We start from the raw sequence: 144,179 nt of genomic DNA, 5'->3' as shown, positions 1-144,179 counted from the left end.
GTCGGGGGGGGGGGGGGGGGGAAATAACATTTTTATTCTTGTTTTTTCTTTTGTTGAAAGGTTACAACCTCTATTTGAAAAATTACCCCCCACCCCCTCCCGCCAACACACCCCTCCTATTTTCTCTCCAATTCTTTCTTGAAGGCAGTAACGTTTGTGCTGGGGGAATAGGTTTATGGGAGCCAGAATATCAGGTGTCAGTAGTCGTTAAAGAGCTGCTGCGAGGCCTCGCAGCGCTGGCACTTTTTCCTGGGAGAAAGGGAGGGCAAAAGAGGGAAGGGGGGGAGGTAATGGGTAGAGAGCAAAAATTCCTTTCAGTGCCCGTTCCAAAATGGGATCTCCAGTCCCATTGTTTAAAGGGGACGGCGGCGTAGTGGTTATGTTATTGGACTAGTAATCCAGAGGCCTGGATTTATAATCCGGAGAACGTGAGTTCAAATCCACCACCATTGCAGTTTGAGAATTTTAATTCACTTTAAAAATAAATCTGGAAATAAAAAGTTGCTGTCAGTAAAAGTGACCAAGAAGCTGTCAGATTGTCATAAAAACCCAACGGGTTCACTAATATCCTTTAGGGAAGGAAATCTGCCGTCCTTTGTGAAAGGTAGGTCGTGCCTGACAAATCTGATTGAATTTTTTGAAGAGGTGACTAAAGTAGTGAATAGGGGAATGTCAATGGATGTTATTTATATGGATTTCCAGGAGGCATTTGATAAGGTCCCACATAAGAGACTGTTAGCTAAGACAGAAGCCCATGGAATCAAGGGAAAAGTACGGACTTGGTTAGGAAGTTGGCTGAGCGAAAGGCGACAGAGAGTAGGGATAATGGGAAGGTACTCACATTGGCAGGATGTGACTAGTGGAGTCCCGCAGGGATCTGTCTTGGGGCCTCAATTATTCACAATATTTATTAACGGCTTAGATGAAGGCATAGAAAGTCTCATATCTAAGTTTGCCGATGACACAAAGATTGGTGGCATTGTAAGCAGTGGAGATGAAAACATAAAATTACAAAAGGATATTGATAGATTAGGGGAATGGGCAAAACTGTGGCAAATGGAATTCAGTGTAGACAAATGTGAGGTCATCCACTTTGGATCAAAATAGGATAGAACAGGGTACTTTCTAAATGGTAAAAAGTTAAAAACAGTGGATGTTCAAAGGGACATGGGGGTTCAGGTACATAGATCAGTGAAGTGTAACGAACTGGTGCAGAAAATAATCAACAAGGCTAATGGAATGCTGGCCTTTATATCTAGAGGACTAGAGTACAAGGGGGCAGAAGTTATGCTGCAGCTATACAAAACCCTGGTTAGACCACACCTGAAGTACTGTGAGCAGTTCTGGGCACCGCACCTTCGGAAGGACATATTGGCTTTGGAGGAAGTGCAGAATAGGTTTACTAGAATGATACCCAGACTTCAAGGGTTAAGTTACGAGGAGAGATTACACAAATTGGGGTTGTATTCTCTAGAGTTTCGAAGGTTAAGGGGTGATCTGATCGAAGTTTATAAGCTATTAAGGGGAACAGATAGGGTGGATAGAGAGAAACTATTTCCGCTGGTTGGGGATTCTAGGAGTAGGGGGCACAGTCTAAAAATTAGAGCCAGACCTTTCAGGAGTGAGATTAGAAAACATTTCTACACACAAAGGGTGGTAGAAGTTTGGAACTCTCTTCCGCAAACGGCAATTGATACTAGCTCAATTGCTAAATTTAAATCTGAGATAGATAGCTTTTTGGCAACCAAAGGTATTAAGGGATATGGGCCAAAGGCAGGTATATGGAGTTAGATCACAGATCAGCCATGATCTTATCAAATGGCGGAGCGGGCTCGAGGGGCTGAATGGCCTACTCCTGTTCCTATGTTCCTATGGCTTTCTGGCTCAGGGGTGAAAGTGCTACCACTGAGCCACAGATGACACTTCTGTTCTGGAATAGTATTGTAGAATAACAAAACCAGTTTCAAAATGGCAGGGAACGCTTCTGAATGGAAATGACCATTCCAGATAGCAGTAATAATACAGAGTAACACAAACCATTCCAGAACAAGAGGATGTACTGAATGTACTGAAGGTACTTGAAAGGCTAGCTGTACTTAAAGTAGATAAGTCACCCGGTCCAGATGGGATGCATCCTAGGTTGCTAAGGGAAGTAAGGGTGGAAATTGCGGAGGTACTGGCCATAATCTTCCAAACATCTGTAGATACGGGGGTGGTGCCAGAGGACTGGAGAATTGCAAATGTTACACCCTTGTTCAAAAAAGGGTGTAAGGATAAACCCAGCAACTATCGGCCAGTCAGTTTAACCTCGGTGGTGGGGAAACTTTTAGAAACGATAATCTGGGACAGAATTAACAGTCACTTGGACGAGTGTGGATTGATTAGGGAAAGCCAGCACGGATTTGTTAAAGGCAAATCGTGTTTAACTAACCTGGTAGAGTTTTTTGATGAGGTAACAGAGAGGTTCGATGAGGGCAATGCAGTTGATGTGGTGTATATGGACTTTCAAAAGGCGTTTGATAAAGTGCCGCATGGTAGGCTTATCATCAAGATTGCAGCCCATGGAATAAAGGGGCAGTAGCAACATTGATACAGAATTGCCTAAGGGACAGGAAACAGAGAGTAGCGGTGAACGGTTGTTTTTCGGCCTGGAGGGATGTGTACAGTGGTGTTCCCCAGGGATTGGTACCAGGACCACTGCTTTTCTTGATATATATTAATGACTTGGACTTAGGTGTACAGGGCACAATTTCAAAATTTGCAGATGACACAAAACTTGGAAGGGTAGTGAACAGTGAGGAGGATAGTGATAGACTTCAAGAGGATATAGACAGGCTGGTGGCATGGACAGACATGTGGCAGATGAAATTTAACGCAGAAAAATGTGAAGTGATACATTTTGGTAGGAAGAACGAGGAGAGGCAATATAAACTAGAGGGCACAAATCTAAAAGGGGTACAGGAACAGAGAGATCTGGGGGTATATGTGCATAAATCGTTGCAGGTGGACGGGGGTGATGGGTGAATGGGACTTGGTGCAATTTAGGACACAGGCAGCAGAGTTTTGGATGAGCTCAAGTTTACGGAGGATGCAAGGTGGGAGGCCGGCCAGGAGAGCATTGGAATAGTTGAGTCTGGAGGTAACAAAGGCACGGATGAGGGTTTCAGCAACAGATGAGCTGAAGCAGGGGCAGAGACGGACGATGTTCCGGAGTTGAAAGTAGGCGGTCTTGTTGATGGAGAAGATGTGGGGTCGGAAGCTCAGCTCAAGGTCAAATAATACGCCAAGGTTGTGAACGGTCTGGTTCAGCCTCAGACAGTGGCCAGGGAGAGGGATGGAGTCGGTGCCTAGTGAACAGAGTTTGTGGCGGGGACCTAAGACAATGGTTTCAGTCTTCCCAATATTTAATTGGAGGAAATTTCTGCTCATCCAGTACTGGATGTCGGACCAGCAGCATGACAAATCAGAGACAAAGGAGGGGTCTAGAAAGGTAGTGGTGAGGTAGAGCTGGGAGTCGTCAGTGTACATGTGGAACCTGACGTGCTTTCGGATATAGGAGGGGGCCAAGGATAGATTCTTGGGGGACTCCAGAGATAACGTTGCGGGAGTGGGAAGAGATGCCATTGCAGGTGATTCCCTGGCTACGACTGGATAGATAAGAATGGAACCAGGCGAGTGCAGTCCCACCCAGCTGGACAACGGAGGAGAGGCGTTGGAGGAGGATGGTGTGGTCAACAGTGTCAAAGGCTCAGACAGGTGGAGAAGGTGAGGAGGGATAGTTCACCACGGTCACAGTCACATAGGATGTCATTTGTGACTTTGATAAGGGCTGTTTCAGTACTGTGGCAGGGGAGGAAACCTGATTGGAGGGATTCAAACATGGAGTTGTGGGGAAGATGGGCACGGATTTGGGAGGGAACAACATGTTCAAGGACTTTGGAGAGGAAAGGGAGGTTGGAGATGGGGCGGTAGTTTGGAAGGACAGAGGGGTCAAGGGTGGGTTTTTTGAGGAGGTGGGTGATGACGGCAGATTTGAAGGGGAGGGGGACAGTACCTGAGGAGAGGGAACCTTTATCAATATCAGATAAAAATGTTCTATTTATGACTCTGTGGTTCTGTTTACAGCTCTGCTTATGTTGCAAAGGGCGATGTTGGTTGGGTGCAGCCATAACAAAGACGGCCTTTAAAAAGTCGGTAAGTACACACTGAACTGCCTGAAATAGTTGACAGGCTTAATACAGTTTAAGTGGCGCCTTTGTAGTTGACATATGGTGATGGAAAATGGTCAGCGCTATTTGCCCGCTTTAAGAAAGGTGAGAGAGAGAAATCAGGAAATTATAGACCTGTTAGTCTAACATCAGTTGTGGGGAAGTTATTGGAATCTATAAATAGGGACAGAGTGACTGAGCACTTAGAGAAATTTGAGCTGATTAGAGAGAGCAAACATGGATTTGTAAAGGGTAGGTCATGTCTAACGAACCTAATTGAGTTTTTTGAGGAAGTAACTAAAGTAGTGGACAGGGGAATGTCTATGGATGCAGTGTGTATGGACTTCCAGAAGGCATTTGATAAGGTTCCACGTTAGAGACTATTAGCTAATATTAAACCTCATGGAATTGAAGGCAAATTATTGACCTGGTTAGGAGATTGGTTGTGCGGTAGAAGACAGAGAGTAGGGATAGTACGAAATAAAGACAGAAAATGCAGGAAATACTTAGCAAGTCAGGCAGCATCTGAGCAGAAAGAAACAGAATTAACGTTTCAGGTCGATGACCTTTCGTCAGGTCATCTGGTTTTTAGTTCAGATTTCCAGCGTCCGCAGTATTTTGCTTTTGATGTAGGGGTAATGGGTATGTACTCGAATTAGAAGGAAGTGACTAGTGGTGTCTCACAAGGGTCAGTGCTGGGGTCTCAACTATTCACTATATTTATTAATGGCTTAGATAACACAATAGAGAGTCATATATTCAAGTTTGCCGATGACACAAAGATCGGTGGCACAGTAAGTCGTGTAGACGGGAGCGTAAAATTACAAAGAGACATTGATAGATTAAGTGAGTGGGCAAAACTGTGGCAGTTGGATTTCAACGCAGGTAAATGTGAGGTCATCCACTTTGGACCAAAAAAGGATCGATCCGAATATTTTTTAAATGGTGAAAAGCTCGGAACAGTGAGGGTCCAAAGAGATTTAGGGGTCCCTGTACACAGATCACTAAAATGTAGCAGTCAGGTACAAAAAATAATCAAAAAGGTTAATGGAATGTTAACCTTTATAACGAGAGGGCTAGAATATAAAGGGGAGGAAGTTTTGCTACAGCTATACAAATCCCTGATTAGACCATCTCTGGAGCACTGTGTACAGTTCTGGGAACCGCACCTTAGAAAGGCCTTGGAAGGAGCACAGCGTAGATTGACCAGAATGTCACCAGGGCTCCAAGGGTTAGATTATGAGGAGAGATTACATAAACCAGGCTTGTATTCCCCAGAAAATAGAAGGTTAAGGGATGATTTGATTGAGGTGTTTAGGATTTTGAAAGGAATTGATAGGGTAGATGGAGAGAAACTTCTTCCGCTGGTGGGGGAGTCTAGGACAAGGGGACAGAACCTTAAAATCAGAGCCAGGCCATTCAGGAGAGAAGTTAGGAGACACTTCTTCACACAAAGGGTGGTAGGAGTATGGAACTCTCTCCCACAAAAAGCAGTAGATGCTAACTCAATTAATAATTTTAAATCGGAGATCGATAGATCCACGCTGCTACCTCAGCGTATTAAGGGATATGGAGCCAAGGCGGGTGGATGGAGTTAGGATACAGATCAGCCATAATCTCAATGAATGGCAGAACAGGCTTGAGGGGCTGAATGGCCTCTTCCTGTTCCTACGTTCCTGTCCGGGATAAACGAGGACAGTGTAAGTGGTGGGGACTATAACCACTTAGTCCCAATACCCTGATCTACCCCCAGGTCCTTTAAAATTTTTCTTATTCAAAATATTTTTCCACACTTCCCTTTTAAAAGCTATTATGGATTCTGCTTCCCACACTGTTTCTGGTCAGGCATTCCATGTCCTAACAACCCTCCCTGTGTGAAATAAATTCTCTGAACCTCTCCCTTTGTTCTGTTGGTATTTTATCTTAAATTTATACCCTTGAGTTACTGACTTCTGAATCAGTGGAGATAGGTTTTTCTCTCCCCAAATTTACCTTATCAAAACCCCTCACCATTTTGAACACCTCTATCAAGTTCAAGTTCAAGTGAAAAGAGCCCAAGTTCCTCCAGTCTCTGCTTGAAACTTTATTCATTCTTGGGATGTGGGCGTCGCTGGCGAGGCCGGCATTTATTGCCCATCCCTAGTCGCCCCTTGAGAAGGTGGTGGTGAGCCGCCTTCTTGAACCGCTGCAGTCCGTGTGGTGAAGGTTCTCCCACAGTGCTGTTAGGTAGGGAGTTCCAGGATTTTGACCCAGCGACGATGAAGGAACGGCGATATATGTCCAAGTCAGGATGGTGTGCGAGATGGAGGGGAAGCTGGAGGTGATGGTGTTCCCATGTGCCTGCTGGCTTTGCCCTTGTAGGTGGTGGAGAACGCGGGTTTGGAAGGTGTTGTTGAAGTAACTGAACCCTCTCCTCCCTGGTACAAACTTCTTCCGTACCCTTGCCATGGCCTCGACATCCTTCCTAAAATTGGCCACCCAGAACTGGACACAATATTGTCGGCAGGATATTTGACCATGTAAGGCAGCAGAACTGAGCCTGATTCTGTCCTTAACTGACTATGAGGCACACGTGTGCATCTCAGCAGGGGGTCCCTAGTTAACAATCAGGAGAAGGGACCTTGTTTTTTTTTTTCCCCTCTCCTTCCTCACCCAGAATGGCTGAGGTCCAAATGCCTCAACTGCTATCCTGGTTGAGATCAGCTAACTCCGTAGGACCTGGGGGTCAAGCTCGGTAACGCAATAGGTGGACTATCAGAGGTTAAAAAAAACACTTGCTCTTCTTTTGTAGGACAAGTTAAGGAGGCTGTTACTAGAATGGTACCTGGGATGAGGAACTTCAATTGTGTGGAGAGACTGGAGAAACTGGGGTTGTTCTCCTTAGAACAGAGAAAGTTAAAAGGAGATTTGATAGAGGTGTTCAAAATCATGAGGAATTTTGATAGAGTAAATAAGGAGAAACTGTTCCTACTGGCAGGAGTGTCAGTAACCAAAGGACACAGATTTAAGGTAATTGGCCAAAGAACCAGAGGGAAGATGAGAAGGATTTTTTTATGCAGTGAGTTGTAATGATCTGGAATGCACTCCCTGAAAGGGTGGTGGAAGCAGATTCAGTAGTAATTTTCAAAAGGGATAAATACTTGAAAAGGAGAAACTTGAAGGGCTATGGGGAAAGTACAGGGGGACTAATTGGATAGCTCTTTCAAAGAGCCGGCACAGGCACGATGGGCTGAACAGCCTCCGTCTGTGCTGTGAGATTCTATGATCCTATGATTTTGCGCCTTTGAGCCGTTCCATGTAGGAAGTTAGAGATTTAAGAGTAAATTTTGTGAGATGCTGCAGAAAAATTCCTCACTCCCCCCGCCCCACCCACCCAGCCGAGGTGGGCACGCTGCTTGCGACAGAACGGCGCCCACCCGAATTAGCCTGACCCTGGGATTTTGGATGGGGTCAGGGGCAACGGTTAATGGGCGGGTGGAAGTTCTGCTCCACCTCAGATCCATTCCTGTCCCCCCGGCCAAGAACCCCACCACCCCCCCCCCCAGCAGTTTCTAGGCCATTTTATTTAGGACTCGTAGCCAGCAAAGAGTGGAGACTTTCATCCTATTGTCCTGGACTGGATGGGGACCCACATCGCAGATGTACAAGGCTAACGTTCAAGCCCTTTGTGCCTCCAAGTTCTGAGCTGTAACCCTCTGTTATTGCAGAATAACCTTAGAGTGTTAACTTACCAGGGTGTAACTTAAGAGGTACAGCGAGGATCCAATGGACGAGACAATTACTATCCCAATGCCTATCCATAAGTTATCGTTTAAGTACTCGAGCTCATAGACTGGGATCCGCCAGTAACACCAAGGGAAGAATGGAGAAAGAAACATTAGGTCTAGTGTTCATCATATCAACAGGCAACAAGAGACGACAAGGCTGACAAGCTTTAAACCGTAAGGGCTGAGCTCAAGTGAGTTGTACGGGTCGCCAGAGCCCCAGACAGCTGATGACCCCTTTACGTCCATGAAAGCAACGAGTGGAGGAGGTCCCACAGCACGACCCGGTTTGCCTCTGTCCCGTTGACACTGCGGAGACTAGCAGTAAGGCCAGAATGGCCTGACTACGTGTTCCTGCTCTGGAGTCTAAGATCCTGGCCAGAGATTTGTTCCAGTGAGACTTTGAAATCAAATGGTGTCAGGTCCCTCCTGGGCGACGGGAGGTGTTGGCCATAAGTCATTTATCTTCATTGCTGGTGGTGCTTTGCCCCTTAGAGATAAAGGGGGTGGAATTGGTTCTTGCCAGTACTGTGCCGCGAAAACACGGTGAATCAGCAGACGGTTTTTACACCGCGTTCGATTCTCGTGACCAACGGAAAGCGGAATTGGACGGCGTGCGTAACGGCTGCTGATTCGCATCGGCCCATTTCGCGATACAGTACTGGCAGAGACCGATTTCATCCCCCTAAAGAACCGAACCAGATTGCGAGGTGGCATTCCTGCCTCGGGAAACATGTACACTCTCATAAGAACATAAGAAATAGGAGCAGGAGTAGGCTATATGCCCCCTCGTGCCTGCTCCTCCATTCAGTCAGATCATGGCTGATCTTCGACCTCAACTCCACCCGATCCCCATATCCCTTGATTCCCGTACAGTCCAAAAATCTATCGGTCTGAGCCTTGAATATACTCAACAACTCAGCATCCACAGCCCTCTGGGGTAGGGAATTCCAAAGATCCACAACCCTTTGAGTGAAGAAATTCCTTTTCATCTCAGTCTTAAATGGCCGACCCCTTAGCCTGAGACTATGCCCCCTAGTTCTAGACTCTCCAGCCAGGGGAAACAACCTCTCAGCCTCTACCCTGTGAAGCCCCCTCAGAATCTTATATGTTTCAATTAAATCACCTCTCATTCTTCTAAACTCCAGAGAATATAGGCCCATTCTATTCAATCTCTCCTCATAGGACAACCCTCTCATCCCAGGAATCAATCTAGTGAACCTTCGATGCACCGCCTCTAAGGCAAGTATATCCTTCCTTAGATAAAGAGACCAAAACAGTACACAGTACTCCAGGTGAGGTCTCACCAAAGCCCTGTACAATTGTAGTAAGACTTCCTTACTCTTGTACTCCAACCCCCTTGCAATAAAGGCCAACATTCCATTGGCTTTCCTAATTGCCTGCTGTACCTGCACACTAACTTTTTGTGTTTCTTGTACGAGGACACCCAAGTCTCTCTGGACACCAACATTTAATAGTTTCTCACCATTTAAAAAATATTCTGTTTTTCTATTCTTCCTACCAAAGTGAATAACCTCACATTTTCCCACATTATACTCCATCCGCCACCTTCTTGCCCACTCACTTAACCTGTCTATATCCCTTTGCAGACTCTTTGGGCGAGAAATTGGGCCGTGTAGCGCCCGTTGTTCCAGCGCTATGTGGCCTCTCAGAGTGCCAAGATGGCGTTTTGGCTGCACACGCATGTTTCCAGCATGACGTGTGCCGGACGCCATCTTGGTATAGATATCAGCGCAAGCGCAAAATGCGTGCCATCAGTGTGCAACGCTGATTTAAAGTGATAGACACCATTTTGGACCTTAACGCTCCACTCGACGCACGGTCTTAACCTCGCAAACCTGAACATGTCTTTTACGGCCTGGAAGACCACCCCCCACCAGCGCTATTTAAAGGGACCATGCAGGGATTGCAGGTTAGTCGCTGGATTATTGCTTTTGGCTGCTGGTGGAATAGGAAGTGTTTTTTGAAGCTCCCTATACTTACTGAGAGTTGCTAGAGTACATTTGAGAGTGGTTTGGCAGGTACTGCTTTACGGTTCAGAATGTTACAACCACGGTTCAACAACATTCCTGGCAACCATGGTGGTCTGCTAGGGCTCCCACTGGGCATTCAGCATGACTGGGAGCATGCAGAGAGGCCGCGCACAGCAGGTAAAGCTGCGAGGAGAGGGAGGAGGAGGAGGCGCAGGGCACTGAGCAGGAGGTCCTACCAATGAGGGCCTTCCAGGACCAATTCTCATACCTCAACATGAGTGAGTAGCATTGCATCCGACGCCTGAGGTTCACAAGGAGGCCGTGACGGAGATCTGTCAACTGGTGCGGCCACAACCGCAGCCTCAGAGCAGGTCGAGGGCAGCATTGCCTGTGGCTGTGAAGGTCACCGTGGTGCTCAACTTCTGCAGCTCAGGATCAGTTCAGGCCTCTGCTGGCGACATGAGCAACATCTCGCAGTATGCAGTGCACTGCTGCATAAGGGAGGTCACAGACGCACTGTACCAGATGAGGAACAGGTCCATCACCTTCCCTCTTGACAGAGTCAAGCAGAACCAGCGAGCAAAGGGGTTCGCCCGCATTTCTGGCTTCCCCATGGTGCAGAGTGTCATTGACTGCACCCACATTACCCTGCATGCCCCACATACCATCTCGGCCGTCTTCATCAACCGAAAGGGCTTCCACTCCCTGAACGTGCAGCTGGTGTGTGACCACACACATCGAATCATGGAGGTGGATGCCCGCTACCCTGGGAGCAGTCACGGCACCTTCGTTATGCGGCAGTCCAACGTGCCAGCTATCTTTCACGCAGCTCAGCAAGTCAAAGGCTGGCTACTGGGCGACAAGGGCTATCCCGTCACGTGGTGGCTCATGATTCTGGTCAGGAACCCACGCACACGTGCAGACCAGGCCTATAATGAGAGCCATGCTGTCACACGCAACGTCATGGAGCACGCCAGACACCTCCTGAAACGACGCTTCCGCTGCCTGGACCAGTCTGGAGGAGTCCTCCAGTACTCTGCTGAGTGGGTGGGAAGATTCGTGGTGGTTTGCTGCATGTTGCACAACCTCGCCAACATGAGGCACCAGCCCTGGCCATCGATGATCGGAGAAGACCCAGAGCCAGAGGAGGAGGAGGAGGAGGAAGAGGAGGGGGAGGAGCCAGAGGAGGAAGACGCAAGGGTGCAACAGGGAACACATGCCTTATCTGCAAGGGCTCTGCGTGCTCGCCTGATCCGTGCCCGCTATCAATAATGTGAACTACATCCCCCAACTCACCAACAGTCCTACACTCCCCACCTTTCCACTCCCACATGACCATCAAATCACCCTCCATCTGATTACACATTGGTTTCCCCCTCAGCTCATTGCACAAATGAAAACCACCACTGAATGCAAATTCAAAGTCAAATTTATCAGTTAACAAATTAAATTATGGAAACAGAACAGAACAGAACTATTCACCCTTGCTCATTCCCTTACTGCCTATTGTTCTTGTGCCTTTACCTATCCTAGTGCTCCCTCGAGATGCATCCCCAGTGGCTGGAGCATGGGTGGTGGGAGGCTGCTGGCCTTCAATGGAGGAGCGTGCAGATGGCCTTGGAGGACAACCTCGAGCAGCTCTGGGCCGGGAGGGCCCGTCTTCAGACTGCACCATCTCAGCATGGGCTGCAGCAGTCTGGCCTGGCTGGCCGATAGGCAACAACAGGGGCATTGGTGGAGTGGCAGGGGTGGGAGCAGGAATGCTGTCGTCCTGAGAGAGGACAGCAGGTCCGACTGCCATGGCGCCACTGCCACTCTCCCGGGGCAGCGTCTCAGTAATCCTGGTGATCAGCTGGGGAACGGATTGCTGGAGTGATGTGACACCCTGGAAGCCCCGTTCCACAATGGTCCCCAGAGCCACGATAGCAGCAGTCTGAGCTTCCATTGCAGCGCTCTGAGCTTCGATTGCAGCACTCTGAGCTTCCATTGCAGCGCTCGGAGCTTCGATTGCAGCTCTCTGAGCTTCCATTGCAGCACTCTGAGCTTCCATTGCAGCGCTCTGAGCTTCCATTGCAGCACTCTGAGCTTCCATTGCAGCACTCTGAGCTTCCATTGCAGCACTCTGAGCTTCGATTGCAGCGCTCTGAGCTTCCATTGCAGCAGTCTGAGCTTCCATTGCAGCACTCTGAGCTTCCATTGCAGCACTCTGAGCTTCGATTGCAGCTCTCTGAGCTTCCATTGCAGCAGTCTGAGCTTCGATTGCAGCACTCTGAGCTTCCATTGCAGCACTCTGAGCTTCCATTGCAGCACTCTGAGCTTCCATTGCAGCGCTCTGAGCTTCCATTGCAGCACTCTGAGCTTCCATTGCAGCACTCTGAGCTTCCATTGCAGCACTCTGAGCTTCGATTGCAGCGCTCTGAGCTTCCATTGCAGCAGTCTGAGCTTCCATTGCAGCACTCTGAGCTTCGATTGCAGCTCTCTGAGCTTCCATTGCAGCACTCTGAGCTTCGATTGCAGCTCTCTGAGCTTCCATTGCAGCACTCTGAGCTTCGATTGCAGCTCTCTGAGCTTCCATTGCAGCAGTCTGAGCAGCAACCATTGCTTGCAGACCTTTGATGACATCGGTTTGTGCTGCAATGGAAGCCACCACATCGGCCATCAGGCGATGCATCATGGTGGGTTCCACAAGTGTGCTGATGGAGGTGACCACCCATTCCATGTTGGAAAGGATGGGCTCCAAGCTCGGCGCATAGTCCTATGCCAAATTGGAGTTGGACTCCTCCATGCCTCTTTCTCATTGAGCGCAGGTTTTCTGGCAGGTTTTCCAGTGTTCCAAGCATTTGGTGGTGTACGCCCGTCAGCTGTCTTCTGTAGCCTGGCCCATCGAAGTCCTCATCTGAACCCTCTGCAGCAGTGCTAGTGAGCGACCTCGCCCTCTGGCGAGCTGGCACCTGTGGTATCCGTTCTCCCCGCCCCGGCTCCTGCGCACTTGTGCCCGGTGTCTCACCATGTGCCGATCCCTCCTCTAACCTAGCCTCTAAAGGTCTCACAGTGTCAGTCTCTGGTACATGTTGGTCTTTCATTCATCATCCCCCTCCATCAGGGCCTCCAGTGCATCTTCGGAGAAGCGTGGGGCCCTCTCTCGCACCGGTCCTGCTATCCTTCCGGCCATCTTTCCCTCCTCCATGTGCATGAGACAGGATTAATTAATGACCTCATTGTAAAGGAGCCTCTAGGTAGCAGTGATCACAATAGGATTGAATTTCGCATTCAGTTTGAGGGAGAGAAGAGTAAGTCTAAGACTAGTGTTTTAAACTTAAATAAGGGCAATTACGAGGGCATGAAGACAGAGCTGGCTAAAGTGAACTGGGAAATTAGGTTAAGGGATAGGTCAGTGGAAATGCAGTGGCAGACATTTAATGAGATATTTTATAACACTCAGCAAAGATACATTCCAGTGAGAAGGAAAGACTCTAGGGGAAGGACGCACCATCTGTGGCCACCGGACGTACCATCTGTGGCTAACTAAGGAAGTTAAAGATAGTATCAAATTGAAAGAAAAAGCATACAATTCCGCGAAGATTAGTGGCAGGTCTGAAGATTGGACCGAATATAAAAAACAGCAAAGAATGACTAAAAGAATCATAAGGTGGGAGAAATTAGAGCACGAGGGAAAGCCAGCGAGAAATATAAGAACAGATAGTAAGAGTTTCTACAGGTTAAGGATAGCAGGAAGGATAGCAGGACACGGTGCGAGAGCAGGACACGGTGCGAGAGCAGGACACGGTGTGAGAGCAGGACACGGTGCGAGAGCAGGACCCGGTGCGAGAGCAGGACACGGTGCGAGAGCAGGACCGGCGCGAGAGCAGGACACGGTGCGAGAGCAGGACCGGCGCGAGAGCAGGACCGGCGCGAGAGCAGGACACGGTGCGAGAGCAGGACCGGCGCGAGAGCAGGACCGGCGCGAGAGCAGGACCGGCGCGAGAGCAGGACCGGCGCGAGAGCAGGACCGGCGCGAGAGCAGGACCGGCGCGAGAGCAGGACCGGCGCGAGAGCAGGACACGGTACGAGAGCAGGACACGGTGCGAGAGCAGGACCGGTGTGATAGCAGGACACGGTGTGAGAGCAGGACCGGTGTGATAGCAGGACACGGTGTGAGAGCAGGACCGGTGTGATAGCAGGACCGGTGTGATAGCAGGACACGGTGTGAGAGCAGGACCGGTGTGAGAGCAGGACACGGTGTGAGAGCAGGACCGGTGCGAGAGCAGGACACGGTGCGAGAGCAGGACCGGTGCGAGAGCAGGACCGGTGTGAGAGCAGGACACGGTGCGAGAGCAGGACACGGTGTGAGAGCAGGACCGGTGCGAGAGCAGGACCGGTGCGAGAGCAGGACCGGTGCGAGAGCAGGACACGGTGCGAGAGCAGGACACGGTGCGAGAGCAGGACACGGTGCGAGAGCAGGACACGGCGCGAGAGCAGGACCGGTGTGATAGCAGGACCGGTGCGAGAGCAGGACCGGCGCGAGAGCAGGACACGGTGCGAGAGCAGGACACGGCGCGAGAGCAGGACACGGCGCGAGAGCAGGACACGGCGCGAGAGCAGGACCGGTGCGAGAGCAGGACCGGCGCGAGAGCAGGACACGGTGCGAGAGCAGGACCGGCGCGAGAGCAGGACACGGTGCGAGAGCAGGACCGGTGCGAGAGCAGGACCGGCGCGAGAGCAGGACACGGTGCGAGAGCAGGACACGGCACGAGAGCAGGACCCGGCGCGAGAGCAGGACACGGTGCGAGAGCAGGACCGGTGCGAGAGCAGGACACGGTGCGAGAGCAGGACACGGTGCGAGAGCAGGACACGGTGCGAGAGCAGGACCGGTGCGAGAGCAGGACACGGTGTGAGAGCAGGCCCCCGATGATGCACTGGAGGCCCTGGTGGAGGGGGAGGACGAATGGAGTTTCTACAGGTTATTGAAAGAGGATTTGAGTACAGGAGCAGGGATGTCTTACTGCAGTTATACAGGGCCTTGGTGAGGCCACATCTGGAGTACTGTGTGCAGTTTTGGTCTCCTTATCTGAGGAAGGATGTCCTTGCCATGGAGGGAGTGCAATGAAAGTTTACCAGACTGATTCCTGGGATGGCTGGACTGACGTATGAGGAGAGATTGGGTCGACTAGGCCTGTATTCACTAGAATTCAGAAGAATTCGAAACATATAAAATTCTAACAGGACTAGACAGACGAGATGCAGGGAGGATATTCCCGATGGCTGGGGAGTCCAGAACCAGAGGTCACAGTCTCAGGATACGGGGTATGCCATTTAGAACCGAGATGAGGAGAAATTTCTTCACTCAGAGGGTGGTGAAACTGTGGAATTTTCTACCACAGAAGGCAGTGGAGGCCAAGACATTAGATGTATTGAAGAAGGAGATAGATATATTTCTTAATGCTAAGGGGATCAAAGGATATGAGGAAAAAGCGGGAACAGGGTACTGAGTTAGACAATCAGCCATGATCATTTTGAATGGCGGAGCAGGCCCGAAGGGCCGAATGGCCTACTCTTGTTCCTATTTTCTATGTTTCTTTGTATTTAAAAAGGAAAAGAGTAAGTAAAGTGAGTGTTGGTCCTCTAGAGAGTGAGTCTGGGGAATTAGTAATGGAGAATAAGGAAATGGCGGATGAATTGAACAGATATTTTGCTTCCGTCTTCACCGTAGAGGATACAAATAACATGTGGAAATAATTGTAAATCAAGAGGTGAAAGGAGGGAGGATCTTAAAACATTTACAATCACCAGGGAAAGCGTTCTGAAAAAATTATTAGAACTAAAAGCTGCCAAGTCCCCAGGTCCTGACGGACTTCATCCTAGGGTCTTAAAAGAAGTGGCTGCAGAGATAGTAGATGCATTGGTATTAATTTTCCCAAATTCCCTAGATTCTGGAAGGGTCCCATCAGATTGGAAAATAGCGAATGTAACTCCTCTATTCAAGAAAGGAGGGAGACAGAAAGCAGGAAACTACAGGCCAGTTAGCTTAACATCTGTCATTGGGAAAATGCTAGAATCTATTATTAAGGAGGTTATAGCAGGGCACTTAGAAAATCTCAGTGCAATCAGGCAGAGTCAACACGGCTTTGTGAAGGGGAAATCATGTTTGACTGATTTATTCGAGTTCTTTGAGGAAATAACAAGCAACATGGATAAAGGGGATCCTGTGGATGTGGTGTACTTGGATTTCCAGAAGGCTTTTGACAAGGTGCCACATCAAAGGTTACTACACAAAATAAGAGCTCATGGTGTAGGGGGTAACATATCAGCATGGATAAAGGATTGGTTAGCTAACAGGAAACAGAGAGTAGGCATAAATGGGTCATTTTCAGGTTGGCAAGATGTAACGAGTGGAGTGCCACAGGGATCAGTGCTGGGGCCTCAACTATTCACAATCTATATCAATGACTTGGATGAAGGGACCGAATGTATGGTTGTTAAATTTGCCAATGACACAAAGGTAGGTAGGAAAGTAAGTTGTGAAAAGGACATAAGGAGTTTGCAAAGGGATATAGATAGGTTAAGTGAATGGGCAAAAATTTGGCAGATGGAGTATAATGTGGGAAAATGTGAACTTGTCCACTTTGGCAGGAGGAATAGAAAAGCAGTATATTATTTAAATGGAGAGAGATTGCAGAACTCTGAGGTACAGAGGGATCTGGGTGTCCTAGTACATGAATCACAAAAAGTTAGTATGCAGGTACAACAAGTGATTAGGAAGGCAAATGGAATGTTGTCATTTATTGCAAGGGGAATGGAATATAAAAGTAGAGATGTTTTGCTACAGTTGTACAGGACATTGGTGAGACCACATCTAGAATAGTGTGTGCAGTTTTGGTCTCCTTATTTAAGAAAGGACATAATTGCTTTAGAGGCGGTTCAGAGAAAGTTCACTCGACTGATTCCTGGGATGAGGGGGTTATCTTATGAGGAAAGGTTGGACAAGTTGGGCCTGTATACACTGGAGTTTAGAAGAATGAGAGATGACCTTATTGAAACATATAAGATCCTGAGGGGACTAGAAGGGGTAGATGCTGAGAGGGTGTTTCCCCTTGTGGGAGAGACTAGAACTAGGGGCCACAGTTTAAAAATAAGGGGTCTCCCATTTAAGACGGAGATGAGGAGAAATTTTTTCTCTCAGATGGTCGTGAGTCTGTGGAACTCCCTTCCCCAGAGAGCGGTGGAGGCAGGGTCATTGAATAGTTTTAAGGCTGAGTTAGATAGATTCCTGATTAACAAGGGAATCAAAGGTTATAGTAGGTAGACTGGAAAGTAGGGTTGAGGTCACAATCAGATCAGCCATGATCTTATCAAATAGCAGAGCAGACTCGAGGGGCCGAATGGCCTACTCCTGCTCTTAATTCATATGTTCGTATGTTCGTATGTGTCATTTAAAATGTGCGCCTGCACCTTTAAGAGATGCAGGCTGCCGATGACGTGCGTTGAGCATGCCCCATCCCTCATTCTCCGTGCAGCCTCTCAGCGGTGTGGGTAGCACTGGTTGCATGGAGAGCTATCATGGTAAGTAGCAGGCAGTTCAAAATTCACCTGCTGCCTGTGTCGGGGCCATCGGGCGCAGGGTAATAGCGGATCGTGCTACTCACGCCCGATGATAGGCCTTATCTAATTTTTTTCTCCCCATCGTGTCCTCCTCACATCTTATTTTCCCACCCAGCTTTGTATCGTCAGCAAACTTGGACACATTACACTCGGTCCCTTCATCTAAGTCATTAGTGTAGATTGTAAATAGCTGAGGCCCAGGCACCGATTCCTTGTGGTACCCCACTTGTCACAGCCTGCCAACCCGAGAATGACCCGTTTATCCCTACTCTCTGTTTTCTGCCCTTTAACCAATCCTCTATCCATGATAATGTGTCACCCCCAATCCCACGAGCCCTTACCTTGTGTAACAACCTTTTCTGTGGCACCTTATCGAATGCCTTTTGAAAATCCAAATATACGACATCCACTGGTTCCCCTTTATCTACCCTGCTAGTTACATCCTCAAAAAACTCTAATAAATTTGTCAAACACGATTTCCCTTTCATAAAACCACGTTGACTCTGCCTGATCATATTATGATTTTCTAAGTGCCCTGTTACCACTTCCTTAATAATGGATTCCAGCATTTTCCCGAGGACTGATGTCAGGCTAACTGGCCTGTAGTTCCCTGTTTTCTCTCTCCCATTGGTAAAAATGTGGTGACTGCCATATGAGCACCGGCAGTCATTTCTTTTTGTTCCAATACATGTCGGAGATGGGGATGAACGGATAGAGCGGGTAAACGTGATTAGGACTATCTGCTCATGTGGAGGGTAGACACCGCCGCGGACTGGTTGGGAGGAATGGCCTGTTTCCGTGTTGTAACTTCTATCGGTCTATGTCTATCCACTGTAAACCTATTGAGATTTGACAAGTGACTTGATTGATGTTTTTAGGATTAAGGGGTAATTTGGTTAAGTTTTTTTTTCGGATTTTGAAAGGAATTGATAGGGTAGATAGAGAGAAACTTCTTCCGCTGGTGGGGGAGTCTAGGACAAGGGGACATAACATTAAAATCAAAGCCAGGCCAATCAGGAGAGAAGTCAGGAAACACTTCTTCACACAAAGGGTGGTAGACGTGTGGAACTCTCTCCCACAAAAAGTAGCTCAATTAATAATTGTAAATCTGAGGTCGATAGATTTTTGTTAGCCAAGGGCAAGGATATGGAGTCATGGTGGGTAAATGAAGTTAGGATACAGATCAACCATGATCTCATTGAATGGTGGAACAGGCTTGATGGGCTGAATGGCCTAAACCTGTTCCTATGAGATATAAGGACCGATTTTCCAAATACGTGCTCCGGATACAGAGCAGCGCCTGTGTTTATGGGGAAATCATCCAGGACCGAAGATCGTGGGGAAATTACCCGTAATTTCCTAATATGAGTTCAGGGATGGTGGGAGGAGGGTGAGGATCCCTACTTTAAAAAAATCACTCTTAGGATGTGGGCGTCGCTGGCGAGGCTGGCGTTTATTGCCCATCCCTAATTGCCCCTTGAGAAGGTGGTGGTGAGCCGCCTTCTTCTTAAAGCGCTGCAGTCCGTGTGGTGAAGGTTCTCCCACAGTGCTGTTAGGAAGGGAGTTCCAGGATTGTGACCCAGCGACGATGAAGGAGCAGCCGATATATGTCCAAGTCAGGACGATGTGTGTCTTGGAGGGGCTCTTCGAGGCGATGGTGTCCCATGCGCCCTGCTGCCCGTGTCCTTCCAGGTATGTGCATTTGGAAAATTCCGCAGGAATTTCTAGGATCGGGAATCCTTTTTTTCCTCTCTCTGACAATGTTTCTGCGTGCCTCTCCTCTCCTGAAGGCGCTGACCCTCGGAGGGGACCGTTGCTTGCCCAAGTAACCCTTCTTCATGTGTGAGCCGAACACGGTGAATGTCAGCAGGCTGGATAGCACGTTCAGTGAGGTGGTCACACCGCAGGTAAAGATTACACAGGCAGAAAGGAAATGGATGACCGCCAGGCAGAGTAAAAGGACTAGGCAGGTAGAGCAAGAGTCCCCTGGGGCCATCTCCCTCTCAAACAGATATACCGCTTTGGATACTGTTAGGGGGAGATGGCTTATAAGGGGAAAGCAGCAAGAGCCAAGTTTGTGGCACCACGGTGGCCCTGCTGCACAGGACGGGAGGAAGAAGAGTGGTAGGGGTATAGTGATAGGGGATTCAATTGTAAGGGGAACAGATAGGCGTTTCTGCGGTCGCAAACGTGACTCCAGGATGGTATGTTGCCTCCCTGGTTCAAGGGTCAAGGATGTCACGGAGCGGCTGCAGGGCATTCTGGAGGGGGAGGGTGAACAGCCAGAAGTCGTGGTCCATATCGGTACCAACGACATAGGTAAAAAAAAGGGATGAGGTCCTGCAAGGTGAATTGAAGGAGTTAGGAGATAAGTTAAAAAGCAGGACCTCAAAGGTAGTCATCTCAGGATTGCTACCAGTGCCACGTGCTAGTGAGTATGGGAACAGGAGAATAGACAGGATGAATGCGTGGCTGCAGGGATGGTGTAGGAGGGAGGGATTTAGATTCCTGGGACATTGGGACCGGTTCTGGGGAAGGTGGACCTGTACAAGCGGGACGGGTTACACCTGAGCAGGACCGGGACCAATGTCCTCGTGGGGGTGTGTGCTAGTGCGGTTGGGGAAGGTTTAAACTAGAGTGGCAGGGGGATGGGAACCTGAGCGGGGAGTCAGAAGGGAGTAAAGTTGAGAGAAGCAAGAGAGGGGAAGACCCAGGGGAAATTTACAATACAAATAGTACACACAGTTGTTCAAGAACAAGTGAAAGGGAAAAGCGTAGAGCAGCGGAAAGAAAGTGTACTTTAGGCACGACAGATAAAGTGAAAACTAGAAGGCGTAAGGCGATTAACCCAGCATCAAAGCTGAAGGTCAGGCTAGGGTGCATGGCCCAACTAAGAGTTCTATACACAAATGCACAGAGTATAAGGAATAAATTAAATGAACTACAGGTTCAAATTCAAATTGGAGGGTATGACATGATAGCTATCACTGAGACATGGCTGCAGGATGGTCAGGTTGTTTTTGTGACTGGAAGCCTGTGGCCAGTGGGGTACCACAGGGATCTGTGCTGGGGCCCTTGCTGTTTGTGGTCTACATTAACGACTTGGATATGAATGTAAAAGGTATGATCAGTAAGTTCGCTGATGATACAAAAATTGGTAGGGTGGTAAATAGCGAGGAGGATAGCCTCAGTCTGCAGGACGATATAGATGGGTTGGTCAGATGGGCGGAACAGTGGCAAATGGAATTTAACCCGGAAAAGTGCGAGGTGATGCACTTTGGAGGGACTAACAAGGCAAGGGAATATACAATGAATGGGAAGACCCTAGGCAAGACAGAGGGTCAGAGGGATCTTGGTGTGCAAGTTCACAGATCCCTGAAGGCGGCGGAACAGGTAGATAAGGTGGTAAAGAAGGCATATGGGATACTTGCCTTTATTAGCCGAGGCATAGAATATAAGAGCAAGGAGGTTATGATGGAGCTGTATAAAACACTGGTTAGGCCACAGCTGGAGTACTGTGTGCAGTTCTGGTCGCCGCACTACAGGAAGGATGTGATCGCTTTGGAGAGGGTGCAGAGGAGATTCACCAGGATGTTACCAGGGCTGGAGCGCTTCAGCTATGAAGAGAGACTGGGAAGATTGGGTTTGTTTTCCTTGGAGCAGAGGAGGCTGAGGGGGGACATGATTGAGGTGTACAAAATTATGAGGGGCACAGATAGGATGGATACTAAGGAGCTTTTTCCCTTCGTTGAGGGTTCTATAACAAGGGGGCATAGATTCAAGGTAAAAGGCGGGAGGTTTAGAGGGGATTTGAGAAAGAACTTTTTCACCCAGAGGGTGGTTGGAGTCTGGAACTCACTGCCTGAGAGGGTTGTGGAGGCAGGAACCCTCACAACATTCAAGAAGCATTTGGATGAGCACTTGAAATGCCATAGCATACAAGGCTACGGACCAAATGCTGGAATATGGGATTAGATTAGACTGGGCTTGATGGCCGGCGCGGACACGATGGGCCGAAGGGCCTCTATCCGTGCTGTATAACTCTATGACTCTATGACTCTATAAATATACCGGGTTATAAGGTCTACAGGAGAGATAGGGAAAATGGAAGAGGGGGAGGAGTAGCCTTAGTGATTAGAGATGAAATCACTTCAATGATAAAGGAGGATATAACGAGAGGTAAGCAGACAACAGAGACCTTATGGGTTGAATTGAGAAATAGGAAAGTGGGAGTTGTGTATAGGACCCCTGGCAGCAGCTCTGAAGTGCTAGATTGTATAAATGCAGAGATTAGACAAGCGTGTAACAAAGGCATAGTGGTCTTAATGGGGGACTTTAACCTTCACATAGATTGGGAAAAGCAGACCAGCAACTGTCAGAAAGGTAGTGAATTTCTTGAGTGTGTCCGGGATAGTTTTCTACAGCAGTATGTCCTAGAGGCAACAAGGGGGCAAGCCATACTAGATTTAGTAATGAATAATGAACCAGATTTAGTTAACAGCTTAAGTGTGCGTGAACATCTATCCAATAGCGATCATAACATGATCGAGTTCAGTGTAGTGTTTGAAAGGGAAAAAAGTGAATCAGCTGCTAAGATTCTAGACTTGGGTAAGGCCGACTTCAATGGGATGAGACAGAGACTGTCCACAGTAAACTGGGCAAATCTGTTAATGGGTAAAACGACTGATGCTTAGTGGGAAATGTTTAAGGAAACATTTAACGTGATACAGAATCGGTTTATACCCCTGAGGGGCAAGAACTCTACTTGCCAAAAAAAACAGCCATGGACAACTAAAGAGGTAAGGGACAGTATAAGACATAAGGAAAGGGCATACAAAAAGGCAAAAAATAGCACAGATCCTGGTGAATGGGAAAGATACAAAGACCAACAAAGGGTCACAGAACAGATAGTAAGAGCTACAAAAAGAGAGTATGAAAAGAAACTTGCAAGGGATATCAAAACCAATACAAAGAACTTTTATAGTTATATTAGGAAAAAGAGGGTGGTCAGGAGCAGTGTTGGCCCCTTAAAAACTGAAAGTGGGGATATTGTCATTGACAATGGGGAAATGGCTGACATGTTGAATAATTACTTTGCGTCAGTATTTACAGTAGAAAAAGAGGATAGCATGCCGGAAATCCCAAGAAAACTTATATTGAATCGGGGACAGGGACTCAATAAAATTAACGTAAGTAAAGCAACAGTAATGAAGAAAATAATAGCACTAGAGAGTGACAAATCCCCAGGACCAGATGGTTTCCATCCCAGGGTTTTAAAGGAAGTAGGTGAGCACATTGCAGATGCCCTAACTATAATCTTTCAAAGTTCTCTAGATTCAGGAACGGTCCCTCTTGGTTGGAAAATTGCACATGTCACTCTGCTTTTTAAGAAAGGAGAGAGAGGGAAACCAGGGAATTATAGACCAGTCAGCCTAACATCTGTTGTGGGGAAAATGCTGGAGTCTATAATTAAGGATAGGGTGACTGAACACCTCGAGAATGTTCGGTTAATCAGAGAGAGCCAGCATGGATTTGTGAAAGGTAGGTCGTGCCTGACAAATCTGATTGAATTTTTTGAAGAAATGACTAAAGTAGTGGACATGGGAATGTCAATGGATGTTATTTATATGGACTTCCAGAAGGCATTTGATAAAGTCCCACATAAGAGACTGTTAGCTAAGATAGAAGCCCATGGAATCGAGGGAAAAGTACGGACTTGGTTAGGAAGATGGCTGAGCAAAATGCGACAGAGAGTAGGGATAATGGGAAGGTACTCACATTGGCAGGATGTGACTAGTGGAGTCCCGCAGGGATCTGTCTTGGGGCCTCAATTATTCACAATATTTATTAACGACTTAGATGAAGGCATAGAAAGTCTCATATCTAAGTTTGCCGATGACACAAAGATTGGTGGCATTGTAAGCAGTGTAGATGAAAACATGAAATTACAAAGGGATGGTGATAGATTAGGTGAATGGGCAAAACTGTGGCAAATGGAATTCAATGTAGACAAATGTGAGGTCATCCACTTTGGACCAAAAAAGGATAGAACAGGGTACTTTCTAAATGGTAAAAAGTTAAAAACAGTGGATGTCCAAAGGGACTTCGGGGTTCAGGTACATAGATCATTGAAGTGTCATGAACAGGTGAAGAAAATAATCAAGAAGGCTAATGGAATGCTGGCCTTTATATCTAGAGGACTAGAGTACAAGGGGGCAGAAGTTATGCTGCAGCTATACAAAACCCTGGTTAGACCGCACCTGGAGTACTGTGAGCAGTTCTGGGCACCGCACCTTCGGAAGGACATATTGGCCTTGGAGGGAGTGCAGCGTAGATTTATTAGAATGATACCCGGACTTCAAGGGTTAAGTTACGAGGAGGGATTATACAAATTGGGGTTGTATTCTCTAAAGTTTCGAAGGTTAAGGGGTGATCTGATCGAAGTTTATAAGATATTAAGGGGAACAGATAGGGTGGATAGAGAGAATCTATTTCCACTGGTTGGGGATTTTAGGAGTAGGTGGCACAGTCTAAAAATTAGAGCCAGACCTTTCAGGAGTGAGATTAGAAAACATTTCTACACACAAAGGCTGGTAGAAGTTTGGAACTCTCTTCCACAAACGGCAATTGATACTAGCTCAATTGCTAAATTTAAATGTGAGATCGATAGCTTTTTGGCAACCAAAGGTATTAAGGGATATGGGCCAAAGGCAGGTATATGGAGTTAGATCACAGATCAGCCACGATCTTATCAAATGGCAGAGCAGGCACGAGGGGCTGAATGGCCTACTCCTGTTCCTATGATCCGTCACAGTATGCTTCACATCCCAGCTTGTTCCTGTCCCCATCCAACATCAGTTTTTGTGAAAAGCAAATAGTACTTTTCATCCCTTCCTACGTCAAGGTTCTCTTCCCTAAGATCAGAAAACTGGTTATCGTTTAAAAATAAAAGAAGAAGAGATAAAGTGGAGGCTGTGCTGTGAGGAGGCCCTTTGCCTCCTCGCTTTCACGTTCCGGAATATTTTGGCAAATGGAGATGACGTTATGTTCCAAGCCTTCAATTCTTCAGGCCGCACACTACAGGAGAGGTAAGTTTAAAAAACACTAATAGCCTCTTTAATATTTCAGTTTAAAAAAGAGGCACTTAGTCAGCTAAGGCAATTAAAGATTTAATACTATATATTTGTGCAGAATAATAAGTTTTGAGATCTTTTGGAGAATTCTTATTGCTTAACCATTGAGTGGTGCTCAGTCACCAAAAGAGCCGTTGCCGGGACGACAGTGGTGGATGGGATAGGTGTGGAGAATGCGGGCAGTGAGATTGGGGTCATGGAGGTTGTTGGGTTCAGGGGTTGTGAGGCCAGAGGTCATGGGGTTGGAGGTCTCAAGTCAACAACTTGAGACCATCAACCTCATGCATTTATATCGTGCCTTTAACATAGTAAAACATCCCAAGGTGCTTCAGAGCAGCATAATCAGACAAAAATTGACACTGAGGAGATATTAGGACAGGTGACCAAACGCTTGGTTTTAAAGGAGCATCTTAAAGAAAGAGAGAGAGAAGTGGAGAGGTTTAGGGAGGGAATTCCAGAGCTTAGGGCCTAGGCAGCTGAAGACACGGCCGTCAATGATGCAGCGATGAAAATTGGGGATGCGCAAGAGGCCAGAATTGGAGGAGCGCAGAGATCTTGGAGGGTTGTAGAGCTGGAGGAGGTTAGGGAGATAGGGAGGGGCGAGGCCGTGGAGGGATTTGAAAACAAGGTTGAGAATTTTAAAATCGAGACGTTGCCGGACCAGGAGCCGATGTAGTTTAGCGGGCATAGGGGTGATGGGAGAAAGGGACATGGTGCGAGTTAGTCACTATCTAAGGATGTGTGAGGTCCAAGACATCCTGGTATGTCCTGTCCACAAAAAGCAGGACAAATCCAATCCGGCCAATTACCGCCCCATCAGTCTACTCTCAACCATCAGCAAAGTGATGGAAGGTGTCGTCGACAGTGCTATCAAGCGGCACTTACTCACCAATAACCTGCTCACCGATGCTCAGTTTGGGTTCCACCAGGACCACTCGGCTCCAGACCTCATTACAGCCTTGGTCCAAACATGGACAAAAGAGCTGAATTCCAGAGGTGAGGTGAGAGTGACTGCCCTTGACATCAAGGCAGCATTTGACCGAGTGTGGCACCAAGGAGCCCTAGTAAAACTGAAATCAATGGGAATCAGGGGGAAAACTCTCCAGTGGCTGGAGTCATACCTAGCACAAAGGAAGATGGTAGTGGTTGTTGGAGGCCTATCATCTCAGATCCAGGACATTGTTGCAGGAGTTCCTCAGGGCCGTGTCCTAGGCCCAACCATCTTCAGCTGCTTCATCAATGACCTTCCCTCCATCATAAGGTCAGAAATGGGGATGTTCGTTGATGATTGCACAGTGTTCAGTTCCATTTGCAACCCCTCAGATAATGAAGCTGTCCGAGCCCGCATGCAGCAAGACCTGGACAACATCCAGGCTTGGGCTGATAAGTGGCAAATAACATTCACACCAGACAAGTGCCAGGCAATGACCATCTCCAACAAGAGAGTGTCTAACCACCTCCCCTTGACATTCAACGGCATTACCATCGCTGAATCCCCCACCAGCAACATGCTGGGGGTCACCATTGACCAGAAACTTAACTGGACCAGCCATATAAATACTGTGGCTACAAGAGCAGGTCAGAGGCTGGGTATTCTGCGGCGACTGACTCACCTCCTGACTCCCCAAAGCCTTTCCACCATATACAAGGCACAAGTCAGGAGTGTGATGGAATACTCTCCACTTGCTTGGATGAGTGCAGCTCCAATAACACTCAAGAAGCTCGACACCATCCAGGACAAAGCAGCCCGCTTGATTGGCACCCCATCCACCACCCTAAACATTCACTCCCTTCACCACCGGCGCACTGTGGCTGCAGTGTGTACCATCCACAAGATGCACTGCAGCAACTCGCCAAGGCTTCTTCGACAGCACCTCCCAAACCCGCGACCTCTACCACCTAGAAGGACAAGAGCAGCAGGCACATGGGAACAACACCACCTGCACGTTCCCCTCCAAGTCACACACCATCCCGACTTGGAAATATATCGCCGTTCCTTCATCGTCGCTGGTTCAAAATCCTGGAACTCCCTTCCTAACAGCACTGTGGGAGAACCTTCACCACGCATGTTGTACGTTGGAGAATATGGTTCCTCTTACTTGTTTTGCTGTCTCTATGTTGCTATTTCTCTCTCCCTGTCACCCCTCTTCTACTTCGGTCTCTTATTCTCTTCTCTTCTGCTTCTCCTTCATTAATTCTCCTTTTTGCTTCTCCCTCTGCCTTTTTCTTTTCTTATTTCCTATCAGGTGGCAGGGGAAGGTGTCACCGATGGTTGTGGGCCAGTTTCGAGGTGGGGGTTGTGGAAAAATGTGGCCCTCAACCACTCATGGCCCGCCACCCCTTCGCTCCCATCATGGCCACTACCCATTCACGTCCCCATTACCCTTTCATTCTCCCACCAATCCCTCACTCCATCACCATCCCTACCTCTTCCCCATTGAACTACCCACTGAACCCCTGTATCCTCAACCTCCCCCTTGATCCGCTGTCACTTACCTCACCCGTAACCCACCAATCACTGCCCCCACTCCCACTCGTTCCTCCTAAGCGGTGATGGTCAGAGGCCCCCTCAGCTTGAACCTGTTCCCTCCTACCCATCTCCTTCCTGCCCTCCCTTCCTATTTGCGCCTGCAAAGAAGCTTTACTTGCTTTCAAAATTGAACTTAATAGTTTTGTAGTGAGAAATCTCATTAGACACTGTGGGCGCTAAATTGGGCCCGGTAGCGCCCGTTGTTTCAGCGCTACACGGCCTCTCCGACATCCAAGATGGCGTCTTGGATGCGCACGCACGTTTCCAGTGTGATGTGCGCCAGACGCCATCTTGGTATAGGAGTTAGCGCAGGCGCAGATAACGAACGCTGGAATCATGTAAAGTAGGGAGAAAATGGCTTCAATCAGTGTGCAACGCTGATTTAAAGTGATAGACGCGGGGACATAGCCTAACATTTAGAGCCAGGACGTGCAGGGGTGAAGTTAGGAAATGCTTCTACATGCAAAGGGTGGGAGAAGTTTGGAATGCTCTTCTGCAGACGGCAGCTGATGCCAGCTCATTTGTGGATGTTAAATCTGAGATTGATAGATTCCTGTGAACCAAGGGTATTAAGGGATATGGAGCTAAGGCGGGTATATGGAGTTAGGTCACAGGTCCACCATAATCTCATTGAATTGCGGAACAGGATCGACGGGCTAAATGCCACGGCCACTTGCTGTCTCTTGATATGCGCCACCTTCTCTTGCAAGAAAGCGGGATGTGTGTCTGGGTGATGTGCCTGTCATGGTTGAATAGCTGCCAGTGTGTGTGGCCTGTGAGTTGTGGGTGGGCGGCTTGAAACAGTGATAATGTGTAAGGGTAAGAGGAAGCATCAGGTTGGAAGAGTTGAGTACTGATAGAAAGAGTTTATTGGTATGTGGGGGATGGGGGTGTAGTGCGTGGTGCAGTTGGTGGGAGACGCCACTTGACAGTTGACCTCACTCACCTTGACCACTCATGTCAAAGCATTGAACTTCTTCCTGCACTGCATCCATGTTCATGATACTGTGCGCCCGGCATTGACTTCGTCCCCCGCTGCCTCCCACTGCCTTTTGGTTATATGTCTGGAGGGCTTCTTGCCCCCATACCCCACCCCCTTCCCACTGCGGATATAGGATGTCCCTCCTTCTGTCCACCTCTTGCACCAAGGCCTCTAGTGCATCAGCAGAGAACTTTAGTGCACGCACTCTCCCAGGCCTGGTACCAACTCAGATCAGCAGATTGGTGTGCAGATTGGAGGATGTGGGATTTAGTAGTGCGCGACCTTTATTCAATGTTTTAACAAAACATTTACCTGAGGAAGGAGGAAGCCTCCGAAAGCTTGTAGATTTCAAATAAAAATTGTTGGACTATAACTTGGTGTTGTAAAATTGTTTACAATTAACAAAACTCATCAGCGTGTAAAGATAGGGATGGGACCTGCATCTGTGTTTTACCTATGCGATGTCTGATCTCCGTTCAGACTCCGCGTATACAATAGACTGTTATTTTCAACAAATAACAGGTACCAGCTACCTTTAAGAGATTGCTAAGAAACATCCTCCCTTTAAGAGATTTACCTCCCTCTGGTGGTGGAAAGTGCAAATTGCATTGATTCTACGTCCAAGGCCTGGAAAGGGACGTTGATTGTCGGTAAGTCCTCGGGCCGGCCGAAACTTGGGTCCTTCCTGCGCAGGGTGATTGGGCGCGGGGTAATAGCACATCACCCTACCTACGCCCTTATTTGCTGAAAATAACAGTCTAATGTCTGCATGGAGTCTGAACAGAGATAAGACATCGCACACGTAAAACACAGATGCAGATCCTATCTTTACATGCTGATGAGTTTTGTTGAAACACTGAATAAAGGTTGCGCACTATTAAATCCCACATCCTCCAATCTGCACACCAGATCTCACCAATCTGCCGATCTGAGTTGGTACCAGGCCTGGGAGAGTGCGTGCACCAAGGTTCTCTGCTGATGCACTAGAGGCCTTGGTGCAAGAGGTGGACAGAAGGAGGGACATCCTATATCTGTGGGGGGAGGGAGGGGGGCAAGAAGCGGGGGATCCTGCAGTGGGAGACGAAGTCAATGCCAGGCGCACAGTATCATGAACATGGATGCAGTGCAGGAAGAAGTTCAATGCTTTGACATGAGTGGTCAAGGTGAGTGAGGTCAACTGTCAAGTGGCGTCTCCGACCAACTGCACCACACACTACACCCCCATCCCCCACATACCAACAAACTCCTTCCATCAGTACTCAACTCTTCCAACCAGATGCTTCCTCTCACCCTTACACATTACCACTGTTGCAAGCCACGCACAGGCCACACACACTGGCAGCTCTTCAACCATGACAGGCACATCACCCAGACACACGTCCCACTTTCTTGCAGGAGAAGGTGGCGCATATCAGGAGGCAGCAAGTGGCAGTGCCATTTAGCCCATCGATCCTGTTCCACCATTCAATGAGATTATGGTGGACCTGTGACCTAACTCCATATACCCGTCTTAGCCCCATATCCCTTAATACCCTTGGTTCACAGAAATCTATCAATCACAGATTTAACTTTCACAAGTGAGCTAGCATCAACTGCCATCTGCAGAAGAGTATTCCAAACGTCTCCCACCCTTTGCGTGTAGAAGCATTTCCTAACTTCACTCCTGCACATTCTGGCTCTAAATGTTAGGCTATGTCCCCGCGTCCTAGTATTGAAGTCTAGGAGAGCTCCAAAAACAGTTACAAATATCTCGGCAGCCAGAAACAATAATCCAGCCACTAACCTGTAAGTCCTGCATGGCCCCTTTAAATAGCGCTGGTGGGTGGTCCTCCAGGCACTCTAAGACACATTCAGATAGTTGGGGTTAAGACTGTGCGTTGAGTTGAGCATTAAGTCCCAAAATGGTATCTATCACTTTAAATCAGCGTTGTACACTGATTGAAGCCATTTTCTCCCTACTTTACATGATTGCAGCGTTCGTTATCTGCGCCTGCGCAAACTCCTATACCAAGATGGCGTCTGGTGCGCGTCACGCTGGAAACATGCGTGCGCGTCCAAGGTGTCATCTTGGATATCGGAGAGGCCGTGTAGCGCCGAAAGAACGGGTGCTACACGGCCCAATTTAGCGCCCACTTCCTCTCTACTTTAAAAAAGACTCAATACATTTTATCGGAATAAAAATTTGAATTTTTCCTCTAGCTTCTCTTCAAGTAATTTTGAAAAACAAAGGAGCAGAAATTGCTAGGAGCGAAAGAAAAATGCTATCAGTACAGCTGATTGAATAGGTAGACGACACATGTTCAGACAGCTACCACAGTGTTACAGCTCGGGGAAAATAATGTCACGTCCAAGTCCAAGCTTATGAGAGAGGCCAAAGACTTGAAGTAAAAACATTAATAAAAGATATATAGAGGATAATTCTATGGATCGATTTAAACATGATATCGTGAAATGTGTATTTATTTTCAAATTTTCATTTTGTTTAAACCTTTCTTTGGGACACAGAAATTTCAGTTACTCAGAAAAAAAATGGTGGATCAAAAAATTTCAGATGCAAAGTTTTCATAGTGATTTATAAGGGAGATCACTCAATGGCTAAATTGTGCAATTACAGGTTACTGGGCTAGAAATTGGGCCATCTAGCGCCCGTTGTTTCAGCGCTACGTGGCCTCCCGAAATGTTTAAGATGGCGTCTTGGCTGCGCACGCATGATTCTAGTGTGATGTGCGCCAGACGCCATCTTGGTAAAGGTAGCAGCGCATGCGCAAATGACGAACGCCGGCAGCATGTAAAGCAAGGAGAAAATGCATACAATGAGTGTGCAACGCTGATTGAAAGTGATGGACACCATTTTGGGACTTAATGCTCCACTCAATGCACAGTCTTAACCGTAACTATCTGAACATGTCTTCGAGTGCCTGGAGGACCCCCCCCACTAGTGCTATTTCAAGGGACCATGCAGGATTTACAGGTTAGTGGCTGGATTATTGCTTCTGGCCTCTGATGCATTTGTAACTGAGTTTTGGAGGTCTCCTATACTTGAATACTAGGACGCGGGGACATAGCCTAATCTTTAGAGCCAGGACGTGCAGGAGTGAAGTTAGGAAATGCTTCTACACGCAAAGGGTGGGAGAAGTTTGGAACGCTCTTCTGCAGACGGCAGTTGATGCTAGCTCACTTGTGAATTTTAAATCTGAGATTGATAGATTTCTGTGAACCAAGGGTATTAAGGGATATGGGGCTAAGACGGGTATATGGAGTTAGGTCACAGATCAGCCATGATCTCATTGAATGGCGGAACAGGTTCGAGGGGCTAAATGCCACTGCCACTCGCTGCCTCCTGTTATGCGCCACTTTCTCCTGCAAGAAAGTGGGACGTGTGTCTGAGTGATATGCCTGTCATGGTTGAATAGCTGCCAGTGTGCATGGCCTGTGAGTTGTGGGTGGACGGCTCCACCTGTCCACTTCTTGCACCAAGGCCTATAGTGCCTCAGCAGAGAACCTTGGTGCACGCTCTCCCTCAGGCCTGGTACAAACTCAAATTGGAAGATTGGCGAAGTGTGGCATGCAGATTTTAGGATGCGGGATTTAGTGGTGCACAACCTTTATTCAATGTTTTCAAATAACTCAACAGTTTGTAAACATAGGGATGGGACCTGCATCTGTGTTGTACGTGTGCAATGTCTGATCTCCGTTCAGACTCCGTGCAGACAGCAGACTGTGGTTTTTCGCAAATACCTATAAGAGATTTTAAGAGGCAGCCTGCCTTTAAGAGATTCGGGCTCCCCCTGCTGGTGGAAAGTGCAAATGTCATTGAATCGTCATGTCCACGCAGGATTTCAATGCTTGGCTGAGGCTGGACTAATATCTCGTCCTGCCTGCGCAGGAAGCACCGGGCACGGGTTAGTCGCGGATCGCGGTACTCGCGCCCATAATGTCGCCTTATCCAATTTAACCCCCACTGAGTTTACAAAGACAAACCCCATTATAAATTGGACTGAGTAATTTGTAATGGTAAGAAGTTGACACACGGAAGTAAGGTTTTGTAGAAAGGTTTTGCGCACAGATTTAAAATTTTTAATACACTATAAATAGCACTTGATCAGCTCCCCTAATAGCTCAGTTGGTAAGATCACTCCCCCGATGGCTCAGTGAGTTTATCTAGTGATTAACTGAACCATACAGATTTAGAAGGTCCAAGATTCAAACCCAGTCTGCACTGAGTTAGCTCATCTCATGCCAGATTGGCAACAGGAATGGGACCACCAGTCTTACTGACCTTGTGTAAGGGAGGGAAAATTAGCCAAGAATCCTTCCTACAGTCAAGCTACAATGATTGCAGTAGACCTTTTCCCTCTCCTGAGGACCCCGACTTATTATGAGCTATTGTTCAACAGCTGCCAGTTATCCTTCAGCACCTCACCCAATTGATTGTTCATCATGTTTGAGCCCAGTCGCTAAGTGTTGGCCGTATATCTGACAAGGTGATGCCTTCCTTGACTGTAGGAATCGTACATGCGTACAATTAATAAAACTCCTCTGAGATTGCATCACAGTCACCTTTAACAAATTCCAGTCAATGGATGTACAACCTTAAGATGGACTTTTCTCTTATGAAACTTGAGCTCATCCAAAACTCTGCTGCCCGTATCCTAACTCGCACCGAGTCCCGTTCACCCATTACCCCTGTGCTCGTTGACTTACATTGGCTCCCGGTCCGAAAACGGCTTGATTTTCTGGTCATGAATATCATGTATGGAGGAGAATGGAGGTTGTATCTTGGTCTACAGTCAAACATACAAAGTTGATGAGCAGGAAAAGACCGGCTGGTCCATCAAGCCTGCCCCACAACACGATGGTCAGAGAGTCATGAGGGGACTCGATAGGGTAGATGCTGAGAAGATGTTACCCCTCATGGGGGAATCTAAAACTAGGGGGCATAGTCTCAGAATAAGGGGTCGCCCATTTAAGACGGAAATGAGGAGGAATTTCTTCTCCCAGAGGGTCGTGAATCTTTGGAATTCTTTACCCTAAAAAGCTGTGGAGGCTGAGTCATTGAATACATTCAAGGCTGAGTTAGAAAAACTTTTGATCCGCAAGGGAGTCAAAGGATATGGGGAAAAGGCGGGAAAGTGGAGTTGAGGTAAAAATCAGATCAGCCATGGTCTCATTGAATGGAGGAGCAGGTTCGAGGGGCCGAATGGCCTACTCCTGCTCCTATCTCTTATGGTCTTACTAAACACTCCCTCCCTCCCTCCTTCCTTCCCTCTCCCGCCCCCTGTAGCCATGTAATCTCCCGGGAGAGGCAAAAAAAAAGAGAAAAAAAACCCTGAGCCAATAAGGGAAAAAAATGCTCTGGAAAATTCCTGTCTGAGCTGGAGACGAGGTGCTCCCTCAGTACTACACTGGGAGTATTAGCATAGATTTTTGTGCTCAAGTTTCTGGAGTGGGACTTGAACCTACAACCTTCTAACTCCAAGGCGATAGTGTTACCCACTGAGACGCAGCTGAGTATCTTATTCTCTACGGATCCTGTGGCACATCTCCTTACCATTGGGTTGTCGAATTGTGAATGGGTAGAATGGGTTGTGCTTCATCCTTCTGAGCAGGATATCATCTGCTGAAGTGAAGACATTTTCCCATATGTTACTCAATCCCTGCGGGAACATCAGAGAGCAGCGCAGTACGAGAATAAACTCAAGTTACACTCCAAGTTCACTCTGAGGGGCTCCAGCATTTCGAGTGAGTCCCAGCCCCTTTAGAAATCAGCTGGCTTCAAGCAAAAGCACATTACATTTACTCCTATCACTGTCCTCACTTCTACTCATTCCTAGTCATCCTTGATGTGAAATTAGGATTCCTTCTTCAGGCCACATTGCTTCAGCGTACCTTAAAACGCAATGATTGCCCTCTCCTTAAGTCTGCATTAAAGTAAATCCGTAACAGTCTTGATTAAAAAAATTAATAAAGAAAATATGTAAATGCAACTTGGCCACTCTGTATTACTCAGGGTAGCGCGCAGCGACGGTTGCCATGGAGATGCCACTCATGATCTCATTGCAGGGAGCCTCTGATGGCCCGACCTGAAAAGTGTCATAAACAGGCGTTCCACACGACTCACAACACCCTGAACATTCCTTCCCCTCTGACCCTGGGAGGCCATTCCAACTTCCTGCGCAGCCTAGGCAACTCGCAAATGTTGAACAAACCAGGCTCAGAAAGAGCAGGCGCAGAGCTGAGAATGCATTTCAAGAACCAACCTCCGATATAAGTCTCTAGAGTATTGTGCCCAATTCTGGGCGCCACACAGATTTAAAATAATTGGCAAAAAGGACCAGAGGGGGAGAGGAGGAGAAATTTTTTTACGCAGCGAGTTGTAATGATCTGGAATGCACTGCCTGAAAGGGCGGTGGAAGCAGATTCAATAGTGACTTTCAAAAGGGAATTGGATAAACACTTGAAGGGAAACAATTTGCAAGGGCTATGAGGAAAGGCAGGGGAATTGGGACTAATTGGACAGCTCTTTCAAAGAGCCGGCACAGGCACGATGGGCTGAATGGCCTCCTCCTATGCTGCAAGATTCTATGATTTCTGTGATTTCTAAGAGAAGCTTAGGACAGGTGAAAACAATTCACAAGTGACTGTTGGTCTTTGTACCAAATATCAGAAGGTAGCACATATTTGAACATAAACAGTCGGCTTACGCAGATATACATGGTGCGAACACATGAAAAAGAAGGGAGAAACCAGCTGGGCCGACGAGGCCGTCCCATCGTGGCATGGTGTAGCTTTTCCATACCAGGACCTCCCCCTGCCCACCCGCCCTTTCCCCCTGCCCATCTGCCCCCTCCCCCTGCCAACCTGCCCCCCCTCCCACCCCCCCTGCCACCTCACTTGCAATTTCCTTGGAGAAGCAAAAAAAAAATGAAAAAAACTTTGGGCCAATTTAGGAAGAAACTAGGGAATTCCTCTCCAGTCCCAAAGCCCAGCAAGCAACAGGAGACCACACTGACCGACTGACATAACTCCCGATAACCCACCTAACTTATCATAGTATCATATTATGGTCCAGCAGGAAGAGGCCATTCGGCCCAACGTGCCTGTGCAGCTCTGTGAAAGAGCTCACCAATTAGTCCCACTCCCCTGCTCTTTTCCAATATTCCTGTAAATTTTTTCCCTTCAAGTATTTATCCAATTCCCTTTTGAAAGTTCTGATGTGGAGATGCCGGTGATGGACTGGGGTTGACAATTGTAAACAATTGTGTTGTAAAATTGTTTACTTTTGAAAGTTATTATTGAATCTGCTTCCACCACCCTTTCAGGCAGTGCATTCCTGAACATTGCAACCTGTTGCGTAAAAAACGTTTCCTCATGTTGCCTTTGGTTCTTTTGCCAATCAATCTGTGTCCTCTGGTTACCGACCCTTCTGCCACTGGAAACAGTTTCTCCTTATTTACTCTGTCAAAACTGTTCATGATTTTGAACACCTCTACCAAATCTACCCTTAACCTTCTCTGTTCTAAGGAGAACAACCCCAGCTTCTCCAGTCTATCCACATAACTGAAATCCCTCATCCCTGGCACCATTCTAGTAAATCTCCTCTGCACCCTCTCCAAGGCCTTGACATCCTTCCTAAAGGGTTGAGCCCAGAATTGAACACAATACTCCAGCTGCGGCCTAACCAGTGTTTTATAAAAGTGTTTTAGCATAATTTCCTTGCTTTTGTACTCTATGCCTCTATTAATAAAGCCCAGGATCTCGTATGCTTTTTAACAGCCTTCTCAACTTCAAAGATTTGTGTACACACACCTCCAGGTCTCTCTGTTCCTGCTCTCCCTTTAAAATTATTTAGTTTATATTGCCTCTCCTCATTCTTCCTACCAAAATGTATCACTTCACACTTCTCTGCATTAAATTTTATCTGCCATGTGTCTGTCCATTTCACCAGTCTGTCTATGTCCCCCTGAAGTCTGTTACTATCCTGCACATTTCTGAGTTTCGTGTCATCTGCAAATTTTAAAATTATACCTTGTATACCCAAGTCCAGGTCATTAATATATATTAAAGAGAGCAGTGGTCCTAATACTGACCCCTGGGGAACACCACTGTATACGTCCCTCCAGTCTGAAAAACAACCGTTCACCACTACTCTCTACTTTCTGTCCCTTAGCCAATTTTGTATCCACGCTGCCAGTGTCCCTTTAATCCCATGGGCTTTAATTTTGCTAACAAGTCTATTATGTGGCATTTTATCAAATGCCTTTTGAAAGTCCATATACACAACATCAACCACACTACCCTCATCAACCCTCTCCATTACTTCATCAAAGAACTCGATCAAGTTAGTCAAACATGATTTGCCTTTAACAAATCCTTGCTGACTTTCATTTATTAGCCCAGACTTTTCCAAGTGGCAATTAATTTTGTCTCAGATTATTGTCTCTAAACGTTTCCTCACCACCAACGTTAGACTGACTGGCCTGTAATTGCCGGGTTTATCCCTCTCCCTTTTTTGAACAGGGGTGTAACATTTGCAATCCTCCAATCCTCAGGCACTGTCCCCATATCTAAGAAGGATTGGAAGATTGTGGCCAGAACCTCCCCTTTATCTATTTTTATCCTATCCAATAAACTTGCAGAATGGGTGTGTAATTGGCAAATGAATTTCAATATAGATAAGTGTGAGGTGGTACATTTTGGTAGGAAGAATAAGGGGGTCACTTAATGCTTGGATAATAAGAGTCTAAATGGGGTAGAAAAGCAGAGGGATCATGGGGTACAGATACACAAATCACTAAAAGGTTAATAAGGCCATATAAAAAGCAAACCAAGCACTGGGGTTCTAGAGGGATAGAATTGAAAAGCAGAGAAGTTATGTTAAACTTGTATAGAACCTTGGTTAGGCCACACTGGGAGTCCTGTGAACAGTTCTGGTCTCCATATTATAAAAAGGATATATGGGCACAGCAGAAGGTGCAAAAAAGATTTACTAGGGTGATACCAGAACTGAGAGGTTATACCTATTGGAAAAGATTGAACATCTCTATAAAAGAGAAGGCTGAGGGGTGATCTGATAGAGGTCTTTAAGATTATGAAGAGTTTGATAGGGTAGACGTGGAGAAAATGTTTCCAGAACTAGGGGCTATAAATATAAGATAGTCACTAATAAATCCAATAAGAAATTCAGGAGAAACTTCTTTACCCAGAGAGTGGTGAGAATGTGGAACTCGCTCCCACAAGGAGTGGTTGAGGCAAATAGCATAGATGCATTTAAGGGGAAGCTAGATAAACACATGAGGGAGAAAGGAATAGAAGGATATGTTGATAGGGTTAGAGGAAGTAGGGAGGGAGGAGGCTCGTGTGGAGCATAAACACCAGCATGGACCTGTTGGGCCAAATGGCCTGTCTCTGTGCTGTACGTTCTGTGTAATTCCGTGTAATTCTATGTAATATCACTACCAGCTCCTCCTTTACTGCTACATTGGCAACATCCTCTCCTCTAGTGAAGACCGATGTGAAATATTCATTTAGTGCCTCAACCATGCCCTCTGCCTCCACAAGATCTCCTTTTTTGTCCCTAATCGGTCCCATGCTTCCTTTGACTTCCCTTTTACTATTTATATGTTTATAAAAAACTTTTGGGTGTTCTAATGTTAGTTGCTGATCTATTCTCATACTCTCTCTTTGCCCCTCCTATTCCCTTTCTTAGGTCTCCTCTGTACTTTCTCTATTCAGCCTGGTTCTCTACTGTAAAATGAACCTTACATTTGTCATAAGCCTCCTTTGTCTGTTTCATTTTAATTTCTATATCTTTAGACATCCAGGGAGCTCTAGCTTTGGGTGCCCTTCCTTTCCCCTCCTGTAGGGAATGTGTCTGCTCTGTATCTGAATCATCTCCTCTTTGAAGGAGATTGTTCAATTTGTTCAATTACTGTTTTGCCGAACAATTTTTGATTCCAATCCACTTCAGCAAGATCCCCTTGTGACTCACTGAAATTTGCCCTCCTCCAGTTAAGTATTTTCACCTTTGTTTGTTCCTTGTCCTTTTCCATAACTGTTCTAAACCAAATGATATTATGATCACTGCTCCCCGAATGCAGCCCCACTGAAAGAAGCTCCATTTGCCCCACTTCATTCCCCAGAACTAGATCCAGCGCTGTTGCCTTCCTCGTTGGGCTGGAAACACAAGGGGAACAATTGGATAGGGGCTGTTTTTGGGCGCAGGTAGTGTGATGTGCTATTACCCCACGCTCAATGGCCTCTGCGCAGGTTTCTGCCCAGCCCAGGACTCACCTGCAATCAGCGTTCCATTCCAGGCCTTGCACATGGAATCAATGCAATTCACACTTTCCACCACCAGGGGGAGCGCAAACTCTTAAAGGGAGGATGATTCTTAGAAATCTCTTAAAGACAGCTGGTATCTTGTTATTTGCTGAAAATAACAGTCTAATGTCTGCACGGAGTCTGAAGAGAGATTAGACATCGCACACGTAAAACACAGATGCAGTCCCATCCCTAACTTTACACGCTGATGAGTTATGTTGAAACATTGAATAAAAGTTGCGCACTACTAAATGCCTCATCCTCCATTCTGCTCGCCAAACCTCACCAATCTGCCGATCTGAGTTGGTACCAGGCCTGGGAGAGTGCGTGCACCAAGGTTCTCTGCTGATGCACTCGAGACCTTGGTGCAAGAGGTGGACAGAAGGAGGGACATCCTATATCCGCGTGGTCAATGCCAGGCGCACAGCATCATGAACATGGATGCAGTGCAGGAAGAAGTTCAATGCTTTAACATGAGTGGTCAAGGTGAGTACTCAACTCTTCCAACCAGATGCTTCCTCTGACCCTTACACATTACCACTGTTTCAAGCCGCCCACCCACAATGCACAGGCCACACACACAGGTAGCTATTCAACCATTACAGGAACATCACCCAGACACACGTCCCACTTTCTTGCAAGAGAAGGTGGCGGATATCAAGAGGCAGCAAGTGGCAGTGTCATTTAGCCCCTCGAGCCTGTTCTGCAATTCAATGAGATCATGGTGGACCTGTGACCTAACTCCATATACCCGCCTTAGCCCCATATCCCTTAATACCCTAGGTTCACAGAAATCTATCAATCTCTTTCACAAGTGAGCTAGCATCAACTGCCATCTGCGGAGGAGCGTTCCAAAACCTCTCCCACCTTTTGTGTGTAGAAGCATTTTATAACTTCACTCCTGCACACCCTGGCTCTAAATGTTTGGCTATGTCCCCGTGTCCTAGTATTCAAGTGTAGGAGACCTCCAAAAACACTTAGAAAAGTCTCGGCAGCCAGAAGCAATAATCCAGCCACTAACCTGTAAATCCTGCATGGTCCCTTTAAATAGCGCCGGTGGGTGGTCCTCCAGGCACTCTAAGGCACGTTCAGATGGTCGGGGTTAAGACTGTGCGTTGAGTTGAGCGTTAAGTTCCAAAATGGTGTCTATCACTTTAAATCAGCGTTGCACACTGATTGGAGCCATTTTCTCCCTACTTTACTCGATTCCAGCGTTCGTTATCTGCGCCTGCGCTAACTCCGATACCAAGATGGCATCCGGCGCACGTCACGCTGGAAACGTGCGTGCGCATCCAAGACTCCATCTTGGATGTCGGAGAGGCCGTGTAGCACCGAAACAACGGGCGCTACACGGCCCAATTTAGCGCCCACACTGTTCAAGAAAGTTCTCTTGTACCCATTTCAGGAATTCCTCCCCCTCTTTCCCTTTCCACTGTTTCTGTCTCAGTCAATCATAGTATCATAATAGGTACAGCACAGGAGGAGGCCATTCAGCCCATCGCGCCTGTGCCGGCTGTTTGAAAGAGTTATCCAATTAGTCCCCTGCTCTTTCCCCATAAATGTTTTCCCTTCAAGTATTTATCCAATCGCCTTTTAAAAGTTACCATTGAATCTGCTTCCACCAATCTTTCAGGCAGAGCATCCCAGATCATCAGGAAGGCTGTCTACTTCCACCTCCGTAACATCGCCCGTCTCCACCCCTGCCTCAGCTCATCTGCTGCTGAGACCCTCATCCATAGAAACATAGAAACATAGAAAATAGGAGCAGGAGTAGGCCATTCGGCCCTTCAAGCCTGCTCCGCCATCCAATATGATCATGGATGATCCTCTATCTCAATACCATATTCCCGCTCTCTCTCCATTCCCCTTGATGCCTTTTGTGTCTAGAAATCTATCTAGCTCCTTTTTAAATATATTCAGTGACTTGGCCTCCACAGCCTCCTGCGGTAGAGAATTCCACAGATTCACCACCCTCTGAGTGAAGAAATTTCTCCTCATCTCAGTCCTAAATGTCCTAGCCCGTATCCTGAGACTGTGACCCCCTCGTTCTGGACCCCCCAGCCAGGGGAAACATCCTGCCTGCATCCAGTCTGTCGAGCCCTGTCAGAATTTTATATGTTTCAATGAGATCCCCTCTCATTCTTCTAAACTTGAGTGAATACAGGCCGAGTCGACCCAATCTCTCCTCATACGGAAGTCCTGTCATCCCAGGAATCAGTCTGGTGAACCTTCACTGCACTCCCTCTATGGCAAGTATATCCTTTCTTAGGTAAGGAGACCAAAGCTGCACACAATACTCCAGGTGTGGTCTCACCAAGGCCCTGTACAACTGTAGTAAGACATCCTTGCTCCTGTACTCAAATCCTCTTGTAATGAAGGCAAACATACCATTTGCCTTCCTAACTGCTTGCTGCACCTGCATGTTTGCTTTCAGTGACAGGTGTACAAGGACACCCAGGTCCCTTTGTACATCAACATTCCCCAATCTATCACCATTTAAATAATACTCTGCCTTTCTGTTTTTCGTTCCGAAGTGGATAACTTCATATTTATCCACACTACACTGCATCTGCCATGTATTTGCCCACTCACTCAACTTGTCTTAATCGCCTTGAAGCCTCTTTGCATCCTCCTCACAACTCACGATCCCACCTAGTTTTGTGTCGTCAGCAAACTTGGAAATATTACATTTGGTTCCCTCATCCAAATCATTGATATATATACTACACACAAAGGGTGGTAGAAGTTTGGAACTCTCTTCCGCAAACGGCAATTGATACTAGCTCAATTGCTAAATTTAAATCTGAGATAGATAGCTTTTTGGCAACCAAAGGTATTAAGGGATATGGGCCAAAGGCGGGTATAGGGAGTTAGATCACAGATCAGCCATGATCTTATCAAATGGCGGAGCAGGCACGAGGGGCTGAATGGCCTACTCCTGTTCCTATGTTCTATTGTGAATAGCTGGGGCCCAAGTACCGATCCCTGGGGTACCCCACTAGTCACTGCCTGCCACCCCGAAAAAGATTCCTACTCTCTGTTTCCTGTCAGTTAACCAATTTTCAATCCATGCCAGTATATTACCACCAATCCCATGTCTTTGGTACCTCTAGACTGGTCTATTCCAATGCTTTCCTGGCTGGCCTCCCACCTTGTACCTTCCAAAACTCTGCTGCCCGTATCCTAACTCGCACCAAGTCCCGTTCACCCATCACCCCTGTGCTCGCTGACCCACAATGGCTCCCAATCCGGCAATGCCACGATTTAAAAATTCTCATCCTTGTTTTCAAATCCCTCCATGGCCTCGTCCCTCCCTATCTCTGTAACCTCCTCCAGCCCTACAACCCTTCAAGATCTCTGCGCTCCACCAATTCTGGCCTCTTGCGCGTCCCCGATTTTCACGCTCCACCGTTGGCGGCCGTGCCTTCAGCTGCCTAGGCCCTAGGCTCTGGAATTCCCTCCCTAAACCTCTCCGCCTCTCTACCTCTCTCTCCTCCTTTAAGATGCTCCTTAAAACCTACCTTCTTGACCAAGCTTTTTGTGACCTTATGTGGCTCGGTGTCAAATTTTGTTTGATAATCGCTCCTGTGAATCACCTTGGGACGTTTTACTACATTAAAGGCACGATATAAATGCAAGTGGTAGTTGTTGTATCATTCATGTTACACTATTGCACAAAGTGAAGATCTACGCCAGAGGGTGGTGGGGGGTCTGGAACTCACTACCTGAAAGGGTGGTAGAGGCAGAACCCTCAACTCATTTAAAAAACACTTGGGTGTGAACTTGAAGTGCCGTAACCTACAGGGCAACGGATCAAGTGCTGGAAAGTGGGATTAAGCTGGATGGCTCTTTTTCGGCCGGCACGGACGCAATGGGCCGAATGGCCTCCTTCTGTGCCGTAACTTTCTATGATTCTATGATTCCATGATAATAAGTCTGGTCATTTCGGTTAGCACTAGAAAATATGGCCATTAAAGCTGCCGGCTTGTTATTGTCAAAACCCAACTAGTTCTTTGATAGTGCGGTGCCCAGGATTGAACACAATAATCCAGCTAGGGCCGAACCAGTCTTTTATAAAGGTTTAGCATAACTTCCTTGCTTTTGTGCTTCATGCCTCTATTAATAAAGGAAGGGAACCTGCCATCCTTATCCAGTCTGTCTCACACATGACTCCAGTGACACGCTACCTTGTTAACTTTCAATGCTTCCGAAGTGACCTAACAAGCCACTCAATCATATAAACAATAGGTTTCTCAGAGCAACTCGGCATGGGCAATAAATATTGCCAACATTGCCCACGTCCTAAGAACAAGTAAAACTGTAATCCAGCCAAATGGAGACGACTGATTTATTGCATCCTGGAATTATTCACATAGGCATAATAAGATAAACACAAGTAACATATTAACGTAAAGAACAATCGGTCCATGAATTGTAGCACGGGAGAACCAGGGTAGCTTCACTCCACTCTCTGCATCACTTTTCTGTCCCTGTGTTATTCTTTTTTACTTCTTCTGTTTCCGTATAAAGTTCTCTGTCTCTAGTTCCTCTCCCACCATATCACACCACTCCCTGTGTTACCACTCTCCCTGTGCTGCTCACCTCAAGTACACGAGGGAGAAAGGAATAGAAGGATATGGCGATAGAGTGAGATGAAGTAAGGAGAGAGGAGGCTCGTGTGGACCAGTTGGGCTGAACGACCTGTTCCAGTGCTGTAATTTCTATGTACTGTAATTCTACGATCCTGTGTATTACACACCGTTGTCACTTTGTCACTGCGAGGGGCACAGGAGAGTGGCCGTTAAGGGGACACCCATGGTATGGTCGTGTGGTGGTTGTGTCTCTGGACCAATGATCCAGAGAACGTGAGTTCAAATCCCCACCCTGGCAGTTTGAGAATTTGAATTCAGTTTTAAAAGAATCTGGAAATAAAAAGCCGGTGTCAGTAAAAGTGACCATGAAGCTGTTGGATTGTCGTAAAAACCCAACTGGTTCACTAATGTCCCTTGGGGAAGGAAACCTGCCGTCCTTACCCGGTCTGGGCCTATATGTGACTCCAGTCCCACACCAACGTGGTTGACTCTTAAACTACCCTCTGAAGTGGCCCAGCACGCCATTCAGTTATTTCACCACCTTCTCAGAGCAAATAGGGGGTGGGGCAATAAATGCCCAACTTACCAGCCACCCCCTCATCCCGAGAATGACATCTTTTACAAACCTCTGAGTGTTGCTCCATCATTTTTTGAAAGACTCTGGCTCTCTGTGCCTCTGACCTTCATTCTCAGGATACGAGCTCCATCCAGAGACATGGTGGTTGGGGGGGGGGGTGGCAGCGTGATTTTAAAGTAGTGCCCAAAACAGGCATGAAGCGGGGAGAGTGGTTGCTCTGCCCGCCATTAGTGCAAGCTGAGGCCTGGGCCTCATTAATGTGCTGCTGGTGCCCAGCCAGCGCCCAGCTGCACCTTGCCGGTTCTGGGGTGGCGGGAAATTGGCCGTCCCCAGGCTGAGCCGGCTGATAGTTGGAGCCCGGGGAGGGAGCTGGTGGGGGGGGGGCGGGGGGTTGGAAGGGGAGGTGATCCCGGGCAGGGTCTCGTATGAGTTGGCTATGGGCCTGAGCTTTAACTTGAGGGTGGGGGGGGGCCCAAAAGGAGCAAGGGTTCCCTAGACCGCTTTGTGACTGCCTGATGGGCCTTTAAGGACCGCTGGGTTAAGCTGCTCACCACCTGGTATAACCGGGTGGAGCAGGCGTGGCTCACACTCCGCCGATCTGTACCTGAAAATTACCACTGGCCTAGGACCTCAATTTGCCTATTTACGCCTGCTATAGGAGGGCAGGTTTCTTGCCTATTTACAGACCCGCCTGAAAACTGCATCAGCGGCCGGCAAGAAGCGGGCGGCTGCCAGTTGAACGTCACCCCCATGGAGTTTGTTTCCTCCGTGTGGCAGTGGTGGTGAGAGTGGCACGTTGGGGCACCAAGAACGTAAAAGTGTCGTTATACGGTTTTTGGACGATCGCTACGGAGAGTGTTGTCGGAGCAAAAAAAAAACTCAGCCGGACGGTCGCGTGAAAGTGCAGATGCTCTTTGTATTGACGGGAAGACTTTGGTCGCTCAATATTGACAAATGCCGAGAGCTGACAACAAACTGATTGCCAGGCAAAGCTTGTTTAGGTTACCGCTCTCAGGCGTAATGCAGGCACCCGTAACCTGCAGATGAGGCTAACTCCTAGCTGTGACACGAAGTTACATCGCAGTATTCTCGGAAATGCTCCGCACTGTTTACCGTAAGTGTCATTGTACTTTTGTGACTTCTTATCAGTACGAGCGACTAGGGAGAGTTCTGCAACTTAACGTCCCCCCCCCCCCCCCCTCTCACACTCAGCCCAAGGCACTCCAAAATCAGACATCAAGTGGCGGAAGGGTCGAGATCCAGAGGACATAGATTTAAGGTGATTGGCAAAAGAACCAAAGGCGATGTGAGGAAAAAATTTTTTACACAGCGAGTGGTTATGATCTGGAATGCACTGCCTGAAAGGGCGGTGGATGCAGATTCAATTGTGGCTTTCAAAAAGGAATTGCATAAATATTTGAAGAGAAAAACTTTGCAGGGCTACGGGGAAAGAGCAGGGGAATGGGACTAACTGGATTGCTCTTACAAAGAGCCGGCACGGGCTTGATGGGCTGATTGGCCTCCTTCTGTGCTGCAGCAATTCTATGATTCTATTCTAAATATATGAGATTAGATGATGTAGAGATTACATTAGGAACACAGGAACAGGAGTAGGCCATTCAGCCCCTCGAGCCAATTCCGCCATTCAGTTAGATCATGGCTGATCTGTATCTTAACTCCATCTACCTGCATTGGTTCCGTATCCCTCAATACCCTTGCCTAACAAAAATCTATCAATCACAGCATTGAAATTTTCAATTGACCCGCAGCCTCAACAGCTTTTTTGGGGGAGAGAGTTCCAGATTTGCACCACCCTTTGCGCGAAGAAATGCTCCCGACATCACCCCTGAACGGCCTAACTCTAATTTTAAGGTTATGCCCCCTTGTTCTGGACTCCCCCCACCAGAGGAAATAGTTTCCCTCTATCTATGCTATTATCTATCTGTATATATAAATGGGGGTTAGTGACATTTCATTTCACAAGCCCATTGTGCACAGTTTTACCCTGAGAACTAAGTTGATACTGCAATAGCTTAAGATCATTACAGCCATTAAAGAGAGATTCAGTCTGAGCTGCATTCATATCCATGTCCCAGATGTGAAAGGACAGTGTGTAACTGATTGTGCTACTCAGTTATATCTATATTAAAAATAATATCAGCACATAATTTTTGTCTATTGTTTTTCCATTACAAATTCCTATGTCCACACTTATAATGGAATCTGCCTTTGTAACTTGTCCTGCTAGATTTTTGTTAGGTAAGGGTATTGCAGGTTACGGAACCAAGGCAGGTAGATGGAGTTAAGATGCAGATCAGCCAATGATCTAATTGAATGGCAGAACAGGGTTGAGGGGCTGAAGGGCCTCCTCCTGTCCCTGTGTTGTATTTACATCCTCCAGCCAGTGGTGACACTATAGAGCTTCAGTTTGTTTGTCTCCCAGTAACTCAGTCTGTATAGCGGTGAACCCCCTTGTTCCAACTCCAACCTCCCACACGCCTCTTTACTTTGCAAAGTGCACGCTCTGGTGAAATTCTCTTCTACTTTGCCAGAAGACTACATTTGGTCTTCACTCCCTGTATGAAATGCCTCGGAGATCAACTGGTCTTTTTTAAAATTGCTACCCTTTTCTCCTGAAGGAGATGACTCGTGCTGGGGGTACTGTCCTCCACTAGCTCACTCCAAGTGGACATTCTTCAGGTGTGAACCCAGAATGTGTGTGTTGATAGGCTTTCTTTTTTATTCGTTCATGGGATGTGGGCGTCACTGGCGAGGCCGGCATTTATTGCCCATCCCTAATTGCCCTTGAGAAGGTGGTGGTGAGCCGCCTTCTTGAACCGCTGCAGTCCGTGTGGTGACGGTTCTCCCACAGTGCTGTTAGGATTATGACTTTTCGTAGTGAGATTTTACAATTGAGTGGCTTGCTGGGCCATTTCAAGAGGGCAAGTTAAGAATCAACCACTTTGCTGTGCGTCTGGAGTCACATATAGGCCAGACCAGGTAAGGACAGCAGGTTTCCTTCCCTAAAGGACATTAGTGAACCAGATGGGTTTTTACAACAATCCGGTAGTTTCATGGCCATCATTACTGATACTAGTATTTTAATTCCAGATTTTATTTAATTAATTGAATTGAATTAATTAATTGAATTTAAATTCCCCAGCTGCTATGGCAGGATTTGAACTCATGACTCTGGATTTTAGTCCAGGCCTCTGGATTACTAGTCCAGTAACATAACCACCCGTGCAACTATCGGTTGGGGTTGGATATTACAGCTGAGCCTGTCCTGCCCTCCACAAGTGTTGACTTGTGGAGTTTCTGGCAAGGGCCAGTGGACAGCAATTAGCAGCAGCAACTGTCTACACAGTTTCCAAGTCTTCATACAGAAAACCTTACCTTTGAGACCCACAAATGGTTCACTGTCTTTCTCCGGAGAGAAATACTCTAACTGAATTTGCGACCAAAATGAAGAGGGGAGGGGCTTGCCACAATTGAAATGAAAGAAAACAATTAGAACTGGGGTGGGGATTGGCAGAACAGGGGTGGAGGTGCTGGGATCGGGCAGCATGGGAACATAGGAACAGCAGGAGGCCATTCAGCCCCTCAAGCCTGTAGATCATGGCTGATTGTACTGCAACTCCATTTACCTGCCTTTTCTCCATATCCCTTGATACTCTTAACCAACAAAAATCTATCGGTCTCAGTCTTGAAAAATTCATTTGACCCCCCCAGCTTCCTCAGCCTTTTGCGGGGAGAGAGTTCCAGATTTCCACCACCCTTTGTGTGAAAAACTGCTTCCTGATTTTACTCCTAAGCGGCATAGCTCTAATTTTAAGGTTATGCACCCTTGTTCGGGATTCCCCCACTGGAGGAAATAGATTCTCTTTATCTATCCTATCAAATCCATTAATCATTTAAATACCTTGATTAGATTACTCCTCAACCTTCTAGACTCAAGGTAATACAAATAAGGTTTATGCAACCTGTCCTCATCATTTAATCCTTTAAGCCGCGGTATCATTCTGGTGAATATGCGCTGCACCCCCTCCAAGGCCAATATATCTTTTGTGCGCAAAACTGAACACAGAGACCAGTGAGGAGAGATAGGGAGCAAAATCATAGAATCTTATAGCACAGGAGGAGGCCATTCAGCCCATTGTGCCTGTGCTGGCTCTTTGCAAGAGCTATCCAATTAATCCTATTCCCCTGCTCTTTCCCCATAACCCTGTAATTTTTCTCCCCTTTAAGTATTTATCCAATTCCCTTTTGTAAGTTACTATTGAATCTGCTTCCACCTCCCTTTCAGGCAGCGCATTCCAGATCATAACAACTCGCTGCATTAAAAAAATTCGCCTCATGTCCCTCCCCTGGCTCTTTTGCCAATTACCTTAAATATAGATCAGTGAGGAGAGATAGGGACTGTGGTGTAAAAGAAAGAACGAACTGACGTGCACAGAATTCCTCATCACAACCTCGGGATGCCCATAAATGTTTCACACTCAATGAATTACTTTTGACGTATAGTCACTGGTGTTATGCAAGCAAAAGCTGCAGCCAGTTTGCGCACGGCAAGCTCCCACAAACAGCAAAATGTGATGTTTTTAATGACGTGGGTTGAGGGAGAAATATTGACCAGGTCACTGGGAGAACTCCCCACTCTTCTTCGAATAGTGTGATGGGATCTTTAACATCCCCCCGAACTACTAGTACAGACAGACAGGTATTATTGGTTTTAATATCTCATCCAAAGGACGGCACCTCCGACAACCGTAGGGCTGTAATCGAACACTGTTAATCTGGAGGGTGGAGCATATTCTTTCACGCCTCCACTGGAAGGAGTACTGACAGCATCACTCTGATATTAGAGCTCAGCTCAGCGTAAAAACCCTTCCAAAATGCTGTGGCTTAAGCATGTGGGCTCTCGGTCGTTCCTGGTACGTGCAGCACATGACACATCCTTTCCCTGAAGCTGTATTGGGGTGTTGGGGAGAACAATCAGTGCCTTCATAGACATAATGTGAATCTTGGCACTCAGCCCAAACCTTTGAGTCACCAATGTACTGAATTCCTTGCAAAAGCCCAGATACTGGAATCATTTCTCAATGGCAGAGTTTGCTCAACGAGCTGTACCAGAATGATCCAAGAGCGATTTCACAATCTGTTTGCCTTTTTTTGTCTTCCTGATTCACCGGCCTTATGCAAATGTTTTGAGGACGAACATTCACAGGGCTACATCGCACATGTAAATACAACGAGGCCCATGTAACTGGCAGTGAAACAGCATTCTCCCTCAATGACACAGCAACGTGGAAAGTTCAGATTTCAATTAGGTGAGCTAAAGTTTAGGCAGAGCTGGAGAATATTTTTTTTCTTCTTGCCAATTCTCTCCTCTCTTCTGAAGGTGCTGAGCTTTTGATACCTTGCCCAAAGCCCTGTGTTCATGCGTGAACCCAGAAAGTTAGTGTTGGCAGCCTACTTGACATTGAGGCACGTCACTGCTCCACACCCTGGAAGAGGCAACACATATGCGGGGTTTTTTTTTTAGTCCTCTGTTTCTTATTTGTTCTGTTTGAAAGTATTTGTTTAATTAGAGACATTTATATGTCATCCCACATTAATGGGTCAGCTTGTTTGCAATGATTGCATGCCAGGGACAGTTCACAGACACAGGACAAATGAGACAAAATACAATCAAGGCAGACACGGGCATAAAGTGGGAGCAATGAGGCCCAATCTCAGGGAACAATGTCCTGCGCTCCAAGGGCTCCTGAAAGTCGTCCGACCCAAGGTTGCATCGGACAATTTTCCAGGCGTCTCTGGCGACCGCTTAAAATAGGCGTTAGGTCCCTTACATATGTAAATGAGGGGCCTAACGCATGTTCTAGGACCTCACGGGTAAATGGTGCCCCGAGAAACGGAGCAGGCACCGGGGCCTGCTCTTCTCAGCTTCAGCTGGCCTGGATGCGGCCTAGGAACCGGCTGCCGCCAAAGAGGTGAGTACGTTTCTTTTTAGATTCATGTAAAGCCAGGAGGAGCAGGAGCGCTTCCTCCCGGCTCCACAGCACTCCTGACGACCGCTGACGACTGCCATCGTGCCCCCTCCCTCCACTCCCGCTGTTCTCCTCCTCCTCGGCACTTACACGGGGCGGCTGTTGGCAAGGCCAGGCCAGGCCAGGCCAGGCAGGTGGCCCTACCTGCAGAAGGGCGAGCTGAGGCCCAAGGCCCAATTTCAGGCTGGCGTCGGGCCCTCCCGGCTCGGGTATTTGTCGAGGTCGCATCCCTAGATTCGTGCCCAAAACTGAGCTCCCATAGAGTTTCTACCCCACTGCGTCTGATTTATCAAGTGATATTATGTCACCGTGTCTGATCTTCTGCTTAAAATGCTGTGAGGCGGTTCTTCTGTGGCTCAGCAACTTAATCCAGGGGGTGGCTGAGTCCTGAAGGCCAAGAAGATGCCAGGTTTGATTCCCAGCTTCTGCTTAGTTTGCTGATGCCAGCCAGGGGCGAGGCAGCTGCACTACAGTTGGTCTCAGTGCCCCGGAGGGAGAGGGAGTCAGCCAGGGTTCCTGCTATCTATCAACGAGTAGCCTGCCAGCCACCACTGTCTGGGTTCACACATCAAGTCATGGTCATGTGGGCAAGTTGGTGGAAGGTGACTGGTGCCGATTGCGCCGTAACCCAGAGAGCAGCCAGCATCATCTGGAAAGGAAAGAAGAGAAACGGGCAAAAAAAAAAGCAATTGAAGGCATAGTAAATACTGACGTAATAAACACACCCACAGATAGGCTCGGAGAGACACACGTGTGTGCTCACACATATGCACACACACATGCACACACACACACACGCCCATATGTGCACACATGCGCGTGCCCGCGCACACATGCACACACACACGCATTCACGTGCCCATACGTGCACACATGCATGCACCTGCACACACATGCACACCCACGCACGTGCACCCATACACACGTGCACACACACACGCACCTGCACACACACAGGCGGACATACAAGGTCACAGTGCTGAGGATGACGATCCCGGCAAAATCTTCCAGATGCCGGCTGCCTTACTAGTCCTAAAATAAAAGCAGGAAACGCCCAAAACTCTCAGCAAGTCAGGCAGCACACGTGGAGAAAGATAGGGTTAATGTTTCAATCTTCTCGTTTACTAGCTCTGAAGTTCTGTTGGTGGCACGGAGCCTCACCACATGGTGAGAGTGAATCGGAATTGCCACTTTCCCAGGCAAAGAAAACTGTGAGCCAAATGAAGGCAGCCTCATTGTGATGTCCAAATAAAATGTCATGTTATTCCAGCAAGCACCGTACCCATATATAACGGGCAAAGTATCAATGCACTGACCTGACCTGCTGAAGTTAGATCCTTAAGACCAGCTTTCACTTCTCAAAGCTGCTTCTAAACTTGGTTTGATATTTAGCTCCATTTTGTTCCTTGGGTTAGTTTCTTTTTGCTGTGACAGGCACCACTTTTGCATTTTATCATTGTTCCTCTATCAAACTCTCCTAACTGTATTGTTAGTTGAAGGAAACTTCCAGGAAACAAAGTGCTGAGGGTGGGAATTCCCTGTGGTTTGTTCCTATTGCTCTCCCAAGATTCGGATGAGTTGACAAATGCAGCTGCATCCTCACCTGAGACACTAGGTTTGTGCCGGTCACTAACCAGGAATCACATTTATAGATCCTCCCTGGGCAAGTGATGAAGGCCTCTCTCCACCATTCCATCCCTCATCACTGATTAGAGGTGTAGAATCAGAGAATCTTATAGCACCGAAGGGGGCCATTCGGCCCATTGTACCTGTGCCAGCTCATTGAAAGAGCTATCCAATTAGTCCCACTCCCTGGCTCTTTTCCCATAGCCCTGCAATTTTTTTACTTTTCAAGTATATATCCCATTCCCTTTTGAAAGTTACTATTGAATCTACTTCCACTGCCTTTTCAGGCAGTGCATTCCAGATCATAACAACTTGCTGACCATCCATCCTGCCAGTGGAAACAGTTTTTACTTATTTACTCTATCAAGACCCCTCACAATTTTGAACACCTTTATTAATTCTCCCCATAACCATCTCTGCTCTAAGGAGAACAACCCCAGCTTCTCCAGTCTCTCCACATAACTGAAGTCCCTCATCCCTGGTACCATTCTAGTAAATCTCCTCGGCTCCCTCTCCAAGGCCTTGACATCTTTTCTAAAGTGCGGTGCCCAGAATTGAACACGATACTCCAGCCGAGGCCTAACCAGTGATCTGTAAAGGTGTAAAAAGAGTGTACCACAGACATTCCAATTGGGGAAGGAAATGGAACAGGAATTCTGCAGCCAGATTAAAAGGATGAATAGGAATAACAAAATTATTGTGCTGGGAGATTTTAATTATTTACTTATCGATTGGGACAGAGGACAGAGGAAATGGAGAAAAGGGAATAGAATTTCTAAAATGTGTACAGGGCTCCTTCCTGCAGTTAGTCAGTCCACAGTGAAAGAGGTACTGTTAGATCGGGTTATAAGTGATGAAATAGATCAGACAGATGAGCTAAATGTGGGTGAGCACCTTGGGAGTAGTGACCACAATATGAGAAGGGAACTAGAAAGGGAAAAAAAGTCAGTAAAGAAACTAGAAGGACCAGATTGGATTAGGACATACTTTAGAAAGATGACGTGTGAGCTAGCTGTGGTGAGGTGGCAGGAGGGATTGACGAACAGGACTGTATTGCAATAGTGGGATGTTTTACACAAAAATAGAGACAGCAACGGTACAAAATAAGTATAGTCCATTAGAAAAGAAGAAAACTACTCGTAATTTTATGATGCCAGGAATAAATAAAGAGGTTAGAAACCAACAAAAATTGAAGCAGGCAATTATAATAATAATAATAATAATGACAAAAATAAAGGAGAATATGAGAAAAAGCGAGGTTAAGAGCAGGAAAGGGAAAGCTAAGACGGAGCATAAGGTAAAGATGTCAAAAAAAACATCAACAGTAACAATAAAGTATTTTCTAAGTATATCAGTGAAAAGAGACTTGTTAAAAGTGCAGTGGGACCCCTGAGAGGAGAGGGTTGCCTATTTGTGGTAGGCGATTAAATAATGACAGAGGTATTTAATAAGTACCTCGCATCAATCTTCATTAAAGAGAGGAGGTGAATCCTGAAGTGAGATGAGTGATATTTTGATAAATTAAAGGAATTCGGGAGAAACGTCTTTACTCAGAGAGAGGTGAGAATGTGGGACTCGCCACCACATGGAGTAGTTGAGGTGAACATCATAGATGCATTTAAGGGGAAGCTAGATAAATACATGAGGGAGAAACGAATAGGAGGATATGCTGATAGGGTTAGATGAAGCAGGGAGGGAGGAGGCTCGTGTGGAGCATAAACACCAGCATGGACCTGTTGAGCCGAATGGTCCGTTCCTGTGCTGTAAATTCTACGTAATTCTATGTAAGTTAGTTAATATAAAGGAAGACAAAGGACCGGGACTGACGGGATACATCCTAGGATCCTTAGGGAGATGAGGGAGGAAATTGCAGAGGGGCTAGAATTAATATTTCAGGGCTTCATTGAGTATGCATAAAAAGGGAGACAGAGCTAATCCGGGTAATTACAGGTTAGGTAGCTTAGTCTTTAATTAAGGATGAAATTCCCACGTAATTAGATAAAGAGAAAATGGTTAGAAGTAGCCAGCACGGATTTCAATAGGGACGATCATGCTTGACAAACCTCCTAGAATGCTGAGGAAATAGTAGACATGATAGATGTGGTAAATGCAGTGGATGTAATGTGCAGAGACTTCAGGGAATGCTTTGACATGGGAGATTACTGGAGAAGATTAAATTAGGAGGACGACAGCAAACTGGATTGGTTAGATGGGAGAAAACAGTGTCGGAGTTATGGGCAGTTTCTCAGAGTGGTTAGAAGTGGGTGGTGGTGTCCCACAGTGTTCAGCTCTGGGGCCACTCCTGTTCACTGTCTATACCAATGATTTGGATATAGGCCTAGAGGGAGAGTAGTGTTGAAATTTGCAGATGATACCAAAATAGGAGGTATAGTTAAATCTTCAGGAGACTAAAGGAAGCTGCAAAGAGATATTGATAAGAGAGGGGAATAGGCTACAAAGTAGCCGATGGAATTCAATGTCAATAAGCATGAGGCGATGCGTTTTGGTAAAAAAACCCAGCAGGGATTATACTGTGAGTGGAAGTAGGCTCGGTGCTGTGGAAGAGTAGATGGATTGGGGGGATCAGGTTCACAGGCAGCACCTGTGATAAAGCTGTAAAAAACGCGAGTGGAATTTTAGGCTTTATCTCAAGAAGTATGGAATATAAACGCCACGAGGTAATCATGAGCATACATAAAACCTCAGTGAGACCTCAGTTACAGTACTGTGTGCAATATTGGGCTCCACACCATAGGAAGGATACTGAGGCTTTAGAGGGTACGACGCAGATTCACTACGATGCTAACTGGTATGAGGGAATACGAATGCAAAGAAAGACTTGAAAAGATTTAGAACAGAGGGCAGGAGAAACGTTTTTACACAGAGAGTTGTGGGACATCCCGGGTTAGCGGTTGAAGTAGTGAAAAGGTAGGGCCACCAAAGCCAGAGATCCCTGGATGACGAAAGAGATAGAGAGTAAGATGAAGCAGAAAAAGGAGGCGTATGACAGATGTCAGATTGATAATACAAGTGAGAACCAGACTGAATATAGAAAGTACGGAGGAAAAGTGAAAAAGGAAATAAGGGGTGCAAAGAGAGAGTATGAGAATAGACTGGCGGCCAACATAAAAGGGAATCCAAAAGTCTTCTATGGGCGTATAAATAGTAAAAGGGCAATAAGGAGGGGTGGGCCAAAAAGGAGATCAAAGGCAGAGGGCATGGCTGAGGTACTAAATGAATACTTTGATTTTGTCTTTACCAAGGGAGAAGATGCTGCCAAAATCACGGTAAAAGGGGAGGTAGTCGAGTTACTGGATGGGGTGAAAATTCATAAAAAGGAGGTACTAGAAAAGCTAGCCGTACTTAAAGTAGATAAGTCTGGAATACTGTGTACAATTTTGGTCTCCTTACCTAATAAAGGATACATTTGCCATAGAGGGAGTGCAACGAAGGTTCACCAGACTGATTCCTGGGATGGCGGGATTGTCTAATGAGGAGAGATTGAGTGGACTAGGCCTGTATTCTCTAGAGTTTAGAAGAAGAGAGGTGATCTCAATGAAACATACAAAATTCTTACAGGGCTCGACAGGGTAGATGCAGGGAGGATGTTTCCCCTGGCTGGGGAATCTAGAACCAGGGGTCACAGTCTCAGATTAAGGGGTAGGCCATTTAGGACTGAGATGAGGAGAAATGTCTTCACTCAGAGGGTGGTGAATCTTTGGAATTCTCTAGCCCGGGGGCTGTGGAGGCTCAGTCATTGAGTACATTCAAAACAGAGATCGATAGATTTCTAGATATTAAAGGCATCAAGGGATGGGGGGATGGTGCAGGAAAATGGCGTTGAGGTAGAAGATCAGCCATGATCTTGTTGAATGGCAGAGCAGGCTCGAGGCTACTCCTGCTCCTATTTCTTATGTTCTTATGTTTATTTATGTCACCAGGTCTGGAAGGGAGGCATCCTAGGTTGCTGAGGGAAGTAAGGGTGGAAATTGTGGAGGTACTGGCCATAATCTTCCAATCCTCCTTAGATACGGGGGTGGTGCCAGAGGACTGGAGAATTGCAAATGTTACACCCTTGTTCAAAAAAGGGTGTAAGGATAAACCCAGCAACTACAGGCCAGTCAGTTTAACCTCAGTGGTGGGGAAACTTTTAGAAACGATAATCCGGGACAGAATTAACAGTCACTTGGACGAGTGTGGATTGATTAGGGAAAGACAGCACGGATTTGTTCAAGGCAAATTGTGTTTAAGTAACTTTACAGAGTTTTTTGATGAGGTAACAGAGGGGGTTGATGAGGGCAATGCAGTTGATGTTGTATTTATGGACTTTCAAAAGGCATTTGATAAAGTGCTACATAATAGGCTTGTCACCAAAACTGAACCCCATGGAATAAAAGGGGCAGTGGCAGCATGGATACGAAATTGGCTAGGTGACAGAAAACAGGGAGTAGTGGTGAACAGTTGTTTTTTGGACTGGAAGAAGGTATACAATGGTGTTCCCCAGGGGTAGGTACTAGGAATGTTGCTTTTTTTGAAATATATTAATGACTTGGACTTGGGTGTACAGGGCACAATTTCAAAATTTGCAGATAACACAAGACTTGGGAGTATAGTAAACAGTGAGGAGGATAGTGATAGACTTCAAGAGGACATAGACAGTCTGGTGCAATGGGCAGACACATGGCAGATGAAATTTAATGCAGAGAAGTTCAAAGTGATGCATTTTGGCAGGAAGAACAAGGAGAAGCAATACAAACGAAATGGTACGATTCTAAAGGGGGTGCAGGAGCAGAGAGACCTGGGGGTATATGTGCACAAATCTTTGAAGATAGCAGGAGAGGTTGAGAAAGCGGTTAAAAAAAGCATACGGGATCCTGGGCTTTATAAATAGATGCACAGAGTACAAAAGCAAGAAAGTTATGTTGAACCTTTATAAAACACTGGTTTGGTCAGAACTGGAGTTTTGTGTCCAATTCTGGGCACCGCACTTTAGGAAAGATGTGAAGGCCTTAGAGAGGGTGCAGAAAAGATTTACTAGAATGGTTCCAGGGATGAGGGACTTCAGTTACATGGATAGACTGGAGAAGCTGGGGTTGTTCTCCTTGGAGCAGAGAAGGTTGAGAGGAGATTTGATAGAAGTGTTCAAAATCATGAAGAGTTTAGATAAAGTAAATAAAGAGAAACTGTTCCCATTGGCGGAAGGGTCGAGAACCAGAGGACACAGATTTAAGGTGATTGGCAAAAGAACCAAAGGTGGCATGAGGAAAAACTTTTTTACGCAGCGAGTGGTTATGATCTGAAATGCACTGCCTGAAAGGGCGGTGGAAGCAGATTCAATCGCGGCTTTCAAAAAGGAATTGGGTAAGTATTTGAAGAGAAAAAATTTGCAGGACTACGGAGAAAGGGCGGGGGAGTGGGACTAACTGGACTGCTCTTACAAAGAGCTGGTAGAGGCTCGATGGGCCGAATGGCCTCCTTCTGTGCTGTAACAATTCTATGATTCTAAGTAACATTCAAGATTCGATCACCGAACATGCAGGCTCCTCCAAGTCTCAAGTTAACCCTACGTCACAGCATTTGTGAGAGAAACTGTGACCGGCCTTTGCCCCTCTATTCTCTCTACACATTGCACGGCAGTTGTCAACATCCTACATGCATTGCTGCAGAGGTCTCTGGTGCACTGCGCTGCATATTCTCCAACAATCCTTGCAGGATATTCAGCGATGCCCCATAGGATGTGATGAACACCTTTTCATCACTGATCAATTTCACCCTCCTGGCAGGCCCAGCAGGGTATGAATCCCTTACCTGTACAGCTGAGGAACACACAGGGGGCTGGAGGCCTGGTCATGGGCTTGCTCTTCTTCAGCTATCACCTCCATTTGCTCTAGCCGTGGCTCAGTGGGTTGCACTCTCACTTCTGAGTCACAAGGTCGTGCGTTCAAGTCCCGCTCCAGAGACTTGAGCACATCCGGCCGGAGATTGTGCTGAACGGCGAACGGACGATGCCAGCCGCTCATTAGTAACTGACTCACCCACAAACTTTTCGCGGGCTTCTGGGCGCCAACTTGCTTTAATTGAAAGCTGCGAGAATTGTAGCACCCACTCCCGGGCTTCTCTCAGCTGTGAGAGCAGGGAAAGGATCTCCACGTCCCCTCCACCAATAAGCTTGAAGCAAGCCACGGTGTGAGGACCAGGAAGTGTCAGACGAGATTAGTAAATGTACTATAAAATCAGATAGACAAAGCGGAATAGAGGGCTCAATTTTGAAATGGTGGCGGGTTGGCAGCGGAGGGATGGGGGGTGGTGAAGGTGCGCGTGGCAAAGCCGAATAAACAAAACTTACTGTTTCCGACGCGATCGCATGTTGATTGCTGATGAATAACGTCCCCTCCGGGTTTTGCGCCCGGCAGCTGGTCTGATTGACCGGCTGGCTGCCACAGGAACTGCAAAGCGAGGCGGGGGGGGAGAGAAAGCGAGAGAGCGACATGTCATCCAGCGCTGGACTGGAAGACGTTGGGGGTGGGGGGGGGGAAGAATGGAAGATTGGGGGGTGAGAATGGAAGATCGGGGAGGGAGAGGGAAAGATCGGGAGGTGAAGAGGGGGACATCGGGAGGACATCGGGGGGGGTGAAGAGGGGGACATTGGGATGACATCGGGGGGGGTGAAGAGGGGGACATCGGGAGGACATCGGGGGGGGGGTGAAGAGGGGGACATTGGGAGGACATCGGGGGGGGGTGAAGAGGGGGACATTGGGAGGACATCGGGGGGGTGAAGAGGGGGACATTGGGAGGACATCGGGGGGGGGGTGAAGAGGGGGACATTGGAAGGACATCGGGGGTGTGAAGAGGGGGACATCGGGATGACATCAGGGGGGTGAAGAGGGGGACAATTGAAGGACATCGGGGGTGTGAAGAGGGGGACATTGGAAGGACATCGGGGGGTGTGAAGAGGGGGACATCGGGATGACATCAGGGGGGTGAAGAGGGGGACATTGGGAGGACATCGGGGGGATGAAGAGGGGGACATCAGGGGGGGTGAAGAGGGGGGCATTGGGAGGACATCAGGGGGGGTGAAGAGGGGGAGATCGGAGAGGGAGACATCAGACATTGGAGCAGGGTGCAAAGGTAAGTTCATTTTGTATTTTAACTTCCTTCTATAGTGTTTTATGTAATTTATTTAGTTTCTTTATCCCTGATCCGGCCTTTCATGCCTGGTTTCACCAGGCGTGAATCAGAAGCGGTGGGCAAGCCGACCAGGTAAGTTAAAAATCATTACAATTACTTCCTCTGTCACAGGTAAAGTGCTTTAAGTACCTCAATGAGGGACATTTGGCTCTTTAGCTATCGGCGGGACTTCTGTTCTCGGGTCGCTCGCGCGCACACAGGTGGGTCCCTGGGAAACGCGGAAGTCGACGGGTTGGAGCCGGCTTCCGAACCCAAACGGGATTTCCGCCATTTTCGGAGCCCCCCCTCCCCCCACCAACGCACCCACAATTGCCTCCTAAAATTGAGCCCAAACAGCAGGTAAGATTAAAGGACTGAGACAAAAGAGACAGAAAGAAAAAGTAAAAAATTTAAATTTAAAATTTTTAAATTAAAACATTTTTTTTAAATGTCCAAGAACTATTAAACGGAGTAATGAGACTCCACATTGTTAAAAGTTAATTTTCTGTGCCAGAGGTTGTTTGGTAGTCATTAATACTTGCCATGCCATTAAAAGTTACTTTAGACCTGCTATAACTCAGAATACCTTTTTTCTGGTGAGATAAGTTAGTTTCCAACTGGGCAGGAGAGCAAGTTCACGCTGATCCACTGATTCCAGCCAGCGATATTCCTTTAACGGGAAGCTGTCAGATCAGCAGCGAATCAGGAAGAGAAAGATGTGCGGTCACCAGAACTTGCTCTTCCATTTGCCCATTAATAACGGTGAGCCCTGTCACCCTCGCCGTTATTTCTTGAGCAATTTCCGAGTCACCCAGTGCAGTACTGAGGGAGTGCTGCACTGTCAGAGGTGCCGTCTTTCGGCAGAGACGTTAAACCGAGGCCCTTCTGCCCTCTCAGGTGGATGTAAAAGATCCCATGGCACTATTCCAAGGAAAAGTAGGCGAGGTCTCCCCGGTGTTTCTCCCCAATATTTATCACTCAACCAACGTCAGTAAAAAAAAACAGGTTATCTGGTCATTATCGCATTGCTGTTTGTGGGATCTTGCTGTGCGCAAATTGGCTGTCCCGTTTCCTACATTACAACAGTGACTACACTTTAAAAGTACTTAATTGGCTGTAAAAAGCTTTGGGACATCCTGAGATTGTGAAAGGTGCTGTACAAATGGGTGTCTTTCTTTCTCACTTGTGCCCCCTCCTCCATCGCTTGTGTCTGTGATGGTGATTGCGCCAGATGGAGTGACTTAACTTACTGCAAAGTGCTCTGGTCCTGGCTGCCAGCAGGTTATCCCATCTCACCTTGGGAAGATCCAATAGGAGGTGAAAAAGGAAGGTGTTTTAGAATGGGTCCAGGAGGGAATACCAACTATCAGGGGTAAGAGGCCAATATAGTGTGTTCCATGCTAATGTTGTGGAATGTGTTACAGAGTGAGAGAGTTAGTACGGCTAACAATGAGCGAATAAAAGGAGGATATTTGCTGAGCGGTGACATTCAGATGAGATGTTAAACTGAGGCCCCATCTGCCCTCCTGGGTAAATGTAAAAGATCCCATGGCCACCATTTCGAAGAAGAGCAGGAGGGTTCTCCCTGGACCAATACTTATCCATTAACTAACACCACTAAAACAGATTATCTGGTCATTATCTCGTTGCTGTTTGTGGGACCTTGCTGTGCGCAAATTGACTGCCGCGTTTCCTACATTACAACAGTGACTACACTTCAAAAAGTACTTCATTGGCCGTAAAGCATTTGGGACGTCCTGAGGTCGTGAAAGGCGCTATAAAAATGCAAGTCTTTGTTTCAAACTCCCACGCTCCTTCAACAGACTCGGGGGCCTAAAATACCGAGCGCTAGCTCCTTGAATGTCGGGGGCCCCTTCAAACCATCGGTGATCTCCACCGGTGCGCGTACACTCCTCGTGATGGTGAGCTGCCTTCTCGCGGAAGAACGGCAGAGTTCCGTGTCAGAAATTGGCCCTCAATACTGGCGGCCTCTCCCGCAGTCAGCTCCCATCACTCCATGGGTGAATGCATTGCAGTGCGGCGTCTGTGTAGTTTGTGCCGGTTGTCAGCCAACCATTGAACATTTCATGTATCACTGCAGGCTATTTATGTCACCCACAAAAATGTGATTTACAGCGTTTCTGCACTGAGTGTGTAGAAAACAGGAAAAGGCTGTCTCCATGCTTTGCATGGTATCCTACTTAACGGTGGTACAGTTTTGGGTTGTAACATATGTACAGTAAATTCGTCAAGGCATTCTTCCAAATACCAGAAAACTACCTCATTAGCTGAGAGGTGGTTCAGACATGGAGATTAAAGTTGCCAACTCTGGTTGGGTTTGTTCCTGGAGGTTTCATCACATGACCTCCCACCACTAACCGTCCTGCCCCCACATCCCGCCACTGGTCCATCCTCCGGGTGCATTGCCTTCCCACGACCAATTGGAAAGCGAACAGACACTTTGTTACCCAATTGGATTGACCTTGACTGTTAGTCAAACAGCCTTTTTGTCCCCATCGCCAATATTTTTATAACTAATAAATGAAAGCGCTCAAAGAAAATGAAAAAAAACACAATTTTTTTTAATGCCCCTATGATTTTTCTCCCCGGTGTTGCTCGCAGCAGAGTCCAGGAGATTAATCTTCAATTCTTGGAGACTCCAGGTCAATGCTGGAGGGCTGACAACCTTACCGGAGATTGAACTCACTCAAGATGCGACCTCCGGGTTCACTGGAGGGTTCTTTGGTCTTGAGATCCAAAGAAGGCCAGCTGGAGTATTGTGTTCAATTCTGGGCACCACACTTTAGGAAGGATGTCAAGGCCTTAGAGAAGGTACAGAAGAGATTTACTAGAATGGTACCAGGGATAAGGGACTTCAGTTATGTAGAGAAACTGGAGAAGCTGGGGTTGTTCTCCTTAGAGCGGAGAAGGTTAAGGGGAGATTTGATAGAAGTGTTCAAAATCATGAACGGTTTTGATAGAGTAAATAAGGAGAAACTGTTTCCAGTGGCAGAAAGGTTGGTAACCAGAGGACACAGATTTAAGGTGATTGGCAAAAGAGCCAGAGGCGAGTTGTAATGATCTGGAATGCACTGACTGAAAGGACGGTGGAAGCAGATTCAACAGTAACTTTCAAAAGGGAATTAGATAAATACTTGAAAGGAAAAAATTTACAGGGCTATGGGGAAAAAGCAGGGGAATGGGACTAATTGGATAGCTCTTTCAAAGAGCCGGCACGGGCATGATGGACCAAATGGCCTCCTCCTGTGCTATACCTACCATGATACTATGAAAGCAGAACCCCCAAGTTGTTCTTGCTGAATTCCTGTTAGCAGATATCGGCCCCAATCTTCTGATCGGGGGCCAAGGCAAAATCCTGGCAGAATTCCGGTCGGGGTGCGGAAAATAGGGAGGTACCCTGTTCTACTGGGACTACGCCCATATCCTGCAGTTGTCCATTTTCTGGGCCGGGTGGGGTGGGGGGGGGGGGGGTGGTGGGGACGGTGGGTTGCGGGAGGAGAGCGCAAATCTTCCACCTGAGGCCTGGCGAAAGTTCTGTGGATGCCCGAGGAGAGGCCCAAAAGTCTGTGGTAATCGAACTTGGAGAGGATCAATATTTTTGTCCTGCGGTCAAAGTGGCTCACCTTGGAGCATGTGGCATCGGCACAGGAAGGGCCTCGGACGGATTTACTAAGGGCTCGTTTGGTCTGCCTTACAAGGCCGCATGGGAGCGGGCGCTGCTGAGGTGCCCTCGCAGGCGCTGGCAGCCTACCCTGGTGAATTGGGGCAGGGCCCGTGCCTTGGAGGGCATGGATGGCCAGGAGTTCTGCTCTGCTGAACTTCTGCAGCTGAAGCAGCACACTAAGAGTTTCAGGGCCATTGTTTTCAGTCCCAGCAAGAACTTGGGGCACAAAATAATTCTTCTTTAAGAGCTGCTGCCGCTTGGATTTCATGTCCCTCCTCTCCCCCCCCCCCCCCCCCATTAAATCACTGGGTTCGCTGTGCCTGATTTGCACATGCAAAGTGCCCATTAAGATGAGGTCGGGCTAGCCTTGCAACATTAAGGAGCCAGCACTCTCACCACTGAGTCAGGAGATCATGGGATTAAGACCCACTCCAGAGACTCATGAAGCAAAGGTTTTAAACTTAAGTAAGGCTGACTTGGAAAGAATGAGACATAAATTGACCGCAGTAAACTGGGCTGAATTGTTAATGGGTAAACCTACAGACAAACAATGGGAGGTATTCAAAGAAGTGTTTGGTGCAATGCAAGACTAGTACATACTCCTAAAAGGCAAAAGCTCCACTTGTGTAGTTAGGCAACCACGGTCAACAAATGAGGTGAGATACAATTTAAAAGAAAAGGCTTAGACAAATGCAAAGAAAAATGGAAATCCAGCAGACTGAGAGAGCTATAAAAAGCAACAAAGGGATACAAAGAATATAATAAGAATTGGAAAAAGAGAATGCGAAAAAAACTTGCAAGAGATATCGAGGCTAACTGTAAAAGATTTTATAAATATATGAAGAAAGAGTGGCTAAGGGAAATGTGGGCCCATTAAAGACAGAAGCAGGTGATACCGCGATCGACAATAAGGATATGGCAGACTTGTTAAATTAATACCTTGCATCCGCCTTCACAATAGAGAAAGAAGACAAAATACCAGCGGTACAAGGGAAACTAAAAATAAATCGAGGGGAGGAACTTATTGCATTTAATATAAGTTAAAAAAATGGTAATGGAGAAAATAATGAGACTTAAGATAGACAAATCGCCAGAACCTGAAGGTTTACACCCCAGTGTATTAAAAGAAGTAAGTGACGAAATTGCAGAAGCGTTAGTAATAATCTTCCAAAGTTTTCTTAATTCGGTAATTGTGCCGTTGGATTTGAAAATTGCTAATGTCTCTGAAGAAAAGTGGGAGAGAGAAACCAAGTAACTACAAACCAGTCACTTTACATCACCTGTAAAGGGCGGGTCATCATAGAATCATAGAAAGTTACGGCACAGAAGGAGGCCATTCAGCCCATCGTGTCTGTGCCAGCTGAAAAAGAGCTATCCAGCTTAATCCCACTTTCCAGCACTTGGTCCGTAGCCCTGTAGGTTACGGCACTTCAGGTGCACATCCAGGTACTTTTTAAATGAGTTGAGGGTTTCTGCCTCTACCACCCTTTCAGGCAGTGAGTTCCAGACCCCCACCACCCACTGGGTGAAAAAAATTCTCCTCAGCTCCCCTCTAATCCTTCTACCAATTATTTTAAATCTATTCCTCCTGGTCACTGATCCCTCTGCTAAGGGAAATAGGTCCTCCTTATCCACACTATCTAGTCCCGTCATAATTTTATATACCTCAATTAAATCTCCCCTCAGCCTCCTTTGTTCCAAAGAAAACACCCCCAGCCTATCCAATCTTTTCTCATAGCTAAAATTCTCCAGCCCTGGCAACATACTCGTAAATCTCCTCTGCACCCTCTCGAGTGCAAACACATCTTTCCTGTAATGTGGTGACCAGAACTGTACGCAGTACTCAAGCTGTGGCCTAACCAATGTTTTACACAGTTCTAGCATAACATCCCCGCTCTTATATTCTATGCCAAGACTAATAAAGGAAAGTATCCCGTATGCCTTTTTAACCACCTTATCTACCTGTCCTGCTACTTTCAGGGATCTGTGGACATGCACTCCAAGGTCCCTCACTTCCTCTACATCTCTCAGTATCCTCCCATTTATTGTGTATTTCCTTGCCTTGTTTGCCCTCCCCAAATGCATTACCTCACACTTCTTTGGATTAAATTCCATTTGCCACTTTTCTGCCCGCCTGGCCAGTCCATTGCTATCTTCCTACAGCTTTCTTCCTCACTATCAACCACACGGCCAATTTTTGTACCATCTGCAAACTTCGTAATCACGCCCCCCACATTCAAGTCCAAATCATTAATAGATACCATAAAAAGCAAGGGACCCAGTACTGAGCCTTACAGAGCCCCACTGGAAACAGTATTCCAGTTGCAAAAACACCTGTCGTCCATTACCATTTGATTCCTTTCACTGTGCCAATTTTGGATCCAACTTGCCACTTTCCCTTGGATCCCATGGGCTTTTACTTTTTTGACCAGTCTGCCACGTGGGACCTTGCAAAAAGCCTTGCTAAAATCCATGTACATTACATCAAACGCGTTACCCTCATCGACCCTCCTTGACATCTCGTCAAAAAATTCAATTAAGTTAGTCAGACACAACCATCCCTTAACGAATCCATGCTGACTGTCCTTGATTACTCCGTGCCTTTTTAAATGATGATTTATGCTGACCATCAGAATTGATTCCAATAACTTTTTTTATTCGTTCATGGGATGTGGGCGTCGCTGGCAAGGCCAGCATTTATTTCCCATCCCTAATTGCCCTTGAGAAGGTGATGGTGAGCCGCCTTCTTGAACCGCTGCAGTCCGTGTGGTGAAGGTTCTCCCACAGTGCTGTTAGGAAGGGAGTTCCAGGATTTTGACCCAGCGACGATGAAGGAACGACGATATATTTCCAAGTCAGGATGGTGTGTGACTTGGAGGGGAACGTGCAGGTGGTGTTGTTCCCATGTGCCTGCTGCTCTTGTCCTTCTAGGTGGTAGAGGTCGCGGGTTTGGGAGGTGCTGTCGAAGAAGCCTTGGCGAGTTGCTGCACTGCATCCTGTGGATGGTACACACTGCAGCCACAGTGCGCTGGTGGTGAAGGGAGTGAATGTTTAGGATGGTGGATGGGGTGCCAATCAAGCGGGCTGCTTTGTCCTGGATGATGTCAAGCTTCTTGAGTGTTGTTGGAGCTGCACTCATCCAGGCAAGAGGAGAGTATTCCATCACACTCCTGACTTGTGCCTTATAGATGGTGGAAAGCTTCAGAGAGTCAGGAGGTGAGTCACTTGCTGCAGAATACCCGGCCTCTGACCTGCTCTTGTAGCCACAATATTTATGTGGCTGGTCCAGTTAAATTTCCGGTCAATGGTGACCCCCAGGATGTTGATGGTGGGGGATTCGGCAATGGTAATGTCGTTGAATGTCAGGGGGAGGTGGTTAAACTCTCTCTTGTTGGAGATGGTCATTGCCTGGCACTTGTCTGGCGCACATGTTACTTGCCACTTATCAGCCCAAGTCTGGATGATGTCCAGATCTTGCTGCATGTGGGCACGGACTGCTTCATTATCTGAGGGGTTGCGAATGGAACTGAACACTGTGCAATCATCAGCGAACATCCCCATTTCTGACCTTATGATGGAGGGAAGGTCATTGATGAAGCAGCTGAAGATGGTTGGGCCTAGGACACTGCCCTGAGGAACTCCTGCAGCAATGTCCTGGGGCTGAGATGATTGGCCTCCAACAACCACTACCATCTTCTTTTGTGCTCGGTATGACTCCAGACACTGGAGAGTTTTCCCCCTGATTCCCATTGATTTCAATTTTACTAGGGCTCCTTGGTGCCACACTCGGTCAAATGCTGCCTTGATGTCAAGGGCAGTCACTCTCACCTCACCTCTGGAATTCAGCTCTTTTGTCCATGTTTGGACCAAGGTTGTAATGAGGTCTGGAGCCGAGTGGTCCTGGCGGAACCCAAACTGAGCATTGGTGAGCAGGTTATTGGTGAGTAAGTGCCGCTTGATAGCACTGTCGACGACACCTTCCATCACTTTGCTGATGATTGAGAGTAGGCTGATGGGGCGGTAATTGGCCGGATTGGATTTGTCCTGCTTTTTGTGGACAGGACATACCTGGGCAATTTTCCACATTGTCGAGTAGATGCCAGTGTTGTAGCTGTACTGGAACAGCTTGGCTGGGGGCACGGCTAGTTCTGGAGCACCAGCGAGGTTAGACTGACTGGCCTATAATTACTTGGTCTATCTTTTTCTCCCTTTTTAAACAACAGTACAATGTTAGCAGTCCTCCAATCCTCTGGCATGTCTGACTAATCTAGTTGAATTTTTTGAGGAGGTCACTAACATGGTGGATAAGAGAGTGTCTACGGATGTTGTCTACATGGACTTCCAGAAGGCATTTGATAAAGTTCCGTACAAATGAACGCAAAAGGAATTGGAGGCAACCCTCTGACATGGGTTACTAATTGGTTTAAAGGTAGGAGATAGAGAGTAGGGATAAAAGGAACAAACTCTTATTGGTGGGATGTGATAATTGGGATCTGTACTGGGGCCTCAGCTTTTGTTTAAATCATATTTATCAATGACTTGGATGAAGGAGTAGAGACTTGTATATCCAAGTTTGCAAATGGTACCAAGTTGGGAGGCACAGTAAGTGGTGTAGATAGGAGCAAAAAGTTACAAAGGGACATTAATACACTAAGTGAGTGGGCAAAACTGTGGCAAATGAAGGAGATCATCCACTTTAGATCTGGGAAAGACAAATCGGAATATTTTCTAAATAGTGAGGAACTAGGAATGTGGAGGAGCAATGGGATTTGAGTGTCCAGGTACACAAAGAACCAACAGCAAGTGGACAGGTATAAAAGCAAACAAAAAGGTTAATGGAACGTTGGTCTCTACCTCAAGGGGAATAAAATACAGAGGGGAGGAAGTTATGCTTCAGTTGTACAGACCCCATCTGGAGTACTGCATTCAGTTTTGGGCACCGAACCTGAGGAAAACATATATATATATATATATATATATAAAAAGGGCAAGGGGGTAGAGCGCAGATTCACCAGAATGATGCCCGGGCTTAAAGGGTTAAATTATAGGGACAGGTTGTATAGTCTAGGCTTGTATTTCCGTGAGTACAGAAGATTGAGGGGTGATCTAATTGAGGTCTTTAAAATTATTATGGGATTCGATAAGGTCGATAAAGAGAATCTATTTCAACTGGTAAGGAAATCCAGAACAAGGGGGCATAATCTTAAAATTAGAGCTCGGTCATTCAGGAGTGAAATCAGGAAGCACTTTTTCACACAAGGGTTAGTTGAAATCTGGAATTCTCTCCCCAAAAGGCTGTGGGTGCTGGGGGTCAGTTGAAGCTTTCTAGACTAAGATTGATAGATTTTTGTTCGGTAAGGGTAACAATGGACATGGAGCAAAAGCGGGTAAATAGAGTGAAGATACAGATCAGCCAAGATCTAATTGAATGACGGAACAGGCTTGAGGGGCTGAATGGCCTCCTCCTGTTCCTACGTTCCTGTGACTCAAGCACATAACCTATGATAACACTTCAGTGCAGTACTGAGGGAGTGCTGCACTGTCAAGATGTGCCGTCTTTCGAATGGGATGTTGAACCAAAGCCCTGCCTGCCTGCCCTTCTCAAGTGAAGATAAATAGATCCCAAGGCACTAGTTGAAGAAGAGCGGGGAAGTTCTGCCAGTGTGTCAGTGGTGTAGCACCTTGCACGATCTCAGAGTATCCCAAAGTGCCATAGCCAATGCAATACTTTTGAAGTGTAGTCACTCTTGTAATGTAAGGAAACGCAGCAGCCAGTTTGCGCACAGCAAGCTCCCACAAACAATAATGAAATGAATGACCAGATAACGTGTTTTTAGTATTGTCAATTGAAGGATTAATATTGGCAAAGGCACTGAAATCAACCACCCTTCAAGACTGCATGCAACTCACAGTTCCTGCATACATAATAATATAAGAAATAGGAGCAGGAGTAGGCTATGCGGCCCCTCGAGCCTGCTCCGTCCTTCAATCAGATCGTGGCTGATCTTCTACCTCAACTCCACTTTCCTGCCCTATCCCCATATCTCTTGATTCCCACGGAGTCCAAAAATCCATTGATCTCAGTCTAAATACACTCAACGACTCAGCATCCACAGCCCTCTGGGATAGAGAATTCCAAAGATTCTCTGAGTGAAGAAATGTTTCCTCTTCTCAGTCTTTAATGGCCGACCCTTTATCTTGAGACTATGCCCCCTAGTTCTAGACTCTCCAGCCAGGGGAAACAGCCTCTCAGCATCTATCCTGTCAAGCCCCCTCCAGAATCTTATATGTTTCAATGAGATCACCTCTCATTCTTCTAAACTCCAGAGAGTATAGGCCCAGTCTACTCAATCTCTCCTCACAGGATAACCCGCTCATCCCAGGAATCGATCTACTGAACCTGTAATATGTTACCTGATCTGGAGACAGCCAGGAACAGGGGGAATAGAAAACTTGTTTTAGCATTTTGTCTCTCTTAGCTTTACAGCTGGGAAGGCCCCAGGTCCGATCCCTGGTCTGTGCTGAGTTAGCTGGCCTCAGTAGCAGCGTTACAATTGGTCACGGGGCGAGGGAGGGGAAAAATCAGCCAGCGTTTACACGTCAGATATCTTTGAGCACTTGTGTGAACATCAAGTGTTGGACGGGATCGGGTTTTACGACGTCCCTCAGTGTGGTAAAATGCTGACACTCACACACTAATAGTGGTCTGTTGGGCTGGGTAATGAAAGGCAACTCCGACCCGTGGGACCAGCGAGAAAGTTAATAGGGTACAAATCTTTCGGGCACAGGTCGGGTGCACAAAGCCCCCAATTTCCCAGTGCTGTTTCCTGCTCCCAAAGGGCCCCTGAAACACGTCCAACGTCATATTGGGTCGGGTGATATTCAGGCATCCCTGGTAGTCACCTAAAACAGGTGTTCGGCCCCTTGCACGTTAAGCCTACCACCGGCTTCAGGACCTCTGCCGGAAACTCGTCGGCGCTGAGAGGAGCACGTGCCAGGCCTCAGTTTTTATGGTTCTTTATGCGGCCTAACCAGTTGTCCTTAAAGGGACCGCTGGAGGCCGCCAACAAAAACGGTACTTTTTTTTTGTTGTAACTTACCTTAATGTGGAGCCAGAAGGAGCAGGGGTGCTTCTCCCAGCTCTACGGCAACACTGCGGGCTGCTGCCGGCCCACACTAACCCCTCGCCTCCTCTCCCCACCTTGTCCCCTGATTGTCGACCTGCCTGTGGAGGCACGACAGGCACCCACAGCTCACCGGAAATATTAGGATGACGCGTGAGGCTCAATTCCGGACGGGCCTCGGGCCTGCGGCTTCTGGAGCGGGGCTTCTAAGCGTTTCAGGCCTGAAAACGGGCCTAAACCAACTTCTAACCCTTCAGATGAGGAAGGGACAAATTTGGATGGGAAAGGCGAAGAGAATTTTAATTTTTGTTTTTTTAAAAGCGGGATTGCCCTGTATATATGTGGAAATTCATGTAATATTTTGGAAGGGTGTAGAAGAAAAAATACAAGTAAAAATGATCAATGCTAATGTCCGCCCAAAAGGTTAAGCCGTTCTTTTCTCTTTCAGAGGCCACTAGACCTCCATTTCCAGCAATTTTACGTTTTAACAGACAGTTCAACAAATGCAAACAAAAGGTTTTTTTTTTAAGAAAAAGCACCCTACATGTAAACAAAGTACGAGAAAAACTGACCGGAAATAAACAGGAGGAAATCTAGACGAGGCGAGGGGGGAAAAATGAAACGATTTTTACAGACAAATTACAGGAAAGATGTGATTGCACTAGAGAGGGCACAGAGGAGATTTACGAGGATGTTGCCAGGACTGGAGAATTTTAGCGATGAGAAACGATTGGATAGGCTGGGGTTGTTCTCATTGGAACAAAGGAGGCTGAGGGGTGATTTAATTGAGGTATATAAAATTATGAGGGGCCTAGATAGAGTGGATAGGGAAGACCTATTTCCCTTAGCAGAGAGGTCAATAACCAGGGGGCATAGATTTAAAGTAATTGATAGAAGGATTAGAGGGGAGCTGAGGAGAAATTTTTTCACCCAGAGGGCGGTGGGGGTCTGGAACTCACTGCCTGAGAGGGTGGGAGAGGCAGAAACCCTCAACTCATTTAAAAAGTACTTGGATGTGCACCTGAAGTGCACCTACAGGACTACGGACCAAGTGCTGGAAAGTGGGACTAAGCTGGAAAGCTCTTTCTCGGCCGGCACGGATACGATGGGCTGAATGGCCGCCTTCTGTGCCATAACTTTCTATGATTCTACGATTTGGTAAGGACGGTTAAAATGAAAAAATGCAGAGATGAAGCCAAGGAAAAAAAGAAAATGAAAAACAGAAAGAAATGGTAGTGGTAGGTTGCTTGGCAGTTGCCGGGTGAAATATTGATTTGTACTTTTTTACAGTCAGAGTGACATTTTGTTTACCTCTAATAACTTATTAAAGGGAAGCGCTTGGTGCCTTGGAGTGTACGTGGGAGGAGTAAGGAGACCTGGAACGTGCTTACTATGGCTATGTATATATTTTAAAAATCTGTTAATAAAAAAAATCTATTTTTTTTTTGCTCACAATATTTATGAATGAAAGGGAAATGTGTTCGTTCACAGTGAATGTGTTTCCTTTGAGAGCCCACAAAGCTAGGTCTCTCTCTCTATCAAAGTGAATTCTGCAGACCTGGGAGTTTCCTATTTCTCATGGAGTGGCTGACATCATTAATCTTTCTCTGGCCAATCAAGAGAGAGGGAGAAAAAGGGAGGGGGGGGGGTCGGGGGGTGCATTTGCCACAAGGTTACATATAAAACTCATCAACTTTAACCAGCGGCCATTTGAATCTCTTTGCACAGAAGTACTCAAGGTTTTACTCAATAAGCTTTTGTGTGAACGGGGTGGAGAGATCCTTTCCCTTTTTTTTTGTTTGCTGCACTATGATTAGGCTGCCTCTCGTGCTCCCCGTGCTTTTAGCTGCCCTGAGACTGGCAGCCTCCTCGCAGAGAAATGGATCTCTCTTTATCTCTGAGCAAGAGGTCTTCAGGAGGGTGGTGGACCTTCTGGTCCCAGGAGAAGACATTCTGAGTGAGACGGCTGTCACCTCTTTAATAAGTATGTTAGGGAACCGTGTGCAGTGCTCTGAGGTGTCGTGTGAAAAGGTAAATGCGAGGCTTTCTGATCGTTGAGTTTAGGGGACAAACTCCAGCACAGGCTGCTGGTGCCACCTGAAGGTGGCTTCAAGCACTAACTCAGCCTTGTGGTCGATATTTTAAATTACAGCTTATAATAGACATCAGTAGGATAATCAAACTGTGTGGTGTTTATATAATAGTGTGAATTAAGATCTTGCAACTTAATTTCTGTTGGTAAAGTTTTATGTATATAGATGCAAACATATTCTGTAAATGGGAACTGTTTAGTTCGACTGAGATGAAAAAAAGCACGAGTATTTAAGAATGGGTTTTGGAAAGTTTTCTCTTTTTAAAAGTGTGCAACGTGATCTAACTTCACTATTCCAAACTCGTGGGATCCAGTGAAATGGTCCTTGTTAATCGGAGTGGCTGTTGGTGGTGGTGGTGGTCGGTGGGGGGGGGGGTTGTTATTTCTTAGTGTTTCACTTTTCTTAAAAATAATGGAACAATAATGTCAGGGCCTTAGAGAGGGTGCAGAGGAGATTTACTAGAATGGTGCCAGGGATGAGGGACCTCAGTTATGTGGAGAGACTGGAGAAGCTGGGGCTCTTCTCCTTAGAACAGAGAAGGTTAAGGGGAGATTTGATAGAGGTGTTCAAAATGATCGGTTTTGATAGAGTAAATAAGGAGAAATTGTTTCCAGTGGCAGGGGGGGTCAGTAACCAGAGGACACAGATTTAAGATAATTCGCAAAAGAACCAGAGGAGAGATAGGGAGAGATTTTTTTTATGCAGTGAGTTGTGATGATCTGGAATGCACTCCCTGAAAGGGCGGTGGAAGCAGATTCAGTAGTAACTTTCAAAAGGGAATTGGATAAATACTTGAAAAGGAAAAATTTGCAGGGCTATGGGAAAAGAGCAGGAGAGTGGGACTAATTGGATAGCTCTTTCACAAAGCCGGCACAGGCACACTAGACCGAATGGCCTCCTTCTGTGCTGTAAGATTCTATGATTCCACGATACCTGGGCCAAGTAGAAAATTGAAAGGCCGAGAAGAGGTGACATTGTTTCAATACCAAAGCTTTGATTTTACTTCTTCAAGTGCTTTCTGTTAATGTTCGAGGTGTTAGTATGGAAGCAAGATGGCATCATCTTTTAACTTCATTAAAAAAATATAGTAGGCAGTGTGCTACGCTTTCCCATAATAGGATGTTATTTCCACACATCAGGTTGTTGACTAACTCCCGAGCAATAACAGCCGGACTGCATTACACCTTAGCTTCACAAGTGGGAATTTGAAAAAGAATGTATTTCATGGAGAGTGGGAGAGGGGGGGAGTTATGATTATTGCGCATTGCTGTGTTTTGAGAATGAATTGCTGGGATTTCTCTTTGAAAGAGTCAGTGGGAACTGATAGACTTGTTGTGCGATATCACGAAACATTCACCATGTAGCAACTGTGGAAACATGACAAATGGTTAACAGAGAGACAAGAAAAGCTGCGATGGGGGGGGAGAGATATTGGAGGCTAGAGACGAGAAAGGACTCACTGCTCGGCCCTGGGAGATTTGAGTAAAGGGAGAAAACTTGAAAAGCCAAAAAAGGAGTAGTGTGCCATGGAAGGAAAGATTGACATAATTTATATCATTGAAACCAATTCACACCCGAATCTGCTTCAGCAATCTCATTTTTTTTTGATTTGGCTCAGTCAGATTACACGATGCTTTGTTCGCGAGTAAGTCAGCGCAATCCGGGAGGAGGGAAAAATCTGTCAAAGTTTTGTAAATTAGTTGCTAAAATAGCAACTGTTTGTTTAAACAGCAATGAGAAGTTGTGCAAACAAGCCCCTCAAGTAATCAAATAATCTGTTGTGGTTGTTGCCAGTTCACAGCTTTCCGGTTCCCAAGCATGATAAGAGGTCGGGAAATTAATGTTCCACAGTTTGTCAATAATTCAAAAGCACTGTTGACAAAACAGGTTGACAGAAAGTTAGGAATGTATTAAATTTCCGCAGTTGAACCTAGTGCCAATTTGTGACTGACTACCTGTTATTCTCTTGGGCAGTGAAAGGCCATTTCTCACTTTGTTTGAGCAACTACTGTTCTTTTTAGTGAGATCATTCTTCCACTGCGATATTAACCTCGAGAGGTGGGAGAAGGAGAAAAGAACCCCACAGGTACATTGTGTCTCCTTACGCAAGCTACCAAAAGCTGCCCAGATTGGTGTTTGGGATCAATCTAATCAACAAACGTCGATGTTACCATAGCTCAGCTTGTTTCTATGTATTGCTGGTGTTCAACCAATTAAAATTTTTAGTGTTTTGTTTCATTGTTTTTTGGACAAATACTATCCAAACTCAAAATGCCTGAGAAAGACATTGATTGTACCCTCTGGGCTTACAGCTCGAATATTTGATGTAGAGCAAAACCAGGACATGTCACTCAATCTGTATTTGATGACTCAAAAGTCACCAGTTGCTGTCTACCTACATAGTCATGATCTATAAATAGAAATAAAGATCACAAAGATGATAGGGACCATAAAGGAGATCTACTCATGGAGGCAGAAGGCATGACAGAGGTACTAGATGAGTACTTTGCATCTGTCTTTACCAAGGAAGAAGATGCTGCCAGAGTCTCAGTGAAGGAAGATATAGTTGAGATACTGGATGGGCTAAAAATTGATAAAGAAGTGGTACTAGAAAGGCTAGCTGTACTTAAAGTAGATTTGTTTTTATTCATTCATGGGATCTGGGCGTCGCTGGCGAGGCCGGCATTTATTGCCCATCTCTAATTGCCCTTGAGAAGGTGGTGGTGAGCCGCCTTCTTGAACCGCTGCAGTCCGTGTGGTGAAGGTTCTCCCACAGAGCTAGGGAGTTCCAGGATTTTGACCCAGCGACGATGAAGGAACGGCGATATATTTCCAAGTCGGGATGGTGTGTGACTTGGAGGGGAATGTGCAAGTGGTGTTGTTCCCATGTGCCTGCTGCTCTTGTCCTTCTAGGTGGTAGAGGTCGCGGGTTTGGGAGGTGCTGTTGAAGAAGCCTTGGCGATTTGCTGCAGTGCATCCTGTGGATGGTACACACTGCAGCCACAGTGCGCCGGTGGTGAAGGGAGTGAATGTTTAGGTTGGTGGGTGGGGTGCCAATCAAGCGGGCTGCTTTGTCCTGGATGGTGTCGAGCTTCTTGAGTGTTGTTGGAGCTGCACTCATCCAGGCAAGTGGAGAGTATTCCATCACACTCCTGACTTGTGCTTGTAGATGGTGGAAAGGCTTTGGGGAGTCAGGAGGTGAGTCACTCGCCGCAGAATACCCAGCCTCTGACCTGCTCTTATAGCCACAGTATTTATAAGGCTTTTCCAGTTAAGTTTGTGGTCAATGGTGACCCCCAGGATGTTGATGGTGGGGGATTTGGCGATGGTAATGCCGTTGAATGTTAAGGGTTAGACTCTCTCTTGTTGGAGATGGTCATTGCCTGGCACTTGTCTGGCGCGAATGTTATTTGCCATTTATGAGCCCAAGCCTGGATGTTGTCCAGATCTTGCTGCATGCGGGCTCGGACTGCTTCATTATCTGAGGGGTTGCGAATGGAACTGAACACTGTGCAATCATCAGCGAATGTCCCCATTTCTGACCTTATGATGGAGGGAAGGTCATTGATGAAGCAGCTGAAGATGGTTGGGCCTAGGGCACTGCCTTGAGGAACTCCTGCAGCAATGTCCTGGGGCTGAGATGATTGGCCTCCAACAACCACTATCATCTTCCTTTGTGCTAGGTATGACTCCAGACACTGGAGAGTTTTCCCCCTGATTCCCATTGATTTCAATTTTACTAGGGTTCCTTGGTGCCACACTCGGTCAAATGCTGCCTTGATGTCAAGGGCAGTCACTCTCACCTCACCTCTGGAATTCAGCTCTTTTGTCCATGATTGGACCAAGGCTGTAATGAGGTCTGGGGCCGAGTGGTCCTGGCGGAACCCAAACTGAGCATCGGTGAGCAGGTTATTGGTGAGTAAGTGCCGCTTGATAGCACTGTCAACGACACCATCCATCACTTTGCTGATGATTGAGAGTAGACTGACGGGGCGGTAATTGGCCGGATTGGATTTGTCCTGCTTTTTGTGGACAGGACATACCTGGGCAATTTTCCACATTGTGGGGTAGATGCCGATCTGGTTGGGATGCATCCTAGGTTGCTGAGGGAAGTAAGGGTGGAAATTACGGAGGTACTGGCCACCGTCTTCCAAACATCTGTCGATACAGCGGTGGTGCCAGAGGACTGGAAAATTGCAAATGTTACACCCTTCTTCAAAAAAGGGTGCAAGGATAAACCCAGCAACTATAGGCCAGTCAGTTTAACCTCGGTGGTGGGGAAACTTTTAGAAACGATAATCCGGGACAGAATTAACAGTCACTTGGACAAGTGTGGATTGATTAGGGAAAGCCAGCACAGATTTGTTGAAGGCAAATCATGTTTAACTAACCTGATGGAGTTTTTTGATGCGGTAACAGAGGGTTGATGAGGGCAATGCAGTTGATGTGGTGTATATGGACTTCCAAAAGGCGTTTGATAAAGTACCGCATGGTAGGCTTGTCATCAAAATTGTGGCCCATGGAATAAAGGGGCAGTAGTAACATGGATACAGAATTAGCTAAGTGACAGGAAACAGAGACTAGTTGTTAACGGTTGTTTTTCGGACTGGAGGGAGGTATACAGTGATGTTCCCCAGGGGTCGGTGCTGGGACCATTGCTTTTCTTGATATATATTAATGACTTGGATTTGGCACAATTTCCAACTTTGCAGATGACATAAAACTTGGAAGTGTAGTGAACAGTGAGGAGGATAGTGATAGACTTCAAGAGGATATAGACAGGCTGGTGGCATGGACGGACACGTGGCAGATGAAATTTAATGTAGAAAAATGCGAAGTGATACATTTCGGTAGGAAGAACGAGGAGAGGCAATGTAAACTAGAGGGCACAATTCTAAAAGGGGTACAGGAACAGAGAGATCTGGGGGTATATGTGCACAAATCGTTGAAGGTGGCAGGGCAGGTTCAGAAAGCAGTTAATAAAGCATATGGGATCCTGGGCTTTATAAATAGAGGCATAGAGTACAAAAGTAAAGAAGTCATGATGAACCTTTATAAAATACTGGTTCGGCCACAACTGGAATCTTGTGTCCAGTTCTGGGCATCGCACTTTAGGTAAGATGTGAAGGCCTTAGAGAGGGTGCAGAAGAGATTTAGAAAATAGGAGCAAGAGTAGGCCATTCGCCCCTTGGGCCTGCTCCACCATTCAAAATGATCATGGCTGATCGTCTAACTCAGTACCCTGTTCCCGCTTTCTCCCTATATCCCTTGATCCCTTTAGCATTAAGAAATATATCTATCTCCTTCTTGAATACATCTAATGACTTGGCCTCCACTGCCTTCTGTGGTAGAGAATTTACTAGAATGATTCCAGGGATGAGGGACTTGGACAGACAGGAGAAGCTGGGAATGTTCTCCTTGGAACAGAGAAGGTTGCGAGGAGATTTGACAGAGGTGTTCAAGATCATGAAGGGTCTAGACAGAATAAATAGAGAAAAACTGTTCCCATCGGCAGAAAGGTCAAGAACCAGAGGGCATAGATTTAAGGTGATTGGCAAAAGAACCAAAGGTGACATGAGGAAAGACTTTTTTACACAGCGAGTGGTTAGGATCTGGAATGCACTGCCTGAGGGGGTGGTGGAGGCAGATTCAATCATGGCCTTCAAAAGGGAACTGGATAAGTACTTGAAAATAAAAAAAATTGTTGGGCAACAGGGATAGGGCATGGGGGTGGGACTAGCTGGATTGCTCTTGCATAGAGCTGGCGTAGACTCGATGGGTCAAATGGCCTCCTTCCGTGCTGTGACCTTTCTATGATTCCATGATTCTATGAATACAGATAAGCGAGGCCTTTCAGCCCACCCGTATGATCCCGACAAAGTATTTAACTGCCTCTTGAATGTTTTTGCCTCCACCCAGAGACCGTTTCAGGTCTAAATCATTCTTTGCATGAAGAAGTCCATCGTGATATTGTCCTGAACTTTCGTTTTACCAGTTTGTACCTGTGTCCCCCTTGTCCTGAAGTTGTGTTTTAAGGGGACAAAGTTGTAAAAAGACAATTTTTAGCTCCTAGTTTTAATGCTTACTTCTGGGACAGTAATAGCCAATTACTTCCTTCGCCCCACCATTGGCAGCAGTGCTTTGAGCTGTCTAGAACCTAAGGGGAACCAGTGGATGTCGTATATTTGGATTTTCAAAAGGCATTCGATAAAGTGCCACTTAAAAGGTTGTTACACAAGATAAGGGCTCATGGGGCTGGGGGTAATATATTAGCACGGATAGAGGATTGGTTAACGGACAGAAAACGGGGAGTAGGGATAAACGGGTCATTCTCAGATTGGCAGGCTGTAACTAGTGGGGTGCCACAAGGATCGGTGCTTGGGCCTCAGATATTTACAATCTACATTAATGGCTTAGATGAAAGGACCGAGTGTAATGTATCCAAGTTTGCTGACGATACAAAGCTAGATGGGAAAGTAAACTGTGAGGAGGACACAGGGGCCCTGATATTACCAGGGAGGCAGGTTGGCAGCAGCAGGTTGGGGGGGGGGGGGGGCGACTGGACACGTGGGTAACCCGCCCAGTGAATCCCTGCGCAATCGCGGGTAAATTGAAGCCACTTAACGTGGCTTCCGGGTTTCCAGTCAGAAACCTGCACAGCAGGCGGACTGCGCACCCGCATCACAGGCTGTCAGCTGGAGGAGCCCTATTTAAAGGGGAGCTCCTCCAATGACTGCTCCTGAAGCAAACAATCACACAGCACCATGGAGCAGCCCAGGGGAAAAGCTGCCCCCAGGTTTAATGATGCCTCACTCCAGGTCTTACTGGATGCGGTGAGGAGGAGGAAGGCGATCTTCTACCTGGCGGACAGGAGGAAGTGGCCTGCCTCTGCCACCACGAGGCCTGGCTCGAGATGGCAGAGGAGGTCAGCAGCAGCAGCAACATCTCCCGCACATGGATCCAGTGCAGGAAGCGCTTCAATGACCTAACTAGGTCAGCCAAAGTGAGTACACTTGCTCATTCTCCTACACTCCGTCTTCCACATCACCGCCCCCACCCCACAACTCATCCTGCACTGCCCACACTACTCTATCACATCACTCCTCACACCCACTAAATCCTCATCCTCAACTTACCTGCACTTACTCACCTCCCCAGTACTCATCCCACCACTACCACTCAACTCAATCCTCATACAATGTCATGGCTCTGTCTCATACTCACCCTCTGATGCATCTCATTCACGGTCAGCCTCACCCAAACCAATGCATTCAGCGGTTGGCCACGTCACCATCCCTCACTCACGACTCTCTATATTCTCCCCTTCTAGGAGAAGAGAGCCCAGAATGCACGGGAGAGGGTGAAGACCAGAAGGGGGGCCGCAACATCAGGTCGTCCTCACGGACGCGAAGCAGGTAACTCTTGAATTGTGCCTGTCCGTCGGGGATGCCTGCCACCTGACAAACGGCTGCTGACAGAACTTTAACATTCAGCACACACAATATCAATTGATGCTAACGTGCCTTGCCATTTTCAGCACCTCAACATCTGTCATCATGCTTAATATTGCCTTCTGTTCTCTTACAGGGCCTTCAGCGACCGCTGTGACGGCGGAGGGCGATTCCTCAGAGGACCTGCCGGACTCTGAGGGGGCACCGTCACACCTGAGCGAGCCATCCACCAGCGCAGATACACACACCTCGGTGGGTCCCCATCCTCACTTAGTTGGGGTTGCACATGGTGAGTCACCACACACATGTGAGCACGAGTAGACACTGGTGGCAGGGGCAGCTGTGGAGAGTCCGTGTTGGTGGGAGCACTCTTCTCCAGGCTCTGCTCAGCTGGACACCGATGCTGAACCCTGGGGGCCATCCTTTAAAAGGAGAATGATCGAGGGGCAGCAGCACATTTGCGAGGTGCTGGAACAGGTGCCACCCGTACTCTCCACAATCGCGCAGAGGATGGAGGATTCCAACTCTTGCATGAGTGGAATGGTGGCACAGGTAAGGGAGGGCATCTCTGAGATACTGTCACAGGGACGTGAAGGCATCTCTGAGATAGTGTCGCGGGTAAGTGCAGGAACGTCTACGATGGAGGGGAGGCTAGCCTCCATCGAGCTTCAGGCACGGCTGAACATTGAGTCCACTGAGGCCCTGACAATGACCCTTCGGACTCAGGGTGAGCAACTTTTCGCTGCCTTAAACAGGCAGGCAGATCACTAGCACTGGCCTTAGAAGGCGTCACACACATCCTCCAAACTGTCGTCCAGCAGGGTGTTAGGAGTGATGTGGGCCTGGCCCAGGAGAGGGATGATGGTGAAAGGGGACATGGAAGTGGGGACACCACTCAAAGTGCTTCCTCGTCTCACCCGTTGCCCCCCTCTCATCCAGTACCCGCAATGCTGCCTCCTCTCCAGGTGGTTGAGTCTGCCCCTGCATAGGTGCAGGTGGAGCAGTCTTTGGAGGGGCCTTCAAGGGCACTGAAACCCAGAGGGGGTCGGCCCAAAGCATCTAATCGGTCATGGCATGAACAAGAGCAACCTGCCACTACCTCTGCTGCAGCCACAGGGGATGCACCACATAGGAGTAGTTGGAAGCGTAAGGCAAAGGTGTTGTGGGCACAAAGGGGACGCACAAGGGTGTTTGACGGTTTGTCATGTTTTTTATTTATATTTGATTTTTGTTCAACTCACATTAAATATTATATTGTCACCACTACTGCCACGTCTTGGCCATTCTTGACTGGCTTGTGCAATAAGTCCCTTTCATGAGGTTCTCGTGAACACCCACACTTGATGCCACCCATTGGGTCACCCTACAGCGGCTGTATGTGTAGTTGCACGACTATTTTGTGCAGGGGGTGGGGGAGGGGGCTGGTGTGGCCGCTCCTCTGTCCAGGTGATGAGGACTGGGACTCTTCACACCGTCTGATGTTAGGAGAACCATTCACATATCAGTGACTCCCTGGCCTCACGAGCAACCAGGTGAGCCACTGTTCTGCCCATGGGTTGCTCCTCTTCTGTCTCCTCCTCCTCTTCCTCCTCCTCCTCCTCAATATGGGTGGCAGATGTGGATGGGGCATCCTCCAGCGGCACCCCTCTCTGTTGTGCCATGTTGTGCAGGGCACAACAGACGACCATAATGCGTCCCACTCTGTCTGGTGCGTATTGAAGCGTTCCCCCAGAACGATCAAGGCACCTGAAGTGCATCTTGAGCAGCCCTATAGCATGCTCAATTGTAGACCTAGTCGCGATGTAGCTGTCATTATATCGACAATGTTGCTCGGTGGTGGGGTTCCTCAGTGGTGTCATGAGCCACGTGTGCAGGGGGTATCCCTTGTCCCCGAGGAACCAGCCCTTGTGGGTGTTCGGTGCGTGGAAGAGGGGTGGGATGTTAGATTCCCGGAGGGTGAAGGAATCGTGGCAGCTACCGGGGAATCTGGCGCACATGTGAAGGAATCTCTTGCGGTGGTCACAGGTGAGCTGAGTGTCGATGGAGTGATAGCCCTTCCTGTTGATGAACAGTCCTGGCTCGTGTGGAGGTGCTCGTATTGCTATATGGGTGCAATCGATTACACTTTGCACCCGTGGGAAGGCAGCCACCGCGTGGAATCCCACTGCCCTCTCTGTCTGGCTGAGTTCATCTATGGAGAAGTTGATATAGTGCGAGGCCCTGCAAAACAAGCCCTTCGGTGACCTGCCTTATGCACTTGTGTGCAGACGACTGAGAGACCCCGGCGATGTCCCCGGTGGCACCCTGGAACGATCCGGAGGCGAAGAAGTTGAGGGCAGTGGTGACTTTGACAGCGACAGGTAAGAAGATGCTGCTCGGGCCAGCCGGGAGCAGCTTGGCATGAAGTAGGCTGCAGATGTCTGCGACTACCTGCCGACTGACTCTGAGCCTCCGTATGCACTGCTCCTCAGAGAGGTCCAGGAAGCTGGGCCTCGGTCTGCAGACCCTGTGGCGAGGGTAGTGCCTCCTGCGACGCCGCTCTCTCTGTTGTTGCCCTCGCTGCTGTTGTGCAGGTGCCTGTGGCGCAGCATTGTGTTGTGGAGCTCCACGTGGCGGAGGTGGACAGCGTGCCTGGCGAGGCTGGTGATGTTGCTCATCCTCAGATGAAGTGATGAATGCAGCCATGGCGCCCCCCCCCCCATCCTGACGGTGTGAGTTTGAGGGGGTCCGCAAAGTAGGTAAATGTGTTTGCACAGCAGAGTTAAGGGTATAAATTAATAATTTTGAGTGGAAAGACAAAAGTGTTCCAGCCAAAACTTTGTGTGAAGTGACAGACTGCCCTGCTGCAATAAATGAGGTGTCCCCACAACTGTCAAAAAATCCTTTGCATCTCCCACTAGCTGCTGGCTGAAACACGTCTGCTCCTACAGGGAGTTTTTCCCACAGCACGGGAAACATGCTGAGGATCCTTCAAAATTGCACCCCTGCCAAAATCTCCAGTCAATGAGGTCTGTCAAGTACCTCAACTACCTAAATGAGTATCTAAATTGTCATCCCGCTGGCTTTATTGCTGGTGGGAGTCCCGCATGTGGGAGCTGCGCGCGCACCCGAACGCGTCATTGGGGAACCCGCTCTGGGATTCTGTCATTTTCTTAGCCCACCCCGCCCCAACGCAAACGCTTGGCCATCCGAAAATCGGCCCCAAGGAGTCTGCAAAGGTTAAGTGAGTGGGCAAGAAGGTGGCAGTTGGAGTATAATGTGGGGAAATGTGAGGTTATTCACTTTGGTAGGAAGAATAGAAAGACAGAACATTTTTTAAATGGTGAGAAACTATTAAGTGTTGGTGTTCAGAGAGACTTGGGTGTCCTCGTACAAGAAACACAAAATGTTAGCATGCAGGTACAGCAAGCAATTAGGAAGGCAAATGGAATGTTGGCCTTTATTGCAAGGGGGTTGGAGTGCAAGAGTAAGGGAGTCTTGCTGCAATTGTACAGGGGATTGGTGAGACCTCACCTGGAGTATGGTACAATTTTGGTCTCCTTATCGAAGGAAGGATATAAAATTGGAAAATGCTGGAATAGTTGAGCAAGTCAGGCAGCATTTGTGGAGAAAGAAACAACGTTACTCTGTGTCTTTCTGTATTTATTTCAGATTTGCAGCATCCACAGCATTTTGCTTTTAAGGAAGGATATACTTGCTTTAGATGGCGTGCATCACTAGATTTATTCCTGGGATGAGAGGGTTTTAGGAACATAGGAACAGGAGTAGGCCATTCAGCCCCTCGAGCCTGCTCCGCCATTTGATAAGATCATGGCTGATCTGTGATCTAACTCCATATACCTGCCTTTGGCCCATATCCCTTAATACCTTTGGTTGCCAAAAAGCTATCTATCTCAGATTTAAATTTAGCAATTGAGCTAGTATCAATTGCCCTTTGCGGAAGAGAGTTCCAAACTTCTACCACCCTTTGTGTGTAGAAATGTTTTCTAATCTCACTCCTGAAAGGTCTGGCTCTAATTTTTAGACTGTGCCCCCTACTCCTAGAATCCCCAACCAGCGGAAATAGTTTCTCTCTATCCACCCTATCTGTTCCCCTTAATAGCTTATAAACTTCGATCAGATCACCCTTTAACCTTCGAAACTCTAGAGAATACAACCCCAATTTGTGTAATCTCGCCTCGTAACTTAACCCTTGAAGTCTGGATATCATTTTAGTAAACCTACGCTGCACTCCCTCCAAGGCCAATATGTCCTTCCGAAGGTGCGGTGCCCAGAACTGCTCACAGTACTCCAGGTGCGGTCTAACCAGGGTTTTGTACAGCCGCAGCATAACTTCTGCCCCCTTGTACTCTAGTCCTCTAGATATAAAGGCCAGCATTCCATTAGCCTTCTTGATTATTTTCTGCACTTGTTCATGACATTTCAATGATCTATGTACCTGAACCCCTAAGTCCCTTTGGACATCCACTGTTTTTAACTTTTTACCATTTAGAAAGTACCCTGTTCTATCCTTTTTTGATCCAAAGTGGATGACCTCACATTTGTCTACATTGAATTCCATTTGCCACAGTTTTGCCCATTCACCTAATCTATCAATATCTCTTTGTAATTTTATGTTTTCATCTACACTGCTTACAATGCCACCAATCTTTGTGTCATCGGCAAACTTAGATATGAGACTTTCTATGCCTTCATCTAAGTCGTTAATAAATATTGTGAATAATTGAGGCCCCAAGACAGATCCCTGCGGGATTCCACCAGTCACATCCTGCCAATGTGAGTACCTACCCATTATCCCTACTTTCTGTCGCCTTTCGCTCAGCCAACTTCCTAACCAATTTTCCATCGATTCCATGGGCTTCTATCTTAACTAACAGTCTCTTATGTGGGACTTTTTCAAATGCCTTCTGGAAGTCCATATAAATAACATCCATTGACAGTCTCCTGTCCACTACTTTAGTCACCTCTTCAAAAAATTCAATCAGATTTGTCAGGCACAACCTACCTTTCACAAATCCATGCTGGCTCTCTCTGATTAACTGAAAATTTTCGAGGTGTTCAGTTACCCTATCCTTAATTATAGACTCCAGCATTTTCCCCACAACAGATGTTAGGCTAACTGGTCTATAATTCCCTGGTTTCCCTCTCTCTCCTTTCTTAAAAAGCGGAGTGACATGTGCAATTTTCCAATCTAGAGGGACAGTTCCTGAATCTAGAGAATTTTGAAAGATTATAGTTAGGGCATCTGCAATGTGCTCACCTACTTCCTTTAAAACCCTGGGATAGAAACCATCTGGTCCTGGGGGTTTGTCACTCTTTAGTGCTATTATTTTCTTCATTACTGTTGGATTTCCTATGAGGAGAGGTTGAGTGGAATGGGCCTATACTCTCTGGAGTTTAGAAGAATGAGAGGTGATCTCATTGAAACATGTAAGATTCTGAGAGGGCTTGACAGGATAGATGCTGGGAGGCTGTTTCCCCTGGCTGGAGAGTCTAGAACTAGGGGGCATAGTCTCAGGATAAGGGGGTCGGCCATTTAAGACTGAGATGAGGAGGAATTTCTTCACTCAGAGGGTTGTGAATCTTTGGAATTCTCTACCCCAGAGGGCTGTGGATGCTCAGTCGTTGAGTATATTCAAGGCTGAGATAAATAGGGAATCAAGGGATATGTGGATCAGGTGGGAAAGTGGAGTTGAGATAGAAGATCAGCCATGATCTGATTGAATGGCGGAGCAGGCTCGAGGGGCCAGATGGCCTATTCCTGCTCCTATTTCTTATGTTCTTATGTTCTAAGCTCTGGAATCCCCTCCCTAAACCTCTGTGCCTCTCTTTCCTCCTTTAAGGCCCTCCTTAAAATCTACCTCTTTGACCAAGCTTTTAGTCACCTGTCCTGATATCTCCTTATGTGGCTCGGTGTCAATTTTTGTCTGATAAAGCTCCTGTGAAGTGCATTTGGGACACTTTACTATGTTAAAGGTGCCATATAAATGCAAGTTGTTGTTAAATAAACCTGTCCAACAGGGGTGGAGGCGGATAACGATGATGATTCCAAGTATGAGGAATTTAAGTTATGAGGAAACGCCAAAGAGGTTGGGCATGTTTTCTTTGGATTTTCAATATAATGAAGGGAATTGTTAAATGCAATTCAGACAAATGACTCACTAAGGAGCAGCGTTCAAATACCAGGGGTCACAGGTTACAAATGGGAAATTAGGAGCAAGAAGGGAAGTCGGAGGAATGCTTTCGTCCAAAGGGTAATAGGGTTCTGGAATAAGTTACAAGGTTTGCAGAATGAATGGGTTGAAGAGACATGGGGATAATTTTGACTGTGCGCTAGTGTAAAATGGGTGATAGTAACTCGGCAGCCAGTTTTACATTGAAGTCAATGGAAATAAACATCGGGATTGATGCAAAACTGCCGACTCCCGATCACCCATTTTACACTATCGCACAGAGTCAAAATTACCCCACATAGTGCATTTCTGGAGAGATAAGGGATTGAGAGTACACTGAGAAGGAAGGTAGTGGCTGGGGGCCGGGGGGGGGGGGTGCTGTGAATAAGCTATGGAAAAGAACCCAGCTCGTTCAGTCTAATGGTCTTTGGTCTGTGATGTAAATTTCTTGGTTTACATCACGAAATTTGGGAAGTTATGTGTTATTCATAAGCTGGCACCGTCTTTGAATCAGAGCCACATTACATTTCGCCATTGTTACTTCCTTTTAACTTTAACATATTGTCAAATTTACCAAGGATGGTAAATCTTCCCAAACCACGAATTAGTGGGTCATCCATGTTCAATGAGATGGCTGTTTTCTCAATTGCCAGGAAGTGATACATGCTAGAAACTCATACGTTGCTAAAAAAGCTCAAGTAGCACCCTCAATGACTCAATGGCCCCAATTTTATCTCCCCTGCCTAGTGGAAACTAGGCGGGGGGGGGGAGTTAAAATTGAGTGGGGGGACTTACCCACTTCTTTCCTGACCCGGTCTGATCGCCTGCAATAACCGTCCCAAGCCAGAGGGGTCCTCTTTAAATATGCAGATCGGGCTCTCATGTCATCGGGACGTGATCTGCTATTTTAACACGGGGCCTGAGCGGGGGAGCAGTGAGGGTCAAGCCAAATCTGCCGGGAGCTGGATTGAGGGCCGGAAAGGTAAGTTTTAAATATTTTTTTTAAAGTTTCCTTGTGGGCCGGGATGAGCAGGAGTGCCCCTCCAGGCCCCACAAGGAAACCTTGTGCCTCCCTTGCCCCGATTTCTTTCTCCCTCTCCTGATCACACCACCACCCCACCTCCCCCCCTCCAACAAGCCCTCCTTTCCATTTACTTGACTGCCTGGGACCGTTCCCAAGGCTCCTGCCGCCCAAATTTTTGCCCTGATTCCTGCCGAGTTTGGGCGGGAGTCAATGCCCGGATATGGAAATGGGGCCAGGGGGTTAAAATCTCTCCGGGCCTCACCGGACGAGCTCGTTGCTCCCCCTGGCCACTCAATCAGAAGCATCAATGCCAATAAGTTTATGTAGTGATGTGTACAGACCAGAAAAGTCCTGCTTTTGGCACTCCCCCCTCAACAATCTGTGATGAGTTAATGATCTCAGCCAGGGTGGTGGTGAGGATGCTACAATTGGCTTCAGCATTTTGGGGGTTTAGGGGGGGCCAAACCAGCCAAGGTCCAAGCTTCTGATCATCTATCCAATGAAATATACTTTGATGTGAAAGAACTAATTGTGTTCCACTGTACAAATGTTTTTTACACAATTCAACAGAGCAGTATTAATTGTTAAGTTTATCTAATAATCTCTCCAAATTGTAATAAAAAAACATTTAAAAGCAGGAGTTTGAATTGTTACGAAATCTGGAGCTTGGTAAGAATGAAAGACTCTGTTTTGCTCCCTCCTCAAGGGTCACAGTAAGTTGGTGCAGAATAAACTAAACTAAATATAACTAGCAATATAAACGAAATGGTACAATTTTAAAAGGGGGTTCAGGAACAGATAGTCCTGGGGGCACACGTACAGAAATCTTCAAAGGTAACAGGACAAGTTGAGAAGGCTATTAAAAAAGCATGTAGGATCCTTGGCTTTATAAACAGAGGCATAGAAGCAAGGACGTTGTGCTAAACCTTTATAAATCGCTGGTTAGGCCACAGCTGGAGTGTTCAATTCTGGGCACCACACTTTAGGAAGGATATCAAGGCTTTGGAGAGAGTGCAGAGGAGATTTACTAGAATGGTACCAGGGATGAGGGACTTCAGTTATGTGGAGAGACAGGAGAAGCTGGGACTGTTCACCTTAGAGCAGAAAAGATTAAGGGGAGATTTAATAGAGGCGTTCAAATTCATGAACGGTTTTGATAGAGTAAATAAGGAGAAAATGTTTCCACTGGCAGAAGGGTCAATACCCAGAAGACACAGAATTAAGGTAGTTGGCAAAAGAGCCAGAGGTAAGAGGAGGAGAAACCTTTTGCGCAGCGAGTTGTTATGATCTGGAATGCACTGCCTGAAAGGTTGGTGGAAGCAGATTCATGAGGAACTTTCAAAAGGGAATTGGATAAATACTTGAAGAGGAGAAAATTGCAGGGCTATGGGGAAAGAGCAGGGGAGTGGGACTAATTGGATAGCTCTTTCAAAGAGCCCGCACAGGCACGATGGGCCGAATGGCCTCCTTCTGTGCAGTAAGATTCTCTGATTCCAGGAGCTGGAACCATTGTTGCACAGGGTAACAGGCCCATTACAGACTTTCTCAGTGTCAAAATATTGTGCTTTTATTATTTGCTGATTTTTACCCTGCATACGTTTTAACTGTAAAAATATGAATTTCTTTAGTCTGTTAACATCGCTATGGTGATATCAATCATTTCATAGAGAGTTTGGTGGTGTAGGGTGAGTCATCAGATTTGAGCAGGCAGAACTGTGCAGTTGGGATAACTGTTAGCTGCTCAGTACACACCTATGCAAGGACAGAGTATAAAGGTATAACATTCATATCACACAGGGCAAGGTCTGGTTTGGGGAATTGCAGTTAGAGCATTGAGTGAGTCCAGTTCTGCAACAACCAAAAATTGTAACGCACGGGTTGTATCAACATTGTAAATTAATTTCAGCATCAAGATAGTAGTTATAAAATGTGCGTCCTTTGTTCTCTCGTTTTTAAAAGTAGTTGATTCTTTGATTAGATTCTAGCTTGTAGCTCCCTCCCAAGTGTCATGGTTCATATGGTGTATATATATATGTATATATACCATCTGAACTGTTTATAGTTTGCAACTGAACCCAAGTAACCCTTATTTATATATATATACAAAAGTCTTATGTTTGAACTGGATTACAAGCAATCTGCAAACTTCCCTCACCAATAACAATTAATCTCTAACTGGCTGCAGGATTTACAGCAATTCGACTTTGTGTCCTTAAAGGGACAAGCCATCCTAAACAGAATTGCACTTAGCAACAGAGTAAGGCACGACCCCTTATATGGTATAACACTGTTATGATCTGGAATGCACTGCCTGAAAGGGTGGTGGAAGCAGATTCAATAGTAACTTTCAAAAGGGAATTGGATAAATACTTGAAGGGAAAAAAATTGCAGGGTTATGGGGAAAGAGCGGGGGAGTGGGACTAATTGGATAGCTCTTTCCCAGAGCCAGCACAGGTACGATGGGCCAAATGGCCTTCTTCTGCGCTGTATGATTCTATGAACACTCCTGCCAGTTTGCACTTTCTGTGTTAATGCCTATGAATTTTGTATAACTATTTTGGCAGCAGTAATGGAGCAGAGTTCTTATGTTGAAGGCAGGGTGCGGTTTGTGCATCTGTGGGAACGACACTTTGAATAGGGTGTTTGTGTTAGTGACAGGGTGAGGTTGAAGATATTATGCTAAGTGTCCTTACCAGTGACAGAATAAAATTGGCATGCTTGTGTTAATGCAGGTGTCATTTTAATCAAATGTTGGTTTATATTTGGCCTGCTAAATGCTTCTGCAGTGTGAAGTACAATTTTTCAATGTCCTATTTCCTGGTCGTAGTATTGGGCTAGATCTTGCTGGAAAAATAATGACCCATTAAGAGACACGCCGTGAGTTGCAAATCTCCAGAACTTGCTGGTGGATTTGCTTCGCGCAAACGGCATCTCGCCTGTAGCCTTCCCGTTATTTTTAAGAACTTGCTGGATTTGCACATTAATTGCCGATTAAACTCGCCACAGAAAGTTACGTCTGGCAATTAATGGTGTTAGTGCCTTTTTAACGACGTGATAATTATTAATGCAATGCTAATCAACTTCTCTGGCTCAGAGAGGGAACAATTTAAACTGTTCAATCTCATTCCTGCATGTAGTCAATTGTTGTAAGAGTTATAACAAATATCAAATTTTTACTTCTTAAATTTTTTTCTGATTTTTCCTTTTTGCCCTCTCTTAATCCAATCTTTCTTTCTCTTTCTATACCTGATTTGACTCTAATTCACCCTCCTTCTCCGTCGTTCCTCTGTTTCATTCTCAATCCTTAAACCTCATTGGTTAAGGAGATAGACTGTTGGTCCCACCATTCACTAGTGTCCCTCACTAATGCCCTTGTCACGCTGTTAGCAGCTCGCACTTCCAGCAAGTTACAGTGCAAAATATTTTCGAGCTGAAGAGATGCCACGAGATGCTCCACTCCAGCAACGTGCAGCCCATTGAGTTTAGTTGCCTTTAAAACCTTCGTGCTAAATTTCATTAGCAAACCTTGAACTTCACTGAATCAGCCACAGACCTGTCGTCTGGAATAATTGAAGAGAAAAAAACAAAAGTTGAATCTGTCAACAGCTAGCGACAATTTGACAAAGGACAAGAACAGCCAAGAGCGAGACAGGGCTCTTCAGCCCATCAAGCTTGGTCCTTTACATATAGATGACATAGAATGTACAGCACAGAAACAGGCCATTCCGCCCAACTGGTCCATGCCGGTGTTTATGCTCCACACGAGCCCCCTACCACCCTTCTTCATTTAACCACATCAACATATCCTTCTAGTCCTTTCTCCCTCATGTGTTTATCTAGCTTCCCCTTAAATGCATCGATGCTATTCACCTCAACTACTCCACGTGATAGTGAGTTCCACATTCTAACCACTCTCTGGGTAAAGAAGCTTCTTCTGAATTCCCAATTGGATTTATTAGTGACTATTTTACGAGACTCGTGGGTTGGTTTACCCATTAAATGAGTGTCTTTTTCAAGTATTTACATGGCTCGTCCACGTTGCAATATCCAGCTTCACACACAGGCCAAAGGTGGGCCGGCTGATGTTGGACAGCAGGTACTTGAGGGAGGGAGGAGGGGCTGATCTATGATTTGGAAAACAGACGTTACCACCGGGTTTCACCTGTCATGGAATCCACCATAACAGAGAGACGCAACTGGACTAGTGACATCAGGTTAGCGGCCTTGCCTGCCGTGCTCTTGTAGCCATATTATTTATGTGGCTGGTCCAGTTAAGTTTCTGGTCAATGGTGACACCCAGGATGTTCATGGTGGGGGATTCGGCGATGGTAATGCCGTTGAATGTCAAGGGTAGGTGGTTAGATGCTCTCTTGTTGCAGATGGTCATTGCCTGGCACTTGTCTGGCGTGAATGTTACTTGCCATTTATCAGCCCAAGCCTGGAGGTTGTCCAGGTCTTGCTGCATGCGGGCACGGACTGCTTCATTATCTGAGGGTTGCGAATGGAACTGAACACTGTGCAATCATCAGCGAACATCCCCATTTCTGACCTTATGATGGAGGGAAGGTCATTGATAAAGAAGCTGAAGATGGTTGGGCCTAGGACACTGCCCTGAGGAACTCCTGCAGCAATGTCCTGGGGCTGAGATGATTGGCCTCCAACAACCACAACCATCTTCCTTTATGCCAATTTTGACTCCAGCCACTGGGGAGTTTTCCCCCTGATTCCCATTGACTTCAATTTTACCAGGGCTTCTTGGTGCCACACTCGGTCAAATGCTGCCTTGATGTCAAGGGCAGTCACTCTCATCTCACCTCTGGAATTCAGCTCTTTTGTCCATATTTGGACCAAGGCTGTAATGACGTCTGGAGCTGAGTGGTCCTGGCGGAACTCAAACTGAGCATCGGTGAGCAGGTTCTTCTGAACATGATTGCAAACGCTTCAGTCTTCACTCACTTGCTGGACTCTGCCATCATTGAGGATGGGGATGTTCACAGAGCCTCCTCCTCCGTTAGTTGTTTAATTGTCCACCACCATTCACCACTGGATGTGGCAGGACTGCAGAGCTTTGATCTGATCCATTGGTTGTGGAATCGCTTAGCTCTGTCTATAGCATGTTGCTTCTGCTGTTTAGCATGCATGTAGTCCTGAGTTGTAGCTTCACCAGGTTTGCACCTCATTTTTAGGTAAGCCTGGTGCTGCTCCTGGCATGCTCTTCTACACTCCTCATTGAACCAGGGTTGATCCCCTGGCTTGTTGGTAATGTAGTGAGGAATATGCCGGGCCATGAGGTTACAGATTATGCTGGAATACAATTCTGCTGCTGCTGATGGCCCACAGTGCCTCATGGATGCCCATTATTGGTATAATAGTGAGAAATTATCTTGGCTCTGAAGATCAAGATGTCAAATCAATTTGGGTATAGGTAAGAAATAGCAAGGGAAAGAAATCACTGGTGGGAGTAGTATATAGACCCCCTAACAGTAGCTACACTGTAGAGCAAAATATTAATGAGGAAATAAGGGGGGCTTGTAAAAAAGGTAATGCAATAATCATGGGCGATTTTAACTTTCACATAGATTGGACAAATCAAATTGCAAAAAAAGCCCTGAGGAGTTCATAGAGTGTATTAGGGACTGTTTCTTAGACCAATATGTCAGGGAACCAACCAGGGAACAGGCTATTTTGGATGTGGTAATGGGTAACGAAACAGGATTAATTAATGATCTCAAAGTAAAGGATCCCTTGGGAAGCAGTGATCATAACATGATAGAATTTCACATCCAGTTTGAGAGCGAGGATCTTGGGTCTGAAACTACTGTATTAAACTTAAATAAGGGTAATTATAAAGGAATGAGGGCGGAATTGGCTAAAGTGGACTGGGTAAACAGATTAGATGGTAGGATGGTGGATAAGCAGTGGCAAACATTAAAAAAGATATTTTATGACTCGCAACAAAAATATATCCCTGTGAGGAGGAAAGACTCCACAAAAAGGGTGAACCAACCATGGCTAACTAAGGAAGTAAAGGATGGTATCAGGTTAAAAGAAAATGCATATAACATGGCAAAGATTACTGGTAAGCCCGAAGATTGGGAAAACTTTAAAAACCAGCAAAGGATAACTAAAAGAATAATAAAGAGGGAGAAAATAAATTATGAGAGTAAACTAGCAAGAAATATAAAAACTGACAGTAAAAGCTTCTACAAGTATATGAAAAGGAAGAGGGTAGCTAAAGTAAACATTGGTCCCTTTGAGGATGAGACTGGGGAAATAATAATGGAAAACAAGGAAATGGCAGAGGAATTGAACAGATATTTTGTATCTGTCTTTACGGTAGAAGACACTAATAATATACCAATAATAGTAGAAAATCAAGGGGCAAAGGGGAGGGAGGAACGAAAAACAATCACTATCACTAGAGAAAAAGTACTAGGTAAACTAATGGGTCTAAAGGCTGACAAGTCCCCTGAACCTGATGGCTTGCATCCGAGGGTCTTAAAGGAAGTGGCTACAGAGATAGTGGATGCATTGGTTGTAATATTCGAGAATTCACTAGATTCTGGAAAGGTCCCAGCGGATTGGAAAACCGCAAACGTAACACCCCTATTCAAGAAGGGAGTGAGACAGAAAGCAGGTAACTATAGACCAGTTAGCCTAACATCTGTCATTGGGAAAATGCTAGAATCCATTATTAAGGCAGTAGTAGCAGGACATTTGGAGACTCATAATACAATCAAGGAGAGTCAACATGGTTTTATGAAGGGGAAATTGTGTCTGACAAATTTATTAGAGTTCTTTGAGGAAGTAACGGGCAGGGTGGATAAAGGGGAACCAATGGATGCAGTATATTTGGATTTCCAAAAGGCCTTTAATAAGGTGCCACATAAAAGATTACTGCACAAGATAAGAGCTCATGGTGTTGGGGGTAATATACTGGCATGGATAGAGGATTGGCTAACTAACAGAAAACAAAGATTCGGGATAAAAGGGTCATTCTCAAAATGGCAATCTGTAACTAGTGGGGTGCCGCAGGGCTCAGTGCTGGGGCCTCAACTATTTACAATATATATCAATGACTTGGATGAAGGAACAGAGTGTCTTGTGGCCAAATTTGCTGATGATACAAAGATAGGTGGAAAAGCAAGTGGCGATGAGGACACAAAGGGCCCGATTTTACCAGGGGTGCGGGTTGGCAGCGGGTGGTCGGGCGGGCTCGAGGAAAACGCGCCGGCCAAATTGAGTGCGTTGCGCACGCGATCGCGGGATGATTGATGTGATTAGCCGGCAGTTACGGGTTCCGCGCTTCTCAGCTGCGTGCCGGCGGCCTGCGCATGCGCATTGACGTCTGAGCGATGGTTGCGCTCTATTTAAAGGGGCAGTCCACCAAAGCCCCTCCAGCCACAAACTACACTCCATCAAGGATGGAGGAGCACAGGGGTAAGGCTGCTCCCCGTTTCACGGACCACGCCCTCCAGGTGCTGCTGGACGGGGTCCGCATGAGGAGGGAGACGCTGTTCCCCACGGATGGAAGGAGGTGCCCTGCCAGCGCCACCAAGAGGGCATGGGAGGAGGTGGCCGCGGAGGTCACAAGCAGGGGAAACACCACCCGCACTTGGATTCAGTGCCGCAAGAGATTCAATGACCTCACCAGGTCCGGAAAAGTGAGTACACTAACGCATTCTGCATCACTCCGTCTTCCACATCACCTCAAACACCTCACAACCCCATCTCCACTGACAGTACTGCGCTCCCGCACCAATCCTCACAGCCACCCAACTATCATCCTCACAGTGCCTGCACGTACCCACCGTCCCTGTCCCCACTCGACCACTACCACACACCCCAATGCCCATACAATGGGATGGCCATGTGGCACACGCATCCTCCCATCCATCTGGCACACGTTCAACCCAATCACACCAATGCTTGAAGCGTCTCACATTGTAATCATCACTCAATAACGTTTTTGTGTTTTGCCCTCACAGGAGAAGAGGGCCAGGAACGCACGCGATAGGGCATGCACCGGAGGGGGCCCGCCACACGAGATGGCCCTGACAGACGCCGAGGTCGAGGCACTGGAGATCAGCCGCACGCTGCATTGCCTGTCGATGGCGGATGGCGAGTCTGGTTCTGGCGAAACGGCCGGTAAGGGAAAGCTGGCACTCATCACTCATGATCGTGAATGATCGTAGCATCACATGGCATATGCCGCACCGCCACATTTGGTCACATGCCTGATATTTCCCTCTGTTCTCTTCCAGGACCGTCTGCGATCGACGTCTCGGTTGAGGGCGATTCCTCAGAGGACATGCCCGTCTCTGAGGGTGCATCGTCACACATGAGCCTTGCATCCACCAGCGCAGATACACACACCTCGGTGGGTCCCCCCCCTCAGCTAGTTGGGATTGCACATGGTGAGTCACCGCGCACACATGAGCATGAGCAGACCCTGGTGGCAGGGTCAGCCACGGAGGGTCCGCGTCGGTGGGAGCACTCTTCTCCAGGCTTTGCTCAGCCGGACCCAGATGCTGAACCCAGGGGGCCACCTGTCAAAAGGAGAGTCGTCGAGGGGCACCAGAACATTGCTGAGGTACTGGGAGAGGTGCCACGCGCACTCTCCACAATCGCACGGAGGATGGAGGAGTCCAACTCCTGCATGAGGGGAATGGTGGCACAGGTGCAGGAGGGTATCGCCGAGATAGTGTCGCAGGGACGTGAAGGCATCTCTGAGATAGTGTCGCGGGTAGGTGTGGGAACGTCTGCGGTGGAGGACAGGCTAGCCTCCCTCGAGCGTCACGCACAGCTCACCAATGAGTCCATCCAGGCCCTCACAACGGCTGTTCGGATTCAGGGTGAACAACATTCTGCCGCCATCAACAGGTTGACAGATACATTGGAGGTGGCCTTGCAAGGTCTCACCCACGTCATCCAAACTGCCGTCCAGCAGGGTGGAAGGGGTGATGTGGGCCTTGGCCATGAGAGGGAAGATGGTGAACGGGGAAATGGAAGTGTGGACGCTACTCAAGGCGCCCCCAAGTCTCACCCGTTGCCCCCCTCTCAACCAGTGCCCGCAATAGTCCATCCTCTCCAGGTGGCCGAGTCTGCCCCTGCACAGGTGCAGGAGGAGCAGTCTGTGGAGGTGCCCTCACGGGCACCGAAACCCAGGGGGCGTCGGCCCAAAGCATCTACCCGGTCAGGGCACGAACAGGAGCAACCTGCCACCACCTCTGCTGGAGCCACAGGGGTAGCACCACGTAGGGGGTCCTGAAAACGAACGCCTAAAGTTCCGTGAGCACACAGGGATTGCAACAGGGTGTTTGTCGTTTTTTTTTAATTTTCTACTCTTTGAATGTCACCACAAAATAAACTCACTTTTTCTCACCAATGCTGCCACCTCTTGTCCATAATTCTGCGGCTTGTGCAATATGTCCCTTCCCTGCGCCTCATCATGACGACGACCACCCCGTCCCACCCATTGAGCATAATCCAGTGGGTGCAGGTGTACAGGCACCACTCTTCTGTGGAGGGAGCCTGTATGGACCCTCGTCTGTGCACGTTATGACATGTGAACGCCTCACACAGTGTGATGTTAGGAGAACCGTTGGCATATGAGTGCCTCCCTGGCCTGACGAGCACGCAGGTGAGCCGGTGTTCGGCGCATGGGTCGTTCCTCCTCCTCTCCCTCTTCCTCCTCCTCCTCTTCCTCCTCCACCTCCTCCTCATTGTCGTCCTCAATGTGGGTGGCGGGTGTGCATGGGGCCTCCTCCAGCGGCACCCCTCTCTGTAGTGCCATGTTATGCAGGGCACAGCAGACAACTATAATTCGTCCCACTCTGAATGGCGTGTATTGGAGCGCTCCCCCGGAACGATCAAGGCACCTGAAGCGCATCTTGAGCAGCCCTATAGCCTGCTCAATTGTAGACCTGGTAGCAATGTGGCTGTCATTATACCGACGCTGTGGCTCGGTAATGGGGTTCCTCAGAGGTGTCATAAGCCACGTGTGCAGGGGATATCCCTTGTCGCCGAGGAGCCAGCCGTTGCCGGCGTTGGGTGCGTGGAAGAGGGGCGGGACGGTGGACTCCCTGAGGACGAAGGCATCGTGGCAGCTGCCAGGGTATCTGGCGCACACGTGTAGGAATCTCTGGCGGTGGTCACAAATGAGCTGGGCGTTCATGGAGTGATACCCTTTCCTGTTGATAAACAGCCCTGGCTCATGTGGAGGTGCCCGTATTGCTATGTGGGTGCAATCGATTACACCCTGCACCCGTGGGAAGCCAGCCACAGCATGGAATCCAACCGCCCTCTCCGTCTGGCTGCCCTCATCCATGGCGAAGTTGATGTAGGTCGAGGCCCTGCGGAACAACCCATCGGTGACCTGCCTTATGCACTTGTGTGCAGACGACTGACAGACCCCGGTGATGTCCCCCGTGGCACCCTGGAAGGATCCGGAGGCGAAGAAGTTGAGGGCAGTGGTGACTTTGACGGCGACGGGTAAGAAGATGCTGCTTGGTCCATCCGGGAGCAGCTCGTCATTGAGGAGGCTGCAGATGTCGGCGACTACCTGGCGAGTGACTCTGAGCCTCCGTATGCACTGCTGCTCAGAGAGGTCCATGAAGCTGAGCCTCGGTCTGTAGACCCTGTGCGGAGGGTAGTGCCTCCTGCGACGCATCTCTCTCTGCGGATGCCCTCCATCCTGCTGTGCAGGTGGATGTGCCGCAGCACCGTGTTGTGGGGATGCATGTCTCTGAGGCGGACGGCGTGGACTGCGAGGCTGCTGAGGCTGGTCATCCTGTTCGTCCTCCGAGGATGTCAACGCAGCACCCATCTGGCAGGTTCAGGTTTGCGGGGTTGTGCACGCTAGAAAAGTGTGTCCTCGCACAGGGGTTGGACTTCCACGCCGGTGAATCTTCTTGCTTGGAGGAGGGTGGTGGAGGGCAGGCGTTGCCCAATGTTACGGAGTGTCCTCCTGCGTTGGTGAAGGCTCTCCCCCCCCCCACCTGTGGAATGCACCTTGGCAGCTGCCACAGGCTGCTGGCTGCAACACGTCCGTTGAGAGTGTGAGTGGTTCCCCCAGTATGGGAAACAGTCTCATTTCACTGTAAAATCCGACACCTGTTAAATAAACAGCTCAATCAGGTCATTTAATGACCTGAAATACCAAGATAAATACACTCAAGTGGAACCCCGCTGGCTTTAATTGCCTGCGGGATTCCCACCAGCGGGGCCAACGCACGCACCCCCGCACGTCAGCGCGCAACCAGGAAGTGGGCGGGATCGAGGCGCGATCCGGTCCCGCTCCTCGAAACCGGGATTTTAGAGGCCCCCCCGCCGAGAACGCACCCGGAACCGGGTGCTAAAATCGGGCCCAAAGTGTCTGCAAAGGGATATTGACAGGTTAAGCGAATGGGCAAAAATTTGGCAGATGGAATATAATGTGGGAAAATGTGAAGTCATCCACTTTGGGAGGAAAAATAAAAAAGCAAAATATTATTTGAATGGAGAAATGCTGCAAAATGATGCGGTACAGAGGGATCTGGGTGTCCTCGTACATGAAACACAAAAAGTCAACATAGATGTGCAGCAGGTAATCCAGAAGGCAAAAGGAATATTGGCTTTTATTTCTAGGGGGATGGAGTATAAAAGCAGGGAAGTCATGCTACAACCGTACAGGGTGCTGGTGAGACCACACCTGGAGTACTGCGTACAGTTCTGGTGCCCTTATTTAAGGAGGGACATACTTGCATTGGAGGCAGTTCAGAGAAGGTTCACTAGGTTGATTCTGGGTATGGAAGGGTTGTCTTATGAGGAAAGATTGAACAGGTTGGGTCTATACTCATTGGAGTTTAGAAGAATGAGAGGAGACCTTATTGAAACATACAAGATTCTGAGGGGACTCGATAGGGTAGATGCTGAGAGGATGTTACTCCTCATGGGGGAATCTAAAACGAGGAGGTTTCATAGTCTCAGAATAAGGGGTCGCACATTTATGATAGAAATGAGGAGGAATTTCTTCTCCCAGAGGGTCGTGAATCTTTGGAATTCTTTACCCCAAAAAGCTGTGGAGGCTGAGTCATTGAATACATTCAAGGCTGAGTTAGACAAATTTTTGATCAGCGGGAAAATGGAGTTGAGGTAAAAATTAGATCAGCCATGATCTCATTGAATGGCGGAGCAGGCTCGAGGGGCCGAATGGCCTACTCCTGCTCCTATCTTTTATGGTCTTATGGCCCAGTTTTGAGCTGCTAGATCTGTTCTGAATCTATCCCACTAAGCACGGTGGTAGTGCCACACAACTCGTTGGATGGTGTCCTCAGTGTGAAGATGGGACTTCGTCTCCATGAGAACTGTGCGGTGGTCCCTCCTACCAATACTGTCATGGACAGATGCATCTGTGACAGGTAGATTGGTGAGGATGAGGTCAAGTAGGTTTTTCCCTCGTGTTGGTTCACTCACCACCTGCCACAGGCCCAGTCTGGAAGCTATGTCCTTCAGTACTCGGCCAGCTGGGTCAGTAGTGGTGCTACCGAGCCACTCTTGGTGATGGACATTGAAGTCCCCCACCCAGAGTACATTCTGTGCCCTTGCTACCCTCAGTGTTTCCTCAAAGTGGTGCTCAACATGGCGGAGGACTGATTCATCAGCTGAGGAAGGGCGCTAAGTGGTAATCAGCAGAAGGTTTCCTTGCCCATGTTTGACCTGATGCCATGCGATTTCATGGGGTCTGCAGTCAATGTTGAGGACTCCCAGGGCCACTCCCTCCTGACTGTATACCACTGTACTGCCACATCTGGTGGGTCTGTCCTGCCGGTGGGACAGGACATACCCAGGGAAGGTGATGGAAGAGTTTGGGATGTTGGCTGAAAGGTATGATTCTGTAAATATGGCTATGTCAGGCTGTTGCTTGACTAGTCTGTGGGACAGCTCTCCCAATTTTGGCACAAGTGCCGAGATGTTAATGAGGAGGACTTTGCAGGGTCGACTGGGCTTGGTTTGCCTTTGTCGTGTCCGGTGCCTAGTGGTCCGGTGCCAGGTGGTCCGTCCGGTTTTATTCTTATTATGACTTTTTGTAGCGAGATTGTTGACAGAGTGCATTGTGTTTTAAACTGTGGACCTGTGGAACCTGTCTGGGAGTGGACACACCCTGTACCTTGGGCACAGTGTCTCAACAACTCTGTATTTGATTGTTTTTTCATTGTTGACTTACTGGCTTGTTGCTGTATACTTACAAAAAAAACATCGGCAATGAAGGAACTGTTTTCCTTTGGGTAGCTGATACTGCCTCTTGAAAGTTGGGACTGGAGTCCCTGGGATTGTGCCAATATTTGCAGGGAAATTCCTGAACAGAACAATATGAAAACTACTGCTTCTAGGATTCAATTTTACCTGGTCACACGGGGAGGGAAATGGGTGGGAGCAGGTCTGCTGCGTATCCTGACCGATTCTCCTTTCCACTGAAGTCAATGCAGAACGAAAATCGGGAGGGGTATAAAACAGGTGCCCGAACAGCTGTTGCCCATTTCCCGCCCGGTAGCAAATTAAAATCATCTCCTAAGTCTCTGCACCCAGCTGCATTTTGAACTCCTGTACCTCCTTTGTCTCTACTGATTATTCCAAATATTTAACATCCTTTGAGTAAAAAAATTCTTTATGATGTCAATTTTTCACTAGTTTCAGTTAATATCCTCTTGTCCTATAAGCCTGGTTTACTCTCCTGTAGGTTTACCTTGTCAATGTAATTTAAGATGTATATACCTTCTCTATATACTGTGGAAAAATACCCTTGTAGTTGATTACTGCAATTCAATTGCATGGTAAAATTTTGTTGGATTTGAGCCTTGTATTTAATAATGCAATATGCACATATTGTGAAACTCAGTAAGTTAATGAACAACTATGAAATATTGGACTGAAGTTCTTAAGTTTAAACTTTTCCTGGTTTCACAGCAGCTTGATGGCATCAGATTATCCTCCATTGAGTTTAATTGGTTCAGTATATTTCAGCAAATCAGAAGTCTAACCTTGGTTCGACCACACTTAGAGTACTGTGCACAGTCCGCATATTACAGGAAGGATATAGAAGCATAAGAGAAAGTGCAAAAAAGATTTACAAGGGTGGTACCAGAACTGAGAGGGTACAACTATCAGGAAAGACTGAACAGGCTGGGGCTCTTTTCTCTAGAAAAGAGAAGACTGAGATGTGACCTGATAGAAGTCTTTAAAATTATGAAGCGGTTCAATAGGGTAGCAGTAGAGAGGATGTTTCTACTTATGGGGGAGTCCAAAATTAGGTGCCATAAAGATAAGATAGTCACTAATAAATCCAATATGGAATTCAGGAGAAAGTTCTGTGCTTAGGGAGTGGTGAGAATGTGGAACTCGCTACCACGTGGAGTAGTTGAGGCGATTAGCCTGGATGCATTTAAGGGGAAGCTGGATAAGTACATGAGGGGGAAAGGAATAGAAGGATATGTTGATGAGGTTAGATGAAGTAAGGTGGGAGGAGGCTCGTGTGGAGCATAAACACCTGCATCGATCTGCTGGGCCGAATGGCCTGTTTCTGTGCTGTAAAATTCTATGTAAAGTCACCATTACTACAGGATTGGGTTAAATGGAGGACTGATTTATGAACAAGTGCTGTACTTGCACGAGGACTGAGAAGTGGTTGTTCCATTGGATTTCGATATTCATTCTGCTGAAATTATACTGTCTGCTATGTTAACAAAGTCTTTCACACATTTATTTTACACAGGTTCATGGCATCATTAAAAAGGGTACAGGTGAATTTGTACCCTCTCGACTCAGACTCTCTCTCACACACATATACAAATACACAAACGTATATACAAGTACATATATACACACACGCATATACAAAAGCATATACACAAATATATACACATGCAAATATACACACAAATACAAACATACATATGCAAATATATACAAAAACACACATACACAAATATATTTGGGATTTGGGTGTCCTTGTACATGAATCACAGAAAGTTAACATGCAGGTACTGCAAGCAATTAGGAAGCAAATGGCATGTTAGCCTTTATTGCAAGGGGGTTGGAGTATAAGAGTAAGGAGGTCTTGCTGCAATTATACAGGGCTCTAGTAAGACCACACCTGGAGTATTGTATTTAGTTTTGGTCTCCTTACCTAAGGAAGGATACACTTGCCTTAGAGGGGGTGCCATGAAGGTTCACTAGATTAATTCCTGGGATGAGAGAGTTGTCCTATAAGGAGAGATTGAGTGCAATGGACCTTTCCTCTGTGGAGTTTAGAAGAATAAGAGGTGATCTCATTGAGATGTAAAGATGTGGGGTAGATGCTGAGAGGCTGTTTCCCCTGGCTGGAGAGCCTAAAACTAGGGGGTCACAATCTCAAAGTAAGGGATTGGCCATTTAGGACCAAGATGAGGAAAAATTTCTTCACTGAGGGTTGTGAATCTTTGGAAATCTCTACCCCAGAGAGCTGTGAATGCTGAGTCGTTGATTATACTCAAGACTGAGAACGATAGATTTTTGGATTCTAAGGGAATCAAGGGATACGGGGATAGGGCAGGAAAGCAGAGTTGAGGTAGAGGATCAGCCATGATCTTATTGAATGGTGGAGCAGGCTCAAGGGGCCATATGGCCTACTCCTGTTCCTATTTCTTATGTTCTTGTATACACACATATACAAACGTGCATACGCAAATATACACATATATACAAAACGCATACATGTAAATATACACATGAACACACAATACACACACACACACAAATGGGTACATGCACAAATATACACACACATGGTTGATGGCAGTATCTCCTTCAATAAAGAAACTGCCAGTTTTCTCTTTTATTTATTAACAGCTCTCTTCCCTCTCTTTTCTCCTAACCAGTGTTTCTCAGTAGATGATGTCTTTGAACTCGCCGGGAAGAACAGCAGTGACATCAAAGCACTGACATCCGATGACTTTTTCCGAATTTCTCCCGGATTGCTGCTTTTCCTGAGTGACCCGCAGAAAGCATGCAAGGTCATACAGTCCGGAAGGTGGGAAGAAGCAACACTGGCTTTCACAGACAGTCTGGTGATGATAAATGACACCAGCCAAATCCCTGACCCCACCCATCACCAAGTAGAAGGGGTACTGCAGAAAATACAGAGGAACTATCTCACAGTGGCCAAAGGTCAGGTAAGCAGGGACCGGCACTTGGCACCTTTTCTCTTTTCAATAATTCAATTAGGTAATGTCAGCATAACCTTGAACACTGCACTGCACTAAAATAATTAACAGGACTGCACCTAGCGTGTGAGCCAATTTAGAACCTCACATGATTGATTGGGTAAAGAGCTAATAAAGCATAAAGATGATTTCAGGAGGTCAATGTCCGATATAAATTGAGGCAAAAGTACAGCAAGGACAAAATCACTTGTATTACTGCAAGGTTTTGTCAGTTCTTGCAGTCCAAAATCTTCAGGCAGGATATTTGGACACTAGGTTGTACAGGTGTGTGATAGTAATATAGACATTAACATAGGGAGGTGTACAGGTGAGTGTTAGTAATATAGACATTAACATTGGGAGATGTACAGGTGAGTGTTAGTAATATAGACATTAAGATAGAGAGGTATACAAGTGAGTGTTAGCAATATAGACATTAACATTGGGAGATGTACAGATGAGTGTTAGTAATATAGACATTAAGATAGAGAGGTGTACAGGTGAGTGTTAGTAATATAGACTTTAACATAGAGAGGTGTACAGGTGTGTGTTAGTGATATAGACATTAACATAGAGAGGTGTACAGGTGAGTGTTAGTAATATAGACATTAACATTGGGAGATGTACAGGTGAGTGTTAGTAATATAGACATTAAGATAGAGAGGTATACAAGTGAGTGTTAGCAATATAGACATTAACATTGGGAGATGTACAGATGAGTGTTAGTAATATAGACATTAAGATAGAGAGGTGTACAGGTGAGTGTTAGCAATATAGACATTAACATAGAGAGGTGCACAGGTGAGTATCATTAATATAGACATTAACATAGGGAGGTGTACAGGTGAGTGTTAGTAATATAGACATTAACATTGGGAGGTGTACAGGTGAGTGTTAGTAATATAGACATTAACATAGAGAGGTGTACAGGTGAGTGTTAGTAATATAGACGTTAAGATAGAGAGGTGTACAGGTGAGTGTTAGCAATATAGACATTAACATAGAGAGGTGTGGAGGTGAGTGTTAGTAATATAGACATTAACATAGGGAGGTGTACAGGTGAGTGTTAGTAATATAGACATTAACATTGGGAGGTGTGGAGGTGAGTGTTAGTAATATAGACATTAACATAGGGAGGTGTACAGGTGAGTGTTAGTAATATAGACATTAACATAGGGAGGTGTACAGGTGAGTGTTAGTAATATAGACATTAACATAGGGAGGTGTACAGGTGAGTGTTAGTAATATAGACATTAACATTGGGAGGTGTGGAGGTGAGTGTTAGTAATATAGACATTAACATAGGGAGGTGTACAGGTGAGTGTTAGTAACAGAGACGTTAACATAGAGAGGTGTACAGATGTGTATTAGTAACAGAGGCGTTAACATAGAGAGGTGTACAGATGTGTGTTAGTAAGAGACGTTAACATTGGGAGGTGTACAGGTGAGTGTTAGTAATATTGACATTAACATAGGGAGGTGTACAGGTGTGTGTTAGTAATATAGACATTAACATAGAGAGGTGTACAGGTGTGTGTTAGTAATATTGACATTAACACTGAGAGGTATACAGATGTGTATTAGTATATAGACATTAACAGAGAGGTGTACCGGTATGTTAAACAGACTGTTTGAGACTATGTGCTCCTATTTTAGTAGAACCAGAGGATACGGTCTTCGCTTGAAGGGAGTAAATTTAAAACATACCTGTGGAAACATTATTTCAGTGAGCGTGTGCTCAATCTTTGGACAGGCTCCCGAGGGAGACGATGGAAACAGATAGTGTTGATTCATTCAAATGCAAATAGATAGATTGCTTTCAGAAAATATTTTGGGATACCGTATATGAATAATTTGAGACAAGACATGTGGTAAGTGTAATGTGTTTGGGAGGAACAGGTTAGAGTCATAGAGTTATACAGCACGGATAGAGGCCCTTCGGCCCATCGTGTCCGCGCCGGCCATCAAGCCCTGTCTAATCTAATCCCATATTCCAGCATTTGGTCCGTAGCCTTGTATGCTATGGCATTTCAAGTGCTCATCCAAGTGCTTCTTGAATGTTGTGAGGGTTCCTACCTCCACAACCCTTTCAGGCAGTGAGTTCCAGACTCCAACCACCCTCTGGGTGAAAAAGTTCTTTCTCAAATCCCCTCTAAACCTCCCGCCTTTTACCTTGAATCTATGCCCCCTTGTTATAGAACCCTCAACGAAGGGAAAAAGCTCCTTAGTATCCATCCTATCTGTGCCCCTCATAATTTTGTACACCTCAATCATGTCCCCCCTCAGCCTCCTCTGCTCCAAGGAAAACAAACCCAATCTTCCCAGTCTCTCTTCATAGCTGAAGCGCTCCAGCCCTGGTAACATCCTGGTGAATCTCCTCTGCACCCTCTCCAAAGCGATCACATCCTTCCTGTAGTGTGGCGACCAGAACTGCACACATTACTCCAGCTGTGGCCTAACCAGTGTTTTATACAGCTCCATCATAACCTCCTTGCTCTTATATTCTATGCCTCGGCTAATAAAGGCAAGTATCCCATATGCCTTCTTTACCACCTTATCTACCTGTTCCGCCGCCTTCAGGGATCTGTGAACTTGCACACCAAGATCCCTCTGACCCTCTGTCTTGCCTAGGGTCCTCCCATTCATTGTGTATTCCCTTGCCTTGTTAGTCCCTCCAAAGTGCATCACCTCGCACTTTTCCGGGTTAAATTCCATTTGCCACTGTTCTGCCCATCTGACCAACCCATCTATATCGTCCTGCAGACTGAGGCTATCCTCCTCGCTATTTACCACCCTACCAATTTTTGTATCATCAGCGAACTTACTGATCATACCTTTTACATTCATATCCAAGTCATTAATGTAGACCACAAACAGCAAGGGACCCAGCACCGATCCCTGTGGTACCCCACTGGCCACAGGCATCCAGTCACAAAAACAACCTTCGACCATCACCCTCTGCCTTCTGCCACTAAGCCAGTTTTGTATCCAAAGTGCCAAGGCACCCTGGATTCCATGGGCTCGTACCTTCTTGACCAGTCTCCTGTGGGGGACTTTATCGAAGGCCTTACTGAAATCCATGTATACCACATCCACTGCGTTACCCTCATCCACACGCCTAGTCACCCCCTCAAAAAATTCAATCAAATTAGTCAGACATGATCTTCCCTTGACAAAGCCATGTTGACTATCCCTGATTAATCCTTGCTTCTCCAAGTGGAGACTAATTTTGTCCTTCAGAATTTTTTCCAATAATTTTCCTACCACTGATGTTAGGCTCACTGGCCTGTAGTTCCCCGGTTTTTCCCTACTCCCCTTCTTCACTTTGGACCTGTGGTTCCCAAAACTTTCCACATCTGGAATTTTCTTCACGTACTGTGCACAGTTCTCCATATTACAAAAAAAGATAGAGAAGGACTGGAGAAAGTGCAAGAAAGATTTACAAGGATGATACCGAAACTGAGAATGTACAACTATCAGGAAATACCCAGAAAAGAGAAGACTGACAGGTGATCTGATAGAGGCATTTAAAATTATGAAGGCGTTTGATAGGGCAGACGTAGAGAAGATGGGGGTGATTTTAAACCCCAAGAACTGGTGGGTGGGGAGCGGGTGGGAGTTGAAAATAGTTGCTTTTTGGGTCGCGCCCACAACCCGGCTTTATTTCCAGGTTTAACCTTGGCGCGGAAAAGTACAGGCTTCCCACTGGGAATGCAAAGACGGAAAATGTTGCGGTTGTGATCCAAAAAAACAACTATTTTCAGCTCCCACCCGCCCCCAACCCACCTGTTCTTGGGGTTTAAAATCACCCCCAAAACTAGGGGCCAAAAATATAAGATAGTCACTCATAAATCCAATAAGGAATTCAGAAAAAACTTCTTTACTCAGGGAGTGGTGAGAATGTGGAACTTGCTACCACAAGGAGTAGTTGAGGCGAATAGCATAGATGCATTTAAGGGGAAGCCAGATAAGTTCATGAAGGAGAAATAGAAGGATATCATGATAAGTTAAGATGAAGTAAGGTGGGAGGAGGTTCATTTGGAGCATAAACACCGGCATAGACCTGTTAGACCAAATGGCCTGTTTCTGTGCTATAAATTCTATGTAATTCTATGCCTGGGTCTGTTGTAGGCCATTTGATAGAGATTGATTGCTATGATACAACTCCATTATCGTTATATCATATGATTACCAGGATGGTAGAAGGTGAACTAGATGGACCTTGGTCTTTTTTCATCATGACTGTACTTTTTTAAGATGTGGAGATGCCGGTGATGGACTGGGGTGGACAAATGTAAGGAATCTTACAACACCAGGTTATAGTCCAACAGTTTTATTTGAAAATCACAAGCTTTCAGAGATTATCTCCTTCGTCAGGTGAGTGACGAAGGAGATAATCTTTGTCAGGTGAGTGACGAAGGAGGTGGGTTGGGGGTGGGTGGGAGCTGAAAATAGTTGTTTTTTTGGATCACAACCGCAACATTTTCCGTCTTTGCATCCCCAGTGGGAAGCCTGTACTTTTGCGCGCTCACTCAACTGACGAAGGAGATAATCTCCGAAAGCTTGTGATTTTCAAATAAAACTGTTGGACTATAACCTGGTGTTGTAAGATTCCTTACATTTGTACTTTTTAAAATTCATTCTTAGAATATGGGCATCGCTAGCAAGGCCGGCATTTATTGCCCATCCCTAGTTGCCCCTTGAGAAGGTGGTGGTGGGCCTTCTTCTTGAACCACTGCAGTCCATGTGATGAAGGTGCTGTTAGGTAGTGAGTTCCAGGATTTTGACCCAGCGATGATGAAGGAATGGGATGGTGTGTGATTTGGAGCGGAACTTGGAGGTGGTAGTGTTCCCATGCACCTGCTGCCCTTGTCCTTCTAGGTGGTAGAGGTCGCGGGATAGATACATAGAAAATAGGAGCAGGAGTAGGCCATTTGGCCCTTCATGCCTGTTCCGCCATTCAATATGATCATGGCTGATCCTCTATCTCAATACCATATTCCCGCTCTCTCCCCATACCACTTGATGCCTTTTTTTGTCTAGAAATCTATCTAGCTCCTTCTTAAATATATTCAGTGACTTGGCCTCCACAGCATTCTGTGGTAGAGAATTCCACAGGTTCACCACCCTCTGAGTGAAGAAATTTCTCCTCATCTCAGTCCTAAATGTCCTACCCGTATCTTGAGACTGTGACCCCTCGTTCTGGACCTCCCAGCCAGGGGAAACATCCTCCCTGCATCCAGTCTGTCTAGCCCTGTCAGAATTTTACATGTTTCAATAAGATCCCCTCTCATTCTTCTAAACTCGAGTGAATACAGGCCGAGTCGACCCAATCTCTCCTTACATGACAGTCCTGCCATTCCAGGGATAAGTCTGGTGAACCTTCGCGGCACTCCCTCTATGGCAAGGATATCCTTTCTTAGGTAAGGAGACCAAAACTGCACGCAATACTCCAGGAGTGGTCTCACCAAGCATCTATATAACTGCAGTAAGACATCCTTGCAATGAAGGCCAACATACCATTTGCCTTCCTAACTGCTTGCTGCACCTGTATGTTTGCTTTCAGTGATTGGTGTACAAGGACACCCAGGTCCTTTTGTACATCAACATTCCCCAATCTATCACCATTTAAATAATACTCTGCCTTTCTGTTTTTCCTTCCGAAGTGGATAACTTCACATTTATTCACATTATACTGCATCTGGCATGTATTTGCCCACTCACTCAACTTGTCTAAATCACCATGAAGCCTCTTTGCATCCTCCTCACAACTCACGATCTCATCTAGTTTTGTGTCGTCAGCAAACTTGGAAATATTACATTTGGTTCCCTCATCCAAATCATTGATATATATTGTGAATAGCTGGGGCCCAAGCACTGATCCCTGCGGTACCCCACTAGTCACTGCCTGCCACCCCAAAAAAGACCCATTTATTCCTACTCTCTGTTTCCTGTCTGTTAACCAATTTTCAATCCATGCCAGTATATTACCCCAAATCCCATGTGTTTTAATTTTGCACACTAACCTCTTATGTGGGACTTTATCAAAGGCCTTCTGAAAATCCAAACAAACCACATCCACTGGTTCTCCCTTATCTATTCCACCAAAAAACTCCAGTAGGTTTGTCAAACACGATTTCCCATTCATAAATCCATGTTGACTTTGTCTAATCCCATTGATATATTCTAAGTGTCCTGTCATCACATCCTTTATAATAGACTCTAGCATTTTCCCTACTACTGATGTTAGGCTAACCGGTCTATAGTTCCCTGTTATCTCTCTCCCTCCTTTTTTAAATAGTGGGGTTACATTTGCCAGCCTCCAATCTGCAGGAACTGTTCCATAATCTATAGAATTTTGGAAGATGACAACTAATGCATCCATTATTTCCATGGCTACCTCTTTTAGTACTCTGGGATGCAGATTATCAGGTCCTGAGGATTTATTGGCTTTCAGTCCCATTAATTTCTCCAGCACTATTTTTTTACGAATACTAATTTCCTTTAATTCCTCCTTCTCACTAGTCCCTTGGTTCCCTAGCATTTCTGGGAAGTTATTTATGTCCTCTTCTGTGAAGACAGAACCAAAGTATTTGTTTAATTGCTCTGCCATTTCCCTGTTCCCCATTATAAATTCTCCCGTTTCTGGCTGTAAGGGACATACATTTGTCTTCACTAATCTTTTTCTTTTTACGTACTTGTAGAATGTAGGATTGGGAGGTACTGTCAAAAAGCCTTGGCGAATTGCTGTAGTGCAGTGTAGATTGAACACACTGAAGCCTTGGTGTGCCAGTGGTGTTTAAGGTGGTGGATGGGGTGCCGATTAAGCAGATTGCTTCGTCCTGGATGGTATGAAAGTGCCATCGATAGAACCTATCCAGTTCATGGACATGGTGTCTGTAACAGGAGCACGTTTCACAAGTGTACAGCAGGACAGAAAATGGTTACAACATTATCCACCTTGAGTTTAGTATTAAGTTAAATTAAGTCCTATTTCCAGACTTGATCGCTGAGTTGTCCAAATGCTAAGCTTTTCTTTTTGATTCGTGTCAGCATCTCAACAAAATGAGTTTGGGTCTGCAGTGATTCATTGGACAGCACACAGCCAAGTTATATGAATTGCTTCACAGGTTGTCAGAATATCCCTCTATGGATATCAATAATTTTAGGGCTTACAAGATGCCGGCTGAAACATGAGTTTGGTATAATTTTAAAGGGGCCAATATTTATCCCTCAACCAACATCACTAAAACAAAACAGATTATCTGGTCACTATCACATTGCTGTTTGTGGGACTTTGCTGTGCGCAAATTGGCTGCCGTGTTCCTGATGCTAATCAAATCAGACAGCCTGTGACCTCCTCTTAGCCCCAACCAGCAAATTTAATCACTTAATTCTCTGTGTGGAGGGCTAGATGCAGATCCTCTGCCCTTTCATTTGATAGGAACATAGGAACAGGAGTAGGCCATTCAGCCCCTCGAGCCTATTTGCCATTCAATTAGATCAAGGCTGACCTGTATCTTAACTCCATCTACCCACCTTGATTCCGTATCCCTCAATACCCTTGCCAAACAAAAATCTATCAATCTCAGTTTTGAAATTTTCAATTGACCCCCAGCCTCAACAGCTTTTTTGGGAGGAGAGAGTTCCAGATTTCCACTCCCCTTTGTGTGAAGAAATGCTCCCGACATCACCACTGAACGGCCTAGCTCTAATTTTAAGTCCCCTTGTTCTGAACTCCCCCACCAGAGGAAATAATTTATCTCTACCTACTCTACCAAATGGCGTGAGGTGAGAAGTGTATATATTGTGATACACAAGATATCATGATTGTGTGGGACAGGCTGGATGGACCAGAGGGTCTTTTCCTGTCTGTCATTGTTTGTATGTTCAGAAATCCTTTAATCATCTTAAACACCTCAATTAGATCATCCCTTAATCGTCTATATTCAAGGGAATACAAACCTAGTCTATGCAACCTGTCGTGATAATTTAACCCTTTTAGTCCCGGTATCATTCTGGTCAATCTGTGGTGCACCCCCTCCAAGGCCAATATATCCTTCCTGAGGTGCGGTGCCCAGAACTGAATGCATTACTCCAGGTGGGGTCTCACGAGACCTCTGTACAGCTTAACGTAACTTCCACCCATTTGCATTCCAGCCCTCTTGAGATAAAGGGCAACATTCCATTAGCCTTTTTAATTATTTTTTGTACCTGTCCACTGGCTTTTACTGATTTCTGTACTCGAACCCCTAAATCTCTCTGCTCATCCACAATTCCTGGTTTCTCGCCATTTAGAAAATACTCTGCTCTATCTTTCTTAGGTCCTCAGTGGATGACCTCACACTTCCCCACATTGAATTCCATCTGCCACAGTTTTGCCCACTCACATAATCTCTCAATGTCCCTTTGCAACTTTCTGCTCCCATCTACTCTATTTACTGTCCCATCTAACTTGGTGTCATCAGCAAACTTAGATATATGGCTGATGACAGATGGTGCAGGGAGACGAGAAATAGGAATATGGAATCTTACTCTTAGTAGCATTAAGTTGTATCTTTTAGAGCAGACAACATGTATAGTTACTAGTTATAAAAGCAAAATACAGCAGATGTTGGAAATCTGCAATAAAAACAGAACTGTGTACTGTGTACAGTTTTGGCCTCCTTACCTAAAGAAAGATAGACTTGCCTTAGAGGTGGTGCAACAAAGATTCACTAGATTGATTCCTGGGCTGAGAGGGTTGTCCTCTGAGGAGAGACTGAGTAGAATGGGCCTATATTCTCTGGAGTTTAGAAGAATAAGAACATAAGAAATGAGAGGTGATCTCATTGAAATGTATAAAATTCTTAGAGGGCTTGACAGGGTAGATGCTGAGAGGCTGTTTCCCCTGGCTGGAGAGTCTAGAACTAGGGGGCATAGTTGCAGGATGAAGGGTCGGCCATTTAGGACCGAGATGAGGAAACATTTCTTCACTCAGAGGCTTGTGAGTATTTGGAATTCTCTACCCCAGAGGGCTGTGAATGCTCAGTTGTTGAGTATATTCAAGACTGAGATTGAAAGATTTTTGGACACTAAGGGAATCATGGGATATGGGGATAGAGCAGGAAAGTGGAGTTGAGGTAGAACATCAGCCATGATCTTTTCAAAGGCGGGGTAGGCTCGAGGAGCCGTATGGCCCACTCCTGCTCCTATTTCTAATGTTCTTACGTTAAAATGCTGGAAACACTCAGCAGGTTAGGGGGCATCTATGGAGAGAGAAACAGAGTTAATGTTTCAGGTCGATGACCTTTCATCAGAACTAGAAGATGTTAAGAGATGAACAGCTTTTAAGCAAATACAGAGCCAGGGAAAAGGGGGTAGGGAAATAATAAAAAGGGAGCGGTCTCTTACAGGGTGGAGGGCAGGAGTGATTAAATGAGAAAAGTGATGATGGTGCAAGGCAAAATGAGGTGATAATGAGACAAGTATAGAAACAGAAGATGAGTGCTGAGGAGGTGTAAATGGTTACAGGAATGGTTAGTTACTAGCTCTGTTTGATAATGAATTTGTTTCTATCTGCAGTCCTGTGTCGATGCAACTCAAATTTTGGAAGAGTGTGAATTGGGCTCCGATGGAATGACAAAAGATGACCTCGGCCACTTTTCTGCCATCGTGCTTTACCATGTCCTCCATGGGGACTGCATACTGCGACACTTACTGCCGGGGCCCGAGTACTTTCTCGATTTTATCTTTCACAGGCACCACAATGAATTGGGGAACATCACCAGAACAGGTAAGGATAATATTCTCCATTTAGCTTTAGGTTTGTAAATGGCAAGAGCGGGATTGGTGCATGTGGGGTGATGGGCGCGGGGCGGGGGGCGGGGGGGGGGGGGTGGTGGTTAAGCTGAGGCAGAAGGTGCAATCGTTAGCAGAATCAGGAGCATTAAAATCGGCCGGGCCTCATTTCCATGTCGCAGCGCGGGCTCCCGCAATGGTGAGATGCGCAGCGAGCGGGAGTGGAATTTTTGCGCAGCAAGAGGTCGTCACGGGTGGACCCGAGGGAACAGTCTCCGGCATAAGGTAAGTGGTGAGGGTGGGGTCCGGAGGCTGTCGCAGTCAGGGCAAGAGGAGGTCTAAGATTTCCTTCTGGGGCCCAGAGGAGCACCACTGCTGGAATACCTGGAATAGTGACACATTTGCAATTAAATGGTTAAGACGCATTACTATTTACAAGTGCTGCGGTTTATGTATTTATCATTGACTTCCATTCCCAGTTCCTTAAATAATGTATTGACATTTCCTGACCTGCTCAATATTTATCCTTCAACTAACACCACTAAAACAGATGATTCTGGTCATTTATCTCGCTACTGTTTGTGGGATCTTGCTGTGTGCAAATTGGCTGCCGCATTTCCCTATATTACAACAGCGGCTACACTTCAAAAGTACTTCATTGGCTGTAGAGCAAGTATTAGAAGGCAAATGGCATGTTGGCCTTTATTGCAAGGGGGTTGGAGTGAAAGAGTAAAGAAGTCTTACTACAATTGTACAGGGCTTTGGTGAGTCCTCACCTGGAGTACTGTGTACTGTTTTGGTCTCCTTATCTAAGGAAGGATATACTTGCCTTAGAGGCGGTGCAACAAAGGTTCACTAGATTAATTCCTGGGATGAGAGGGTTGTCCTATGAGGAGAGGTTGAGTAGAATGGGCCTATACTCTCAGGAGTTTAGAAGAATGAGAGGTGATCTCATTGAAACATAAGATTCTGAGGGGCTTGACAGGGTATAGGCTGAAATGTTGTTTCTCCTGGTTGGAGAGTCTAGAACTAGGGGGCATAGTCGCAGGATAAAGGGTCAGCCATTTAAGACTGAGATGAGGAGGCATTTCTTCACTCAGAGGGTTGTGAATCTTTGGAATTCTCTATCCCAGAGGGTTGTGGATGCTGACTCGCTGAGTATATTCAAGGCTGAGATAGATAGATTTTTGGACTCTAGCGGAATCAAGAGATATGGGGATTGGGCGGGAAAGTGGAGTTGAGGTTGAAGATCAGCCATGATCTGATTGAATGGCGGAGCAGGCTCGAGGGACCGTATGGCCTACTCCTGCTCCTTGTTCTTATGTTCTTAAAGCGCTTTGGGAAGTCTTGAGGTGGAGAAAGGCGGTATATAAATGCAAGTTCTTTCTTTCATTTCAGAACTTGAAGACTTAATGGATAAAATTGGTCTGGCTGATGATAAATATACGGTTTCCATGGTCAATGGACATGAACAGGACCATGGGCATGAGCTGCATAATGAACAAGATCAGGATCACAGGCACGAGTATGGTCATCAGCTCCACCTGCTGCCAACTAGAGGTGTGGAGAAGGAGGATGTCAACGTGACCGCCAGCATCTGGGACACGGTAAACGCTACAGTCCTTTCCGCCGTTCTCCTTATCAATCACTGTTGCAGATCCGTCTGGAAGCCTAGACTAAGCTGTTTCAGGGCTCGAGTGAGATGATTCCACGTTCCTTTGCAATCAAACGTATACGGGCTCACCCAGCGCACAGCTGGGTTACACACTGAGTGCATGAGCCATGTGGAGCAGGGAAATTTCAGGTTCGATATCCGGTCTGGGTTGAATCACAAGATCTGAACCAGGGCAGAGGTACATAGGAACATAGGAAGATAGGAACAGGAGTGTGCCATTTAGCCCCTCGAGCCTGTTCCATCAATCAATGAGATCATGGCTGTTCTGTGACCTAACTCCATGTACCCGCCTTAACCAAAGGTATTAAGGGATATGGGGCTAACAAAAATCTATCAATCTCAATTTAAAGTTAACAACTGAGCTAGCATCAACTGCCGCTTGCGGAAGAGAGTTCCAAATTTCTTGCACCCTTTGTGTGTAGAAATGTTTCCTAACTTCAAACTCCTGAAAGTCCTGGCTCTAATTTTTAGGCTATGTCCCCTAGTCCTAGACTCCCCAACCAGCGGAAATAGTTTCTCTCTATCTACCCTATCAATTTCCTTTAATATCGTGAAAACTTTGATCACCCCTTAATCTTCTAAACTCCAGGGAATACAACTCTAGTTTGTGTAATCTCTCCTCGTAATTTAACCCTTGGAGTCCAGGTATCGTTCTAGTAAACCTACGCTGCACTCCCTCCAAGGTGTGTTATAATTGGTCCCAATGTACCCTGGGTTGGGGAGAGGAAACTTCAGCCAAGGTTCCCACCCTGATCACTATCTAATGATCCCCTGCTGGAAGTCCATGAGGTCCATGGGAGGGGAAAGAGAGTGAATGGACCATAGAGGTTGCTGCCACCTACGGTATGCTCACTCCCCCCACCCCCCCCCCCCCCCCCACCAAAATTGCTGTGGTGAGCAGTTATTGCTTACGTTAGCGTACAGGTCCACTTTAATTGTTTTACTGAATGAGCTGGCCACCGCTAATGCAAATTCAAGGGTATCTGCACACTCATCACGATTACAGTACTCACACAGGCCTTCCACAACTCTCATTTGTCATTTTTGAATGATTCCCTGCATTTCTTAGTATATGCAAAAATAATGTAAAGGTTTGCAACACTCGAACGGTCCTGGGCGGCCCAAAGCGGGCCCTGAACCCCCCCAGGTAATTTCAACAACAACAACTTAAATTTATATAGCATCTTTAAGGTAGTAAAACTTCCCACGGCGCTTCACGGGAGCTAATCAGACAAAAAAATTGACACCGAGCCAAAGAAGGAGACATTAGGTCAGGTGACCAAAAGCTTGGTCAAAGAGGTTAGGTTTGAAGGAGTGTCTTAAAGGGGGAGGGAGAGGTGGGGAGGCGGAGAGGGTTATGGAGGGAACTCGCTGCCACATTGAAGCAGATAGCGTCGCTACATTTAAGGGGAGGCTTGATGCATAAACGAGGGGGAAGGTCATAGAGGGATACAGGGGGCAGTGTGGGAAGAGATCATTAGAGTGGGAGGAGGCTCATTACGTGGATAGACTGGAGAAGCTGGGGTTGTTCTCCTTAGAGCAGAGAAGGTTAAGAGGAGATTTAATAGAGATGTTCAAAATCATGAAGGGTTTTGATAGAGTAAATAAGGAGAAACTGTTTCCAGTGGCAGAAGGGTCGATAACCAGAGGACACAGGTTTAAGGCGATCGGCAAAAGAGCCAGAGGCAAGATGAGGAGAAACTTCTTTACGCAGCTAGTTGTTATGATCTGGAATGCACTGCCTGAAAGGGTGGTGGAAGCAGATTCAATAATAACTTTCAAAAGGGAATTGAATAAATACATGAAGGGGAAAAATTTACAGGACTAACTGGATAGCTCCTTAAAACAGCTGGCACAGGCACGATGGGCTGAATGGCCTCCTTCTGTGCTATATCATTCTATGATTCGATGTGTGGAGTATAAAAACTGGCATAGACAAGTTGGGCCAAATGGACTGTTTCTGGAATGAAAATTGGTCAGGTTCTACAATGAGTGGGCGATCTACTCCCCTAGGCTACTGGCCAGGGCTCAATGTTTTAAGATGACCCCCATCGAGTTTCCTACAGTTTTACCTCAACCAAAGCTTTGGAGGCATGCACAGTAAACAGCAGCATGGTTAAACTTCTGTGGATCTGAACTCTTTAAGCACACATTTAGCAGCTTAGCACGCAGCATCGGTGCATCAATAATCCTGCAGCCAGAGAACAAAGTTGTACACCTGCTAAGAGTTTATTTTAAAAAGCTGGAAAAAAAATAATTCTCATTTAATGCATTGTGTGTGTCTGTTAAGAGTAATTTCAGGCCCTTAGGTTTAAGGGGCAGACATTACTGTGATTTACAGTGTGGGCAGTGCCAAGCTCTATCATCTTATATAGAAGACTTTGTGCTGAATCAAGAATATTGAGCCATAAATACCAGTGGCTGAATAATCAAAACATGACCAGTAGAGGACAGAGCAGTATTATAATACGGTTTTGTGGGCTTACTGGGTCTGGAGCTGGTGCCACACACAGTTCAGTGAATGTATGTAAGCCACTAAAATAAAGACCTGCAAGTGCTGGAAATCTGAAATGCAAAACCAAAAATGCACGTCAGGTCCATCAACATCTGAAAACAGAAGGCAGGTTAATGTTTCAAGCACAGCCCCCTTCAGAACTGTCGTCACCCAAAACTTTAACCTATCTTTTTCCTTTGCAAATGCTGATGGTTCTGTGCTGTATTTTCAGCACAGGGATGAGGTTTGGTTAGCACCTTCCCAAACCTCGATGAGTTGATGTGTCACACAGTCCCAAGTTCAGTCTGTGCCGAGCGACCTTATCTCAGCTGGAGTGCCAACGAATGACCTATAATTGTCCTCCGCACTCCTGGATTAGGGCCAGGATTCCTGCTCCTGGTTACCGTCCAGCAACCCCTGTGCATGTGGACATTGGATGGGAGGATAGGATGGGGATGGGCTGCGATGTGTCTGAGGTGCAGTGACCAGCCAACGATCACCATCAGGGCCTACGCTCCGTTACTAATCATTTAGGTTATGGGTAGTGTAGTGGTTGTGTTACTGGACCAGTATTTTTTTTTATTCGTTTATGGGATGTGGGAGTCGCTGGCGAGGCCAGCATTTATTGCCCATCCCTAATTGCTCTTGAGAAGGTGGTGGTGAGCCGCCTTCTTGAACCGCTGCAGTCCGTGTGGTGACGGTTCACCCACAGTGCTGTTAGGAAGGGAGTTCCAGGATTTTGACCCAGCGACGATGAAGGAACGGCGATATATTTCCATGTCGGGATGGTGTGTGACTTGGTGGGGAATGTGCAGGTGGTGTTGTTCCCATGTGCCTGCTGCCCTTGTCCTTCTCGGTGGTAGAGGTCGCGGGTTTGGGAGGTGCTGTCGAAGAAGCCTTGGCGAGTTGCTGCAGTGCATCCTGTGGATGGTACACACTGCAGCCACAGTGCGCCGGTGGTGAAGGGAGTGAAGGTTTAGGCTGGTGGATGGGGTGCCAATCAAGCGGGCTGCTTTGTCCTGGATGGTGTCGAGCTTCTTGAGTGTTGTTGGAGCTGCACTCATCCAGGCAAGTGGAGAGTATTCCATCACACTCCTGACTTGTGCCTTATAGATGGTGGAAAGGCTTTTGGGAGTCAGGAGGTGAGTCACTCGCCACAGAATATCCAGCCTCTGGAGAACGTGAGTTCATAATCCCACCAAGGCAGTTTGAGAATTTAAATTCAGTTTAAGTCCAGGCGCGTGCGTCTCACAATTTTATGATTACAGTATTGTACTGCCCTGAGAATATTCCCTCCTTGCTGGGACTGCTTTCCAGCACCTCGTTCAAACAGAAGCCTGTGAACCCAATTTAGATTGGGAATTGGCACAACAACAACTTGCATTTATATAGCGCCTTTAACATGGTGAAACGTCCCTAGGCGCTTCACAGGAGTGAATATCAAACAAAATTTGACACTGAGCCACATCAGGAGATTTAAGGCCGGGAGAACAAAAGCTTGGTCAAAGAGGTTTTAAGGAGTGTCTTAAAGACGGAGAGAAAGGTAGAGAGGTGGAGAGGTTTAGGGAGGGAATTCCAGAGCTTAGGGCCGAGGCAGCTGAAGGCACAGCTGCCAATGATGGAGTGATTAAAATCGGGGATATGCAAGAAGCCAGAATTGGAGGAGGACAGAGATCTCGGAGGATTGTAGGGCTGGAGGAGGTTACAGAGATAGGGAGGGGCGAGGTCATGAAGGGTTTGAAAACAAGGATGAGAACTTTAATATCGAGGCGCTGCCGGACTGGGAGCCAACGTAGGTCAGGAATGATGGCTGAACTGGACTTGGTGTGAGTTAGGATATGGGCAGCAAAGTTTTGGATGAGCTCAAGTTTATGGAGGGTGGAAGATGGGAGGCCAGCCAGGAGAGCATTGGAATAGTCAAGTCAAGAGGTAACAAATGCATGGATGAGGGTTTCAGCAGCATATGGGCTGAGGCAGGGGTGGAGATGGGCGATGTTACGGAGGTGGAAGTAGGCAGTCTTGGTGATGGAGCAGATAGGTATTTGGAAGCTCATCTCAGGGTCAAATAGGACGCTGAGGTTGCGAACGGACTGACTCAGCCTCAGACAGTGGCCAGGGAGGGAGATGGAGTCAGTGGCTAGGGAACGGAGTTTGTGGTGGGGACCAAAGAAAATAGCTTTGGTCTTCCCAATATTTAGTTGGAGGAAAAAGTAATGTGACAAATCAGAGACAGTGGAGGGGTTGAGAGAGGTGGTGGTGAGGTAGAGCTGGATGTCATCAGCGTACATGTGGAACCTGACGTTGAGTTTTCGGATGATGTCACCGAGGGGCAGTATGTACATGAGAAATAGGACTGGTCCAGGGATAGATCCTTGGGGTACTCCAGGGGTAACGGTGCAGGATCGGGAAGAGAAGCCATTGCAGGTGATTCTCTGGTTACGACTGGACAGATAAGAATGGAGCCAGCCGAGCGCAGTCCCACCCAGCTGGACAACGGAGGAGAGGCGTTGGAGGAGGACAATGTGGTCAACCATGTCAAAGGCTGCAGACAGGTTGAGAAGGATGAGGAGGGATAGTTTACTAAGGTCACAGTCACATAGGATTGATAAGTGCCGTTTCAGTACAGTGGCAGGGGCGGAAACCTAATTGGAGGGATTCAAACATGGAGATGCAGGATAGATGGGCACGGATTTGGGAGATGACAACACATTCAAGGACTTTGGAGAGGAAAGAGAGGTTGGGGATGGGGCGGTAGTTTGCAAGGACAGAGGGATCAAGTGTGTTTTTTTTTGAGGAGGGGGGTGATGATGGTAAATTTGAAGGGGAGGGGGACAGTACCTGAGGAGAGGGAACCATTAAAAGTATCAGCTAACATGGGGGCCAGGAAGGGAAGTTGGGTGGTCAGCAGTTTGGAATAGGGTTGAAGGAGCAGGAGGTGGGTCTCATGGACAAGATGAGTTCGGAGAGGGCATGAGGGGAGATAGGAGAGAAACTAGAGAAAGATGCGAGTTCAGGACTAGGGCAGCGGGGAATGTTAGAGGAAGTTTGGCTTGGTGGGCTATGGGAAGGGAAGGAAGTGGCAGAGGCAGCTGAACGGATGGTCTCAATCTTAGTGACAAAGTAGTACATGAGGCTCCTCGCACTTGTTGTTGGAGATGAAGGTGGAGGAGGCAGGGGACAGGGGTTTAAGAAGACGGGTTGTAGTGGTGAAGAGAAGCCAGAGGTTATCTTTGCATTCCAGGATGATCCTGGAATAGTGAGCAGATTTGGAAGAGGAGAGCAGTACCCGATGGTGCATTACGTGGTCCAGGCAGATCTGGCGATGAATGGCTAAACAGTTACATCGAGTTACATCGAAACTACAGCACAGATACAGACCATTCGGCTCAACTGGTCTATGCCTACGTTTATGCTCCACACGAGCCTCCTCCCTCTCTACTTCATTTAACTCTATCAGCATATGTTTTGAGCCATAAATGTTCAAGTCTGTGTCCCTTGGACTTAAGGGAGCGGAGATGAGGGCCATACCAGGCGGAACGACCAGGGTGAGAGAGTAATGGTTTTAATGGGGACAGGGGCAACAAAGGTGGAGCTGAGGCTGTGATTGAGCAGATCGGTAGCTGCAGAAATGTTGTGGTGAATGACACCTTAGAGTGTCGTCTAACAGCTGTGCTCTCTTTTGTTTCTTTGCATTCTGTTCGTAGAAGTGCTTTAGTTCCAGTGAAATAATGACGATCCATCACATCCCAGTCGACGCCACGATTTCCCGCAGTGACTTTGTTCAGCTGAGTCCTGCATTAATCCAGCAGCTTCTGAGTCGAGCCTGCACCAGGAAGCAGCACGCCACAGATCATGAATTTCAGCTGACCACTACGGAAAGTAAGGTTCTCCAGCGTGTGATGTGTATCTGTTGCATTTGCTGATATCAGCGTTCTATAATGTGATTTATATCTGGACTGTTTGGTGGCTCAGTGGGTAGCACTCTCACCTCTGAGTCAATAGGTCATGGGTTCAAGCCCCACTCCAAAGACTTCAGCTCATAATCCAGGCTGATACTCCCAGTGCAGTACTGAGGGAGTGCTGCACTGTCGGAGGAACTGCCTCTCGGATGAAATGTTAAACCGAGGCCCCGTCTGCCCTCTCGGGTGGTTGTAAAAGATCCCACAGCCACTATTTTGAAGAAGAGCAGGGGAGTTCTCCCCGGTGGCCTGACCAACAGTTATCCCTCAAGTAACACCAAAAACAGATTATCTGGTCATTTATCGCATTGCTGTTTGCGGGAGATTGCAAATTCGAACATAGGAACAGGAGTAGGCCATTTAGCCCCTCGAGCCTGTTCCACCATTCAATGAGATCATGGCTGATGTGTGAATTAACTCCATACACCTGCCGTAGCCCCATATCCCTTAATACCTTTGGTTAACAAAAATCTATCAATCTCAGATTTAAAATTAAAATTGGATGCTGCGTTTCCCTACATTTCAACAGTGACTACACTTCAAAAAGTACTTCATTGAGTGTAAAGTGCTTTGGGACGTCCTGAGGTCATGAAAGGCGCGATAGAAATGCAAGCTCTTTCTCATTAGTTTATAACGTATGCTGTATATCTGGGTTGTTTGCTGGCATCATTGGTTTATAACACAAGGCCGGAATTTCCTTAGGGTATGGTGGCGGAAGAAGGGAATTGGGGCGGGGATTCACACCCCTGCCAGCACGACCGGAAACTCCCACCACTGACCCTTGACCACCCCACCGCATCTAAATGACAATAGGTCGCGGGGCCAGGAGAACTCTCTGATTTCCCTGCCTCTCGCCTGAAGTCCAGGCACTGGCAGGAGAGGGGTGGCAGTACAGCCAGAGGCAGCGGTGGAAAGAACCCAGTAATAGGCACCTGCCTCTCTTCTGTCCCTTGACCAGTTCCTGAGGCCCACGGCTCACGGAGAGCCTTTCGTTCATCTAATCTTGGGGGGCGGGGGAGGGACTTCTGTTTCCTCTAATCCAGTCTCTCGCTCTTTCTGGTGGGCTGCCGAGTTTCTGCTCCCTGTATGTGGCAGGCATCCTGCCGGGAGCTTGCTCTGCATCGTAATGCGGGGTCACGGTGGGGTTGGAGCAGAAGGCAGAAATCTCGTCCAGAGGAAAATCCAACCCGTGACGTATATCTGGAGTGTTCGCTGACAGCGTAGTGGTAACTTTACACGCCTATGCTTCCGGTGAGAAGCCTCGCCTGCAGGCAACGCAGATTCAAAATTTGGGTATGTACACTGCCCACATCTTTTCAATCGTCACAGGTGCCAGCATCTCTCTTGCAAACCATTTCTTTCATAAACTTTCATACCCTCTGTCTGGGCGAGATTTTAACACAAGGTTAAAGCAGTGTTCTATCACACTGTCATTCTCCTTAGACTGGACTGGACTCAAGCCAAGTCTGAGATACGGAAATTCATACCTACCGAGCCCCCAAGTACTGATTAGTTTTAAAGACAATGATGAGTCCTAATAAAGAAATTCTGGTTACAACAAAAGTCTTGGTACAAGTGAAAGAATAAACGCTCATTGGGCCAGAGTTTGCTGGCAAAATAACGGTGAGTTTAATGCGCACGGTGTTATTGCTGCATTAGTGCATTCATTACCAATTAAACTCGCCACAGAAAGTTAGGGCTGGTACTTAACAGCGTAAGGACCCTTTTAATGATGACATTTATGTTCCTGCAATGCTATACATCTCTGTTCCAGAAAAGGAACAATTGAAACTGTGGAGTGTCATTCCCGTAGGTAGTAAATTGTTCTTAAAGATTTTTTAAAATTTGATTTTTTTTTCTTACTTTTCCTTTCTGTCTCTTTTTTTCTCTCTACTTTATTTCTCTTTCTGTACCTGATTTGACTCTAATTCACCCTATTTCCATCACCGTCATTCCTCTGTTTCTTTCTCAATCCTTAAATCTCATTGGTTAAGGAGATAGACTGTTGGCCCCGTCATTCACCACGGCCCCAGATTCCCCCGAAGGATGAGGGAAAAAGTCTAACTAAAGGGGCACTCCCGCCGCGAGATGTCCCATTCCAGCAAAATCTGGGTCAACGAGTCCTTGGTCTCGGGTATCTCCATCACGGGGAAGCACCAACATTGTGGTGAGGCTCTATAGGTCACCACAGGGAGGCAGAAGGCAGAGAAATCCCAGGGCCTCCCTTGCATGCCGTTGACTTTCATAGGGGCAGAGGCAGAGGCCTGGGAGTAATTTTGCCTGCTCACTTGGTGTGAGGATGGAATATGCTGTGGAGAGACCGAAGAAAGGGGAGTTTAGAAGAATGAGAGGAGATCTTATTGAAACATATAAGATTCTGAGGGGGCTTGACAGGGTAAATGCTGAGAGGATGTTTCCCCTCATAGGGGAATCTAGAACTAGGCGGCATAAGGCGGCTCGCCACCACCTTCTCAAGGGCAATTAGGAATGGGCAATAAATGCTGGCCTTGCCAGCGACGCCCACATCCCATGAACGAATAAAAAAAAGTCTCAGAATAAGGGGTCGTCCATTTAAGATGGAGATGAGGAGAAATTTCTTCTCTCAGAGGGTTGTGAGCCTTTGGAATTCTTTGCCCCAAAGAGCGGTGGAGGCTGAGTCACTGAATATATTCAAGGCTGAGTTAGATAAATTTTTGATCAGCAAAGGGAGTCAAAGGATATGGGGAACAGGCGGGAAAGTGGAGTTGAGGCCAGAATCAGATCAGCCATGATCTCATTAAATGGTGGAGCAGGCTCGAAGGGCCGAATGGCCTACTCCTGCTCCTATCTCTTATGTTCTCATGTAGATATTGCGAAAGAAAATTACATTCTCAACAATAATAACAACAAATGTTTAATTTTTTTTGAATACATTTTTTTAAAAATGCATCCTTTTTGTTCCAGAGTATGTTTATGGATCGATCGCAACGTTGATCGTGAGTCTTTGCGCTGTGTTTGGGATTGTGATTGTGGCATTCACCACCTGCACCAACGCATATCAGTATGTCATACAAACCTTCATAAGTCTGGCCGTGGGTTCACTGACTGGCGATGCTGTGTTACATCTCATACCCTCGGTGAGCACACTTGACTGCGTTTCTCTCATAATATTTTGTATATTACAAAAAAAAAGTGCTTTCATTTCAATTGCAACCTACGATGAAACCTATTTGACCGCAAGACAGGAATGGCAAAGTATCGCTGTCTAGATATTGTTAAAAATCTTGTGCATCCGCACGTTTCCTGTCCAACTTCCTGTTGTCACAACTTTGGATCACACTTTTATTTCAACATTTAACATCGGAACTGCCTATGTAAACATTTAGAATGGAAATCCTTTATGTAAACAGATGCCTGTAATGATACAGTTATGGTTTTAGGCCAGTAGATGGTGCTGTGAAGTGAGTTTCTGAAGCTCTTACCATCTCCATCGTCATATTACACATTAAAAAACTGCATTCAACTAACTATGGGCAATGCCACGGGTACATTTTACCAGTAAATACTAGTAATTTTTTTTAAAAAGCACTAACTGTAAAAAAAAATACCATCTCTCATATAAATGCAGCAATCCCTGCTGGAAAGTGTGCTAGTGTGGACATCGAGTGAGGCAAGGCTTGGGGTTAGTCTGTAATACCTTTCACGGTTGAACAACCTGACGATATTCATTATCTGGGCCCATTGGTGAAGAAAAGCATCAGCGGGTGAAGTACCCGAAGACTAATAAGCACCAATGGTCCTGTACACTAGTACGAACGAATGCCTTCAACAACAACGACAACTTGCATTTATATCGTGCCTTTAACATAGTAAAACATCCCAAGGTGATTCACAGGAGTGATTATCAAACAAAATTTGACACCGAGCCACATTAGGAGATATCAGGACAGGTTACCAAAAGCTTGATCAAAGAGGTTGGATTTAAGTAACCTCTTAAAAGAGAAGAGAGAGCTAGAGAGGCAGAGAGGTTTAGGAAGGGAATTCCAGAGCTTAGAGCCTAGGCAGCGATTAAAATCAGGAATGCACAAGAGACCAGAATTGGAGGAGCGCAGGGATTTCGGAGGGTTGAAGGGCTGGAGGAGGTTACAGAGATAGGGAGGGGCGAGGCCATTGAAGGATTTGAAAATAAGGATGAGAATTTTAAAATCGAGGCATTGCCGAATCGGGAGCCAATGTAGATCAGCGAGCACAGGGGTGATGGTTAACGGGCCATGGTGCGAGTTAGGATATGGACAGCAGAGCTTTGGATGAGCTCAAGTTTATGGAGGGCAGAAGATGGGAGGCTGCCAGGAGAGCATTGGAATACCTTCAGGAGAGGAGGGAAGAAAACTAGTACAAATAAAACACAGTGCCAGGGACACTGTTGTCATGATGCTAGTATGACTTTGTATCGCGTAGGATAGATCAGCTGCTTAAGCACCATTTAAATCCAATCCCTCAAGCTACTTTACTTTTATTAACGTAAATATAAGATAGTTACCAATAAATCCAATAGGGAATTCAGGAGAAACTTCTTTACCCAAAGAGTGGTAAGAATGTGGAACTCGCTACCACAAGGAGTAGTTGAGGCGAATAGCATAGATGCATTTAAGGGGAAGCTAGATAAACACATGAATAGAAGGATATGCTGATAGGGTGAGATGAAGAGAGGTGGGAGGAGGCTTGTGTGAAGCATAAACGTCAGCATAGACCAGTTGGGCCAAATGGCCTGACTCTGTGCTGAAGACTCTATGTAATATCTAAAGAAAAGTCTCCTTTGTATCTTTGTTATAGTTTCTTGGCTTACACTCTCACATGGATGATCAGGGTCACAGCCACTTGTCAGCGTCTCACACGTGGAAGCTGCTGGCCGTTCTTGGAGGCATCTATGTTTTCTTCCTGATGGAGAAGATATTCGGCCTATTAATGGAAGATGACGATGTAAGTATTTTTCTTTTAAAAAAGGATATACGAACTGAGTAAAGGCCAAAGAAGCCAGCAACCCATCAAAGAAAAATCAAAAGGTATTTAAGTGAAAACTCCAGGTTCTCTCTTAACATCACAATATATTATCATTACATCCCTGAAGGAGGAGAATCATGGCTGATCATCTACCTCAACTCCACTTTCCTGCTCGATCCCCATATCCCTTGATTCCCTTAGTGTCCAGAAATCTGTCTATCTCAAACTTGAATATATTTAATGACTCAGCATCCACAGCCCTCAGGGGTAGAGAATTCCAAAGATTCACAACCCTCAGAGTGAAGAAATTCCTCCTCATCTCAGTCTTAAATAGCCGACCCCTTGTCCTGAGACTATGCCCCCTAGTTCTAGACTCTCCAGCCATGGGAAATAACCTCTCAGCATCTACCCTGTCAAGCCCTCTCATAATCTTATGTTTCATTTAGATCACCTCTCATTCTTCTAAACTCCAGAGAGTATAGGCCCAGTCTACTCAACCTCACCTCAAAGGACAACCCTCTCATCCCAGGTGCTTGATTGGCACCCCATCCACCACCCTAAACATTCACTCCCTTCACCACCGGCGCACTGTGGCTGTTATAAAAAACCCAACTGGTTCGCTGATGCCCTTTAGGGTTGGAAACCTACAGTCCTTACTTGGGCTGGTCTATATGTAACCCAGTCCCACACCAATGTGGTTACCTGTTAACTGGTGAAGCGAGCCACTCGGCTGTATCAAAAACTGCTAGCAGTGGTTAAAGAAGAAGGCCCACCACCACCTTCTCAGGGCAACTAGGGATGGGCAATGAATGCTGGCCTTGCCTGTGACGCCCACATCCCGAGAATGAGTAATAAAAAAGGAAACAAATATTCAACAGAGCATTAATTGCTTTGATGGAAATCTATTCCATAGCCCTGAGCTATCTCTGGTGACACTGTACAGTCATTAAGTACATTTTGCCCCTGAGCGTGTCCCACCTTCCTGAGGGGCATTTGCAAATATAACAGGTGAGCACTGGTACCATTTGAGGCGCAGCTGGGGCACCTGCCTCAGATTGGGAGGGGAGGGAGGAGGAACCTGCAGTGGAACCTTGCTACAGATTTGAGAGCTGACAGAGTACTTTGAAGGGATTATGCCTTTATGGAAGATACCATGGAATATGCTATCAAAGTTTGAAACTTGCAGGAAGCTCAGAATGGATATTAGTTCGCTGACTGTCTTTATGTACATGCAGTGACTATTGACACCACTGTGTCAGCCAATGAGTTAGAGGCAGGGCAGGACTTACAGCAAACAGAGTTTATTTTACAGCAAACAGTCTATTTACTCAGCAGAGTCTATTTAAACAGAGCGTTTGTGCACTACAGCAAACAGAGTCTATTTAAACAGAGTCTCTACAAAAGCAGGATTATTTCTCCAGCAAAATGCAGTGAGTATAGTTACATAACACAAATTATGTGCGTAAAATCAATCCCAGTCACTTACAGCAGTGCGGTCTCCATTCTGGCTGTGGCTTGTGGTGTCACTATATACAGCCTTATGTATAGTGGACTTGATAGATTGACGTAGGACAAGGCTGCCAAGGATAAGAGGAGGAATATCTCCTTCAGAGCAACCACTGCATTCACTCCTTCATGGAACTAATATACGGTGAAGATTTGCAGAAATCCAACATGATTTGACCCAGATTGCTAATGAATAAACACTGATTCCTCATGCCATCAATTAGATCCACTGAGACAGAGCCTTGGTTCATGTGTCTCTGCCTATCGGCTCCATGTGCTACTGAAAAATAGTATGATTCACGGAGAGATCCTCCCTGCAAGCACAGATGTAGTGGAAATAAATATTCAAGAGATAAGTAAATACTGCTCTGCTTGAGAAACCTAAATGAACAAATCCCACAATGCAGGACTCCAACACAGCTGAAAAGAGTTGAGGATGAGTTAAATCAGCAAGTAGTTGTTTGGTGATCCTAGCTTGGGTATTAAAAGCTGGCTGACTGTAGCAGGAAGAAAGCAAGACTGTTTAAAAAAAACTATCTAGCAGTAATAGCATTTAACCATTCCATTTAAGTGCTACTTTAGGATATCAGAATGAATCCTGAGGACCTGTTGCTGTGGAGCTGCCTGAGTTCAGATAATATGCTGTGTCTGATGCTACTGCATCATGTTAAGTTGATCTGTATCTGGTTGTAGGATGAACATGACCACCATCACTGTGACCACGTGTTGGCACTTCAGGCGTTTAAAGAGGATCAAAAGAACGAACAAAAGAAAAATCAGACAATATCCCAGGTGGAACTGGTAAGGGTTGCACAAGGGGGCAGGGACTGAAACTCTTTAACCAGCCCTTTTCTACCTCCCCGCTGCTTTCTTTATCTCCCCCAGTGGCTCTTGGGGGGGAATTCACCTCCTCGTTCCAGCCCAAAATCGGGCGGGATCGCGGTAGAGAACGTTGTAAAATTTGGGAGGGGAGGCCTTCCTCTCACCCTACTCCTGCCAGGTCCGCTGCTGGTTTGCCGCATGCAAACGGTGGTGGGAGATGGTAGGGCCCAGGTGAATTTTCCTTCTTTCTGCCCCAATACTGGTGCTTCCCGGGGCTGCCATGTGGAAAGTGGGAGGACCCTAGTTCCTCCAATGGAGGGAGAGGGCCTTGAAGGGGCTTCCTCTCCCTCCAGTGAGTGCCAGAGACTTACCTGCTGAAGGTCTTGGCCTCTTCTGGTGTTGCAGTGGTGTCCTCACTGCAGCATCGCTGAGAGTCCCCACCCTTGTACTGGCCCCTGGAATCCTGCCGAAAGCCCGCCATGCATACTTAATGAACCCCAACCTGCCAACATTAATTGGGTTCCGGGCCAGTTACGGGGGGACAGGTGAAATTCTGTCCCGTTGGAACTCCTCCATGAAGAAGGGAATTCTTCCCCCCCACCCCCCGCTTTCCTTTTCTCATTCTATCGTTCCTCCTTTCTTTTTCCTTTTTTTTTAACCTTCCCTTTCTCATTTTTTGTGTTTCTCTCTATTTTTACTCTTTCATTCCTGTATTCCAACTAGATATTAATCACTCCGTAATGTTTCTATATTTAGATGGCCTCTGAGGTGTCCTTGGAAGTTGACTACAGTAATCGTCCCAATAAAGGTTAGTTTGCTTATAAAATCATAAATAATTAATATATCTCAATCTTGTCTGACGGAGAAGATTTTGGCCCTGAATTTCCTTGGACTTACTGCCGCCGCGCCACCGTAACTTCACCGGAAGTGCAGCGGAATCCCCGGGAAGTTACAGCGAGGCAGAGGAATAAACTCCAAGGAAATTCAGGGCCTTTGTTACAATCATTTTCACACATTTCGAACGTGTGGAATATTATAGCGAATTTAATCTCAATTGTTCCAGCCGTTATATAGAATTAGATCAGAATCACAACACAGAAACAGGCCGTTTGGCCCGACTAGTCCGCTCTCCGTGCTCTGTCTGTCTGTATGCATGTTAGGTGAGCTATGTGAAACTTCATATAATCTGGGGTGCTTTACAATATGTTCTATACGTACCAATCTACGAGCAGAACACAACGATACTGAGGAAACCTTTATTTGCTCACACTCTGTCACAAATAATTATACAAATAAAAGTCCTACGAGAATCCCCTTAGTTGATATATTGGCCTACTGGACCAACCAGCTACAATGGATTAGAATATCCTGTAAAGAATCTTACAACACCAGGTTATGGTCCAACAATTTTATTTGAAAATCACAAGCTTTCGGAGGCTTTCTCCTTCGTCAGGTGAATGTGGGAATCCTTGAACGTTTCGTGAATAAATGCGAAACGTTCAAGGATTCCCACATTCACCTGACGAAGGAGAAAGCCTCCGAAAGCTTGTGATTTTCAAATAAAATTGTTGGACTATAACCTGGTGTTGTAAGATTCTTTACATTTGTCAACCCCAGTCCATCACCGGCATCTCCACATCTTAGAATATCCTGTAACTGAAGGAAATAATGAATCAACTGGAATAAGCACAAAACTCAAATATATCACAACACATCGTTTGGAGTGTGTTACACACCTTGCATATCTAACTTGTTGACTTCCCTTTCCCCACAGGCTTGCGGGTGCTTCCGTACATGATAGTGATTGGTGATGGTATCCATAACTTTGCAGATGGGCTGGCTCTCGGAGCAGCCTTCTCTGTCTCCTGGAAGACAGGACTCGCCACAACACTTGCGGTTTTGTGCCATGAACTTCCTCATGAAATGGGTATGATCTGGTTTCGCTTTTTAACTCACTCCAAACCCCTCTGGGTAATTTATCCGTTACCGCAAGATAATTATGAATAAGGAAGGCCAGTCTTAGTTCATCTATCCAGAAAGACCCTAAAACTCCTCTACTGCAGTATCCAATTGTTATGTCGGGTTTTCCATGTTTCTGATTCACGTGCTTAGACATTAAATGGGGAGCGTCAAGTACTTCCTAGTGCTTCAACAGAAACAGTACAACGACTGAAATAAACAGAAACTAAAACTAAAAGGTGGTAAAAAGGCATATGGAATACTTTCCTTTATTAGCCAAGGCATAGAAAATAAGAGCAGAGAGGTAATGTTAGAACTGTTTAAAACACTAGTTAGGCCACAGCTTGAGTACTGTGTACAGTTCTGGTCACCACATTACAGAAATGATGTGATTGCACTAGAGAGGGTACAGAGGAGATTTACGTGTGTGTTGCCAGGATTGGAGAATTTTAGCTATGAGAAAAGACTGGATAGGCTGGGGTTATTTTCTTTGGAACAAAGGCGGCTGAGGGGAGGATTTAATTGAGGTGTATAAAATTATGACGGGACTAGATAGAGTGGATAGGGAGGACCTGTTTCTCTTAGCAGAGGGGGCATAGATTTAAAGTAATTGTTGGAAAGATTAGAGGGGAGTTGAGGAGAATTTTTTTCATTCAGAGGGAGGTGGGGGTCTGGAACTCATTGCCTGAAAGGGTGGTAGAGGCAGAAACTCTCAACTCATTTAAAAAGTACATGGATGTGCACTTGAAGTGCCGTAACCTACAGGGCTAAGGACCAAGAGCTGAAAAGTGGGATTAAGCTGGATAGCTCTTTTTCAGACATGAAGGGCTGAATGGCCTCCTTCTGTGCCGTAACTTTCTATGATTCTATGAAAACACCACAGAATTTTTCACAGGGATCAACATTTTATCCCTTCTAAGCCAAGATACCTTTTGGGGGTGACAATAGAGGTCAAAGTAATGCTCCTTACAATCATTAAATTGTCCTGATTCAAGCTCTGTAGTCTCCTTCAAGAAGTATTTCTGCCCTGCTCCAATTCTTGAATCTCCTGAGATGTTCAGCCATTCTTTGGTCTCTTTAAACTGGCCGCTAATAGGTGTGTGAGAATGGCTAAAAGTGACTCTCCTCCTGATTTTCACCTATGCCCTCTTTCAAAGCATCTGGCCTTTGCTTGGCACTTACTCATAGTGACACTACTGAGATCTGGAACTAAGTGTGTTGGGGACCACAGGTACGTCAATCTCTTTATCTGTCCTGGCACAGCATAGTGGGTAACCAGTGCGCTGTGCCTCAGAGAGGGTAGTAGGTATTTTTGCCCCCCCATCACACATGGAGGACTCCAAAACCTTGGGTGTCTCCTATTACAAAAGGTCTCCTCAAATTTTTATTTTCTCCCTTCCTTTAGGCCCTCTCCTATGTCATGCACTTTTCTTAGACTAAAAGGTTTCAACAGTATGCTTGTGGACTGCAGGAAGTATGTGCACAGAGTCTGTCCATCCCTTCCTAACCCAAGAGACTAATTTTAATTCCACTCAATTCCTCCGCTGGTTTGGCAGAGTTAAATTTGAAGCTCATTAACAGAGAAGTGGAGGCACTGCCATTTTAACTGTTCCATTGTCATCCCACCTTCAAAGGGATTCCAAGATACTCCATCACTACTAGCAGGACTAGGTCAACAGTACTAGAACAATGCAGGGCAAGAATATGCTGATCAACATCAGAGTGTGCGAGTGCTTTAAGCAACCTGGAACTCATGTCCCCTCTTGCGGTTAGGACAATACCCAATAAAGGTGTTCCAACCGAGAATGAGTAGTATTTAAAACTCCAATCAATGCACCAAAGGTCATAGAATCATAGAAAGGTTACAGTATGGAAGGAGGCTATTCGGCCCATCAAGTCCGCGCCAGCTCTATGCAACACCAATCCAGCTAGTCCCACTCCCCCACCCTTTCACCGTAGCCCTGCAAGTTTTTTCTTTCAAGTACTTATCCAGTTCCCTTTTGAAGGCCATGATTGAATCTGCCTTCACCACACCCTCGGGCAGTGCATTCCAGATCCTAACAACTCGCTGTGTAAAAAAGTTTTTCCTCATGTCACCTTTCATTCTTTTGCCAATCACCTTAAATCTATAATCTGGTCCTTGTCCCTTCTGCCAATGGAAATAATTTCTCTCTTTCTACTCTGTCTAGACCCTTCATGATTTTGAATACCTCTATCAAATCTCCTCGCCACCGTCATTGATCCAAGGCGAACAACCCCAGCTTCTCCAGTCTATCCACGTAACTAAAGTCCCTCATCCCTGGAATCATTCTAGTAAATCTCTTCTGCACCCTTTCTAAGGCCTTCACATCCTTCCTAAAGTGTGGTGCCCAGAACTGGACACAATACTCCAGTTGTGGCCGAACCTGTGTTTTATAAAGGGTCATCATGACTTCCATACTTTTGTACTCTAAGCCTCTATTTATAAATGATGTGGAGATGCCGGTGATGGACTGGGGTGGACAAATGTAAGGAATCTTACAACACCAGGTTATAGTCCAACAAATTTATTTTAAAATCACAAGCTTTCGGAGATTATCTCCTTCGTCAGATGAATGAATGAAAAGGTTCTCAAATCGCATATCTTATACTATGTTGGGACAGCATCACACCAATCAAAAGGTGTCGTTGTTATTCAAACAGGCCAGTCACGGAGAACAGCACGTCCCAGTACACTAGATATACATTGTGTCTATTACACAGGCAGGCAGAAAGAAACTCAAAATGGCAGAGAGAGAGAGATAGAGAGAGAATTTTAAAAAACAAATAATTTTTTTCCCCTTTTTTGCTGGTGGGGTTACGTGTAGCGTGACATGAACCCAAGATCCCGGTTGAGGCCGTCCTCATGGGTGCGGAACTTGGCTATCAACTTCTGCTCGACGATTTTGCGTTGTCGTGTGTCTCGAAGGACGCCTTGGAGAACGCTTACTCGAAGATCGGTGGCTGAATGTCCTTGACTGCTAAAGTGTTCCCCGACTGGGAGGGAACCCTCCTGTTTGGCGATTGTTGCGCGGTGTCCGTTCATCCGTTGTCTCAGCGTCTGCATGGTCTCGCCAATGTACCATGCTCCGGGGCATCCTTTCCTGCAACGTATGAGGTAAACAACGTTGGCCGAGTCACAGGAGTATGAACCATGTACCTGGTGGGTGGTGTCCTCTCGTGTGATGGTGGTATCCGTGTCGATGATCTGGCATGTCTTGCAGAGGTTGCCGTGGCAGGGTTGTGTGGTGTCGTGGACGCTGTTCTCCTGAAAACTGGGTAACTTGCTGCGAACGATGGTCTGTTTGAGGTTGGGTGGCTGTTTAAAGGCGAGCAGTGGAGGCGTGGGGATGGCCTTAGCGAGGTGTTCGTCGTCATCGATGACATGTTGAAGGCTGCGGAGAACATGGTGTAGTTTCTCCGCTCCAGGGAAGTACTGGACGACGAAGGGTACTCTGTTGGTTGCGTCCCGTGTTTGTCTTCTGAGGAGGTCTATGCGATTCTTTGCTGTGGCCCGTCGGAACTGTCGATCGACAAGTCGAGCGTCATATCCCGTTCTTACGAGGGCGTCTTTCAGCGTCTGTAGGTGTCCATCGCATTCCTCCTCGTCTGAGCAGATCCTGTGTATTCGTAGGGCCTGTCCATAGGGGATGGCCTCTTTGACGTGGTTGGGGTGGAAGCTGGAAAAGTGGAGCATCATGAGGTTGTCCGTGGGCTTGCGGTAGAGTGAGGTGCTGAGGTGCCCGTCTTTGATGGAGATTTGTGTGTCCAAGAAAGAAACCGATTCTGAGGAGTAGTCCATGGTGAGTTTGATGGTGGGATGGAACTTGTTGATGTTATCGTGTAGTCTCTTCAGTGATTCTTCGCCGTGGGTCCATAGGAAGAAAATGTCGTCGATGTATCTGGTGTATAGCGTTGGTTGGAGGTCCTGTGCAGTGAAGAAGTCGTGCTCGAACTTGTGCATGAAAATGTTGGCGTATTGGGGTGCGAATTTGGTCCCCATGGCTGTTCCGGCTACTATCGACACCACAAACTGCCGGCTCACAGTGTTAAGGATCTCCATGAAGATTGCGCATATCGACACAGACATCAAGTTTTTACAGAGCTGCAAGAAAGCAGACAAGACCCCGAAAGGACTACAGATCAAGAACCCACTCAAGTCCACATACAACTCGGATTACGCTGAGAGACTCTGCCGCCGTACCTCTCGCACACTCTGCAACCATCTCATACACCAACTCTACAGCAGACGCCACAACCTCGAAACCAAGATAGAGTCCATACTCTCAACCTGTACTCAGGACACAGCAGACCAGCTACGATATACCGCCAAACAGACGAGGCAACGGAACTACACTGCCTACATGAAAACCAAGAGCAGGAAGCTTGAGAAACTCGGCATCACCACCAGCATCAACCAAGCCTCCCCCGGTACCACGGTTACAACCACAGGGAAGTCTATTATCAATTTGTCCGACCACACCCTTCAACCAGACGAAATCGAGGTTCTCAGCCGAGGGCTCAATTTCTGCCCCACCACCAAAATGGACCCCACTAGTCTCGCGGCGGACACAGAGGAATTCATCAGGAGAATGAGGCTCCGGGAATTCTACCACAAACCCCAAGATTTCAACAGCGAACCCAATGAGACAATCAATGATCCAGAACAGCAGACAGAGGGATCCACGGTACAGCAACCGAAGAGGAAAGAGTCAAACTGGACTCCTCCGGAGGGTCGCTACCCTCAGCTTGACATGTATGCCCAAGCTGTCAGGAAATGCGTCAATGCCAGATTCATCAGGCGCACTCAGAAGACAGTCCAGAATGTCACCCGAGCACAATGCAACGCCATCAACGCTCTCAAGACCAACCGAAACATCGTCATCAAACCAGCGGACAAAGGAGGAGCCATTGTCATACAGAACAGAACGGACTATTGCAAAGAAGCATACCGACAACTGGACAATCAGGAACACGACAGACGGTTACCCGCAGATCCGACCAAAGAACACACCCACCAGCTCAACAAACTGATCAAGACCTTCGATCCAGACCTTCAAAGCATCCGACGCACTCTCATCCCACGTACTCCCCGTGTGGGAGACTTCTACTGCCTCCCAAAGATACACAAAGCCAACACACCCGGACGTCCTATCGTATCAGGCAACGGAACCCTGTGTGAGAACCTCTCTGGATACGTCGAGGGCATCCTGAAACCCATCGTACAGGGAAGCCCCAGCTTCTGTCGCGACACTACAGACCTCCTACAAAAACTCAGCACCCACAGACCAGTTGAACCAGGAACACTTCTCACCACGATGGACGTCTCGGCACTCTACACCAGTATCCCCCACGATGACAGCATCACTGCAACAGCCTCAGTACTCAACACCAACAGCCAATCTCCAGACGCCATCCTTCAACTCATCCGCTTCATCCTGGATCACAATGTCTTCACCTTTGATAACCAGTTCTTTACCCAAACACACGGAACAGCCATGGGGACCAAATTCGCACCCCAATACGCCAACATTTTCATGCACAAGTTCGAGCACGACTTCTTCACTGCACAGGACCTCCAACCAACGCTATACACCAGATACATCGACGACATTTTCTTCCTATGGACCCACGGCGAAGAATCACTGAAGAGACTACACGATAACATCAACAAGTTCCATCCCACCATCAAACTCACCATGGACTACTCCTCAGAATCGGTTTCTTTCTTGGACACACAAATCTCCATCAAAGACGGGCAACTCAGCACCTCACTCTACCGCAAGCCCACGGACAACCTCACGATGCTCCACTTTTCCAGCTTCCACCCCAACCACGTCAAAGAGGCCATCCCCTATGGACAGGCCCTACGAATACACAGGATCTGCTCAGACGAGGAGGAACGCGATGGACACCTACAGACGCTGAAAGACGCCCTCGTAAGAACGGGATATGACGCTCGACTTGTCGATCGACAGTTCCGACGGGCCACAGCGAAGAATCGCATAGACCTCCTCAGAAGACAAACACGGGACGCAACCAACAGAGTACCCTTCGTTGTCCAGTACTTCCCTGGAGCGGAGAAACTACACCATGTTCTCCGCAGCCTTCAACATGTCATTGATGACGACGAACACCTCGCTAAGGCCATCCCCACGCCTCCACTGCTCGCCTTTAAACAGCCACCCAACCTCAAACAGACCATCGTTCGCAGCAAGTTACCCAGTTTTCAGGAGAACAGCGTCCACGACACCACACAACCCTGCCACGGCAACCTCTGCAAGACATGCCAGATCATCGACACGGATACCACCATCACACGAGAGGACACCACCCACCAGGCACATGGTTCATACTCCTGTGACTCGGCCAACGTTGTTTACCTCATACGTTGCAGGAAAGGATGCCCCGGAGCATGGTACATTGGCGAGACCATGCAGACGCTGCGACAACGGATGAACGGACACCGCGCAACAATCGCCAAACAGGAGGGTTCCCTCCCAGTCGGGGAACACTTTAGCAGTCAAGGACATTCAGCCACCGATCTTCGAGTAAGCGTTCTCCAAGGCGGCCTTCGAGACACACGACAACGCAAAATCGTCGAGCAGAAGTTGATAGCCAAGTTCCGCACCCATGAGGACAGCCTCAACCGGGATCTTGGGTTCATGTCACGCTACACGTAACCCCACCAGCAAAAAAGGGGGAAAAAAATTATATGTTTTTTAAAATTCTCTCTCTATCTCTCTCTCTGCCATTTTGAGTTTCTTTCTGCCTGCCTGTGTAATAGACACAATGTATATCTAGTGTACTGGGACGTGCTGTTCTCCGTGACTGGCCTGTTTGAATAACAACGACACCTTTTGATTGGTGTGATGCTGTCCCAACATAGTATAAGATATGCGATTTGAGAACCTTTTCATTCATTCATCTGACGAAGGAGATAATCTCCGAAAGCTTGTGATTTTAAAATAAATTTGTTGGACTATAACCTGGTGTTGTAAGATTCCTTACATCTATTTATAAAGCCCAGGATCCCGTATGCTTTTTTAACCATTTTCTCAACCTGCCCTGCCACCTTCAACGATTTGTGCACATATACCCCCAGATCTCTCTGTTCCTGTACCCCTTTTAGAATTGTGCCCTTTAGTTTATATTGCCTCTCCTCGTTCTTCCTACCAAAATGTATCACTTTGCATTTTTCTGTGCTAAATTTCATCTGCCACGTGTCCATCCATTCCACCAGCCTGTCTACATCCTCTTGAAGTCTATCACTATCCTCCTCACTGTTCACTACCCTTCCAAGTTTTGTGTCATCTGCAAATTTTGAAACTGTGCCCTGTACACCCAAGTCCAAGTCATTAATATATATCAAGAAAAGCAGTGGTCCCAGCACTGACCCCTGGGGAACACCACCTCCCTCCAGTCCGAAAAACAACCATTCACCATTACTCTCTGTTTCCTGTCATTTAGCCAATTCTGTATCCATGTTGCTACTGTCCCCTTTATTCCATGGGCCGCAATCTTGATGATAAGCCTACCGTGCGGCACTTTATCAAATGCCTTTTGAAAGTCTATATACACTGCATTGCCCTCATCTACCCTCTCTGTTACCTCATCAAAAAACTCTATCAGGTTAGTTAAATTTGCCTTTAACAAATCCGTGCTGGCTTTCCCTAATCAATCCACCCTCGTCTAAGTGACTGTTAATTCTGTCCCAGATTATTGTTTCTAAAAGTTTCCCCACCACTGAGGTTAAACTGACAGGCCTATAGTTGCTGGGTTTATCCTTACACCCTTTTTTGAACAAGGGTATAACATTTGCAATTCTCCAGTCCTCTGGCATCACCCCCATATCTACGGATGTTTGGAAGATTATGGCCAGTATCTCTGCAATTTCCACCTTTACTTCCCTCAGCAACCTAGGATGCATCCCATCCGGACTGGGTGACTTATCTACTTTAAGTACAGCTAGAGGGTGGTGAACCTGTGGAATTCTCTACCACAGAAGGCTGTGGAGGCCAAGTCACTGAATATATTTAAGAAGGAGCTAGATCGATTTCTAGACATCAAGGGGTATGGGGAGAGAGCGGGATTATGGTATTGAGATTGAGGATCAGCCATGATCATATTGAATGGCGGAATAGGCTCGAAGGACCGAATGGCCTACTCCTGCTTCTATTTTCTATGTTTGTAGCCTTTCAAGTACCTTCAGTACATACAGTACTGAATTTACATTCAGTACATCTTGGATTGGTTTGTGTTACTCTGTATTATTACTGCTATCTGGAATGGTCATTTCCATTCAGAAGCGTTCCCTGCCATTTTGAAATTGGTTTTGTTATTCTACAATACTATTCTGGAACAGAAGTGTCAGCTGTGGCTCAGTGGTAGCACTTTCACCTCTGAGCCAGAAAGTTGTGGATTCAAGTCCTGCTCCAGAGACTTGAGCATAAAATCTAGGATGACACTCCCAGCGCAGTACTGAGGGAGTGCTGCTCTGTCGGAGGAGCCATCTTTTGGATCAGACGTTAAACCAAGGCCTTGTCTACCCTCTCAATTGGACATAAAAGATCCCTTGGACTATTTTGGAGAAGAGCAAGGTAATTCTCCTGGTATCCTTGCCAAAATTTAACCCGCAACCAACATCACTAAAACGGATTATCTTGATCATTATCGCATAGCAGTTTGTGGGACCTTGCTGTGAGCAAATTGGCTGACGCATTTCCTACATCACAACAGTGACTACACTTCAAAAGTACTTCATTGGCTGTAAAGCGTGTTGGGACGTGCTGACGTCATGAAAGGCACTATATAAATGCAAGTCTTTCTTTTCTTTGGGAATATTTCTCTGTGTTCTGGAACTGAACCAGCATTCTGGAATAGTTTTTACCAAAAACAGAATGGTTCTTGCCGTTCTGAGTCAAAATATGGCACTGAGAGGGCATCAAATTTAGGGCATTGGGGGGAAATGTATTGCTTTTCAAAGGTGCCTGTGTATTCAATGAGAGGGCCCAAAGCGTTATGCCATCATGGTCTCACTTGAATGTTATTTTGACAGATTCTCCTGACAATAATAATGAGTTTGTCTTCTGTTATACTTTAGGTGATTTTGCAATTCTGTTACATTCTGGTATTTCTGTGAAGAAAGCTGTTTTCCTGAACTTTGGCAGTGCCTTGACTGCCTTCATTGGACTCTACATATCATTAGCTGTTGCAACAGATGAGACAGTTCAAGAATGGATATTTACTGTAGCGACAGGACTCTTCCTATACGTTGCTCTTGCGGATATGGTAAATATATCTTTATGTACTAACACTTTATCTGATTATTGCTGCTCATATTTTCATGTGTGCGTACAGACGTGTAATTAAGGATGTATACCCTAAATACTGACCCAGCTGATATCAGTTAAATCAGCACAGTCTACAAATCGACTCATGTGGTCTGTTTGGCTTAGTGCCATACCAGGTGATGTCTTCACTTATTGGGTGTTAGAGTGAGATGAAACAGAGATGTTGGGCTAGATTTTTCTCCACAATCCCGCCACAAATACGATGGGATAGTGGTGGAAATTAGAGAAAAATAACACTCAGCCCTGCCCGAGCTGGGTAGGCTGGTGATCCCTTCACCTCCAGCCACATGTAAATGCCGGTGGGCAGGCAAGGCCAGGCACAGTGCCCGATTGTTCTACTTCCTGCTTCTATTTCCATTGACCCCAGGGACTGTCGGGAGAAGGGTTGGGTAGTCCCTGGGGTAGTAATAGCAAGCCCTCGAAGTTACGGACGGCGAGAGAGGGCCTAGCGGTAGCATCCTCTCCTTCCACATAGGCCCTAAACGCTTACTTGCTGAAAGCCCCAGAACATAAGAACATAAGAACATAAGAACATAAGAAATTGGAGCAGGAGTAGGCCAATCGGCCCCTCGAGCCTGCTCCGCCATTCAATAAGATCATGGCTGATCTGATCCCAACCACGAATCTAAAGAACACAAGAAGTCGGAGCAGGACCCGGCCACACAGCCCCTGGGCCCTCTCCGCCACCCACAGGGCATTGACCGATCCGAACTCAGCTTCATGTCCAATTTCCTGCCCGCTCCCCATAACCCCTAATTCCCTTTACTTCTAGGAAACTGTCTATTTCTGTTTTAAATTTATCTAATGATGTAGCTTCCACAGCTTCCTGGGGCAGCAAATTCCACAGACCTACTCCCCTCTGAGTAAAGAAGTTTCTCCTCATCTCAGTTTTGAAAGAGCAGCCCCTTATTCTAAGATTATGCCCCCTAGTTCTAGTTTCACCCATCTTTGGGAACATCCTTACTGCATCCACCCGATCAAGCCCCTTCACAATCTTATATGTTTCAATAAGATCGCCTCTCATTCTTCTGAACTCCAATGAGTAGAGTCCCAATCTACTCAACCTCTCCTCATATGTCCGCCCCCTCATCCCCGGGATTAACCGAGTGAACCTTCAGTGAAATCAGTACTACAATCTTCAGGACTCTTCTAAGGCCATCCCCATCTATTCTGGTGCTGCAGTGGGTGTTCCTCTCCACTGTGGCAGGCCTCTCACTGTACTGCACAATTCCTGTACTGGATGGCAGTCTGGAGGGTATATCAGGGCCTACTTATTTCAATTGTAGCATCACAACCAGAATAATTTATGTAACCACTCCGAAACGAATGAGCTTGGATAAATTGAATGAAATGTCAGAAAAGCTGGACCCCACACTTCTCTTTCCTCTGTTTTACTGCTACACCACTGCAGGCTTGCAACATCTGGGAGGAATTCTCACTTCGCATTGCTCGCAGGGAGTCCTCTAACCCCCTAATCCTCGTGCCTGCTCCAGTCTGTTCCTCTGAGCTCTGTGGTGTCTTCTAATCACGTCATCTCTCCCTGTTCCCTCTGCCCCCATCTCCCTGACCTCAGAACTGAAAATCGATAGGTATAATCACAGGTTAAATAAAAATTTTACTTGGCCGAGAGAGCTGATGATAAACTTTGTGAAATTTAAATGGACAATATGGCTTAAGGAAATAGAAAGCATGGGAGGGGAAGGCCAGGATTCCGACAGGGGCAGACTGGGGTAGTAGAAGTCGCATGGGGGGAAAAAAAACATTAAATGGCCAGTAAAAATGAAGAGGGGGGTGAATTGGGTCATGGGTCAGGGAGCAAATGGCAGGGCGAAGAAGAAGAGCAGGGTGGAGGGGCAGGGTTAAGCTACAAGGCCACCAAGAAAAGTACAGGCTGGGTTGGGAGCCAAGGTCAGCTGGGAGACAGGAAGGAGGCACAGCACTGACACCTACTGTTGGCAGACCTATACTGCAAGGTAATTAATGTTAACTTTACAACGTAAGGTAGCCAGGTGTCACTAAGTATCACAAGGCATGGCGTGACACACAGGAACTAAGAAATGTGACATCAGAAAGCGCGACCAGTTGCAAGAAAATTTTTAGATTAAATAGATATAAGAATGGGAACAGGCAGGGATTCAACACTCAAGCCTGCCCTTTCCACTGACTGGGTATAATGTAACTATGTTTAGACATAGAAACAATAAGCTTGTTTGGGAAAACAGTTCTCATTTTATTTCCCTTTTCCTTTAGCTCCCAGAGATGATGCAAGCAAAGAGCAAAAATGCCTGGATTCTATTTCTTCTGCAAAATGTGGGATTACTTCTTGGCTGGGCCGTCCTACTCCTACTGTCGCTCTACGAGGACCAAATCCAATTTGGATAGAGCAAAGACTTGTTTTGCTCTGAAGAGGACTACAGTTTTTGTAGTCCTCTTTTTAATCTTTCTCACTGCAGTGCAGTGGCCTGTGGTTGTAAAGTTGGCGGTTGAACGCATTTATTGAGTAATATTTGATCAGCCAACCCAATTTGTATATATTTTTAAAATGGGGCATAAAGATAACCTTGGGAGCTACAGGACAGAGAGCCTGCCATCTGCAGTGGGTAAAACATTAGTGGGCATCCTGATGGAGGGAATAATTAAACACCTAGAAAAATAAGGAATAACAAGAGGATACCAGCATGGCTTTATGGGAGGTCACTCATGTCTGACAAATCTATTGCAGTTCTTCAAAATAATCATGAACCTGGTGGACAAGGAAAACTCAACAGACATTCGATATTTTGAGTTTAGCAAAGCATTTGTCATTGTGGCATGCAGGAAATTGGTCTACAAGATTGGAAGGCACAGAATTGACTAGTGGGGGGAGAGTTTCTGCAGTGAATTGAAAATTGGATGAATTATAGGAAACAAAGAATAACTGTACAAAGGCATTGCATTCTTTTTTTTATTCGTTCATGGGATGTGGGGTTGCTGGCGAGGCCAGCATTTATTGCCAATCCTTAATGACTAGGCATTATGTGACTAGCGATTGTGCTTGGGTTATTATTGTTTACAATGTGCATAAATGATTTGAAAGTAGAGACAGAAACAAAGATGCATAATTTGCTGGTGATGGCAAAGAAAGATGGGGTTGGGGGGCTTTGCAAATAAAGCAGAAGAGGTGGACCAAATACTGAGGGAGCTGGATAGATTGGGAAGTTGGGCTAACAAGTGGCAGCTATTGTTTAACGTGGATAAATTGATGAGTGTGCGGAGGGGAATATACAGTAAGAATATAAGTTAGAGAGTATTAACTTACAAGGGGATCTGGGGTTATCGTGGATAGCTGCTGAGATCATCAGAACAGTGTGTGGCCAAGTTGTGGCAAGCTAGGCATTAGCTCCTTACACACTACCATTGTTATATCAAACCCCACTTTCTATCTGAAGGCAGTATGAACTGAACTTTAAAACTGTGTGACAAGTACACATGTATTAAAAAAAACTCAGCGCCTCTGACTCAACAAATGTATCCAGTCCGCAGCTGAAGCACACCTGTAATTCCTGTACTTATTGTAATGTATATAATTTATATGTCTCCAAAACTATAAAATTTATCATTACAAAAAAAAACTATTTATAACAGCATCTGACATAAAATTGTCAGCCATGGCTCAGTGGTAGCACTCTCAACTCTGAGTCAGAAGGTTGTGGGCTCAAGTCCCACTCCCAGAGACATAATCTAGGCTGACCCTTTCAGTGCAGTACTGAGGGAGTGCTGCACTGTTGGAGGTGCCGTCTTTCAGGTGAGACGTTAAACTGAGGCCCCGTCTGCCCTCCTTGGTGGACGTAAAAGATCCAACGGCACTATTTGGAAGAAGAGCAGAGGAGTTCTCCCCAGAGTCCTGGCCAATATTTATCCCTCAACCAACATCAGTAAAACAGATGATCTGGTTATTTGTTTCATTGCTGTTTGTGGGATCTTGCTGTGCGCAAATTGGCGGCCGTTTTTCCTACAGTACAGTCGCTGGACTACACTTCAAAAGTACTTAATTGGTTGTAAAGGGCTTTATAAATGCAAATTTCTTTCTTTCTTATCTATAAAACTGACTTTGGGTGGGGGCTCTTAATGGACAAGTGATCTATTAAAGCAGGTTCTGGTATGTTTCAACAATTTATTACTTGGATTGGCCTTTTCAAAGTTTGGCACTATTTTGCCACTGCCAATAGTTGGGAGGTATATTGGAACAGGAGTAGGCCATTCAGCCCCTCGAGAGGAGTTACCACTAGAGGTATCCTGACTTTACATGTCAGTAGTGGTAAAAAAAAATGCTCAGTTTTCACGAGTATCAAAGGTAGAGAGGTATCACCAGACTCAGTCAAGGAGGGGTGTGGACAATCTATAAAGGGAGCAAGGAGTTACTACGTGACCCATCGTCTGAAGTGGCCTTTTATGGTCAGCATGACATGACAGAGATAACACCAACAGAAGCTGGCATTATATCTCCTGCATGTTAGCTAATGTGTCTGTTAGAGCTACTCGCCAAGGAATACAGCCCATATCCTGTGTCTCCAGATGGACAAAGCAGGGCTCCAAACGGCCAAAAAGGCAGTCCAAATAACCACTCCAAACAACTGCTGCACATAAACTCCAGTCGCAATATAACCAAATTATTTAATTTGGCCACCTGTGCAGTCAAGGGGTGCCAGTGACTTTTAGAGGTAGCGTTACTTCCACTGGTACTACAAGCTGTAAATCTCCTATCACTTTAGGGGAGCAAAAACGCTTCCATAATCATATGTGCAGATTTTAATCTATATATGTTGTTAACTTATTTTTGTTACTGACATTGGTTAGTCACTACAGACAGGCAGTGTTTACTTTTTCGAAGGGTGCTGTATTATCTCTCCACTAAAATAAACAATGTAACATATTTCTTTGCAGTAGTGTGGTCTTCTGTTCAACAAATACCATGGTTTGAAGGGGAAGGGTGCGAACTGAATAGTCACATTGGGTAATTCCAAACTTCATGTTACATTTTCCCTAAACTCCAAAGTGTTCTACATGCTCTTCATCCTTTATATATTTATTGTATTGAAATCAAGATTCTTCACACTGTTTCCCAGCCTAACACACTCTTTCATTGTGGTTTAAACTGTGGGGCTCTTTCCCTTTTTCAGTCTTTCCTTATCATAGAATCATAGAATCATAGAAGTTACAACATGGAAACAGGCCCTTCGGCCCAACATGTCCATGTCGCCCAGTTTATACCACTAAGCTAGTCCCAATTGCCTGCACTTGGCCCATATCCCTCTTTACCCATCTTACCCATGTAACTG

General features: G+C 46.5%; 1 protein-coding gene across 1 annotated transcript; it reads left to right on the top strand.

Annotated features, from left to right (window-relative positions):
* The first annotated feature begins 71,087 nt into the window (after positions 1 to 71,087).
* slc39a4 (solute carrier family 39 member 4) lies at positions 71,088 to 143,757 on the top strand. Its single transcript, XM_067968863.1, has 12 exons — positions 71,088 to 71,385; positions 101,992 to 102,285; positions 111,880 to 112,090; positions 113,494 to 113,702; positions 119,969 to 120,143; positions 123,167 to 123,339; positions 125,036 to 125,182; positions 127,403 to 127,510; positions 128,288 to 128,339; positions 129,306 to 129,458; positions 138,612 to 138,799; positions 141,112 to 143,757. Exons 1-12 carry the CDS (start codon positions 71,164 to 71,166, stop codon positions 141,241 to 141,243), a joined length of 2,064 nt encoding a protein of 687 aa, XP_067824964.1. The 5' UTR covers positions 71,088 to 71,163; the 3' UTR covers positions 141,244 to 143,757.
* The last annotated feature ends 422 nt before the right edge of the window (positions 143,758 to 144,179 follow it).

This window comes from Heptranchias perlo, chromosome 2 (genome assembly GCF_035084215.1).
Source record: "Heptranchias perlo isolate sHepPer1 chromosome 2, sHepPer1.hap1, whole genome shotgun sequence".
Classification (NCBI taxonomy): Eukaryota; Metazoa; Chordata; class Chondrichthyes; order Hexanchiformes; family Hexanchidae; genus Heptranchias; species Heptranchias perlo.
This window is presented reverse-complemented; position numbering and strand designations above follow the sequence as displayed.

Coding starts and splice junctions, on each gene's coding strand:
- slc39a4 (XM_067968863.1), top strand. CDS start 71,164: ATGATTAGGCTGCCTCTCGTGCTCCCCGTGCTTTTAGCTGCCCTGAGA. Junction 102,286..111,879: donor TCACAGTGGCCAAAGGTCAG/GTAAGCAGGGAC, acceptor TTCTATCTGCAG/TCCTGTGTCGATGCAACTCA. Junction 127,511..128,287: donor CAATATCCCAGGTGGAACTG/GTAAGGGTTGCA, acceptor TTCTATATTTAG/ATGGCCTCTGAGGTGTCCTT.